This window comes from Salmo salar, chromosome 01, assembly GCF_965601325.2.
Source record: "Salmo salar chromosome 01, fSalSal1, whole genome shotgun sequence".
In the NCBI taxonomy this organism is placed as follows: Eukaryota; Metazoa; Chordata; class Actinopteri; order Salmoniformes; family Salmonidae; genus Salmo; species Salmo salar.
In genome coordinates, this window is record NC_138291.1 from 26,986,281 (window position 1) to 27,109,045 (window position 122,765).

The following is a 122,765-nucleotide window of genomic DNA, read 5'->3' on the forward strand; positions in this document are numbered from 1 at the left end:
GAAGAAAGCAGTAGGATATTTACTCCAGATGGGCCAGAGATGCCCCTTAAAGGAACTATTGAGGGACCGTGGACAGTATGGATTGGCTGATTCTATCAATGAGAGTGAATGTTTGTCTGCGTGTATGTTACCCATGAAGAGCTTTGTGATAAAGACACTTAAGCCAATTGTAGTCAAGGCATTAGCCATTTCAAATTCGGTAACTAAGTGGCTTCTAGTAGACCATTGCAGTTCAGCTCAGTATGAAGTATGTCTTCAGGGTTTGACCAGGCTTGCTAAGTGGTTTCTCAGGAAAGAACTCTAGATGATATATGGAAGGAGCACAGAAGCAGGACTAGCACCCAAAGCCAATATAGACTACTAGCGAACAACACAACTGCTATTTCGCCAGGATTCCAGGATGTCTTTTTTTTTTCATCTTAGCTCAGACATTAGTGGAGAGGGACAAAAAACACATGGGCCAGTCTAACCTGCCTTGAGAGGACTATTGTTACCAAGGTTGTACATAAGTTATTATTTATTTTATTTGCTACCAGTTGAGAGTATTGACGCATGATCCTAGAGTTAGGATATCTCTCATCTTTATTCATCTCTGTCTTATTGTCATTAAAACCCGTTCTAAATAACTGGAATCTTGAAACAGGGTATAAATCCCTCTAAAAAAGTCTTCTCAAAGCAGGATGCAGTATTAACTCTCATGCCAACCTTCCAAAATAGACAAATTAGGTGTCATTTAAATCCCATTGCTCTTCTGCACAGTATGTCAGACTTGTGTGCTTGAGAATGTGTGTATATTTCTGATGGGGAAAACAAAGGAAAACCTTCATGTACAAATATTACCTCATAATTTTTTTGATTGAACCCAACAAAACATGAGTACCTTTTTAGCAGCAGTATACATTGGTTGGCTTCTTTTTTTGTGTGTCACTGTAGTGCAATCCTTTTTTTATGATGTATATAAAAGGTTTTTGTAGCAGCAAATTCCCCTAACGTTTTAAAAACGTTTTCTGAAATATGTTGTGCTTTATGTATGTCCTGTGCATTTGTAATGGATAAATTATTGTTATGTTTGTCTGTTCTATGTTATGAGGTTATTTAATGTGTAGATATATGCTATTTAAATAATTTATCAAGAAACGTGACCCGTGTTCCTGATTGTATAAACTTGTTTGCACACTGACATGAGGATGTCTTTGGATATTGTTTTGTTTAGTATTTTTGACTTTACTATTAGTGACGCTTGTCTATAAACATTTTTACCATAGTTTTACCTCCCAAATGCTGTTTATACTTCTACCAGTTATTTTGTAATGTCAACCGAACAATAAATACATCAGGAAAAATATATTATCATTGTTTTTGTCCTTTGCTTGCTTATGGATTTATTTTCAGCTTTGATATGTACAGTACTATGAAGCATTAGACAGAAATAGGTCATGTTCTGTAAACTCTGATGGAATCTATCACTTGAGTCTGGGGAGTCCTTAAAGAAAGGGAGTACCCTTGAGAAGTCAACAGCATGGAAATTTAGGATGAACTAAAGCCCACATTCAATAGGACATTCACACTACAATATCCCCTTGAAAACACGATCCCACACCTAAGGAGACAAGGAATTTAGCAACAAAGCCTTCAAAATGATTCGTTTATGGAAAAAACTACATTGTTCATATGCTAGTTGCGTCAATGTCTACCACCTTATACTATTACAAATGTAGAGCTATTGCACAATATAACCCACAGCAATGTGTCTAGTTTTCTTGGAATTTCCCAGTGAATAAAACCTAAAATAGCTTACAGAGTCACACCTATCTGAGGCATTCCACAGACCTACAGCCTTTGCTCTTCGGCTTTTGTAGAGGTGCTAAGAGACAGTGAGCTTGTACACTGAGTGGACAAAACATTAGGAACACCTTCCCTTTTGCCCCCAGAACAGCCTCAATTCGTCAGGGCATGGACTCTACAAAAATTGCTGCAAGCATTCCACAGGGCTACTGGCCCACTCCAAAGGCAGGATGTCCTTTGAGTGGTGGACCATTCTTGATACACACGGGAAACTGTTGAGCATGAAAAACCCAGCAGCGTTGCAGGTCTTGACACAAACCGGTGTGCCTGGCACCTACAACCATACCCTGTTCAAATGCACTTACATCTTTTGTCTTGCCCATTCACTTTCTGAATGGCACACATACACAATCCATGTCTCAAGGCTTATTATTTATTTTTTACCTGTCTCTTCCCCTTCATCTACACTGATTGAAGTGGATTTAACAGGTGACATCAATAAGGGATCATAGCTTTCACCTGGTCAGTCTGTGTGATCCTAATGTGTTGCACACTCAGTGTATATTGTGTACAAATATAATTAAAGAGTGTTAATTCAGTCATTTTACATGGCACATCTCTGACAGTCAAAGGCAACACTGCAAATGCATGCCAAATCCAAGTCCAGACAGCCCCTGCTTGCTACTGCTCTCTTTACCTCAGAGTTTACCTCATTGTTATGGAATGGAAGTTAGCAGATCATACCTAGAGGACGGCATTGGCTACTCAAATCACTCTGATTAAACCATACTATTCTGTCAATACCTGCAATAAGGATTTGATAGGTTGCGACATCGGTTTCCCTTCAGAGACATACACTGACTAAGTGAATTGGTGTTAAACTGCTGTTGTGAAATCATAAGTAGATGGGTGCTTACATTTGTCCAATTTCACACATGTACAATGTGTATTATATTCGTGTGAATTGGAAATTTGCTATTTGAATATCCCACTCCCACTGAGACACCCTCCGAGAGTGGGGTCACGGCCAGGGATCAGCGATTATTGGCGGCGACCCTGGAGCAATTAGCGTTAGGTGCCTTGCTCAAGGTCACAGACAGATTCTTTGCTTGAGGATACAAACCAGCATCCTTTCGGTTACTGGCCCAAAGCTCTAAAACCGCTGCCTGCCGTCCAAGTCATAGGGCAGTTACGTTTCCGGGTACTGCAGGCATCACTGATACCAGGGCGCAGATTTGGGGTGACTTTGGAAGTTCACCTGGTGAATGTGTTTTCGGGTTGACTAGAATGTGAGAATTCCTGAAGCTTAGAATTAAGTCTGGGGTCAAGGTGTCTAAGGCAGAGAGTGAACAGTGCAGGCCTCTGGGTGTCCAGGGGAGAGGAAAAAGAGGACCTTTGCTCGAGGGTCAGACAGTTGCAGGATACTCCTGTCGCTGTGCGAACCTGAGCATATACCTGTAAGAAACACGTCAACAGCTAATTCACCCCCAAAACTTACTTTCAAAGCTGACAGCCAGGTATTTTCTAAGGAGAATGCCAGATACATCTGTAATTAGAATAGAAATGGGGAGACACAGTTTGGTGGATGGAACAAAGGCCTTCTGCCCTTGAGTAACTCAACTGAGCTCTGCTTAGGACTCACCTATAGAAGCAGGAATGTATGGAATGGCCTCCCTATTAGGAGTGGAAGTTGTAATGGGTTCCCATTGTCCCCTTCAGCAGCAACAATGTCTGTCTGTTCACTCATTAGTACAGAAGGTATCCAACAGGGTTTGCCCAACATTGCCCCACACTCCCACTGCTCACAGCTAAACGCTTATGCATTTATTACATTCTGCAGTCAAAGAAATAAGTTGTTAAGTTTAATGAGACCATGAATGGTCTGTTCTCTTCAAAATTAGCAGGGGTTAATACAATGGGCTCTCCAACTGTTCTGACTCCTCATTTGGAGGTACCGGAAAGTGAAAATTAAATACTCAAAGTGGAATATACAGACCTAGGGAAGCGCTCATTGTACAAAGGCACAATTGAGCGATTGACACAAGTAAAAATCAGTTACAGGTTTCATTCATTAAGATTTTTCAATCTGTATCACGCTATTTAAGAAAACATGTACAAAGACATTATATAAAGCCTAGACAAACATCAAAAGACTTGTATAATATGGTTGTTTCACTAGATTCTTATGATTATACACTACACAGTTTTAAAAGACACAGTGATTCATACAGTCATTGTGTGTTTGTTGGTGTGGCAATCCATATTGCTGCCCTACTCGTGACATGACTGCAGGCCTGGTTGAATCATGTAGTAACCAAAAAAGTGTTAAACAAATCAAAATATATTTTAGATTCTTCAAAATAGCTACCCTTTGCCTTGATGACAGCTTTGCACACTCTTGGCATTCTCTCAACCAGCTTCATGAGGTAGTCACCCGGAATACATTTCAATTAACAGGTGTTCCTTGTTAAAAGTAAACCTGAGGAATTTCTTTCCTTCTTAATGCGGTTGAGCAAATCAGTTGTGTTGTGACAAGGTAGGGGTGGTATACAGAAGATGGTATTTTACCAAATAGTCCATATTATGGCAAGAACAGCTCAAATAAGCAAAGAGAAATGACAGTCAATCATTCCTTTAAGACACGAAGGTCAGTCAATGCAGAAAATTTCAAGCACGTTCAAAGTTTCTTCAAGTGCAGTCGCAAAAATCATTAAGCACTATGATGAAACTGGCTGTCATGAGGACCACCACAAGAAAAGAAGACCCAGAGCTACCTGTGCTGCTGAGGATAAGTTAATTAGAGTTACCAGCGTCAGAAATTGCAGCCCAAATAAATGCTTCACAGAGTTCAAGTAACAGACACATCACCATCAACTGTTCAGAGGAGACTGCGTGAATCAGGCCTTCATGGTCAAATTGCTGCAAAGAAACCACTACTAAAGGACACCAATAAGAAGAGGCTTGCTTGTGGCAAGAAACTCCAGCAATGGACATTAGACAGGTAGAAATCTGTCCTTTGGTCTGATGAGTCCTAATTCGAGATTTTTGGTTCCAACCAGTGTGTTTTTGTGAGACACAGAGGAGGTGAATGGATGATCTCTGCATGTGTGGTTCCCAGCGTGAAGCATGGAGGAGGAAGTGCGATGGTGTGGGGGTGTCTTGCTGGTGACACTGTCTGTGATTTATTTAGAATTCAAGGAACAAATAACCAGCATGGTTACCACAGCATTCTGCACCAGTATGCAATCCTATCTGGTTTGTGCTTAGCAGGACTATCGTTTGTTTTTCAACAGGACAATGACCCAACACACCTCCAGGCTGTATAAGGGCTATTTGACCAAGAAGGAGTGTGATCGGCCTCAGATAACCTGGCCTCCACAATCACCCGACCCCAACCCAACTGAGATGGTTTGGGATGAGATGGACTGCAAAGGGAAGGAAAAGGAGCCAAAAAGTGCTTAGCATATGTGGGAACTCCTTCAAGACTGTTGGAAAAGCATTCCAGGTGAAGCGGGTTGAAAGAATGCAAACAGTGTGCAAAGCTGTCATCAAGGCAAAGGGTGGCTACTTTGAAGAATCTCAAATATAAAATATATTTTGATTTGTTTAACACTTTTTTGGTTACTACATGATTCCATATGTGTTATTTCATGGTTTTAATGTCTTGTCTATTATTCTACAATATAGAAAATAGTAAAAATAAAGAAAAACCCTTGAATGAGTAGGTGTGTCCAAACTTTTGACTGGTACTGTAAATACACACATTTGTATATTTGTCACACCAAACAAATGTGTAAATACTCTATGATGAACACATAGTGGTTGTTTTGTCCGGCTGGCTAAAGCTGGTGGTGTATGCATCTCCAAGCAGCTGTGACAGGATATAGTCAGAGACGGGTGGGTGCTGTCCGGCAGGATGTCTATATCAGTGGTGTCCCTGGACAATATGTCGCCTGTCCTCAGACCCAGACTGTGTCCCCAGCTGTGAGATATCTCGCACTCCTCCATCAGAGTCCTCAGCTGCTCCTTCAGTAGTATTGGTGTGTCACACTGGAAAGAGAGGGTGAGAGACAGACAGTGACAAAGACAGAGCGACAAACTACTGTAAAGGAAACAGGAAACATTGAGGATGTCTACCAACACTTCCCAGCAGTATTCCTACTGCACCTATTTTTCAGGAGGGCTCATGACATGGTTCTGATAAGCTCTGATGAAAATGTTCTACCAGTGAACAGTGGTATTTCAAGATGATAAATGAACCTGCCATGGATTTCCCCTGTGCTTGGTTGGACTGCATCCCACAAAATGGTTGGACAATCCAGCTAAAAACATTTCCAGTTGGCTAAAATTCTTCCAGTTGGACAGGAGGTTGTTTTTCTACAGATAAGTCAGACTTCTCAGAGCCTTTTGGGAACACAGGGAGTTCAAGGAAATCCAATCCTCAGAAATGGTACTGGGTTATATGGACGACAGAATTCAAAACGTCAATATTTGTTACTGTGAATGATATTGCAGACCAAATTATTTGGCAACTTCTGTAGTATAGATGCGATAAAGAGGTCAATGGAGCACAGACCGTGGGGGATAGAAGGAGGACACCAGATTGGCACACATTCAACAAATCTGATTTAACAAAGTTGATATTTGTCAAATCCGTTTTGATCGATGTATTGTAACAGGCCCACAAGTCCGATTAGGATATATTTGGCTGTTTTCACTGCATAACATTTAGAAGTTGTTCCTTTCCAGGTTAAGAAGAAGTGAATGCTAAACGCTAACTCACATTCATATAAGATGTTAGAAGAGCTAGCATACAAATATCGGTGGTGGAAGTATTGGGGTTGACATTAATAAAAGCATTATACTCTGATTTTTACCTCAACATAGTTTGAAATACACATACAAACAATAGCCCAAATGTTACTTGTTTCAGGAAACTTGGTGTATGTCGTGCGTCACTACTTCACAGGAGAGGGATGTGAACATACTTTTTTTTTAAACACATTCTGGAACATGTGAACTGTCATGTGCAACAAACTTGTATGCCATCTGTAAATACGAATACAATTGTTCAATTATGAGCCTAGTTGGATTAGCCAAGGAAAAAGCCAGCAACCTTCCCGCTTTCCATGATTGGCTGAGATAATGGATGGGCTGGACATGCCGAGAGATGAGTTCAGATTGGTCTACCATGTAGCACGCTTCTGTCTATAACATGAGCTGGTTAGTATATGTAGGTAATTATTTCTAACACAACTTTTTTGAAAGATATCACATAGTAGAATTGCAAAAGTGTTGCTCTCCACTTTCTGGAGGGCCAAGTTTTGAAATCAAAATTAGAGTATGATAGCTAAGGTGGAGAAAATTCTGGCATTTGATTGCAAATATGCAGAGGGAGTAGAAAAGAGAACACGCAGAAGGCGTGTATTAAAAAAAACCTGTCTCTGGATTACATCTGTTAGGGCTAGGGGGCAGTATTTGCACAGCCGGATAAAAAAACGTACCCGATTTAATCTGGTTACTACTCCTGCCCAGTAACTAGAATATGCATATAATTGTTTGATTTGGATAGAAAACACCCTAAAGTTTCTAAAACTGTTTGAATGGTGTCTGTGAGTATAACAGAACTCATATGGCAGTCAAAACCCTGAGACAAATCCTGACAGGAAACTGAAATCTGATGTGTGGATATCACTTCAAACATTTGCCATTGAAACACACAGGGGCTTGCAATTCATTTAGCACTTCCTATGGCTTCCACTAGATGTCCCCAGTCTTTACAAAGTGGTTTGAGCCTTCTACCATCAAAATTGACTGAAAGAGAGGATGTTTACCTTGGTCACAGGGGATGGGCCATTACAATTGTGACGTCGGCGCCCATGGGTACTCTCCCTTTTCGAAACATTTTGAAAGACAATGCAACCGTCCCAATGGAATATTATTGAAGCCCTGGTTGAAAAAGCCCCTAAAGATTTATGTTATACAACGTTTGACATGTTTGAACGAACTTAAATATATATTTTTTGCTCATTCCTGAGGACAAGTCAGACGCACACGGTACATTTTATTAACTTACATAAATTATTAACTTTTTTGAACAAAACTACATTTGTTATGGACCTGGAATTCCTAGAAGTGCCTTCTGATAAAGATAATCAAAGGTAAGGGATTATTTACAATAGTATTTTTGATGGTTGATCGTTCCAAGATGGCTCCAACATAGACTTCTTTTCTGGGCATACCACGTCGTTTATTGCAAAGTGATTTCCCAGTAAAGTTATTTTTAAATCTGGCAAAGAGATGGCATTCAAGACATGTTAATCTATAAGTCTTTGAATGACAATATTACATTTTAACAATGTTTTCGAATAGTAATTTTGTAAATTGTAGCGCTGATCATCGGAAGCATTTGAGGGAAAAGATTTTCTGAACGTCATGCGCCGATGTAAAATGCTGTTTTTATACATAAATATGAACTTCATCGAACAAAAAATGCATGTGTTGTGTAACATGATGTCCTAGGAGTGTCATCTGATGAAGGTTGTCAAAGGTTAGTGCTGCATTTAGCTATGTTTTGGGTATTTGTGATGCATGCTAGTTGCTTTGAAAATGGCTGTGTGATTATTTCTGGCTGGGTACTCTGCTGACATAATCTAATGTTTTGCTTTTGCTGTAAAGCCTTTTTGAAATCGGACAACGTGGTTCGATTCAGGAGAGGTGTATCTATAAAACGGTGTAAAATAGTCATATGTTTGAGAAATTGAAGTTATAGCATTTATGAGGTTTTACATTTAGCGCGACGCGATTCCACTGGCTGTTGATTAGGGTGGGACGCAAGCGTCCCACTGGCCCAGACAGGTTAAGGGCAACCAAGGCATCCGTGACAGAGGGAGAAGCATCCATCCATGTATACGGGTAAGATAATCTAGCTAGCTACATTTTCAGATATTATACGTTTCAAATTTTGTCAGAAAGTTGTTTTCATTTCAAGTTAAAGCGTACGGTTAACTTGCTAGCTAACGTTAGCTGGCTGGCTCGCTAGCTAACATTACATGTATGAGCTGTGTAGTAATATTATTCATATCTCAGAGTCATTTTCATTGCTAGCTATAGCCTAATGTTAGCTAGCTAGCTAACATAGAACCTGGTTGGATAGTTACCTGCAGATTCATGCAGGGCAGTAACATTATGAGTTGGGATTATGGTTAATTGTTTAGCTAGCTAGATGAATAAACAAAAAGACTCCACTATGCAAGTAACCATTTCACTTCACCTTCTGTATCATGTGCATGTGACAAATAAACTTTGATTTTATTTGATATAGTATGTGTTTACCAGAGACGGTAATGTGACCTGCACCCAATTAAAATTAGGAGATAGATATACACACATATATATTGCATTATTTATAATTAGTTGAACCTTTATGTAAATGTAGCCTATTTAAAATGTTAATGTTCAGCCAACAAGAGATTGTTCAAGATCTAGAATTCTCAGGTAGACTGCTTTTATTTCTTCACACTCACAACCGTAAGCTATTTTAAGTAATTGGCTCGCCATTTACTTGTAAATAATTGTCACGTCCTGACCATAGAAAGATGTTATTTTCTATGGTAGAGTAGGTCAGGGCGTGACAGGTTTTTTTTCCTGTGTTTTCTATTTCTATGTTGTCAGGGTCTAGTTTTGTATTTCTATGTTGGGGTTTTGTTTGGGATGATCTCCAATTAGAGGCAGCTGGTCCTCGTTGTCTCTAATTGGAGATCATACTTAAGTAGGGTTTTTTTCCACCTGGGTTTGTGGGAGATTGTTTTTTGAGTAGTGTGTGTTTCACCTCTGCGTCATGGTGATGTTTGTTCTTTAGTTTATGTTTATGTATTGCATAGTTTCACAGTACAATAAAATGTGGAACGACACACACGCTGCACTTTGGTCCGCTTCTCCTTACGACAACAGTGACAATAATGATCATGTTGTGAGTTTATTTTCCTGTAATAATGAAGACAAATTGAGCTAAAGTGAAGATATTTTCAACTATATGATATGGTCATTATTTGAACTGACTAGTCAGCTAACTTAACATTAGCTAGCTAGCTAACAAGCTAGAAACTAACCAAAACGTTGTTTAGAAAGTTGCTTTTAGTTGCCTGGTTTGCTAGATTGACATATACTAAATTCATTTTTAAACATGTGAGTTTATTGGTGTTAAAATACACTAGTTATGCTATTTTGGACCACCAGGCTGCTGATGTAATGCAGCATGTAGTTTTTGTGTTTATACTTTTTCATAACGACAAGTTGGATGTCGGACGACAATAGAATGTTCATGATGTCACTGCAAAAACTGTCGATAGACGTAGTATAAACCAGCCTTAAGTCTTGAAATCTTTGGTTGTTTAGTACATGACTCAGATGTGAATCTTTAGCACTGGTTCTCAATCCTGGTCCTGGGGACCCAAAGAGCTGTACTTTTTTATTGCTGTAGCACTACACAGGTGTGTAGTGCTAGGGCAAAAACAAAAATGTGCACCCTTTTGGGTCCCCAGGACCTGGATTGAGAACTACTGCCTTAAAGAGATGGGTGGGGCTAAGGCTTAAGACAAAGTAGAGCTCTCCAGTAGATTTAACAAAATATTCAAGGGTCATTTTCTCAAAAGTGAGGTTTCAAGTTGATCATATTTAAAAAAAGAATGGCTTTCCCCTTGTTTGTCAACTGTAGTGTATGATATAACATTTTCTAGCTCTGAGTCTCTAATATTATCCAATGTAAAAAACGGCATTTCAAATTTTGCTACTTAGACCGAATTGAGCCAGTCGGTCACAAATGTAGACACATTTTGCTGGGGGGCAATGAGGAGATTCTAGATCTTTCCCCCAGGTGTTTCCATGGCATTTCCATTGTTTGGGTCATGTTCCATTAACCTCTTTACCGCATCTATTAAGGCTCTTGTTCTTAAGTAAAAAATTAAGATAGGACTAGTTATCAAACTTAAAATACTACATGAATGATTATTCAAAGAACCTTTCACCATAAGAGAACATCTAGCCAACTTTTTTTAATGATGCATTCATTGGTCAGTCTCTCATTCTCCCAATGTCCGCCATCAGTTGACAGAATCCTTCCCTGACCTCCAATGGGTTCTTCCAAATGATATTTGTTTAAAGTACAGAGCAAGTCAAAAGTGCACGCATGCAGTTGTGTTTAGGGTTGCAAAGTCAGGGTATATTACTGGAACATTTCTAAGTTTACCACTAAACGTGTTATCTTTCAAGGATTTTATGCAATCTACTACAAGACATCTAGGGCCCCTTTGGGTACTTCAGATTATCACAAGTTTCTGTAATTATCTCTGGCCCTCTGAGTAGCAGAGTTAATTGAAAATAATGGCATTGTTGATAAGATCAAATCAAATTTTATTAGTCAAATGCTCTGAATACAACCTTACAGTGAAATGCTAACTTACGAGCTCCTAACCAACAATGCAGTTCAAAATAATATTGATAAGAATAAGAAATAAAAGTAACAATTAATTAAAGACGAGAAGTAAAATAACATATACAGGGGGGTACCGGTACAGAGTGCAGGGGCACCGGTTAGTTGAGGTAATATGTACACGAAGGTAGAGTTATTAAAGTGACAATGCATAGATGATAACAACAGAGAGTAGCAGCGGTGTAAAAGAAGGGGGGGGGGAGCAATGCAAAAAATCTTGGTAGCCATTTGATTAGGTGTTCAGGAGTCTTATGGCTTGGGGGTAGAAGCTGTTTAGAAGCCTCCTTGACCTAGACTTGGCACTCCGGTACCGCTTGCAATGCGGTAGCAGAGAGAACAGTCTATGACTAGGGTGGCTAGAGTCTTTGACAATTTGTAGGGCCTTCCTCTGACACCGCCTGGTATAGAGGTCCTGGATGGCAGGAAGCTTTGCCCCAGTGATGTACTGGGCCGTCCGCACTACCCTCTGTAGTGCCTTGCAGTCGGAGACCGAGCAGTTGCAATACCAGGCAGTGATGCAACCTGTTAGGATGCTCTCGATGGTGCAGCTGTAGAACCTTTTGAGGATCTGAGGACCCATGCCAAACCTTTTCAGTCTCCTGAGGGGGAATAGGCTTTGTCATGCCCTCTTCATGACTGTCTTGGTGTGCTTGGACCATGTTAGTTTGTTGGTGATGTGGACACCAAGGACCTTGAAGCTCTCAACCTGCTCCACTGCAGCCCCGTCGATGAGAATGGGGGTGTGCTCGGTCCTCTTTTCCTGTAGTCCACAATCATCTCCTTTGTCTTGATCATGTTGAGGGAGAGGTTGTTGAATTGGCACCACATGGCCAGGTCTGACCTCCTCCCTATAGACTGTCTCGTCGTTGTCGGTGATCAGGCCTACCACTGTTGTGTCATCAGTAAACTTAATGATGGTGTTGGAGTCGTGCAGTCATGAGTGAACAGGGAGTACAGGAAGGGGCCTGAGCACGCACCTCTGAGGGGCACATGTGTTGAGGATCAGTGTGGTGGATGTGTTGTTACCTACCCTTACCACCTGGGGACGGCTAGTTAGGAAGTCCAGGATCCAGTTGCAGAGGGAGGTGTTTAGTCCCAAGGTTCTTAGCTTATTGATTAGCGTTGAGGGAACCATGGTGTTGAATGCTGAGCTGTAGTCAATAAATAGCATTCTCAAATAGGTGTTCCTTTTGACCTGCTGGGAAAGGGCAGTGTGGAGTGCAATAGAGATTGCATCACTTGTGGATCTGTTGGGGCGGTATGCAAATTGGAGTGGGTCTAGGGTTTCTAGGATAATGTGTTGATGTGAGCAATGACCAGCCTTTCGAAGCACTTCATGGTTACAGACGTGAGTGCGACGGGTCGGTAGTCATTTAGGCAGTTTACCTTAGTGCTCTTGGACACAGGCACTATGGTCGTCTGCTTCAAACATGTTGGGATTACAGACTCAGACAGGGAGAGGTTGAACATGTCAGTGAACACACTTGCCAGTTGGTCAGCGCATGCTCGCAGTACACATCCTGGTAATCCGCCTGGCCCTGAGGCATTGTGAATGTTGACCTGTTTAAAGGTCTTACTCACATTGGCTGCGGAGAGCGTGATCACACAGGCTTCCGGAAAAGCTGGTGCTCTCATGAATGTTTCAGTGTTATTTGCCTCGAAGCGAGCATAGAATTAGTTTAGCTTGTCTGGTAGGCTCGTGTCACTGGGCAGCTCTCGGCTGTGCGTCCCTTTGTAGTCTGTAATGGTTTGCAAGCTCTGCCACATCCGACGAGCGTCAGAGCCAGTGTAGTACAATTTGATCTTAGTCCTGTATTGACGCTTTGACTGTTTGATGGTTCGTCGGAGGGCATAGAGGGATTTCTTATAAGCTTCCGGGTTAGTGTCCCACTCCTTGAAAGCGGCAGCTCTAGCCTTTAGTTCAGTGCGGATGTTGCCTGCAATCCATGGCTTCTGGTTGGGGTATGTACGGTCATTGTGGGGACGACGTCGTCGATGCACTTATTGATGAAGCCAGTGACTGATGTGGTGTACTCCTCAAAGCCATCGGAGAAATCCAGGAACATATTCCAGTCTGTGCTAGCAAAACAGTCCTGTAGCTTAACATCTGCTTCATCTGACCACTTTTTTAATGATCTAGTCACTGGTGCTTCCTGCTTTAATTTTTTGCTTGTAATCAGGAGGATAGAATTATGGTCAGATTTGCAATACATTTTCTGTTAATTACCAAAATTACTGAAGATTCCAGTAACTTTGATAAATTACCAGTAGCTTTGCAACCCTAGCTGTGTTCATCAACCCCCACTTCCAGCAGGGTGACTGAAGAAGAATCTGCATTCCTCTGTCTCATTTAACTCTCAAAGCCTAATCGCTCATCAATATCCCTTCTCTCACCAACCCCTCACTACATACCCAGTTGCTGCTAGATGTCTCTCCCCCGGCTTACCGGTCCATGTTCAAAGTCCTCTAAAATGAAATGAATCCCTTTATACCATTACAGGGTGGGCGGTGTTACTCATTTACGAACCCTGCAATTACCCACACAGCATATTGTCTTTTCTCTGCTGACAGGGCCAGAGGTGTAGGCTCCACAGATACATTCCTTCCCTACCTCATGCATTCAGCACCCCATGCGTCTCTCATCTGTCATGGAGGGCCCTGCTCTGCTCCTTGCCTGTGGACTTGACCTTCACCCCTCCATGGCCAAGGGGCCTTAAATAAACCCCTGCCTTGAGGGAAGAGGATACATGAGGCATGGCCCTTGGCTTTGGGCCTCTTGGTGGTGTAGTGACTATATACTGATAACACTAACCACTGAGCTAAAATTAGACACACTTAACCTTTCTCTCAACCTGTCTGCAATATAATTAATTGACTGGTGTGTTTGGGTCACACAATAAAAGATAAGGGCCATGAGGGAATGATGGTGACAATAAATACATGTGCAGGACTGTAAATGAGCCATAACTGCAACTTCAAACCACTGTCATTAAAACACAATGCCATCCGTCAATTACAGGCATGTCAGCGTTTGAGTGCTCATGGATGAAGTAATAAATCCCCACCCCATGGTCCACCTGTAGTAACGGGTATCTCTGGCTCTAGGCTAACCAATACCATTCGTGTTCGACATGGGAAGCACACATGAGCTTGCCCTATGGAGAGAGAGTAGCTTTAATGGCTATGACAAAGTGCTCTGATCCCACAGAGCAGCTGACCCTAAATGCCCCCTTGCCAGAGAGGACTGGGGTGTTGCTGGATGACTGATGCATGTTCCCTTGTCTGTCTCTGCCCAGTCTGTCTCTGCCCAGTCTGCTTTTCAAAGCGCCCACTCGTTAAGACCTGCACTGCAGCCGGTGCTTCTGGGATGCCGTCCAGTAGCCCAGATACCACATTCCAGCAAACAGAGAAAGTGCTGCATTGACAGCGAAGTAAAGAAAACCTATCCAAATGAAATGAAGTGACTTGTTTTAATGAGGTGGCATGTTTTAGGACTGTACTCTCCCACAGGGTTATCAGAGAGCCAGGAATGAGGATGTCTGGCCTGGTTCCATATGGGAAAAGGACAGCCTAGGAAACACGTCTATGAGAAACATGTCCGTTTACGACCAGCTCTGTGTCAGTCAGGAAGTGTGCGGCTAGGCTTCCTCACAGTGATACAACCTCCTCACACTGAAATATAGGGCGGAGGTGCCAGATTCATACAGTAGATCTCATTTCTGAATGAAGGTGCCTATGGCACAATGAACAGAAAAGTGTGAATTACAGCATTCTGCTCAAATTGTAAGAAACACTATGGAAAGCAAATTGCACAGTTTTGAAAAATTATAATAGAGCATGTGCTATAAAAAGATAACCTATGAGAAACACAAATACTTCTGTATAAATTTGATACTGATTCTTGAGAGAACCAACTATTTTCCAGAGAAGGGATAACTTGGAGGTCTGAAGGAGGAGAAAGATAGATCCATCTCAGTAGGCAATATGTCTGGAGGTTGTTACAGCAACCAAATAAGGCTGGGGCAGACAGACATCTCTCCATGCTCCCTACGCTGCACCACATGCAGTGGTGTTTGATTATATGTTTATGTTTGATTTCTGCTAAATAGTAGCATGATCCATTAAATCTTTCATTTGATGTCTCACCCAGTTGCAGGCAGTGGCCACCTGGCCAGAGCCCAAAACAAACTCAATCCGAGTCAGACAAAATCAGAGAGATTCAGAGAGAATCCTCCCCTTCCCCAGGGTGTGTAGTAGTGCAGTGTGCAGCAGCTTCCCGAGGAATTATCAAAGCCCTCTGACCTGCCCCCGTCTGTCACATTCCTGTGCTCTCCTCTCCTCTCCAGACACAGATAGACAGGCCTTTCTGGACAGCTTGACCGCTCTTGTGTGGCAAACTGTTATGAAACCACAGGGTTGGCAGAACAAAGAGCCCATACTACATACTGAGCATAAAAGAGTCCTGAATACTGAGCATAAAAGGTTTCTGACGGCAGAGCCAGCCTGCCTCCCACTACAAGTAGACTGACAGACAAGTGGCAGAGCCTCTAGCAGCACCTTTCCCTTCCCTCATACCTTCACATTCCACATATGACAGCCCACTAAGGATATGATGTTAGGCAACGTCTTTTGGATGACTTTTAAAAATATATTTTTTCTTTGTCTTTCTTTCTCGGTCCGGACCAAATCTGAAACAATCACAGATGTCCGGTCCTTCATTTATCTCAAACATAGAGGTATATACAGTACCAGTCAAAAGTTACACAACTACTCATTCAAAGGTCCTGATCAAATCTGAACCAGTCATAGACATCTACGTATGTTTCGCAAGTTAGGACAGCACAGTACAGCACAGTAAAGAAAAGCAGAGTATAGTACAGTACAGTACAATACAGTAGAGCACAGAAGAGTACAGTAAAGAAAAGTAGAGTATAGTGTACTGTTCTCTAATGTACTCTACTGAACTAAACTGTACTCTACTGAATGAAACTTTACTGTACTGTAAGGTACTGAACCGAATTAAACCATACTTTACTGTAATGAATTAAACTCTAATGTACTGTACCGTACTGTACTCTACTGAATATAACTACTGTTCTGTACCGTATTGTACTGTACTCTTGTGCTCTACTGTGCTCTACGGTACTAAACTGTGCTGTACTTTACTGTGATTTTCCAAACTTTTGAAACATAGCCAAGACGTCTATGATTTGTTCAGATTTGGATCTGAACAAATCAGCTGACCAGCTGGCTGGTGTGTTTACAGACATATTCAATCAATCCTTATCCCAGTCTGCTGTCCCCACATGCTTCAAGAGGGCCACCATTGTTCCTGTTCCCAAGAAAGCTAAGGTAACTGAGCTAAATGACTACCGCCCTGTAGCACTCACTTCCGTCATCATGAAGTGCTTTGAGAGACCAGTCAAGGACCATATCACCTCCACCCTACCTGACACCCTAGACCCACTCCAATTTGCTTACCGACCCAATAGGTCCACAGACGACGCAATCGCCATCACACTGCACACTGCCCTAACCCATCTGGACAAGAGGAATACCTATGTAAGAATGCTGTTCATCGATTACAGCTCAGCATTCAACACCATAGTACCCTCCAAACTCGTCATTAAGCTCGAGACCCTGGGTCTCGACCCCGCCCTGTGCAACTGGGTCCTGGACTTCCTGACGGGCCGCCCCCAGGTGGTGAGGGTAGGTAACAACATCTCCACCCCACTGATCCTCAACACTGGGTCCCCACAAGGGTGCGTTCTCAGCCCTCTCCTGTACTCCCTGTTCACCCACGACTGCGTGGCCATGCACGCCTCCAACTCAATCATCAAGTTTGCAGACGACACTACAGTGGTAGGCTTGATTACCAACGACGATGAGACGGCCTACAGGGAGGAGGCGAGGGCCCTCGGAGTGTGGTGTCAGGAAAATAACCTCACACTCAATGTCAACAAAACAAAGGAGATGATCGTGGACTTCAGGAAACAGCTGATGGACCAGCCCCCTATCTACATTGACGGGACAGTAGTGGAGCGGGTGGAGAGTTTTAAGTTCCTCGGCGTACACATCACGGACAAACTGAAATGGTCCACCCACACAGACAGCGTGGTGAAGAAGGCGCAGCAGCACCTCTTCAACCTCAGGAGGCTGAAAAAATTTGACTTGTCACCAAAAACACTCACAAACTTTTACAGATGCACAATCGAGAGCATCCTGTCGGGCTGTATCACCGCCTGGTATGGCAGCTGCTCCGCCCACAACTGAAAGGCTCTCCAGAGGGTAGTGAGGTCTGCACAACGAATCACCGGGTGCAAACTACCTGCCCTCCAGGACACCTACACCACCCAATGTCACAGGAAGGCCAAAAAGATCATCAAGGACAACAACCACCCGAGCCACTGCCTGTTCACCCCGCTATCATTACATTTTAGTCATTTAGCAGACACTCTTATCCAGAGCGACTTACAGTAGTGAATGCATACATTTCATACATTTTTTTTTTTTTTTCCGTACTGGTCCCCCGTGGGAATCAAACCCACAACCCTGGCGTTGCAAACACCATGCTCTACCAACTGAGCCACACGCGAGGTCAGTACAGGTGCATCAAAGCTGGGACCGAGAGTCTGAAAAACAGCTTCTATCTCAAGGCCATCAGAGTGTTAAACGGCCATCACTAACATTGAGTGGCTGCTGCCAACATATTGACTCAACTCCAGCCACTTTAATAATGGAAAAATGTATGTAATCAATTTATCACTAGCCACTTTATATTATATAATGTTTACTTACCCTACATTACTCATCTCATATGTATATACTGTACGCTATACCATCTACTGCATCTTGCCATCTTGATGTAATGTATCACTAGCCACTTTAAACAATGCCACTTCATATAATGTTTACTTAACCTACATTACTCATCTCATATGTATATACTGTACGCTATACCATCTACTGCATCTGGCCATCTTGATATAATTAAATGTAACACTAGCCACTTTTAACAATGCCACTTTATATAATGTTTTCATACCCTACATTACTCATCTCATATGTATATACTGTACGCTATACCATCTACTGCATCTTGCCATCTTGATGTAATGTATCACTAGCCACTTTAAACAATGCCACTTCATATAATGTTTTCATACCCTACATTACTCATCTCATATGTATATACTGTACGCTATACTATCTACTGCATCTTGCCATCTTGATGTAAGGTATCACTAGCCACTTTAAACAATGCCGCTTTATATGTTTTCATACCCTACATTACTCATCTCATATGTATATACTGTACTCTATACCATCTACTACATCTTGCCTATGCCGCTCAGCCATCACTCATTTATATATTTTTATGTACATATTCGTATTCATTCCTTTACACTTGTGTGTATAAGGTAGTTGTTGTGAAATTGTTAGGTTATATTACTTGTTAGATGTTACTGCATGGTCAGAACTAGAAGCACAAGCATTTCGCTACACTTGCATTAACACCTGCTAACAATGTGTATGTGACAAATATATTTAATTTGATTTGGTCCGGACCGACCAAATTTGTACTTGTTTTGAGGCAGAGCTTGCTTTGCAAGTGTTTGTTTTTACATTTACATTTTGGCCATTCAGCAGAAGCTCTTATCCAGAGTGACTTACAGTCAGTGCTTTCAACTAAGGTAGATAAACAACAACATATCACAGTCACAGCAAGAAAAAAAAAAGTGTAACCATTACTCATACTGTTATTGTAGTTGAAGTGGTATGTTGGTTTAGTCTGTTGGTTGGACTACTTTGAACATCATCGCTGCCAGTTTTAAAACCTTTGAAGAAACTAACATAAGTGAATGTGATAGATGGGAGCAATAATGCACATTTTGTTGCAGTCTTCAGTTGGCTCCTCTTTCCTATTAAGAGGCGTCTTTTCAATGTTCATATACCATAAAATACGTATTCTAACCTTTCATTCAGCACCTGAAATGATGATGTCAACGTCATTTTGCTTACTGGGTGGCTTTTTTTTATCAGCACATTCTGAGCCTGTACTAGTCTGTCAAAAACTACTGTGTGAAAAAATTATCTACTACAACAATACTTACAGTGTGTGTGTGTCACGTACGTCAGATGAAGTAGACCAAGGTGCAGCGTGGTGAGCGTATATTTTCCTCTTTATTGAATGTCGCCAGCAAAACCAATAAACAATACAAAACGACAGTGAATTTTACAGGGCAAAGTGCCACAAACAAAGTTAACTACCCACAAGGACAGGTGGGAAAAAGGGCTGCCTAAGTATGGTTCCCAATCAGAGACAACGATAGACAGCTGTCCCTGATTGAGAACCATACCCGGCCAAAACAAAGAAATACAAAACATAGAAAATAGAACATAGAATGCCCACCCCAACTCACGCCCTGACCAAACCAAAATAGAGACATAAAAAGGAACTCTAACGTCAGGTCGTGACAGTACCCCCCCCCCCCAAAGGTGCGGACTCCGGCCGCAAAACCTAAACCTATAGGGGAGGGTCCAGGTGGGCATCTATCCGCGGTGGCGGCTCAGGGGCGGGACGCAGACCCCGCTCCACCCCTGGCTCACCCCACTTTGGTGGCGCCTCTAGAGCGGGGTCCCTCGCCGCCGACCCCGGACTGGGGACACTCGCAGCGGGCCCCGGACTGGAGGGTGACTCTGGCTGCGCCGGACAGGCGGGCGACTCTGGCTGCGCTGGACAGGCGGGCGACTCCGGCAGCGCCGGACTGGCGGGTGGCTCCGGCAGCTCCAGACAGGCGGGCGGCTCCGGCAGCTCCAGACAGGCGGGCGGCTCCGGCAGCTCCAGACAGGCAGGCGGCTCCGGCAGCTCCGGACAGGCAGGCGGCTCTGGCGCAGGACGCACCAGGCTGGGGAGACATGCAGGAGGCCTGGCTCTGGGAGCAGGCACAGGACTCACCAGGCTGGGGAGACTTGCAGGAGGCCTGGCTCTGGGAGCAGGCACCGGATACACTGGGCCGTGTAGGCGCACTGGTGGTATCGAGCGCAGGACTGGCACCACCCGTACTGGCTGGGTGCCCGCTTCCCCCCGGCAAATGCGGGACGCTGGCACCGAGCACACCGGCCTGTGGATGCTCGGCCTCGACACCGTGCACATCACCCCATAGCACGGGGCCTGACCAGTCAAATGCTCGCCACGGTAAGCACGGGGAGTTGGCTCAGGCCGCACTGGGTTCTCCAGGCGAACTGGGGAAACCCTGCGTGGAGCGGGCGCAGGACTCACCGGGCTGTGGAGGCGCACTGGAGGTCTGGAGTGCCAAGCTGGCACAAGACGTGCAGGGCTGGGGAGGCACACAGGAGGCCTGGTGCGTGGGGCTGGCACAGTCTTCACCAGACGGCTAGCACGCACCTCAGGACGAGTATGGAGAGCTGACTCAGGTGACATCAATTCGAGGACACGCTCCGTAGGGCGAATGTCGTGCCTCATGCACCAACACAGCAGCTCTCTCATAGGTCTCTCCTCCAATCTCCCCATCAACTCCTTCACTGTCTCTGCTTCGCTCCCTTCGCTCACCTCCAATTTCACCCCGACTGGCTCTGGTTCCATCCTCGGCTCCGCCGACCATCCCGTGTGCCCCCCAAATCTTGGGGCTGCCTCTCCTGGCCACGCTGCTTGGCCCTTTGATGGTGGGTAGTTCTGTCACGTACATCGGATGAAGTAGACCAAGGTGCAGCGTGGTGAGCATACATTTTCCTCTTTATTGAATGTCGCCAGCAAAACCAATAAACAATACAAAACGACCGTGAAGCTTACAGGGCAAAGTGCCACAAACAAAGTTAACTACCCACAAGGACAGGTGGGAAAAAGGGCTGCCTAAGTATGGTTCCCAATCAGAGACAATGATAGACAGCTGTCCCTGATTGAGAACCATACAAAGAAAACAAAACAAAACAAAGAAATACAAAACATAGAAAATAGAACATAGAATGCCCACCCCAACTCACGCCCTGACCAAACCAAAATAGAGACATAAAAAGGAACTCTAAGGTCAGGGCGTGACAGTGTGAAAGCATGACCTTTGGATTTTTATTTATAAAATCAGATAGACAATGGTTAATGAGATGATTAATGTATTAGTGATAAAATAAGGATTCTCATTTTGGATCCATCCTGTCTTACTGTAAATTCTGGGATTGTGCTTGTTCATACTGTTGATATTGAGACAGGGCCAGATAAGGGTGCGGAAAAACTCTGCAGAGGATGGTACTGTAATAACACCAATTTTAGATTGGCCTGCTGCAGACTAAGCTAAAGAGTAGAGTTATCACATCTTTACAAGAAGCCTTTTTATGTTTTTTTGTTACTTGGAAACACAGGGGGGATCATCACACAATGGAACACATAGATGGTCATAACAAATAAATCAGACAACAATGTCTAGTTCATGTACACTCCCCTCCATATACTCCAGCATTTTAGATTTGAGATCAAATCGTTCATATGAGGCGACAGTACAGAATGTCACCTTTCATTTGACGGTGTGTTCATTCATCTTTATCGATTATGAAGGTAGAAGAGTTCAGAAACATATTTTATTCTTACTTACAATAAAAGTGACTCCAAAATGATGCAAGACATTGTACATGATTCAGTTCCTTATGACCATAACTACTGTTCCCTGAAGGGGGGAAACGAAGTGCAACATACAATGGGGAATCGCACTCTTGCGACTCCAAAGGCTCAAAAGGAGGCTGCACATAGCGCCTCCAAAACCAGCGCCAAGTCCCATGTGGGTGCAATAGGTTTAGATAATGGCTAGGCCCAAAGGAACCAAATCTCCGGCCTCTCGTACCAAACCTGTTCATGCGTTTGGGCAACAGGTCCCTGCGCAATTGGAGTTGCCATGGGTCTGCGAACCAAAAGCTCTGGTTTCTCAGGGAAAACCCCCATTATCAAAGGAATTTACCTGGGACAAAGGGTGATGGATTTGTCTTCTCCATCCACTGACATTTGTGATTTTAATTTAGTTTGTAGCGAAAGAGAGCATCAGCCGTGGATTCAGTGATTTTGCCATATCGTTTTTCAAAGGTGCGGCTCTTTACAACCCCACACAATGGCTTTCTGGGGTACCTGCCTCATCCCATTCTGGTAGTATGGATTTTTACACAATAGATGTCGCTTTCAGAGTCTATGAAAGGCCTGACAATTTACCAACTGGTTGTAGACTTTGCCATGGTGAACCACAACTCAACTTATGTATGTTTAATTCAAGTATCAGTAGCCACTATTACACAGAACAGTTACGTTAACCACACTCTAACTTCAAGGGTAATTGGCTATATTATGAGATGTAAAATCTGTTTTTAGCCTCATTAGTGAGAAAAAAGAATATTTGTTGTTAGCTAATTAAGGCCAAATCGTCTGGAGGATACCCTCATTATGAAAACCACCACCAACATAACGACATGATTCTGTTGCCAGGCTACATTTAAGTGTTCTACCTCTTTAGATGTAGCCCTATACTATAATCACAACCCACTCATTTAGGTGTTGTAAGAGTAGGGTTATAGGGTTTGATAGTATTGGTCAGAAATAGAAGCAAGTATATAGGGAGACTCTAGGTTCACATCATTGACTTGGTGAGTTTGCTTGGTCCAAACTCAGCTGACTGCTTCATGATTGTTGTTCTTTCTGACTGCATGATGTTCCTGCAGCCTGGTTACAGCCCTTTTGGTACCAGCCAAGCGTGTCTGTCCTATGGACTATTATTTTGCTGCCCATTCTGCATAGTTATTGCCCTGCAGGTTAATATGCCAGGAATAAGCCTGTAAGGGAGTTGGCACAAACTTCATCTGGGGGACTAGGGATTATCTTAATACTGGAATAAATATAACACCTAATTCTGTCTATGCTGCAATAAACTGGAACATATCTCCCTTTCACATCAACAGATCCAAATAGCAGTAGTGATCTCTCTCCAAAGGCTTTGTAGAGGAAGAGATGTATGCTCTCTCAGATGTTGTTTAGTCTGAGTCTCTGGAATTCACCACTTTTTTGGAGAGGAGGAACATTTTAAAAGGTTTGGTGAACTGAACTGTTGATGTAAGTCACAGATTAATGACCAGAGACCTCCTGTGGCCTGTCACATTTGATTGATTTCAATGTGGTTTAGGCTAAAGTGAGTTCTGGTGATTCAGTATGATCTGTATGGATCATGGAAACACACATTCACCCGTTTTTCCCCACTGCAGTTCTACACTCATTGTACAAAACATTATGAACATCTTCTCTTCCATGACATAGACTGACCAGGTGAATCCAGGTGAAAGCTATGATCCATTATTGATGTCACTTGTCATATCCACTTCAATCAGTGTAGATGGAGGGGAGGAGACAGGTTAAAGATGGATTTTTAAGCCTTGAGACAATTGAGACAGGGATTGTGTATGTGTGCCATTCAGAGGGTGAATGGGCAAGACAAAATATTTAAGTGCCTTTGAATGGGGTATAGTAGTAGGTGCCAGGCCCGCCAGTTTGTCAAGAACTGCAACGCTGCTGGGGTTTTCACGCTCAACAATTTCCCGTGTATGTCAAGAATGGTCCACCACCCAAAGGACATCCAGCCAACTTGACACAACTATGGGAAGCATTGGAGTCAACATGGGCCAGCATTCCTGAGTAACGCTTTCAACACCTTGTAGAGTCCATGCCCTGACAAATTGAAGGTTTTCTTAATGTTTTGTACACTCAGTTTAATATTTTTCTTCCCTGAATTTTTCTGGAATCAGATCTTACGTTAGCTTTAATGAAGTTTCCCTATTCCAAATCACTTGACCCTCCATTCCTCTCTCATCCAAAATCCATATTTGTCAGTGATGTTTCGTCCACCTCTTGTTCCCCATCTTGCTGGAACGCCTCTGTGTCATGTTGATATACACTCCCCTTCTTATGTATTTGGACAGAGAAGCTAAAATGTTTAATTTGGTTCTACAGTGAGGGAAAAAAGTATTTGATCCCCTGCTGATTTTGTACATTTGCCCACTGACAAAGAAATGATCAGTCTATAATTTTAATGGTAGGTTTATTTGAACAGTGAGAGACAGAATAACAACAAAAAATCCAGAAAAACGCATGTCAAAAATGTTAGAAAATAATTTGCATTTTAATGAGGGAAATAAGTATTTGACCCCTCTGCAAAACATGACTTAGTACTTGATGGCAAAACCCTTGTTGGCAATCACAGAGGTCAGACGCCTTATATAAAACATTCTGTCAGCCTTTATTTGAGGATATTTCCATACATATTTTTTCCCCATTTAGAAATGAAAGCACTTTATTTATCTAGTCCTCTCATTTGAATAATTAATAAGTATTCACTTATAGTGAATTAAAGTAGTCAAAAGTGTAGTATTTGGTCCCCTATTCCTAGCACGCAATGACTTCATCAAGCTTGTGACTCTAAAAACTTGTTTGGGGTTTGTTTTGGTCGCGACTTCGGTTGAAGGATCTACAGTACAATCACGCCTGACAAGGCCAATAAAATCCATGCCTCACTGGAAGCCCCGCCTTCCACAGGTGATAAGAATGAGGCTCAGATTCATTCCTTAAATTATTCCGCTCTGCACCTCGGTGTGAACAGGAAGGAATCATGCTACTAAAACCAACAATTGGAAACCGAGACTGTCTTTTATTGTGCCAACTAAACTGTCCCATAGTGGTAGAGTTTGCTCACCCACTGGACGTTGTGTGCTGAAGTTTGTACTTGTTCTCATAAGTTTCCAAATCACAAACAATGAGTTATTTGTCAATTTGTTAGTGCAAATAGTAAGATAGCTGAGAAAGTGATTGAGACGACGATGGAATCAACAAGACGGCGCCGACAGACATAGTTGCCCTTTTTTTTTTTAGCTCTTAGCCAACTTTGTAGTATATATATATATATATATTTTTGTGTGTGTTATTTTTTACCGTCATATACATATAATAATATTCCGGACTCAGATTGCTCGTTCTGATATTTCTTTATTCCTTTACTAAAATTTGGGGGAATTTTGTGTATTGTTTTGTATTGTTAGGTATTACTGCACTGTTGGAGCTAGAAACATAAGCATTTCGCTGCACCTGCGATAACATCTGCAAAATATATGTACGTTTAGGGCAGCCATGACCTCGAAGAATCTTCAAATCAACTGTATACAAGAATGTTCTCTGTTTTCTTAGAAATTCAGCATTTCTGTGTTGATCTCATCAACCCCCATTGTCTCATCTCTGAGAAGCAGAGGTTACATCATGTACAGTGGGGGAAAAAAGTATTTGATCCCCTGCTGATTTTGTATGTTTGTCCACTTACAAAGAAATTATCAGTCTATAATTTTAATGGTAGGTTAATTTGAACAGTGAGAGACAGAATAACAACAAATATATCCAGAAAAACGCATGTCAAAAATGTTCTAAAATGATTTGCATTTTAATGAGGGAAATAAGTATTTGACCCCTCTGCAAAACATGACTTAGTACTTGGTGGCAACACCCTTGTTGGCAATCACAGAGGTCAGACGTTTCTTGAAGTTGGCCACTGGGTTTGCACATATCTCAGGAGGGATTTTGTCCCACTCCTCTTTGCAGATCTTCACCAAGTCATTATGGTTTCGAGGCTGACGTTTGGCAACTCGAACCTTCAGCTCCCTCCACAGATTTTCTATGGGATTAAGGTCTGGAGACTGGCTAGGCCACTCCAGGACCTTAATGTGCTTCTTCTTGAGCCACTCCTTTGTTGCCTTGGCCGTGTGTTTTGGTTCATTGTCATGCTGGAATGCCCATCCACGACCCATTTTCAATGCCCTGGCTGAGGGAAGGAGGTTCTCACCCAAGATTTGACGGTACATGGCCCCGTCCATCGTCCCTTTGATACGGTGAAGTTGTCCTGTCCCCTTAGCAGAAAAACACCCCCAAAGCATAATGTTTCCACCTCCATGTTTGACGGTGGAGATGGTGTTCTTGAGGTCATAGGCAGCATTCCTCCTCCTCCAAACACGGCGAGTTGAGTTGATGACAAAGAGCTCCATTTTGGTCTCTTCTGACCACAACACTTTCACCAGTTGTCCTCTGAGTCATTCAGATGTTCATTGTCAAACTTCAGACGGGCATGTATATGTATTCTTGAGCAGGGGGACCTTGCGGGCGCTGCAGGATATCAGTCCTTCACGGCGTAGTGTGTTACCAATTGTTTTCTTGGTGACTATGGTCCCAGCTGCCTTGAGATCATTGACAAGATCCTCCCGTGTAGTTCTGGGCTGATTCCTCACCGTTCTAATGATCATTGCAACTCCACGAGGTGAGATCTTGCATGGAGCCCCAGGCCGAGGGATATTGACAGTTCTTTTGTGTTTCTTCCATCTGCAAATAATCGCACCAAATGTTGTCACCTTCTCACCAAGCTGCTTGGCGATGGTCTTGTAGCCCATTCCAGCCTTGTGTAGGTCTACAATCTTGTTCCTGACATCCTTGGAGAGCTCTTTGGTCTTGGCCATGGTGGAGAGTTTGGAATCTGATTGATTGCTTCTGTGGACAGGTGTCCTTTTTACAGGTAACAAGCTGCGGTTAGGAGCACTCCCTTTAACATCCTGACTGATGTCTTGAGATGATGTTTCACTATATCAACATCATTTTCCTACCTCATGATGCCATCTATTGTGTGAAGTGCACCAGTCCCTCCTGCAGCAAAGCACCCCCACAACATGATGCTGCCACCCCCGTGCTTCACGGTTGGGATGGTGTTCTTTGGCTTGCAAGCCTCCCCCTTTATCCTCCAAACATAATGATGGTCATTATGGCCAAACAGTTCTATTTTTGTTTCATCAGACCAGAGAACATTTCTCCAAAAAGAATGATCTTTGTCCCCATGTGCAGTTGCAAACCGTAGTCTGGCTTTTTTAATGGCGGTTTTGGAGCAGTGGCTTCTTCCTTGCTGAGTGCCTTTTCAGGTTATGTCTATATATGACTCCTTTTAATGTGGATATAGATACTTTTGTACCTCTTTCCTCCAGCATCTTCACATAGTCTTTTGCTGTTGTTCTGGGATTGATTTGCACTTTTCGCACCAAAGTACGTTCATCTCTAGGAGACAGAACGCGTCTCCTTCCTGAGCGGTATGATGGCTGCGTGGTCCCATGGTGTTTATACTTGCGTACTATTGTTTGTACAGATGAACGTGGTACATTCAGGCGTTTGGAAATTGCTCCCAAGGATGAACCAGACTTGTGGAGGTCTACAATTTTTTTTCTGATGTCTTGGCTGATTTCTTTTGATTTTCCCATGATGTCAAGCAAAGAAGCACTGAGTTTGAAGGTAGGCCTTGAATACATCCACAGGTACACTTCCAATTGACTCAAATTATGTCAATTAGCCTATCAGAAGCTTCTAAAGCCATGACATCATTTTCTGGAATTTCCCAAGCTGGTTAAAGGCACAGTCAACTTAGTGAATGTAAACTTCTGACCCACTGGAATCGTGATACAGTGAATTATAAGTGAAATAATCTGTCTGTAAACAATTGTTGGAAAAAATACTTGTGTCATGCACAAAGTAGATGTCCTAACCGACTTGCCAAAACTATAGCTGGTTAACAAGAAATTTGTGGAGTGGTTGAAAAACAAGTTTTCATGACTCCAACCTAAGTGTATGTAAACTTCTGACATCAACTGTATATATAGCATTCAGATATAAAGCCATTGTTAAGTTTGTCTTTGGACTTAATTCTAGGCACAGTGCATCAAAAAATAACAACTTGCTTATTATGAAATGCTTAACCTGATCTAAGGTTAATTGCCCTGTGACATTTTTGCCAGCAGTGATAAGGCTCTTTTCATTTTCCGTACAGACTGTATGTGTAGCAGTGTGATGTTGTTCCCCTAGATTGTGCACCAAGATGCACACAAGGACCAGTTCAAATAGGCCAGGTCAAGAGGGGATGTTAATAATTTGATAAAAAGAATAATAATTCAGTGTGTTTATTTATTTAATTACCACTGCATATCTAATGTTATTTTTTTGTGTAATTACACTTTTTCATATCTAGATTGTAAATACACTTGATTGTTTTGTATATTTTGGTTTGGTCCATCGTGGGTTATCTGTGTTTCCGTACCCTCCTATTGTTCTCTCTTGCCTGACCTTCAGCTAGCGAGGTATGTTGTCCTTGGCTCCGCAATTTTTCAATATAAAACCGTGGTAATGTTACACAATGTGCTGTTATGCAACCATAAGTTTTGTTACAATGTGGACAATATAAAGATTTAAGTTAGTTTTACTGAGCTCGATAACTAGGGTACCTATTGTAACTTGTGGGTACTTGGGACAGTGGTTGAGTGAGTTTCCATGTGCTCGTGCAGGTGCCTGAGAGCTGTGACTTCGCCAAGGGCTAACATATTGTGCGTTGTCTCTTCGTGCGCAGGTATGTCTTTTATTTTGTCCGAATTATGTTGTATATAATTTTACTTGTATTCTGTGCTGTTGTGCACTGAATGTGTGCACGCAGCACCTGTTATTTCTTTTTGGTTCTCTCTTTCCTAACCTTCAGCTAGCGAGGTGCCTGAGAGCTGTGACTGCGCCAAGGGCTAACATATTGTGCGTTGTCTCTTCGTGCGCAGGGCAAATAAAAATCCAACAAGCAGACCTCCAGTTGTGGCAGTGTCCTCATTAAATTACACAACGCAGAACGAACCACGCTACATATGCATTGTGTCATTGGAGTCTACATCCACTTTGAGTGTTTGTATCAATGACTGTATATGCGCGCGTGTGTGTGTGTGGCTGCTTTGAACTCAGTCATCTCTGGGCCCAGCAACTCCAGCTGCAGCTGGATTACTTGGAGGCGCCTGTCCTGCCCTCTCTTCTCCCTTTTATCCTGCAAGACCTTCTCTCCTGGCAGCCTTCGCTGTCCGAGCCAGCCTCCAGACCCTGATAGACACAACAGACAGTACACGTTCTCATGGGGAACACACCACTCACTCATCACACATGTGGAAGGAGACATTTGCTTGACCATAAAAGCAGAAGGGACTCCCATGAGGCAGAATCTGTCACACAGGAAACAGCCATAAAGACATCCACTTCTTAAACTAATAACTACATTGTGTAAAAATGCTTTCATCCTCCTAAAGTCAAATTAGTCTGTCTGTTGAATTTCACTGTAATGGTGCACTGTAATCAATACAATACAATGAAACCCAAATGGTAGATTTCTGTACTACTTTTTATATAGTTACGGCAAAAAAAATGGAGACGCATGGGAGAGTTGAAACCAAACCGTTGTCAAAAGAGATGAGAAATCTGAATAACCCCACTCCTCATGGGATCCAACATAAATCTCATATTTATGGCATGCACTTGTAAGCTGGGGACACATACAGTGCAGTACGCTGCATCCAAAGCAAATGTGGAAAATGGGTCAGGAGGAAATGGGTGAATCATGCCTGGAAGACTATCCAGGGCTGATAAATGAGAAGGCCTCAAGAGCTTGTCATCTTGACCATGGGATCTGTTTCATGGGTAGACCATAGGTCTAGGTTACAGAGGAGAGAAACTCTGAACAGGAATCATGATGAGGTCAAGAATCCATGGAAACACAGATGTCTACCCCCGATATCTATAGGTCACATATGTTTATCATATAGGTTTACACTATAAACACTTACTGTAAATGGTCATTAAGGTGAGTCACATCAATGGGTTCACACTGACACGTGGTGGCAAATATTTCAGAGAAGACACTTGTACTTAGGTTCCAAATGGCATCATGGAGTGGTCTTTCTTTCTTGCTTGTTTTGAGTGACCAATAGATGACCTGTGATAAGGTCACCATCTAACCCCAAAAAAGATATGAGTTCACATTTAAGCAGTGGTGGAAAAGTACCCAATTGTCATACTTGAGTAAAAGTAAAGATACCTTAATATAAAATGACACAAGTGAAAGTGAAAGTCACCCAGTAAAATACTACTTGAGTAAAAGTCTAAAAGTATTTGGTTTTAAATATACTTTAGTATCAAAAGTAAATGTAATTTCTAAAATATACTTAAATATGAAAAGTAAAAGTATGAATAATTTCAAATTCTTTATATTTGGCAAACCAGCGTGATTTTCTTGTTTTATTAATTTACGGATAGCCAGGAGCACACTCCAACACTCAGACATCATTTACAAATGAAGCATGTGTGTTTAGTGAGTCTGCCAAATCATAGGCAGTTGGGATGACCAGGGTTGTTCTCTTGATAAGAGTGTGAATTGGACAATTTTCTGTCCTGCTAAAGCATAAAAATGTAACAAGTACTTTTGTGTGTCAAGGACAATGTATGGAGTAAAAAGTACATCATTTTCATTAGGAAAGTAGTGAAGTAAAATTATGAGTTGTCAAAAATATAAATAGTAAAGTACAGATACCACAAAAAAGCTACTTAAGTAGTACTTTAAAGTACTTTAGATGACTGCATTTAAGACATAGGCCTAGATAAGTAAAATAATTGTTGGTTCTAAGAGCCACAGGGTTGATTTAGTGTGTCTAACCAGTGCTATGTGGTTAAAGTCTCCACCTCCTCTAGTCAGGTTGAATGACATGTAAGACTATACATGATCTAATAATGTCAAATTGAGGGCTATTTCATATAAAATAGACATGTTAAGTGAGAGTCACTCATTGGGAAATAGTAGGTTATGAGAGAGGTCTGTTCCAAGAAAACGGAATAAATAATTAAATAAATGTGTTATGAAATATTTATGATTCTATATGAGCTGAGGTCAAGATGAGGAAGGCTCAGTAATGAAGCATCACATAAATTCAGTGAATGCAAGTCTGTTATAAAGGCCTTGTATTTACTTCCATAAGTAGTAAAGGTAACACAATAAGTGTCAATTACAACTCTATTGATATCTACATTTGTCAACAAATCATCAAGCACTATGAGATTATTCTATTCATTTTCCATTTAGAATTAACCAACAACAAGCCCTGTCTTAACACATGGCATGGGGAGTGTCTGTGTGGCTTCACCTATAAATGCCCTGTAGTTTCCCTGAGCCTGAGGGAAATGATGACAACCTCCATGTGACGTCTCTTTTTAGTGGTTGTTATTAGAGTGCCTTCAGACTCACTCACATGGACCACCAGATCCTGGACCACTGTGGGATCAGGTTGCTCTCATGCACTTGAGTGAGAAACATGCCGACCAAACAAGGCAGAATATACACTTAAGTCTAGTTTTACTACCTTACTCACACCGCTAACTACATGTTTCTAAAAAAGCAAAAATCATTGGAAAAAGACAGCCCATTTAATTTGGAAAGCTTATTCTGAGCTACTTTCAAGAAATCACAACGATCGTCAGCAGACTAGATGAGAGACACATTTAGGTTTGAAATACCATTGACTTATTTTTGATATAATTGAGTATGTCTTATTTTGTATAAATTGTATCACTTATAATAGCTACAGAGGCTACAACGATTTCCTGTGCTATTTCTATTGAATGTACTGTAATTTAGGTTAGAGCCATCAACACAATGCTATAGTCCAGATCTTAAAGAAAAATGCATACTTTACCCACCCATAATTATAGCAGAGGGAGATGGAGACTCCACATTGCACATGATCATTAGTATCGCATCATAGTACCAATTTGAGGACCCTATGCACCAGAGGGCTAATTCTAACAACCCATCTGACTAATAAAAGACTCCATCTATGTTATTAGTACATCTGTAGAAAACACCACAGCTATGTGACAGTCTATAAACATTTTACATTGGGACAAGTCGTTGTTGTGACAGAGTACATTTGGTGACTAATGTCCAAGATTTTGTCAGATAATACCATGAATTGTTGAACTCAGGACAATGAGATGCTGATACACTTTTACATGGCATTGATATACAGTATTTTTCAGAACACCATAACAACTGAATCTTGTGTTAATTAATTTATTAGAGGACAAATAAATCGTGTTCATTGACCTTAATAGACTGCAGCTATTGTTTTTACATTATAGTCTGCCTCTTTATTAGTATCTGACTGTAATTGTTTTGGAACGTGAGATAGCTGTAACCTAATAATAATGGGTCCGAATCAATCACTTCCAACACAGCGAGATCCTGGTTAAGGTTATATGAACATCAGCCAAATACTGGTAATTGGCTTTCCACTGCGCAGCCACTTGACATGCTGTTGAAGATCTACAATCATCACACAACCTATCTGGGTCAGATATAGGGGCCAATATAATCTTGCCTTTATTTACTTTAATCAAAAAAATACACTACCATTCAAAAGTTTGGGGTCAACAAGAAATGTCCTTGTTTTCCATGAAAACATACATGAAATGAGTTGCAAAATGAATAGGAAATATAGTCAAGATGTTGACAAGGTTATAAATAATGATTTTTAATTTAAATAATAATTGTGTCCTTCAAACTTTGCTTCGTCAAAGAATTCTCAATTTGGAGCAATTACAGCCTTGCAGACCTTTGGCATTCTAGTTGTCAATTTGATGAGGTAATCTGAAGAGATTTCACCCCATGCTTCCTGAAGCACCTCCCACAAGTTGGATTGGCTTGATGTGCACTGCTTATGTACCATACGGTCAAGCTGCTCCCACAACAGCTCAATAGGGTTGAGATCCGGCGACTGTGCTGGCCACTCCATTATAGACAGAATACCAGCTGACTGCTTCTTCCCTAAATAGTTCTTGCATAGTTTGGAGCTGTGCTTTGGGTCATTGTCCTGTTGTAGGAGGAAATTGGCTTCAATTAAGCGCCGTGCACAGGGTATGGCCTGGAGTTGCAAAATGGAGTGATAGCCTTCCTTCTTCAAGATCCCTTTTACCCTGTACAAATCTCCCACTTTACCACCACCAAAGCAACCCTCAGACCATCATATTACCTCCACCATACTTCAAATTGACAGATGGCATCAAGCACTCCTCCAGCATCTTTTAATTTTTTCTGCGTCTCACGAATGTTCTTCTTTGTGATCTGAACACCTCAAACTTAGATTAGTCTGTCCATAACACTTTTTTCCAATCTTCCTCTGTCCAGTGTCTGTGTTCTTTTGCACATCTTAATCTTTTCTTTTTATTGGGCAGTCTGAGATATGGCTTTTTCTTTGCAACTCTTCCTAGAAGGCCAGCATCCCAGGGTCGCCTCTTCACTGTTGACGTTGATACTGGTGTTTTGCGAGTACTATTTAATAAAGCTGCCAGTTGAGGACTTGGGGGTGTCTGTTTCTCAAACTAGACACTATAATGTACTTTACCTATTGCTCATTTGTGCACCGGGGCCTCCCACTCCTCTATCTATTCTGGTTAGAGCTAGTTTGCGCTATTCTGTGAAGGGAGTAGTACACAGCATTGTACGAAATCTTTAGTTTCTTGGCAAGTTCTCGCATGGAATAGCCTTCATTTCTCAGAACAAGAATAGACTGATGAGTTTGAGAAGAAAGTTATTTGTTTCTGTCCATTTTGAGCCTGTAATCAAATCCACAAATCCTGATGCTCCAGATACTCAACTAGTCTAAAGAAGGCCAGTTTTATTGCTTCTTTAATCAGAACAACAGTTTTCAGCTGTGCTAACATAATTGCAAAAGGGTTTTCTAATGATCAATTAGCCTTTTAAAATGATAAACTTGGATTAGCCAACACAACGTGCCATTGGAACACAGGAGTGATGGTTGCTGATAATGGGCCTCTGTACACCTATGTAGATATTACATTAAAAATCTGCCGTTTCCAGCTACAATAGTAATTTACAACAGTAAAAATGTCTACACTGTATTTGTGATCAATTTGATGTTATTTTAATGGAGAATTATTTTTTGGCTGTTCTTTAAAAAACAAGAACATTTCTAAGTGGCCCCAAACTTTTGAACGGTAGTGTATGTCAAACACAATATAGTATCAAAAAGAGAACCTTGATATGACAATAGTGGAACGAGCTTCCCCCTAACGTCAGGGCAGCTGAGTCCCTTCCTGTCTTCTGAAAATGCCTGAAACCCTACCTCTTAATGGAGTATCGAGTTAAATTACTAAAATGTAATGTAAAAATAAACTCAGCAACAACAACAAAAAATGTCCCTTTTTCAGAACGCTGTCTTTCAAAGATAATTCGTAAAAATCCAAACAACTTCACAGATCTTCATTGTAAAGGCTTTAAACACTGTTTCCCATGCTTGTTCAATGAACCATTAACAATTAGTGAACATACACCTGTGGAACGGTCGTTATGACACTAACAGCTTACAGACAGTAGGCAATTAAGGTCACATTTATAAAAACTTAGGACACTAAAGAGGCCTTTCTACTGACTCTGAAAAACACCAAAAGAAAGATGCCCAGGGTCCCTGCTCATCTGCGTGAACGTGCCTTAGGTATGCTGCAAGGAGGCATGAGGACTGCAGATGTGGCCAGGGCAATAAATTGCAATGTCAGTATTGCGAGACGCCTAAGACAGCGCTACAGGGAGACAGGACGGACAGCTGATCGTCCTCGCAGTGGCAGACCACGTGTAACAACACCTGCACAGGATCGGTACATCCGAACATCACACCTGCAGGACAGGTACAGGATGGCAACAACAACTGCCCGAGTTACGCCAGGAACGCACAATCCCTCCACAATCCCTCCACAATCCCTCCATCAGACTGTCCGCAATAGGCTGAGAGAGGCTGGACTAAGGGCTTGTAGGCCTGTTGTAAGGCAGGTCCTCACCAGACATCACCGGCAACAACGTCGCCTATGGGAACAAACCCACCGTCGCTGGACCAGACAAGACTGGCAAAAAGTGCTCTTCACTTACAAGTCTTGGTTTTTGTCTCACCAGGGGTGATGCTCGGATTCACGTTTATCGTCAAAGGAATGAGCGTTACACCGAGGCCTGTACTCTGGAGCGGGATCGATTTGGAGGTGGAGGGTCCGTCATAGTCTGGGGCGGTGTGTCACAGCATCATCAGACTGAGCTTGTTGTCATTACAGGCAATCTCAACACTGCGTTACAGGGAAGGCATTCTCCTCCCTCATGTGGTACCCTTCCTGCAGGCTCATCCTGACATGAACCTCCAGCATGACAATGCCACCAGCCATACTGCTCGTTCTGTGCGTGATTTCCTGCAAGACAGGAATGTCAGTGTTCTGCCATGGCCAGCGAAGAGCCTGGATCTCAATCCCATTGAGCACGTCTGGGACCTGTTTGATCGGAGGGTGAGGGCTAGGGCCATTCCCCCCAGAAATGTCTGGGAACTTGCAGGTGCCTTGGTGGAAGAGTGGGGTAACATCTCACAGCAAGAACTGGCAAATCTGGTGCAGTCCATGAGGAGGAGATGCACTGCAGTACTTAATGCAGCTGGTGGCCACACCAGATACTGTTACTTTTGATTTTGACCCCCCCCCCCCCTTTGTTCAGGGACACATTACTCAATTTCTGTTAGTCACATGTCTGTGGAACATGTTCAATTTATGTCTCAGTTGTTGAATCTTGTTATGTTCAGACAAATGTTTACACATGTTAAATTTGCTGAAAATAAACGCAGTTGACAGTGAGACGACGTTTCTTTTTTTTGCTGAGTTTATATCTTGTGACACAAACTCAGACCTAGATTTTGTTTGCAAATATTTTATCCATTCAATAGCATATCAGGAAAGACAATGGTAAGACACATTGGCATTTGGCTAATTTAGATATGCTTAACCTAACCAAGAGATTACATTTTGTTTATGAAATCAAATACATGTACATGATTCATGAAAATTAGAATTCAGATTTGAATGATCAGTTTAAGTATTTTCAGTTCCAACACAACTTACTTTAAGGGGATGTTGACAGATTCTGTCCAAAAGCATTTTATTCTGTCACTTTTGGTTATTCAGGATTGCAGCAATAGGCCTAGATGTCTGTTAACGAAAAACAAGTAAAAGGGGATTATCTAGGTCAAATACTGTCTCAAGACAAAATTTAAATACAACCAATCATCAAAGTGGTAAGAGTGTTAACCTGTTAGGGCTAGGGGGCAGCATTTGCACGTCTGGATAAAAAAATGTACCCGATTTAATCTGGTTACTAATCCTACCCAGTAACTAGAATATGCATATACTTATTATATATGGATAGAAAACACTCTAAAGTTTCTAAAACTGTTTGAATGGTGTCTGTGAGTATAACAGAACTCATTTGGCAGGCAAAACCCTGAGACATTTTCTGACAGGAAGTTGAAACCTGATGTGTTGTATTACCTTTAAACCTATCCCATTGAAAAACACAGGGGCTGAGGAATATTTTGGCACTTCCTATTGCTTCCACTAGATGTCACCAGCCTTTACAAAGTGTTTTGAGTCTTCTGGAGGGAGATCTGACCGAACAAGAGCCATGGAACGATGATGTCCCATTAGACACCTGGCGCGCGAGTTCATGTTGGGTACCCTCGTTCCAATACGCTATAAAAGAGTATGCATTCGTCCACCTTGAATATTATTCATGTTCTGGTTAAAAAAGGCCCTAATGATTTATGCTATACAACGTTTGACATGTTTGAACGAACGTAAATATATTTTTTCCCCTCGTTCATGACGAGAAGTCCGGCTGGCTTAGATCATGTGCTAACAAGACGGAGATTTTTGGACATAAATGATGAGCTTTTTTGAACAAAACTACATTCGTTATGGACCTGTGATACCTGGAAGTGACATCTGATGAAGAGAATCAAAGGTAATGGATTATTTACATAGTATTTTCGATTTTAGATCTCCCCAACATGACGTCTAGTCTGTATCGCAACGCGTATTTTTCTGGGCGCAGTGCTCAGATTATTGCAAAGTGTGATTTCCCAGTAAGGTTATTTTTAAATCTGGCAAGTTGATTGCGTTCAAGAGATGTAAATCTATAATTCTTTAAATGACAATATAATATTTTACCAATGTTTTCTAATTTTAATTATTTAATTTGTGACGCTGACTTGACTGCCGGTTATTGGAGGGAAACGATTTCCTCAACATCAATGCCATAGTAAAACGCTGTTTTTGGATATAAATATGAACTTGATAGAACTAAAAATGCATGCATTGTGTAACATAATGTCCTAGGAGTGTCATCTGATGGAGATTGTAAAAGGTTAGTGCATCATTTTAGCTGGTTTTATGGTTTTGGTGACCCTGTCTTTGACTTGACAAAACATTACACACAACTCTTGTAAATGTACTGTCCTAACATACTCTAAATTTATGCTTTCGCCGTAAAACCTTTTTGAAATCGTAAAACGTGGTTAGATTAAGGAGATGTTTATCTTTCAAAGGGTGTAAAATAGTTGTATGTTTGAAAAATTTGAATTTTGACATTTATTTGGATTCAAATTTGCCGGTCTTGAAATGCACCTGCTGTTGATGGAGTGCACCACGGGTGGCACGCTAGCGTCCCACCTAGCCCATAGAGGTTAAAAGTGAAAAGCCAATACAAATGTGTGAATCTCACAAAAACTGATATTGGCTTTGGACATATCCGAGCTGTGGGCATTTTTCTTTTTTTAAATATTTTTTGACCCGGCACCTAAACCAGTGACACGTGCCGTCATGCATATCTTTTATTTGTCAGGGGTGAAGAACAGACACAGAGACTGATACTGAGCACTGAGTAGTGTCTGCTCCAATGTGGGTCCCATCTGTCCTGCTGCTCACCATATCAACAGCTGGATCCTATTGATACAGACACCACTGCAAATATAGCCCACCATCTGCAACAACAAGAAAACTAATTAAGTCACATTTGTGCTTACCATCAAGCAGCATGGTGTGTATGCTCATAGGAGACAGATATTTATCCTGACACAGTCAGTACATGGCAGCAGCTTGCAAGCATATTGATGTTAGATTTATTCTTGACTACGGGAGTCTAGATTCAGGTAACAGGAGCCAAAGGAAGTGCATCATTCCCTTGTCAACAGACTGAAGAGGAGGCAAACAAGGCATTCTGGTCACTGATTTTGCACAAAAAAAATACACCTTAAAAACACATTGTCATAGCACTAATGCTCTTGCAGGGGCTTAAACTCTCCCCCAAGTGCTAAACATGCTTAACTCGGTCAAGCTTGGAAAAGGTTATTCATTGTTTTGCATATCTACTAAATTAACTAAACAATGTGGATTTGCATTCTTGAAGGTGAACTTCCGACAGGGCTCTTCACTAACCAGTGGAAGCTGAACGTACCAATGAAAACAGGAGCTTGCCTATGTCTGACTCCCTCAGAGCGGGTGTTTTGAGAACAGCATGCTCCCCTCTCAGGCTGGGCTACAGCAGAGCTTCGTATTTGGGGTGTGCCACGTGGACTCTGGCTATCTGCCAAGGCCTTTCCCAATGCCTCGCCACAAGCGCTGCACTGCGAGAGCTCTGGGGTCCGCCATGCCGTGCGGAAGCACCGGCTGAGAGCCTCTCAGTCAGACTGGCACTTTGCCCAGCCACCCATGACCCGTAATGCTTCTCCCCACCTCGCAGACAGAGGTGTGAAATGCAGCTCTGGCCCTGTCAGAGCACCACCTGCAGAGTGAACCCTGGACATGGAGGTCAACCCAACAGCAAAAAAACTTGAACCCCACACTAATCAACCTACAAAGACATACACTACAGCCCACACTGATCTCGCTCCCTCTCCCTCTACTTATCAGAGACCTGACTGACAGAAAAAAACATATACACTTAAAAAGACCTCATGACAGGAGAACAATGTCAGATTATATATGAACATATTTAACTCGTGTCAAAGTTGACCCTTTTCCTTCCATGTCTTTTACAACAGCGTGCTGGATCATCTACAGATGACACACTGATTGCTGGACATTCCTGAGGTATTAGAATATGTACTCATGGGTCATCTGGACTTCATAGTTCCTTCTTGGGATCTGAGGGTGGTCTGGAGCAATCATTGATGTGCAGATCAAAACCGCATGGTTTATCTATTACCCAAAATGAACACTGAATACAATATTACTCCAAAATGATGTCTCGCATGTCTTATGTCTCACATAACAGGCATAAAATACAATTAGACTATATGTTAAGCTTGGAGGAATGCATCGGTACAATTTTCTAAACATTTCTCGGCAAAGCAGGAACTACGCTAACATTAGGGGAAATATAATGCCTCTGGTCATGCTATTCTCTCACCAACTAAAACACATCACAACCCTACACTTCTGCTAAAGGTTAGAGAGACTCTGGAAAACACTAACCAATGACATCCCCCCTTTTACACCCCTCAACAATATGAAGTAGCTATAACTTTAGCCAAAAATGACTCATTAATAAGTTGAGTAACATGCTCTATTCTTTAATACTTCTCCAAAGCATCTGGAGCGAGACCTACTGACCCAAGATTTTATTTCCCGCAAATCACTAGGTGACACAAATGTGGTTGAGCGCAATATTTGACCGACATTTATTGATTGGACACATATCGCTGAACAGAGAGCAGTGTCTGTGGTAGTAGTGACTACAGAGGGATGTGATCATTTCTTGTCCTACTGGTGAACGAACAGCTAAAGTGCTATCATAACATTTTCATACCCCTTGACTTATTCCACACTTTGTTGTGTTACATCCGGAATTCAAAATGGATTAAATTGTTTTTTTTCACACATCTACATGCAATACCAATTTTGATCCTAATGTGGACATTATGGGGTATTGTGTGTAGGCCAGTGAAACAAAATCTCAATTTAATCAATTTTAAATTCAGGCTGTAACACAAAAAAAAACTTGTTTTTGTGTCAGGCAATGAAAGTAACTAGGGAATGGATTCCCATAAAAAACTGCCTAAAGCAAGCAATCAGAACGCAGAGTGTAAATGGCTTGCTGTGCATTTGTTTCTTAAATCCATTTGTCATGGTGTCGCTAGTCTAGGCCTATATCAAACTCTTAACATTGGAATGGATAAAAAAAATGTAATAAAGAAACGTTAACCAAAGAAGTAAACACCAGTGCTCCTGTGGACAGCACCAATGGGAAAATTGCTTATAAAGAGCCTATAAACCTGATCCATGGGAATTACAGGCTAGGGAAGGGAAGGGAAGGGTGGGAAGTCGTCTCTTTACTCAGGCAAGAAACATTAAAAAAAGGGGCAATCAGCAGTTGCTACATCCATTTTTGGACGTATAAATTAATTATATGTGCCCATTGATTCTTGAAGAATATGACTTATAAATGCTTCATGAGCTTAGTTGAACTGTTGTACCCCATCAGAACACCAAAGATAAGCTTGTTTTACTCCAATGTTTGTAAACAAAGTAAATGTAAACAACCACTGTAAAGCCTCAAAACATGGTTAAAACTATAATTTGTCAATCATGGACTCAGTCCAGGTTGCATCCATATTTGTTTATGAATTTTAGAATGGTTACATTTCTCCAGCCCCATCTCTCAGCTTTTTACTGAAACTGTGGCAGGGATCGTTTGAACCTCTGATTGACCATTTAAAAGTGCCACCAGATGACATCTCACTGCTCCAAAGGCTCTCTTTACAACCCTGTTTTATACTTTATCCTCAATTTAAGGTTGATATTGAGTCCCTGACAGACTATAGAAGTTGACCGCCTTGTCAACTCCGGCCTTGGTCGTGCTAATATAAATGGCTTGGTGCTGAACTGCGTCAGATCAAGTGCGATTTACTACGAGTTGGACTTTAAAGCTAAAGCAGTTGCCCAGAAACAGAACATGTATTTTGTATTGTTGCTGGGGTTTTTTTATATAGAAAAGGAGGGAGATTTTCTTCTAATTTTAGGCAAAGAATTATCCGCTTATCATCCTATTGGCAAAGGATTAGAGGAACTGATATTGTTCTGTTATAAATTACACTGGCCCTTTTTTGTCATGTCAATTACTCTAGTCCTATTGACGCCAAGGCACACATTGGGTCTTGGGAAAGAAAATCAAACAATAGTGCTGAAAATGTGGAACCATATGCCATATGAACCGTATGAACCGATTTAGGTCATTTTAGGCCAGAGCAGTATTTGGGATTGTTTGAGAGATTGCTTGAGAGATGACACTAGCTCCAAAGTCTCAATGTGATTTGTAACTCCTGGAGCGATGGGATGGGAAGATATACACGTTGCCACATCTGCTAAGAGTATCAAATAAGCCGAGTTTGCACAGTACAGTAGACACTGCTCATGTGGTGGTCAGCAGGGCGTTTCTGTGTTGGTCACTGACTCACCAGTTAGTGCAGTGAAACCATGGGTTTCATCAGAGCCCAGTGACCTCATAGCCTCACACATCAGAAATAGCCAGCCAGCAGACAACAATAACAATGCTGGAGTTACTAGGCAAATGTAAACAAGGCCTTGATATTCTTGTGTGAAGGATGAGATGTGATCACAACCGTCACTGAGAATTCTGGTCCCTAGTCAAATCCCATTGCATCTGCTGCCATGTTGACCACTATATTTTCTCCCAGCCACCTCCTGCAGAAATAGCATGTGTAATAAGGATCTGTAAAAGCTGCACCACCCAACAGCTGACCCTCATAACAGTCCCCACCTCTAGATTTAACATGCATTACGACATAAATACACTAAGGGGTTGGTACATGTACAGTAATGATAGACACCAACAGTTTATATAAACCAGGATCTCTCAGTCTTAAAAAACTAGACAACCATGTTGTCCTGACGTAACTTTTATTAATCTGATGACTGTTATTTATTTAATCCACTATGTTTAATTGTTACCCGATTAAATTAATCATGTAACAATTAACTAATTTGGAATTTGGGGCACCACGGCAGAAGTTGTTTAACGAGTTACCATCTCCCGAAATAAACTCTAAAAATAAGTTATATATCGATAACAGTCACTTATTAATCATTTCCTCATATCAGTTCTCATTCTAAATAGTCGTGACCTTCTTTTGTTACGCAAGAACCCCAGCCTTGACTGATTATTCAGTTCTACACCAATTGATTTAATTATCTATTTACTAACTAACTAACTAAATAATAACACAGAATACACATACACGCTTACATGAGGCAAAAGTCCCTATTGGACTGAAAAGATATGACGGCTTATTACACAGAGATGGGAAAAGGGAGTGTGGAAAATAGAGAGAAAGAGTCATTTATCATACATTTGTTAACTATGCTCACAGTAACCATATACCTTGCATACGAGCCGCCACCTGTTTGGGTAAGAAATGCAATGTATTTACATGTAGATATTTTTGTTGGTCGTCTCTCTGTTGAAACTAATCAATACTTTTATGGGGAATGGCTCGATGGGTGTAAGGCTCTGGTTGTCCACCAGAGGTCACAATGTCCTTGTTAGTGGTCCGGTCTCCAATGGTGATGAGCATAGTTGGATAGTTGTTTAGATTCGCTTTTCTCGATATCTGACGTAAGACGGCTAATCAGCTGTACCAGTGATTGTCTGAGGTGGGCTTCACGCCTCTTTTACTCCTCAGGTAGATAGTCAACGTTCTAGATAACTTTACACACACAGCTGCAGACTGTCAAATGTTCTGGTCTAGTGAGATTCTCTTCTTCACCTCGTGTTGAGTTTCAGAGTTACCAACCATTTCAACGTGTAGCCACAGCTGCACGCTTTCTGGTCTGGGAGTTTGAACCATTTGTAACATTTAGCTCACACTTCACGTCTGCTGGTCTGATATATTCATTCTTAGCGAGGCTTTTTAAGCACACTGGTCGAAAAGGCCGGTTCCATCACACTGACACGCTCTCTGACCTCATTCGGAGCGTGGCTTAGTTAATGTGCAAAGGACACGAAAACTATGATCTCGTTAGAAAACTAAAATCATATTCCTATCTTAACAAAAATAGTTTAATTGTTCTTCATATTTCCTACACAACTTAAAGGATATAACACTGTGTCAGGTTGAAAGCTCTTCAAGTTACAGTTTTCCGTTACACTATTTTTAATGACATCACAAAACGGAAAACAATATGAGATGATTATTCTTCAGATCCCCACTGACCATTGCTACCTTAGAAATATTGTTCCAATATTCACTTTTTGGACGTTAGAGTTTTTGGGCGGGCAACAGTCTCTCTAGACAAAGGCATTCCTTTGGTTGATACTGAAGAGCAGGAGAGGGTTCTCTGCTGCATAAGATTTACGACTGGTGTGAGGTGTCATAAAACCGGCCCAGCCCCCCCTCTCCTATCCTCTGGGAGAAAGGGTGGTCTGGCTGTCAGCCATTTGACAAGCTGATCTGAGGCCTTTGGTCCTCAACCAGGAGAGTCATGACAATGTCCGCCAACTTTTTGGTACCCAATCCTAGTCGCAACAAGGTGAGGTTAACCATGTAGCACAGAGCACAGTTTGGTTCACTTCCCAAAACAAAGAGCAAATAATTGAAGGAGATAGATTTCAGAGCCTTTCTTACATACTATAAAACACTCCACCTGAGACAGGAGACAATTGATTATTAAAATCAGCAAATACCAGACTTATTCTGGTTTATGAGCCATTTAACAACATGAATCTTTCAGGAATCCATGCAGCTTTCATTTAAATCAGTACAATATCCACCAAGCCCTGCATACCAGTGTTTTACATTAGACTGGAGGTATAAAAAGAGAACTTCAAAGTCTAATGTCTGCCTCAACTAACTCAACCTGGGCTAGGGCCACCACTAAATCAAAGACTGCATGTCTGAATACCAACCAGGAAGTAGACAAGACCAGCTATTTCAGTCTGGTAGAAAGTCTCATGAACAAAAATGTATTTTTTTGCCTTGGTCTGAGACACCCCGGACTCCAAAATAGTAAAAAAGATCAAATCGGTATGTTTAGATTAAGGAGACACTATTACACACCATTTGCGTATTGTATACTGTAACATTATGCCCTGATCCCTCCAATTTAAAGTGATAAGGTTGTGTCATTTGTGGAGCAGTCTTGCTGTCATTAGGCAGCAAGGCTGGGGGGTTAACTTTCTGTTGCTGCAGCCAGGACACGAGTGAACCCACCCAGCCAACCAACATCCTGCTAAGACAAATGACCAGGAATTTGGGGGTTTCTGAAGTTGGATGCTTTTATTTCCTCTGGAAATTCAACCCTTTGGTTTAATTCTTCTTCCATCTCATGTGCAGCCAAACCTATCTCAAGTCCCAGATTTAAGCAATGATCCCCTGTGACTGATCAGCTTTTCATTGGGAAGGAAATTAAAAAAGTTACCTCTTCCATGTTAAATGTAACAGGTCATCAATCTGAAATGAGATTGTTCCAACAATTATTTGAAGGTTAACATGTGTTATTCAACATACACATTATGTTTAATTGGGTACAGTGTAAGCAAGACATACAGTACCAGTCAAAAGTTTGGACACACCTACTCATTCAAGTTTCTTTATTTTTACTATTTTCTAAACTGTAGAATAACAGTGAAGACATCAAAACTATGAAATAACACATATGGAATTATGTATTAACCAAAAAAGTGTTAAACAAATCAAAATATATTTTAGATTATTCAAAGTAGCAACCCTTTGCCTTGACGACAGCTTTGCACACTCTTGGCATGTAACTTTCCAAAATAATAACTTTTTCCAGTAACTTGGCGGTATGTATACGGCAGGAGAGCAGGTTACTGCAGTGCATCCAAACTGTTTCAACTAGGAGTCAGACTGGTGCAAGCTACTGCCGAGAAGAAAGGCAAACACGAAACAAAATAATATTTATTTTACGACCACCCTTGGATTTACCGCCACTGAGGCAGAATGTAAAATTGGTGTAGATAGTGATGTATTGACACTGTAGTCCTGCTTTAATATGTATGCCATAACTGTGAAACAAGATTAAAAGGCGCAATGCAGCCGTTTTTATCTCAATATCAAATAATTTCCGGGTAACAATTAGGAAAATGTACTTTGATTGTTTTCAATTAAAATGGTCAAAAATATCTTCTTAGCAAAGAGCAATTTCTCAAGCAAGAATTTTGCTATGACTGTCTGGGAGTGGAAAAATGAAAAATAGCTGTTATTGGCAGAGAGGTTTGGAACTCTTTCTTAATGGCCTACTAACTAATTTACCGCCTGGTGATGTCAACAGGCAGGCCAAAACTCCATCCCACCAAAACAGGCTGACACATCAGGCGGCCTTTTTAAAACAGCTCTTAAACTAAAAGGGCATTATCATCATTTTCACAGTATTATTCCAGCTTCAGTGTGGAAATATATATAAAACACAGGGAAATTATGTTTTTAACTGCACTGGGCCTTTAAGCAAGGGCAAGAAAAATAAATGTATTTCTGACAGAAGTGCAGCACGCCATGGGCATATTGTTGACAATACCTTCAATCCCTGCCCCCTCTGACATGGCAATCAAACTGCTAAAACCTCATTTACGGGCACACACACACCTACAACATAGCACCGCATATAAACTCAGCAAAAAAAGAAACGTCCTCTCACTGTCAACTATGTTTATTTTCAGCAAACTTAACATGTGTAAATATTTGTATGAACATAAGATTCAACAACTGAGACATAAACTGAACAAGTTCCACAGACATGTGACTAACATAAATTGAATAATGTGTCCCTGAACAAAGGGGGGGTCAAAATCAAAAGTAACAGTCTGGTATAGCCACCAGCAGCTGCATTAAGTACTGCAGTGCATCTCCTCCTCATGGACTGCACCAGATTTGCCAGTTCTTGCTGTGAGATGTTACCCCACTCTTCCACCAAGGCACTTGCAAGTTCCCGGACATTTCTGGGGGGGAATGGCCCTAGCCCTCACCCTCCGATCCAACAGGTCCCAGAGGTGCTCAATGGGATTGAGATCCGGACTCTTCGCTGGCCATGGCAGTACACTAACATTCCTGTCTTGCAGGAAATCATGCACAGAATGAGCAGAATTACTTTTACTTTTGTCATTTTCTATTAAGGTATCTTTACTTTTACTCAAGTATGACAGTTAGGTACTTTTTCCACCACTGGCTACATGGCCTCTACAGATGACACAATTGATGAGCATGCCATCTGTCCTGGTGAATTTAGCGATAAGGTTCTGAGATAACTCTGAGTGATCTCATGTCTCGGAGCAGTCACTAAAGTGAGGACAAAAGTTAATCTGGTTCTAATTCAATGAACTTAAACGTCCTCAAAAATGGTCTTTACCGAAGGGGTATCAATACTGATTTTGACCATTACTGTCTTGTGGTCTTGATTTCTCTTCTGTAAAAATCCAGTAAATGAGCAGAGCCACAGGAGTCAGATATACCTTGCCAAGTTTTAGCTAGGCTCCTCAACAAGCTCTCAGTCTAATCTACCTTAGATGGAGTATGTAACCTGAAGAAAAGTGGTAGCAGGGTAACATCCAGAAAGGAACAGTAAGGAACAGGGAATGAAGACTGCAACATCAGCTTTCCTAGCGTAGAAGCTGAATAAATTAGCCTTATTCTCGCATTGAAATTCAAATCTAAGATAAATGAGACAGTCAGTGTTGAAATGGTGAACAAACAGTTGGGAGCTGACTTCCAAGAATCACATATGGTTTTAATGAGCAGAAAAGTGATCATGCAACCCCAGAACATTAAGTTCAAACAACACACAAGGAGATACTGGAATCCTCATGTGAATCAATGGACACAATGTTCCTGTTCCATTGTGGTAGTTTTATTACGTGAAATCGTTGCCATTGTCCTTTGCCTCAAACACAGATTGTTTTAATATTTTCAATATACTTTGTTGTATTGCATTAGCGATGGTTAAGAGTCAGATGGATTTGTGCATGCAACATCTGAAAAGTGAAAAAATATTTATTGGGCAATTCTCGAGCTCAGTCTAGCAGCAACTTAAACTAGCCCACAACTTGCTGATGCTCAGACAAATATGATTATTTTTAGGACAATTTAAATGCAATTATGTTGCATTTAAATTGGTGGGTGTTGTGGAAAATACGACTCAATTTAAGAACTCTAAAGTTAGGGTGCAAACTACCAACAGAAAATCCAAATTTTCCACAATAAGGAAAGTGGGTCTCCCTGAGACTCAACAAATAGAGCTTTTATAAAAGTCTGTAGTTGATGCCCCACTGTGTTAACCTTGTTATAAAAGTCTGAAAACCTCTTAAGGATCGGCCGTTTTTGAAAATGTTTGCCTAAAATGACATACCCAAATCTAACTGCCTGTAGCTCAGGCCCTGAAGCAAAGATATGCATATTATTGGTACCATTTGAAAGGAAACACTTTGAAGTTTGTGGAAATGTGAAAGGAATGTATGAGAATATAACGCATTAGATCTGGTAAAAGATTTTTTTTAAATATATTAACTTTTTTTTGTACCATCGTCTTTGAAATGCAAGAGAAAGGCCATAATGTATTATTCCATCCCAGTTGCAATTTAGATTTTGGCCACTAGATGGCAGCAATGTGTGTGTAAAGTTTTAGACTGATCCAATGAACCATTGCATTACTGTTCAAAATTTGGCATCAAGACTGCCCTAATGTGCCTAATTTATTTATTAATAACTTTTCATGTTCAAAACTGTGCACATTCCTAAAACAATAGCATAGTATTCTTTCACTGTCATAGCTACTGTAAATTAGACCATGGAGTTAGATTAACAAGAATTTAAGCTTTCTGACAACTTATTTTTATTTCACCTTTATTTAACCAGGTAGGCCAGTTGAGAACAAGTTCTCATTTACAACTGCGGCCTGGCCAAGATAAAGCAAAGCAGTGCGACACAAACAGCACAGAGTTACACATGGGATAAACAAACGTACAGTCAATGACAAAATAGAAAAATATATATACAGTCAGTGCAAATGTAGTAGGATTAGGGAGGTAAGGCAATAAATAGGCCATAATTGCAAAATAATTACAATTTAGCAATTAAACACTGGAGTGATAGATGTGCAGAAGATGATGTGCAAGTAGAGATACTGGGGTACAAAGGAGCAAAAAAACAAAAACAATATGGGGATGATGTGGTTGGGTGGGCAATGTCAGATACAGTTGAAGTCGGAAGTTTACATACACTTAGGTTGGAGTCATTAAAACTCGTTTTTCAACCACTCCACAAATTTCTTGTTAACAAACTATAGTTTTGGCAAGTCGGTTAGGACATCTACTTTGTGCATGACACAAGTAATTTTTACAACAATTGTTTTCAGACAGATTATTTCACTTCATTCACTGTATCACAATGCCAGTAGGTCAGAAGTACATACAGTGAGGGAAAAAAGTATTTGATCCCCTGCTGATTTTGTACGTTTGCCCACTGACAAAGAAATTATCAGTCTATAATTTTAATGGTAGGTTTATTTGAACAGTGAGAGACAGAACAACAACAACAAAAAAATCAGAAAAACGCATGTCAAAAATGTTCTAAAATGATTTGCATTTTAATGAGGGAAATAAGTATTTGACCCCTCTGCAAAACATGACTTAGTACTTGGTGGCAAAACCCTTGTTGGCAATCACAGAGGTCAGACGTTTCTTGTAGTTGGCCACCAGGTTTGCACACATCTCAGGAGGGATTTTGTCCCACTCCTCTCTGCAGATCTTCTCCAAGTCATTAAGGTTTCGAGGCTGACGTTTGGCAACTCGAACCTTCAGCTCCCTCCACAGATTTTCTATGGGATTAAGGTCTGGAGACTGGCTAGGCCACTCCAGGACCTTAATGTGCTTCTTCTTGAGCCACTACTTTGTTGCCTTGGCCATGTGTTTTGGGTCATTGTCATGCTGGAATACCCATCCACGACCCATTTTCAATGCCCTGGTTGAGGGAAGGAGGTTCTCACCCAAGATTTGACGGTACATGGCCCCGTCCATTGTCCCTTTGATGCGGTGAAGTTGTCCTGTCCCCTTAGCAGAAAAACACCCCCAAAGCATAATGTTTCCACCTCCATGTTTCACGGTGGGGATGGTGTTCTTGGAGTCATAGGCAGCATTCCTCCTCCTCCAAACACGGCGAGTTGAGTTGATGCCAAAGAGCTCCATTTTGGTCTCATCTGACCACAACACTTTCACCCAGTTGTCCTCTGAATCATTCAGATGTTCATTGGCAAACTTAAGACAGGCATGTATATGTGCTTTCTTGAGCAGGGGGACCTTGCGGGCGCTGCAGGATTTCAGTCCTTCACGGCATAGTGTGTTACCAATTGTTTTCTTGGTGACTATGGTCCCAGCTGCCTTGAGATCATTGACAAGATCCTCCCGTGTAGTTCTGGGCTGATTCCTCACCATTCTCATGATCATTGCAACTCCACGAGGTGAGATCTTGCATGGAGCCCCAGGCCGAGGGAGATTGACAGTTCTTTTGTGTTTCTTCCATTTGCGAATAATCGCACAACTGTTGTCACCTTCTCACCAAGCTGCTTGGGGATGGTCTTGTAGCCCATTCCAGCCTTGTGTAGGTCTACAATCTTGTCCCTGACATCCTTGGAGAGCTCTTTGGTCTTGGCCATGGTGGAGAGTTTGGAATCTGATTGATTGCTTCTGTGGACAGGCGTCTTTTATACAGGTAAAAAACTGAGATTAGGGACACTCCCTTTAAGAATGTGCTCCTAATCTCAGCTTGTTACCTGCATAAAAGACATCTGGGAGCCAGAAATCTTTCTGATTGAGAGGGGGTCAAATACTTATATCCCTCATTAAAATGCAAATCAATTTATAACATTTTTGACATGTGTTTTTCTGGATTTTTTTGTTGTTATTCTGTCTCTCACTGTTCAAATAAACCTACTATTAAAATTATAGACTGATAATTTCTTTGTCAGTGAGCAAACATACAAAATCAGCAGGGGATCAAATACTTTTTTCCCCTCACTGTACACTAAGTTGACTGTGCCTTTAAACAGCTTGGAAAATTCCAGAAAATTATGTCATGGCTTTAGAAGCTTCTGATAGGGTAATTGACATAATTTGAGTCAATTGGAGGTGTACCTGTGGATGTATTTCAAGGCCTACCTTCAAACTCAGTGCCTCTATGCTTGACATCATGGGAAAATAAAAAGAAATCAGCCAAGACCTCAGAAAAAAAATTGTAGACCTCCACAAGTCTGGTTCATCCTTGGGAGCAATTTCCAAACGCCTGAAGGTACCATGTTCATCTGTACAAACAATAGTACACAAGAATAAACACCATGGACCACACAGCCGTCATACCTCTCAGGAATGAGGCGCGATCTGTCTCCTAGAGATGAACGTACTTTGGTGCGAAAGGTGCAAATCAATACCAGAACAGCAGCAAAGGACCTTGTGCAGATGCTGGAGGAAACAGGTACAAAAGTATCTATAGCCACATTAAAATGCGTCCTATATTGACATAACCTGAAAGGCCGCTTAGCAAGGAAGAAGCCACTGCTCCAAAACTGCCATAAAAAGCCAAACTACGGTTTGCAACTGCAAATGGGGACAAAGATCGTGCTTTTAGGAGAAATGTCCTCTGGTCTGATGAAACAAAAAGTAGAACTGTTTGGCCAGAATGACCATCTTTATGTTTGGTGGAAAAAGGGGGAGGCTTGCAAGCCGAAGGACACCATCCCAACCGTGAAGCACGGGGGTGGGGGGTGGGGGGGCAGCATCATGTTGTGGGGGTGCTTTGCTGCAGGAGGGACTGGTGCACTTCACAAAATAGATGGCTTCATGAGAAAGGAAAATTATGTGGCTATATTGAAGCAACGTCTCAAGACATCAGTCAGGAAGTTAAAGCTTGGTCGCAAATGGGTCTTCCAAATGGACAATGACCCCAAGCATACTAAGGTATTGGAGTGGCCATCACAAAGCCCTGACCTCAATCCGACAGAACAATTGTGGGCAGAACTGAAAAAGTGTGTGCGAGCAAGGAGGCCTACAAACCTGACTCAGTTACACCAGCTCTGTCAGGAGGAATGGGCCAAAATTCACCCAACTTATTGTAGGAAGCTTGTGGAAGGCTACGCGAAACGTTTGACCCAAGTTAAACAATTTAAAGGCAATGCTACCAAATACTAATTGACTGTATGTAAACGTCTGACCCACTGGGAATGTGATGAAAGAAATAAAAGCTGAAATAAATCATTCTCTCTATTATTATTCTGACATTTCACATTCTTAAAATAAAGTGGTGATCCTAACTGACCTAAGACAACTGACCTAAGACAATTTTTACTAGGATTAAATGTCAGGAATTGTGAAAAACTGAGTTTAAATGTATTTGGCTAAGGTGTATGTAAACTTCCGACTTCAACTGTGTCTATGTTCTGGGAAATGTTCTTGTTACTTACAACCTCATGCTAATCGCATTAGCCCACGTTAGCTCAACAGTCCCGCAGGGGACCCACCGATCCTGAAGAAGTTATTAATGACCTTGACTCTTTACAGGCGTAGATGGTGTTTTGACTTGTTGATGGCATCCAGACCTATTAGGCAGTAGACAGTTGGGCTGTACAGTACCTGGGTCTGGGGAAGGCTGTGGTCAGTAGGGGCTTCGGACACACAGACAGGAAATATTGAACAGGAAGCGCAGTTGCAGCCTGGAGTCAATGTGAATTAGCTGGTCTTGTTCTGCTGGTTCAGGGGAGTAACTGTCACCCGCTGGTACTGGAACGCCCCACATCTCCCTAGGAAGAAAACAACATATATAGGCTGAAGTATAAGACAAGCAGTCCCTCTCTCCAAGTAGCAAGGGTACAACAATTTCCCCAAATAACAACAAAAGAAAAAGGCTGAGCCCAAAAAAAAGTCAACTGAGATTTCTGTCAGAAATACTTCACAGAAAAATGGTAGACCCTATATCTTCAAAACGTGACTTAAAAATCTACCCTCTGGTTATAATTTAAAATTTGACTAGTTGGCCTCCCATCCAAACTACTGTCACAAATTACACGCTATTTACGAAAGGTACTCTTAATCCAACTCTTTCTTGCAACCGGAATCTGCTCCATGAGTCTTGCCAAGAAATCTCCAAAATGCCTAATATTTAGCAATTGCCTCTGCCTCACAATGAGTGACTGTCCCGTAAACTCAGAGATCTCAGTAGTGCCTCCACAGAGGGAGCCAAATCCTTTTACACTATGATCTCTGTGCATGAACATGAGTGAACAGGATAAAATTTAAATCAGCAAACAGTTGAGCCATAAAGCTTCGAATACCAACTACAGCACAAACCAAGAACTTGAAAATGACCCATCTAAATAATATTATAGCGTATTAGTTATATGCCCAGGTACCATTTTTTGGTGTGTGATTATTTAGTGATAAATGTATTAATACAGTAGACCGATCTAATATGAATACAGTAGAATGATAGAATGTGAATGTAAAAATAGGACAGTCTAATTTATAGAAGCACAAACAGACAAATCAGTCAGGTACTGGATGTACAGGAGCACAACAGAATTGATCTAGAATTTATCTAGGATGAGACACGTTGAAACAGAGCTATCCAGGGTCCTGAAGTGCACGCACACACACACACACACACACACACACACACACACACACACACACACACACACACACACACACACACACACACACACACACACACACACACACACACACACACACACACCAAAAATATAAAACCCAACACGTAATGTTGGTCCCATGTTTCATGAGCTGAAAAGAAAAGAAAATATTGTACAAACTTCTTTACATCCCTGTTAGTGAGCATTTCTTCTTTGCCTATATAATCCATCCACCTGACGGGTGTGGCATAAAAAGAAGCTGATTAAACAGAATGATCATTACACGGGTGCACCTTGTGATGGGGACAATAAAAGGCCACTTTAAAATGTGCAGTTTTGTCACACAACATAATGCTACAGATGTCTCAAGTTTTGAGGGAGCGTGCAATTGGCATGCGGACTGCAGGAATGTCCACAAGAGCTGTTGCCAGAGAACTGATTGTTCATTTCTCTACCATAAGCTGCCTCCAACTTTTTAGAGAATTTGGCAGTACGTCCAACCGGCCTCACAACCATAGACCACATATATGGTGTCGTGTGGGGAAGAAGTTTGCCAATGTCAACATTGCGAATAGAATGCCCCATGGTGATTGTGGGGTTATGGTATGGGCAGGTATAAGCTACAAAGAATTAACACAATTGCATTTTATGGAAGGGAATTTGAATGCACAGAATGCATACCTTGACGAGGTCCTGAGGCCCATTGTCGTGCCATTCATCTGCCGCCATCACCTCATGTTTTAGCATGATAATGAACGGCTCCATGTCACAAGGATCTGTACACAATTCCTGGAAGCTGAAAATGTCCCAGTTCTTCCATTGCCTGCATACTCACCAGACATGTCATCCATTGAGCATGTTTGGTATACTCTGGATCGTTGTGTACGACAGTGTGTTACTGTTCCCGCCAATATCCAGCAACTTCGCACAGCCATTGAAGAGGAGTGGGACAATATTCCACAGGCCACAATAAACCGCCTGATCAACTCTATGTGAAGGAGATGTGTCGTGCTGCAGGAGGCAAAAGTTGGTCACACCTAGGGTTGCACATTTTGGGGAATATTCAGGAGGTGGAAACTTTCCGTGGGAATTAACGGAAATATATGAAAATTAATATGAATACCATTTAAATGTAGATGCTTTTGGCATTGGATAGATTTACCATATCATATGGAGACAGAAACATAAACCTTTTACCTTCTCATAAGTAGATATAATTGCAAATGATTAAATCCATCCAATAGAAAAATATATATATATATATATTTAGTTACGAACTGAACTTCAATTAAATGACTTGACTCTTCACATGGGACGATTTCACTGAACAAACGGGAACATTGAATGATCCCCAATGATCCATCGCATCTCGCAAATACGTTTAACATACATCTGTAAAATTATAGTCTAGAAACTAAAGATTTGGTTGTCTTCCTCTCTTGCTTCCATGTCTTCTCTCTTGAACATCAGACTCTGAGGCCCCATCTTCACTGTCACTTTCCAACCTTGTTGAGGATGGCTCGTTGTCAGGCTCAAAAGGCCTGAAATTTGCCCAGATGGCCACCAATTTTCAACCCTTGTATTGGTCAGCCTGTTGCGTGTGTTCAGCCTGTTGCGTGTGTTCAGCCTGTTGCGTGTGTTCCCAAACAAGGATCAGTTGTGCTCTGAGGCGGCTGATGTTGGTGGGATTTGGAGGATGATGGAGGCAACAGGGGAAAGAGCCTCAGATCCACAAAGTCCCTTCCACCAGGTGGCTGATGAGATATGTTGGCACAACTGCCATATTCCATCTCCATCCCAAAGCCCTTGCTTGGAAGTGTACTTCACCAGACTGCCAAGAACCTTGCCCTCATCCAGGCCAAGGTGGCGAGACACGGTAGTGATGACACCATAGGCCTTGTTGATCTCTGCACCAGACAGGATGCTCTTGCCAGCATACTTGGGGTCCAACATGTATGCTGCAGTGTTTATGGGCTTCAGGCAGAAGTCTTTACGCTTTTTGATGCATTTCAGAACTGCAGTTTCCTCTGCTTGGAGCAACAGTTGGCAGGACAGTACAGATTTCTTCTCTTACATCTGCAAGCAGTCTGAACATCAGACAGGATGGTATTGTCTCCCTCAATCCGTGCAATGGCTACTGCTGTAGGTTTCAGGAGTTTCAGGCTGCTTACCACTCTCTCCCAAAATACATCATCCAGGATGATCTTCTTGATGGGGCTGTCCATATCAGCAGACTGTGATATGGCCATTTCTTGGAGAGACTCCTTCCCCTCCAGGAGACTGTCAAACATGTTTGACAACAACAGCACAACGGGTGTTGCTGGGCAGCTTCAATGTGGTGCTCTTATTCTTCTCACTTCGCTTGGTGAGGTAGATTGCTGCTATAACTTGATGACCCTTCACATACCTAACCATTTCCTTGGCATTTTCTTGTAGAGTGTATCCATTGTTTTCAGTGCCATGATGTCCTTGAGGAGCAGATTCAATGCATGAGCAGCACAGCCAATGGGTGTGATGTGTGGCTAGGACTCCTCCACTTTAGACCAAGCAGCCTTCTTGTTTGCAGCATTGTCTGTCACCAGTGCAAATACCTTTTGTGGTCCAAGGTCATTGATTCCTGCCTTCAGCTCATCTGCAATGTAGAGACCGGTTTGTCTGTTGTCCCTTGTATCTGTGCCCTTGTAGAATACTGGTCGAGGGGTGGAGATGATGTAGTTAATTATTCCTTGCCCACGAACATTCGACCACCCATCAGAGACGATTGCAAAACAGTCTGCTTTCTCTATAATTTGCTTGACCTTCACTTGAACTCTGTTGAACTCTGCATCCAGCAAATGAGTAGATAAAGCATGTCTGGTTGGAGGGGTGTATGCTGGGCAAAGAGCATTCAGAAATCTCTTCCAATACACATTGCCTGTGAGCATCAGAGGTGAGCCAGTTGCATGAACAGCTCGAACAAGACTCATCAGCATTTCTCTGACTACGTTCCTCCATTGAGTAAAAAAAAACTTGATTCCAGGAGGACCATGAGCTGTTGCTATTGATAAGGTGTCGGATTCATCATTTTCACCTCGAATAGAAGTAGAGGGACTTTTGTCAGAGGTTGCTTGTTGTGAGCGCTGAGGGAACTTTATGCACTTGGCCAGATGATTCTGCATCTTTGTTGCATTCTTCACATATGATTTGGCACAGTATTTGCAAATGTACACAGCTATGAGTAAAAAAACATCAAATACAATTCCATGTACAGATAAATAGTTAAGCAGTTAGATTAAACAACTCCTTTATAAGGTAAATGTTTTAAAATGAAACATGTATGGAAACAGGTGAATTAACACTCAGTTAGCAGGCTCAAGCAAGATAAAAACCCACATGGTATCAAAAACTAAACTAGCAGAAATTGTTAACAAGTTAGAAATAATTTAAACACCCTTTGCTGTAGGCTACTATTTACTAGTTTACAAAAAAATGATGTATGTCATATAAAATATATTCACCCCACCCAGTATTCTAATCAAAACTTACCAGAAATTATGTAGTCCTTGGCTCAGACAGTGTAATAGTGTGGGCTCAATAGCATCTCATTAGTGTGCAAGATCTTGAGAATCAGCTGTACATGTGATGGAAGAATGCACTGTGTATGCAGAGGGTTGCAATTCCATTGAATTGGGGATAGTTTAACAAAAATATGCCACAAGACCTAGAATTGCCTTATGTGTATCCCACAAAAAAGGTTCACTGTTATAAGCTAACTTTCTTGATGAATTTAAGCAAAATTCCCAAAATTCCCGGGCTTAACTTCCCATGGACCAACAGATGCATATCTGTGTTCCCAGTCATGTGAAATCCATAGATTAGGGCCTAATGAATGTATTTCAATAGACGTATTTTCTTATATGAACTGTAACTCAGTAAAATTGTTGAAATTGTTGCGTTTATATTTGTGTTTAGGATAGTATCAGAAAGAGATTGAGGTTTCCAAAAAACGTATCTTTGAAAAAAAAAAATAATAGTAATATTACTTTTTCTAAGAATAACCGCAATTCCTTTGTGTTCCACACGAGAGCATGCAGCAGCAGACCGCCTACAGTAACAAACCAATGAAACTGCTAGTGTTCTTTGAAATACATATTTTTTCATATTCTAATTTTACCCGTGACTTTCATAAACACAACCAAATTATTATTTTTCTGATAGCATTAATTTATTAGACCGTTAGAATGTTGCAGTCAAAATGGCTGCTCATTGGAGTAGTAAGGGGGTAGCGTGTGTTAAACAGTGTTAAACAGTTTCTCTGTGTACTCATGAGCAATGGCTATAGCAACAATCATAACAGTTATGTGAGTAACACAGTGCTTGAAAGATGTTGGTCATTATATTACAAAACTATTCCCACCATGATAACAAGTGTTTACTGGCTACTACTACCCTAAACATAATGAGTGAAATGTTTGTGTGTAGAAATGTGCTGTGAGATAGAGACAAACGGTGCTCTCTAGACTAACTCCGTTTGCCACATTCAGACAGTTGAAAACATGAGTCATCCTCCACCACATGCTCCCCATCAGGGCTGTATGTTGGCCTACCTCACAGCATGCCTTCACAGCATTGTCCCCTTCCTCTTCCTTCATGTCTCTGAGGAGAATCAGCAGGCGCCGACAGATGGTCGCCTCGCTCGCTTCAGGTCCTTAGAAAACGATGCAGTTATTTAAAAAATGTTAATGTACTATTTCTTACATTGTTAGCCCAGAAAATCTCAAGTGTTATTACATACAGTCGGGACAAACTATTGGATATAAAAGCTATGTCAACTTACCATCATTACGACCAGGAATACGTCTTTCCCGAAGCGGATCCTTTGTTCAGACCTCCACCCTGGACATGGGATCTTATCCCAGAGGCCGACCCAAAACAACGCGGTCGCCGCAGAAGAGGCAGACGGAGCGGCCTACCGGTCAGACTCAGAAGGCGAGCACACCATCCACCGCTTCCTAGCATATTGCTCACCAATGTCCAATCTCTAGATAACAAGGTAGAAGAAATTAAGGCATGAGTTGCCTTCCAGAGATACATCAGAGATTGTAACATTCTCTGTTCAACGGAAACTTGGCTCATTTGGGATTGAGTCGGTACAGTTGTTGTTGTCAGAGTCGGTACAGCCACCCGGTTTCTTCACGCATCGCGCCGACAGAAACAAACATCTCTCTGGTAAGAAGAAGGGCGGGGGTGTATGCCTTTTGATTAACGACTCATGGTATAATCACAACAACATACAGGAACTCAAGTCCTTTTGTTTATCTGACCTAGAATTCCTTACAATCAAATGACGACCACATTATCGTCCAAGAGAATTCTCTTCGATTATAGTCACAGCCGTGTATATCCCCCCCAAGCAGATCCCTCGTCAGCCCTGAAAGAAATTCCCTGGACTCTATGTAAACTGGAAACCATACATCCGGAGGCTGCATTTATTGTAGCTGGGGATTTTAACAAAGCTAACCTAAGATCAATACTCCCTAAATTCTATCAGCATATCGAATCCGCGACACGAGCTGGCAGAATTCTGGATTATTGCTACTCGAACTTCCGTGATGCATACAAAGCCCTCCCGCACCCTGCCTTCGGCAAATCTGACCATGAATCCATTTTGTTGCTCCCAGCATATAGACAGAAACTAAAACAGGAAACGCCCGTGCTCAGGTCAATACAACGCTGGTCTGACCAATCGGATTCCACGCTTCAAGATTGCTTCGATCACGTGGACTGGGATATGTTCGGGATAGCCTCAGACAACAACATTGATGTATACGCTGACTCCATGAGCGAGTTTATTAGCAAGTGCATCAGAGATGCCGTACCCGCTATGACTCTTAAAACCTTCCCTAACCAGAAACCGTGGATTAATGGCAGCATTCGCGCAAAACTGAAAGCGCGAACCACCGCTTTTAATCATGGCAAGGCGACTGGAAACATGACCGAATACCAACAGTGCAGCTATTCCTTCTGCAAGGCAATCAAACAAGCAAAGCATCAGTATAGAGACAAAGTAGAGTCGCAATTCAACGGCTCAAACACGATGTCACGTCCTGACCATAGAGAGCTCTTATTTTCCGTGGTAGAGTAGGTCAGGGCGTGATCGGGGGGGGGGGGGGGGGGGGGGGGGTTATTCTAGTTTTATTTTTCTATGTTGTTTGGTTCTAGTTTCTGTTTTTCTATGTTGTTTTTTTTGGATGATCCCCAATTAGAGGCAGCGGGTCATCGTTGTCTCAATTTGGGGATTATATTTAATTATATTTAGTTGTTTTTCCCACCTTTGCTTGTGGGAGATTATTTTGAGTTAGTGCATGTAGCACCTCTTCGTCACGGTTTGTTGTTTTGTTTATGGTTTATTGTATGTATTGCATAGTTTCACATTAAAATTAAATATGTGGAACGATACGCACGCTGTGCCTTGGTCCGTTCCTACACACAAGCGTGACACACGAGAAGTATGTGGCAGGGTCTACAGTCAATCACGGATTACAAAAAGTAACTAGCCCTGTTGCGGACATCGATGTCTTGCTCCCAAACAAATTAAACAACTTCTTTGCTCGCTTTGAGAACAATACAGTGCCACTGACATGGCTCGCTACCAAAGCCTGTGGGCTCTCCTTCTCCGTGGCCAACGTGAGTAAAACATTTAAACGTGTTAACCCTTGCAAGACTGCCGGCCCAGACGGCATCCCTAGCCGCGTCCTCAGAGCATGCGCAGACCAGCTGGCTGGTGTGTTTACGGACATATTCAACCAATCCCTATCCCAGTCTGTTGTCCCCACATGCTTCAAGATGGCCACCATTGTTCCTGTTCCCAAGAAAGCTAAGGTAACTGAATTAAATCACTATTGCCCCATTGCACTCACTTCTGTCATCATGAAGTGCTTTGAGAGACTAGTCAAGGATCATATCACCTCCACCGTACCGGATACCCTAGACCCACTCCAATTTGCTTACCGCCATAATAGGTCCACTGACGATGCAATCACCATCACACTGCCCTATCCCATCTGGACAAGAGGAATACCTATGTAAGAATGCTGTTCATTGACTACAGCTCAGCATTTAACACCATAGTACCCTCCAAACTCGTCATTAAGCTCGAGACCCTGGGTCTCGACCCGCCCTGTGCAACTACATCCTGGACTTTAACGGGCCGCCCCCAGGGGGTGAAGGTAGGATATAACTTCTCCACCCCGCTGATCCTCAACACTGGGGCCCCACAAGGGTGCGTTCTCAGCCCTCTCCTGTTCTCCCTGTTCACCCACGACTGCGTGGCCATGCACGCTTCCAACTCAATCATCAAGTCTGCAGACGACACTACAGTGGTAGGCCTGATTAACAACAACGACGAGACGGCCTACAGGGAGAAGGTGAGGGCCCTCGGAGTGTGGTGTCAGGAAAATAACCTCTCACTCAACATCAACAAAACAAAGGAGATGATCGTGGACTACAGGAAACAGCAGAGGGAGCACACTGTATTCTATACCATCTACTGCATCTTGCCTATGCTGCACGCCATCGCTCATCCATATATTTATATGTAGATATTCTATTCATCCCTTTACATTTGTGTGTGTGTGTGTATATGGTAGTTGTGAATTTGTTAGATTACTTGTTAGATACTACTGCATAGTCGGAACTAGAAGCACAAGCATTTCGCTACACTCGCATTAACATCTGCTAACCATGTGTATGTGACTAATAAAATTAGATTTGATTTGAGGTCATCCAGGCAATCCTGCTCCTCCTGTGTCATCTGCACCGGGCCTCCTGCACCCCTCGCCAACTGTCATGTTTCACATAGTAGTGAAAACAATCCTTCATCAGATCGTAGTTATTTTCAATCAGGCCCCTATGTCTGAGTCAAATAAATACTTCTTTTTCCCAGTGTGGGGAAGAAAAAAAAACACACGTAACATTAGACTTGTCCAAATCTATGTGACAGTCTGACACTGCACTTGGACCAACATGAACTTTGACATACCTCAATGTTTTTCTTCACAAAGTCTTGTTTCTTTTTGTCCCTGGGAATTGGACTGGCTGCCTTGTGACTCATCTGCCCTCTCTTCGTGACCCACTTCAGCCAAGTCTGCTGCTGTGTGGGAGTTGAGTTCATGCATTGTTTGGATTCCAGCAGGTAAACATGGCATACAGGAGCCTAAACTCAGAGTTTAAGAACCATTAGCGAGCTCTGTCTAGTATCATCCTGAGATGTTTAGGAGAGACATTGTCAACAATCTAAGCAATAATTCAGAATTTGCATATATCAATTAAACCTGATGCATGTTTTTTTCTTGACCACTGAAATACATGCAATTTGAAAAAGAGCCCACTGGACAATGTTCATGACTCTCTAACTATGACTTTAAGTGACATGTCATCCACCAAACAGCAAATTCAAAAGAATATGGGGAAGTTGTTCATGGACAGTTTAATGGGAAACAGGTTGCCTATGTGGTGTTTTCAGAAATCAAAGAACCAAGAAAAAACTGAATACACAGTGAAAGTACAAAGCAGTTACATTGTTTCCTAGGGTTATATTGCCATCTAGTGTAGAATAATACAACTGCATTGTAAGACTAACATTGTTACAGGAGTAGTTAGTGTATATTGGCCTACATAGGAAAGGGAGATACCTAGTCAGTTGTACAACTGAATGCATTCAACTGAAATGTGTCTTCCGCATTTAACCCAGCCCCTCTGAATCAGAGAGGTACGGGGGCTGCCTTAATCGACATCAACGTCTTCAGCGCCCGGGGAACAGTGGGTTATGAGCAAATTAATTATGTAAAGTGTTACCATCTATAATTGTGTTCCAGCATATTTAAACAAATTCACTTTCCTCCACTTGTGTTGTGTCTCATACTCTTTGTCAGGCACTTGAGTCACGAACACAGGAACAAAGTCCACTTCTTCACTGGATCCATGAACTAGGGTGAATGAAAATATATTATTAAAACATAGCCTGCATATGAATAACAAACTACCATATTCAATATTCTGAGACTGAATCTAAGTAAGGTTATCAATTTTATGTGCCAGATCCCATGCGAAAGAAAGCTGATGATTTATATCACCATTTTCAAGTTCTTTAGTTTATCATGGAATCGTAATTTGACATGTGAGTACTATGACTAACATTGTCCTCAAAGCTCCAGTCAATGTGCATTGTAGACAGTATCCACACTGATCAGCATTCTGAAATGATACTATTTCACTTACTACTGGAAGGAGCCAGGGCCAAAAACATCCTTGTATTTTCTGCTTAATCTGCACATTCTGAATATATGTTGGGTTTTAGCTGCTGCACAAAAATTGGTAGAAAATATCCTTCAGCATATACACATTCTCACATCAGAATCGCCTTCATTCGCCAAGTACATTTACACACTCTGAATTTGACTTGGTGATATGGTGCTGCATTAAATTCTGTGTACTCTGCGTATCCTTGTGCTTACCAATAGTTCCTTCCATAGTTTGATGGAACTCCTTCCCTTTTTCATTTCAGATCCTTGAAGCCAGGATTTTGTCAAGTACTTTAATTTTCTTAATGTCCTTCTGGATCTTCGTTCTCCTCATCAGATACATCTCCAATCGAGTGAACTGGAAATTCATACATAGAGATCAACAAACACAATCTGTTTTTTCACTATTCTTTACCACTTATTCCAATTTCACAGTGATATAGAGTGCATTCGGAAAGTATTCAGACCCCTTCATTTTTTCACATTTTGTTACGTTACAGCCATATTCTAAAATTTATTAAATCATTTTCCCCCCTCATCAATCGACACACAATACCACATAATGACAAAGCAAAAACTGTTTTTTAGAAAAAAATATAACTTTTTTTTTTTTAATTACAACTGAAATATCACATTTACATAGCTATTAAGACCCTTTACTCAGTACTTTGTTGAAGCACCTTTGGCAGTGATTACAGCCTCGAGTCTTCTTGGGTATGACACTACAAGCTTGGCACACATGTATTTGGGGAGTTTCTCCCCTTCTCTGCAGATCCTCTCAAGATCTGTCAGGTTGGATGGGGAGCATTGCTGCATTATGCTGCCACCACCAAGCTTCACCATAGGGATGGTGCCAGGTTTCCTCCAGACGTGATGCTTGGCACTGAGGTCAAAGAGTTCAATCTTGGTTTCTCATGGTCTGAGTCCTTTAGGTGCCTTTTGGCAAACTCCAAGCGGACTGTCATGTGCATTTTACTGAGGAGCGGCTTCCGTCTGGCCACCCTATCATAAAGGCCTGATTGGTGGAGTACTGCAGAGATGGTTGTCCTTCTGGAAGGTTTTCCAATTTCCACAAAGGAACTCTGGAGCTCTGTCAGAGTGACTGTCGGGTTCTTGGTCACCTCCCTGACCAAGACCCTTCTCCCCAAATTGCTCAGTTTTGCTGGGCGGCCATTTCTAGGAAGAGCCTTGGTAGTTCCAAACTTTTCCCATTTAAGAATGAGGTAGGCCACTTTCTTCTCGGGGACCTTCAATGCTGTAGAAGTGTTTTGGTACCCTACCCCAGATCTGTGCCTCGACACAATCCTGTCTCAGAGGTCTACGGACAGTTCCTTCCACCTCATGGCTTGGATTTTGCTCTGACATGCACTGTCAATTGTGGGACCTTATATAGACAGGTGTGTGCCTTTCCAAATCATGTTCAATTAATTGAATTTACCACAAGTTGTAGAAACATCTCAAGGATGATCAATAGAAACAGGATGCACCTGAGCTCAATTTTGCGTCTCATAGCAAAGGGTCTAAATACTTATGTAAATAAGGTATCTGTTTTTTATTTTTAGTACATTTGCAAGAATGTCTAAAAACCTATTTTTCGCTTTGTCATTATGGGGTATCGGGTGAAGATTGATGAGGAAAAATATATATTTGATCCATTTTAGAATAAGGCTGTAACGTATCAAAATGTGGAAAAAGTCAATGGGTCTGAATACTTTATAAATGCACTGTACATGTAACAGTGTAGGTTCCGTCCCTCTCTTCGCCCCAACCTGGGCTCGAACCAGGGACCCTTGCACACATCAACAACTGACACCCCACGAAGCATCGTTACCCATCGCGCCACAAAAGCCACGGCCCTTGCAACGCAAGGGGAAACCCTACTTCAAGTCTCAGAGCGAGTGACGTCACCGATTGAAACACTATTAGCGCGCACCACCGCTAACTAACTAGCCATTTCACATCGGTTACATACACATTAACACACGGAAACAGTACAGGCTCCATATAATTCCTATCATAGGCCTAATAGTATTGTAGAGCTCTTTTTACTTGCGCACAATATAGATGGGTCACCCCGTCCTGTCCCTAGGGGTCTATGGCCCTGCAGCGTCCCAACCCAATACACCCCACTCAGCTGTAGCATCTTAGTGAAACATTCATTATTGGTTTCAGGTGTGTTAGGCCAACGCCAGAGTGTCAATCAAAAATGCGGCAGGCCCCCAGGGCCAGGACTGAGAAGCCCAGCAGCTAGGGATTGCCTAAATAGGTATCTCCCCTGACATGGGCAAGTTTTCAATACAGACGCCTTTTATTGTACTGTATTCCATATAAGGCATCCAGACCTTATGAAAGTTGCACAGTATGCCCTTAATCTTGTAACAAATCAAATCTAGCGATGCATAAATTGTGGGAGGATAACCAACCTTCAAAATAATTTCTTAACTGCTATAAATGCTAAGTTACACAGTTTCTTCTGATAAGTCTCCAGTATCAACATTTCCAATGCACCGATATCGCATTTAAGGCCGATACAGATATCCAATATTTTCCTTGACAAAACAACGATACCGATAAGCAATATTTTAAATTTTAGAGGCCTTTAATAAAGCATTCTAGTAGAGTTAAATAGTTAACGCACACACAACGCAGCGGTCTAAGGCACTGCATCTCAGTGCAAGAGGCGTCACTACAGTCCCTGGTTCGAATCCAGGCTGTATCACATTCGGCCGTGATTGGGAGTCCTAAAGGGCGGCGCACAATTGGCCCAGCGTCGTCCGGGTTTGGCCGTCATTGTAAATAAGAATTTCTTCTTAACTGACTTGCCTAGCTAAATAAAGGTTACACACATTCATTCATTCTCAACCAGGATTTCATCATACAGGTCAAGCAGTGAAGTTTCAGCTCTGTCTGTCCGTGGCCTCTCTTCCTCGGTGCGCACTGTCACTGTGTCCATGTCCATCTTGTCCAGCTGTGTCTAACATTTCACGTAAACCCTATTTCTTGTCTGCATCGAAGTAGCGGTACTTGTACCTAGCATCGAGCATGGTGGCAACACAGTAAAGAGGCTTAGAGAGAATGCCACCGAATCGTTTGTTCACAGCCTCTAGTAGAGTACTTTTGCAAGTTTTAACCCCGCGGTCTGTCAGCAGTTTTGTTGAGCAGGCGTTTCAATGCCGTGACAGAGAGTATCACGTCTGCTGCATGTCGACGCAGTTGATGATCTTATTTCTCGAGTCAGTTGTTCGAATGGCGCTAGGAGTGTGTTCATGTTTCCAAGTTTCAAACATGTTCTCAAATGCCATTTAAATGGCAGCAGCGGTACGAGAACCAGCACATTCTTGAACATGCAATACGGCTTTCCTTAGTACGAAATCCTCATCAACCCACTGTGCTGTCAGACTCAGCTTGCTCATGGGGCTGACGTCGCTGGTCCAAATGTCAGTCGTGAAGCTATGGAGCTACTTGCAATACTGTGTAACTCCGGTAGGGCAACATCTGTACAAAAATAGCACCTACTTGGTAGTGTGTACCGGTGCTCGACCAGTTGACGAAAGCCAACATCATCCACGACAGAGAACAGTTGATTGTCAAGGGCAATGAATTCCATTATCTTGGCTTTAATGGATTTGGCCTTTGAGTTGTCTCGCTGAAATGTTCTTACTCTTTCAAATGAGTGCTCGACTTGAACTTGTTTAGTTGTTGAAAGTGTGCGCTTAGTATTTTTCGGCTTTTGTTCAGTGTAACTGTATTTTTTGTGGCTTCATATCATATAGGTATGCACGTCAGCTTTGACATCGGTTTTGGACATCGGCGTTAAACTAGACATCGGGCCGATGCCGACATCTCTCTCCTGACATTGGTGTTAAACTAGACATCGGGCCAATGATGGCGCATCTCTCTCTCTGATTGATTGATTTGACACAGCTAGCTAGCACTGCAGTGCATAAAATGTGGTGAGTAGTTGACTCAAAGACAAAGAGGGAGAAAGACAATAGTTGAACAGTTTGCTGACTGTACACTGTAACGTTACTGCATGATTGTAACATGTTTACTAACGCGTTAGTTCTATTAACTATGTTGACTATGACGTTACTTTAGCTAATATGGTGACAATGATTTGGTTTGGCTTGATAAGGTTTTTTCGCCAGGGTCACATACAGCTGACATTTTGTTCATTGAAGTCCACAATTGAAGGGAAAAGGTGATAGAAAGAGAGCGCGAGAAGGAATACAACGTTACTGCTATGAAAGTGAACTGTGTTTACAAGTGATCAGGGGTGTATTCATTCTGCCGATTCTGTTGAAAAAAAATCTTAAAAACGGAAGCAAACGGAACAAAACATACCTGAATTTGTCCAATAGAAAGTCTCGTTTGCAACTGTTGGACTAATAATTACACCCTATATCAGCTTGATGCAGGTAAGTGTGCAAGGCGGTATTCAATGTGTCACTGTCTGTCAGCTCATATTTTTCTCTCACCTGTGTGCACCTATGTTGTAAATGTTCATTAATTCATTGTAGCAACCTCATGATGGGTATAAGGAATGATGGGTATAAGGAATGTATCATGTAATAGCCTCAACCTGTAGTCCCTGTTACATTGACCTGGGTGAATGGAATATTAATGGCAGTAATCCAATATGCTGTAATAGAAATAAGGCGATGCTCATTAAAAATCGTCCTCCCTCATCTTAAACGGCACTGACCGCCACTGGTAGCCAGAGGCTATCTAGAGTTGAACTGGCTGTGGTAGCTACTAAAGTAGCTGCTTGTAGTTCATTCAGTCGAGAAGAGATGAGACATTGGCTAACGTAACATGTCAGTTACACTACTAACTCAACACTGAAAAAAGATTATGTCAAGCAGCACTTACCTTGCCATCTAGACCAGTCAACTAAAGAGTAGCCAGTTTCTGCTGTGCTTGTTTTTACAACTCGAAGAAAAAGCGCAACACAAACAGCAGCAGCTGCCTCTGTTCATCTCTCCCGTGCTGGTACTATACGCCAGACTTTCAGAAGCTTTGCCTTCACAACGCCTGTCCGCACGCTCTGTGGTGTCAGTGCGGTCCTAAATCCAGCTGGCTGAAACTGGAAAACAGCCTACCCTACCGCTCTGAGGCGTTGGCATGGTCCTAAAGCATACCGGGGCCGCGTTTCGTATCACAATGCAATTCTCCACCGTGCAAATTGTGCACGTAGATACGATAGCTACCTGCTTATTGTTGGGGACATCCTCGCTCAGGACCACCAGTGACGTTGGGCTGGGGTGACAAACTCTCCCGACTTCAGGCAGTGACACAGTTGACACATGGCTACCGAGAACTCTCGCTGGATGCCGGGCGGGAGATTTAATCTAACTGCCTCTCGTAATGTCCATCGATGCCTTGCCCTTGACGCTCTGGTAACGTAACCCAAGATTAGAATACCGTTAGACAATTTTGCAAGATATTTGAGGTAAATAAATAACATTTCCTATTGTATTGTACATTAAATTATACATCATAAGTCTACCTGATAGCATAGCAGTTGATGAGGCAGGCGTGGTAATGTTTTTTATTTTTGGACTGGTAGCTAAGGACGCAAAAGACCCGGATGTGGTAACTATACAAAAGTTGTATCTTTATTGGTTCATTTTCTTTTCACAATAACAGACTTCGATGGAAGAGGCGAAATCGAGGCAGCTCAGCAGATACAATTAATTCATTATTTATATGGCTCAGCCTAGCATCAAAGCCGTTGCGAAGCTCGTCTAGCGGGGGGACGATTTGCAGTCTCCCCTGACCGCGCATAGTTGTTGCTTCTAGTGAGGGACAGTTGCCGTTTTATAGAAACTGATTAGGCAAATATATCTACCACAGTGAGCGGGTACAGTAGAAGAGGGTGGAGGAGGACCTGACTGTCGGTGTTGTTGTGTGGGTAAACGAAGAGATTAGCTGGCTAGGTACGGCTAGGTGTAGCTGACGTTGCTAACTAAAAGCAGAGGTAACGATAATGGTTTATTGTTGTTAACATAGCTACTGTAGCTAGCGTTACTTGATTCACAGTTAGTTAGCGTTGTTATGCTGACTACGTCTAGTGTGAGAAAGAACGTTAACTACAGTAGCAATCTAATGTTAACCAGCTCTCTCTCTCTCTCTATATATATATATATATATATATATATATATATTACACAAAAGTATGTGGACACCACATGAAATTAGTGGATTCGGCTATTTCATTTTATACACCCGTTGCTGACAGGTGTATAAAATCGCTTACACAGCAATGCAATTTCCACAGACGAATATTAGAAGGGCCTTACTCAAGAACGCAGTGACTTTCAACGTGGCACCGTCATAGTATGCTACTTTTCCAACAAGTAAGTTCATACAATTTCTGCCCTGCTAGAGCTGCCCCGTTCAACTGTAAGTGCTGTTATTGTGAAGTGGAAACGTCTAGGAGTAACAATGGCCCAGCCGCGAAGTGGTAGGCCACACAAGCTCACAGAACGGGACCACCGATTGCTGAAGCGCATAGCGTGTAAAAATTGTATGTCCTTGGTTGCAACACTTTCTACCGAGTTCCAAACAGCCTCTGGAAGCAACGTCAGTCAGCACAAGAACTGTCGTCTGGTGCTTCATGAAATGGATTTCCATTGCCAAGCAGCCGCACAATAACCTAAAATCACAATGCCAAGCGTCGGCTGGAGTGGCTCACCGCCATTGGACTCTGTGGAAACCTGTTCTCTGGCGTGATGAATCCCGCTTCACCATCTTGCAGTCCGACGGAGGAATCTGGGTTTGGCAGAGGCCAAAAGAACGCTACCTGCCCGACTGCATAGTGCCAACTCTAAAGTTTGGTGGAGGAGGAATAATGGTCTGGGGCTGTTTTTCATGGTTCGTGCTAGGCCCCTTAGTTCCAGTGATGGTAAATCTTAACGCTACAGCATACAATGACATTCTAGACAATTCTGTGCTTCTAACTTTGTGGCAACAGTTTGAGGAAGGCCCTTTCCTGTTTCAGCATGACAATGCCCAGTTCACAAAGCGAGTTCCATACAGAAATTGTTGTCAAGATCGTGTGGAAGAACTTGACTGGCCTGCACAGAGCCCTGACCTCAACACCATCTAACGCCTTTGAGATGAATTGGAACGCCAACTGCGAGCAGGCCTAATCACCCAACCTCACTAATGCTCTGGTGGTTGAATGGAAGCAAGTCCACGCAGCAATTTTACAACATCTAGTGGAAAACCTTTCCAGAAGAGTGGAGGCTGTTATAGCAGCAAAGGGGGGACCAACTCCATATACTTGTGGCCACATACTTTTGGTAATGTAGCTAATAGTTTTCATCTCTACTATCTGGCTAGTTTAAAGGTGCAATATGCAGAAATCGCAAAAATTCTAATAGTTCGCCTAAATGTGACAAAACAAACCACTGAGTGTAGAGAATTATTGTACTGTCTTTTCAATAACCAAAAATATTGTATTTTCAGCTGTTTGAAGCTGATGTACATATCTGAAAGTAAAATATGCAAAAATTAAATGTAAGAAAGGGGAAGCATAGAAATGTGCTCCCGAGTGGTGCAGTGGTCTAAGGCACTGCATTTCAGTGTTTGAGCCGTCACTATAGACACCATGGTTCGATTCCAGGGTGTATCATAACTGGCTGTGATTGGGAGTCCCATAGGGCAGGGCACAATTGGCGGTGTCCGGGTTTGGCCGGTGTAGGCCGTCATTGTAAATAAGAATTTGTTCTTAACTGACTTAACTACAGTTAGATCTTTTTTTGTTTAACTAGGTAAGTTACGGCCAAAGACACTCATACTAGCATCCTATTTGATAACTACCTAGCTAGCTAGCTAATTAACTAGTTACTGTAACTACAGTCTGGGTAGGTCCTCCCAAACCAAGTTCATTTTTGTTTTTAAGTAACGTTTTGGGCAAACCGACCAAATTCATAGAAATCTGAGTTATAGATCTGTCATACTCATTGAAACAAGTCTAAGAAGCGGTAGATCTGCTCTGTGTGGGTTTTAACCTTTATTTAACTAGGTAAGTCAGTTAAGAAGAAATTATTATTTGGCCTACCCCGTCCAAACCCTCCCCTAACCTGGATGACGCTGGGCCAATTGTGCGCCGCCCTATGGGACTCCCGATCACAGCCGGTTGTGATACAGCCAAGGATCGAACCAGGGTCTGTTGTGACTCCTCTAACGCTGAGATGCAGTGCCTTGGACCACTGCGCCACTTAGTTCTCATTGGACCCAAATAAAGGGTCAGTGCTATCCGGGATACTTGGAACATCCCTTCCCTAAACCACAACCCTAAGTAACCATTTAAATGTCAACTTCAATGGGGATAGGGACATCCCAAGGGTCCGTGATTGCACGGTCCCCAAACAAAGCATCTGCTCTTTCTTGATTGATCTTGGGATATATGCATTAGATTCAGTCAAATGTGACTTTGCAGTTGCTAGTAAATAATAATTAGAACTTGGACAGGGTTGATTATTTGGGGGTGGGTGACAACTCCGTTCAGTTGTTACTCAATTAATTCTGGTCTTCTATCCCTAGGTTGCGCTGAATCCATCTGAAGTGGAAGTAAAAGATGTGCAATGGAATGTTAGAGTCCATGTCAAAAGCCTTTGAGCTGCTCACCTCAGCTGATAAGCGGTCACTTTCACTGTTGCTCTTTCTGACTGTGGTATCCACTGGACAAGGGTCAGGTAAGAGATCTCTCGTCGTCAGCAAAAGCCCCCCACACATCTCTGTTCCATACATTACTGTTATGCTGCTACAATTCCACTTCTCTCTTTCAGTCTAATAATGCAGGATGTACATTGCCCTATTTGGTAAATTATAACATCGGAATTGGGTTTATTTGAGCAAACAGCTGGCCCACATCCAACACATATGAGCTACACTCAATATTAAGGTGTCAAGTCCCCACATCCTCTCCCTCTCATAGCTGATGAGTAAAAGATGCTGGATGGAGTGCGTGAAGCTGTTGCTAGAAGTCCTCTTCTTGCTCAGCTCCCACTCACCTCCCACTGCCTTTGACTCATTGATATTATATAAACCTCATAAAACCCCCTCATAAAACACACTCATAGAAAGGCCTTTAACAACAGTGTTTTCAAACCAAAATATAGCAGGGGAAAAAACCATCAGAATGCGCTAGCATCAACCATGAGCTTTTGTCCCTCAGGATGTGTGAGGCCATTCATGGTGCAGAACAGCTGGGTCAACCTGACGGAGACCAACAGGGGTTCCTTCCCTGTGGGCACGGTGCTCCAGTACAGCTGTGACCCAGGCTACCTGGCTGATGGGCCCAGCATCATCACATGCAACCCCCTGGGCCTCTGGACCTCAGACCCACCCTGCTGCAAACAGAGTGACGGTGAGTGGCTCTCTACAATGTGGCTACCAGTATGACTCATTGTGAACAGGATTATTTCTCTCCAGTTGAACAACAAAGTTCATACCAAAATGTAGATAATGTAGGATTATAACTTTACAACATGATTGTTGTTTCTGACTAGCAGTGTGCCGGCCTCCGTTTGAGACTGAGAATGGAGGGTACACCTGCCACCCGTCTCCCTGCCACCGGCTAGGCCAGGGCACTGTGATAGAGTACTTCTGTGATGAAGGCTACATCCTGAAGGGAGAGTACAAATATCTTACCTGTCAGGATGGGGAGTGGGACGGCCCCATGCAGATTAGCTGTGTCAACCAAGGATGTGCGAGGCCGTTCATGGTCCAACATGGGTCAGCCAACCTGACAGAGACCAACGGGGGTTCCTTTCCTGTCGGCGCGGTGCTCCAGTACAGCTGTGACCCAGGCTTCCTGGTGGATGGGCCCAACATCCTCACCTGCACCCCCCTGGGACACTGGTCCTCAGACCCACCCCGCTGCATACACAGTGATGGTACTAATGGCTTGACTAAATTCTCTGAATTCATTCCACACACACTAACATATTTGGAAGTCTAAAATGAGTTTTGTGAGCTCACTGATGATGGTTCTCTTGTTTCTTGTCAACAGTGTGTCTGCCTCCATTTGAGCCAGAGAATGGGGGCTACACCTGCCACCCGTCCCCCTGCCATAGACTGAACCATCGCACTGTGATTGAGTACTTCTGTGATGAAGGCTACATCCTGAAGGGAGAGTACAAATACCTGACCTGTCAGGATGGGGAGTGGGACGGTCCCATGCAGATTAGCTGTCTCCTGGACCAAGGTTGGTCTTACTCTTCAGAGTTCAGTGTTAGGTAGCTTGAACTATTCGTTTTTTGTTGTATCAACCTGCAAGATGAAATTTCACTGTAACATTATTACTTTTTTCAAGCCTCAAGCGCGACTGCCAACCTGCACACATTTTGCGTACCATGCACGCAATTTGAGGTCGAAGTATGCTGCTACAATAAACTATCATAAAATAGGCACGTTGCGGTAGTAGGCATGGACGAGCAGGAAACCTATGTTGCGGTAGTTCAGTGTGTCGCTGCTTGGATGGAAACCGACATGGCAGAGAGCTGTTCCGCTAATGTCTTTCACAAAAGGTATGTTAGACTGTTAAACATTAGTAGGCCTATGATAATTAAACCAAATTGAACATGTTTCATTATTTATTTGAGGCTAAATTGATAGTATTTATGTATTATATTAAGTTAAAATAAGTGTTCATTCAGTATTGTTGTAATTGTCATTATTACAAATACATTTTTAAAAATCGGCATCGGCTTTTTTTGGGTGAAAATGTAAACTGACTTAATTTTTGGAGGGGAGAAAAATATGAACAATTCCAACTACTGGATGCAATGTAGTAGTCTAGTTTACCATAGGATATTTGGAATGTGAAACAACTGACCTAGGCCTCCTGAGCGGCGAAGCAGTCTAAGGCACTGCATCTCAGTTCTAGAGGCGTCACTACAGGCACCCTGGTTCAAATCCAGGCTGTATCACAACCGGCCATGATAGGACGGCACACAATTGGCCCAGCGGCATCCGGGTTTGGCCGGTGTAGGTCGTCATTGTAAATAATAATTTGTTAACTGTCTTGCCTAGTTAAATAAAGGTAAAAAATAAATAAAAAATTGCCCACAGGGCAGATCTACTGCTTCTTAGACTTGTTTCAATTAGTAAAAAATATATTAAAAAATTTGAAAAATAAGCTTGTTTTTCCCCCCATAAAATTTCCATCCCTGACCTAATCCATCAAGTTTGACTACTAGGCTACCATTCATTCTACATGCCTTGTCATTGGTGAACAGACAATTATCACATCATTTGCAGCCTACTGTTGACATACAACTATATCAAGAGGACAGATCAAGAAGTGATTAAATAATGCGAGAAGAAAGTAAAAGTGCAATATGTGCCATGTTAAAAAGCTAACGTTTAAGTTCCTTGCTCAGAACATGAGAACATATGAAAGCTGGTGGTTCCTTTTAACATGAGTCTTCAATATTCCCAGGTAAGAAGTTTTAGGTTGTAGTTATTATAGGACTATTTCTCTCTATACGATTTGTATTTCATATTCCTTTGACTATTGGATGTTCTTATAGGCACTTAAGTATTGCCAGTGTAACAGTATAGCTTCCGTCCCTCTCCTCGCTCCTACCTGGGCTTGAACCAGGAACACATCAACAACTGCCACCCTCGAAGCAGCGTTACCCATGCAGAGCAAGGGGAACAACTACTCCAAGTCTCAGAGCGAGTGACGTTTGAAACGCTATTAGCGCTGTCTTTGTTTGGAAGAAATAGTCTTCACAGTTCGCAACGAGCCAGGCGGCCCAAACTGCTGCATATACCCTGACTCTGTTGCAGAGGTGACACATTTTCCCTAGTTAAAAGAAAATCATGTTAGCAGGCAATATTAACTAAATATGCAGGTTTAAAAATATATGCTTGTGTATTGATTTTAAGAAAGACATTGATGTTTATGGTTAGGTACACGTTGGAGCAACGACAGTCCTTTTTCGCGAATGCGCACCACATCGATTATATGCAACGCAGGACAGGCTACATAAACTAGTAATATCATCAACCATGTGTAGTTAACTAGTGATTATGATTGATTGTTTTTTATAAGATAAGTTTAATGCAAGCTAGCAACTTACCTTGGCTTCTTACTGTATTCGCGTAACAGGCAGGCTCCTCGTGGAGTGCAATGTAAAGCAGGTGGTTAGAGCGTTGGACTAGTTAACCGTAAGGTTGCAAGATTGAATCCCCAAGCTGACAAGGTAAAATCTGTCGTTCTGCCCCTGAACAAGGGAGTTAACCCACCGTTCCTAGGCCATCATTGAAAATAAGAATGTGTTCTTAACTGACTTGCCTAGTTAAAAAATATTATAATTTTTTTTTTAATATAATAATCATTATTGTTATGAAAACTTGAAATTGGCCCTAATTAATCGGCCATTCCGATTAATCAGTCGACCTCTACTAAAAACATTTCATTGAGGCCACATCAATTTAATTTAGGATCAAACACAAGACTTCTGTGTTGGCTATGTTTGATATAAAATCCTAGGGAGAGCCCTGATGTATACATTTAAGCATATCTCTTCTAGTTAGTGAAGAGCAGCCAATTACCAAGTACCATACCAGTCTAAAGCCTCACATTCCTACTTAGTCTTCTGTCAACATCATTATTAGGGGGAAAAAAGTGCATTGCTTATGATTTGAGCAGTGTGGGTGTCGCACGTACGCAGTCGTGGGGGCTGGGGGTGGCACCACCGTGCTGAATTGGTACTCCTAAATATTCTTCAAGGTTGGCAGGTCTGGGACACTGTTTGCACTTGGGCTGATTGCCTGATTCCCCTCTTCCAGACAGAGACCCTGCCCTGCCGTTGGGCATACCCACCCTGTCCATCGTGGCCTCCACTGCCAGCTCTGTAGCCCTCATCCTGCTGCTGGTGGTTCTGTTTGTCCTGCTGCAGCCAAAACTCAAGTCCTTCAACCACAGCCGGTGAGTGGCCTGAAACTACAGACATGCTTATTCAGCGTCAGCTATGGTAGACTTATCCTAGCTATTTGTGTACTCCAGGGGTGTGCATGTCTCATAAAACTATCTCATAAGTCTCTAATGTAATGAGTTATTAACACACTGTTTCACTCCTTTCTGGTCCCCCTCACAGTCGTGAGCAGGGGGTGTCAGGCCAGCCTGTGTCCATCATGGTGGAGGGGGTGCAGGTGGCCCTGCCCTCCTATGAGGAGGCGGTGTGTGGCGGGGGGGGTCTGGGTCTCAGCTCTGAGTCCCGGGTCCAAATAGTGTTGTCAGAGGGCCAGCAGGCTGCAGGGACGACTGAGCTGCTCATTGCCCAGGCCGGGCCCTCGACCATCTCCCGGCGCTCAGAGATGGCATTGGTTCACCCAGTACCACCATCCTTCACTTCTTCCCCTTCATCCTCCTCCTGCTGGGGCCCGGAGCAGGCTGCTGCTGCAGCGCCTTCACCCTCCCAGCGGAGGGACTCCACAGGCAGCGAGCAGCACAGCCTGCCCCTCGACTCTGAGATGGACTACTCTGACGGTAGGCCCCCTATCAACATGTCTCTCCAAACAGGCCTCTTCACACATGTATTGGTTGATAATGCATATATGCATACGGCGTATTGATGATTTCTCTTTGTTCCTGCAGATATGCCTTTGTTAAAGGAGGCCTGAATCATGCTGCTGCCACTTGGGTGTACATTAGAGACCTCCAGGGTTGCTGTTGATCGGCTGTGTTGAGTCGGAGGCCTGTATGAAGCTCCCCGCTGCAGCAGCTGCCAACACAAGACTTCCCACCCACCTCCTCCAGGGGCACTAAGTGAGGCCGTGTCATGCTCAGCAGAATGTTACCTCTCCCCCATCCAGAGGAGGGCTCAGAGGGGTTTCACATGTACATAATGCTTAGCCATTTTGTAAGTGTCTGACACTTGTTATTTTAACCATTGGCTTAGCGCAGGGACATAACTGTAAAAGAATGAGCACCCTGTATGTTGGAAGGTCTTTTGGAAAGCTCGAAATGACATTTGAAAATTCTCTTTACAGCATTACATGTTTTTTTTTCAGTGGTTAAACACATTTTATGAGCTAATCATTGCACCCATCACCAATTTGTACCATGTTGACCTGTTTTTACATGATCACTGCAGAACATGCATAACAGCATGTTAGGAATGATGCATGAAGACCACTGGAACTTAAATTGAACCGGTCATTCTCACACATACACAGATTTGACCATTTATGCTCAAACATTTTAACGATAAGGTAAGTAACTTGTGATAATATTCTGGATGGGGTTCTTAATGGCACAACTAATTGATGTCACGATCCATTCTGATCATCGTTTTGAGCGCAATGTTTTTTTTCATGCACTTATTAGATGATTTTGCTGAAGGCCAGTGTTCCCTATGTTGAGGTGCACCTCTCAGCTTATTGACATTGGGTTTAGCGTTCATATCCTGTTACTCATCCCAGTACACCTTTTCCCAGATGGCCTTAGAGCTCCACTTCTATGCACAAAAAGCATCTGTGTTGAGTTTCCTTCCTAAAAAAGGATTTTAAAATTAATGTCAATTTTCGCTCTTCACAGCTCAGTGACGTAACAAATTGGAGCATAGTTGGTGTTTCTTTGACACCTGACAATGTTATACTTTATATTTATTTGTGGGTTGTTTTTAAAATGATGCTTAAGTTAAGATGGGTAAACTAAATTGAGTATTTAGTATATTCATGTCCAGAATGCTGTTGATCAGCCATGGTTGCTTGGATGCTTCCACAATTCTTGAAAAAGCATATTAAGACATGTCTTATAACATTGCCACCTTGGTGGACTCATAAGGACATCATCTGTGGAAGACTAAAGTTAATTGGGCTAACCATAAATAGTTCAAAACAGGTGATTATTGTTATGTACAGAAGCTTAGTGTCATGTCTTTTCAAATGGTTTCAGTTGCTTTGGGACTAAACAATGCAATTGGTGTAAAGATAGTATTTTAATATTTGAAAAAAGCTTTGTTAATTTTATTCTGTAAATACCCTGTTATAATTTTGAATAAATCTAATTTGAGCTGTGAAAGGTTTTGTCCTTGTCAACCAATTCCATTCTTCAACAGTTCCAACCTCTTTCACTGAACTGTTTATCTGTTTTGTGGACTTTCTGCACTAGGTGGCATTGTAATGCACTTTATTTATACTCTTGACTTCTAGAACCCACTTCTTGAAAATTAGATTTCTGACATTTTAGAGGCTTGTTTGTAATTAAACATCACTTTTTGTTTTCATAAAACTGCAACAAAGATGGAGACCCTGTATAGCTTTATGCTGCTTTTATGTCCTCTATAGAAATGACCCCATTGTCAATGTGTATTTGGTTAAAACCTTAATCTACATTATACATTTTTTTATATTTACACATGAACTATAAAATACCTGGGCATAATCTATTGTGTCAAAATGCTGAATATGGGCAGTAGATAAACTATTTAAATTCATATCTTCTCTAGAAATAAAAGCTTGTCAATATAACTACAGTTAGTCTTTTTTTCCTCCAGTTAGTATCTAGTGGCTTAGACACTGCATTCCAACTACAGTATACAGTTGCATTGGTAAAATTGTGCTCCACATCACCAGCCAGTTATGTTGCCCTAAAAAGCCATACATTTGATGTCACTGAAGTGACTAAGCGATGACCAAATTAGACTACCATCTTCTGTTCTCAACACAGCCTGATTGTCTGAGGTGTCCCTCTCCCTTCCGTTGCCTTTCCAATGCTGAGGTCTTGGCTCCTGTCCTGGGCCTGTTCAGTTTGGTCTGCTGTCCTCCTGTGACCGCTCCATCTCTATGGGCCTCTCCCATATGGGACCTATAGAACCTTTACTTCTTCTATTTTACCGGTCACTGTCATGCTATGGGAGAGAAAAAATGGATTTCTTTAGAAGAAAGATTGCCTATATTTTCTCAAACAGTCTGGCACACTGTAACAACAGCAGGGGTAAGGGGACAGTACATTCTCTGAGCCACGCTACCCTAGTGTTATCCAGACAGCTGTGACACTTACCCTCAGCTGGTGGCTTGAAGCTTTAGTAACATCTGAAGAGGATGATGAAAAGCAGCGCCTCGCCTCCCTGGAATATGATGTAGATCAGCGGGAACAGATACAGGGGGCCAATAACCTCCGGGGGAAAGGCCACTTTCAAGATGGTGGAACACAGCTGGATGTTCTGACAGCCTGTCTCCATAGAAATAGTCCTCCTGCATCTGAGAAAATATTTGTTCATGGTTTGCTCAACTGTATATTATTATTGATAGCTATGAATGGATGCATACCCCTTGGCCCAGTCTATCCTTGAACCGATGAATACAGCAGTGCACTTACTGATGATTGACTTTGAAGATGGTGGACATGATGTATCCCAGCAGGTAGCCTGTCAGGGGCATCAGTGCAGCCACGGCTATGAGTCGGGATGAAAGAACCACCCTCGCTGTTCCCCCAATGGAGATGCCTGACATGACACCAATGGCCACAGAGCCAATTAGTAAGATGCTTAGACCAACCTGTGGAGTAAAAGCTCTGTCAAATCAAACGTGCTTTTACAGAGGATGTTTATTAATGTCCTTTAGTAAATAAAAAATGCTATATGAATGAACTAGGATTAGAAACACTATTTTATATACCTTAAGATATGTCATTTTATTGACCAAAAATACAGGATCTGGAGTCAAGCTCACCTTGATGATTATCTGAGAGTACTGTGGTACCCGGTGGTTGATGGCTATGCCAATGGCACAGGGCACTAGGGTCATGATGAGAGCTATGGTGATGCCAGTGTAAGGCACAGCGTTTTCCAAGTTATTGAAGCCATGGCAATATAGGAAGAGCAGCAGAGGCATCATACCCAGGGCCACAACAGTAGAACATGTGGTCATTACAATGCTGTAGGATATAAAGAAAAGGGGGGGTTGAAACTTTTATCATTTCCATTCAATTTTCAATTGTAACTGAGTTTGGTGATATCCTTGCCAAATCTTAACAATAGAAGATGTGTTATCTTTAGTTTAGCATTCATGCTATGTGCAAAATTATTCAAACCTTTGCATTTTTCTGTATATTGAAACAATTGTATAAATGTTTTTGTCCAACATTTTTGTCCAACATGTCCTGCCTAATAATTGTTCTAAATAAAACAAAAACAGTCAGATCAAAATGTCAATGAGTTCACCTTAGGTTCATGTCACCCTTCAGGGCCAGGGCGAAGATGTTGGAGAGGTTTCCCCCCGGACAGCAGCCACAGATCAGCACGGTCACAGCCTCGATGGCACCCAGCTGGAAGATTTTGGCCAGGCTGAAGGCAGTGAGAGGCATGATACCAAACTGGGCCACCACTGCGATGGCCACCCCTTTGGGATTCAGGATATGGGCCTTGATCTTGGAGATCTCCATGGTGCAGCCCAGGGACACCATGGTGATGAAGAGGATGATGATGGTGATGCCACTGATGGCCATGTCCATAACCGGGGAGAAGGGGGACTGGAAGCCAGTGGTGACATTACGAGGTGTGATGTTGTAGGTGTTGCCGCCATTCCAAGCTGTCTCATAGCCATCTCTGTACTGTCCCTCTGTCTGGTTCATGGTACCATTCATCCCAAAGCTGTTCGTTTACTTTATATTTAATGAGACACCGAACATTAAAAAAAATGAAGAAACATATCTATGTTAATGGAGAGCAAATGGTTCTGTGTTGTCTCTTGGACTTGACCAACTGGAGAGTTACAACTCCTCCTGTCCACTCTATTACACTTCAGCCTTGTGATCTAAACTTTGAATGGAGTCTACTCTACATTTAACAGACACTCTTATCCAGAGTGACTTACAGTAGTGAATACATACATTTCATTTTCATTTCATGCATTTTTTTTTTTGTACTGGCCCCCCGTGGGAATTGAACCCACAACCCTGGCATTGCACACACCATGCTGGCGTTGCAAACACCATGCTCTACCAACTGAGCCACGGGTGATGCCATGATGAGTATTACTATTTTTACAATAAGACAGTTTGGTACTAGCTACGTTACTCAATGACACCACACAATTAATATATTTGATGAGACTTGAACAATGCAATCTATGAATGTATTTTGCTACCAGGCAACATTTCACCTCAGATGATTCAAATCTATCCTGCAGTGTTGAATGACTCTGTAGCTATCCTGATGATGACACAGCAGTCCAGAGAGTTAATACACTACTCTATAAATGTATACCATTGTCACTCAGTTCTGACCGTACAGTGGTTAGTAAATACTTTCTTAATGCTATTTTTCTTAAAACTGCATTGTTGGTGAAGGGCTTGTAAGTAAGCATTTCACTGTAAGGTCTACACCTGTTGTATTTGGCGCATGTGACAAGTAAAATGTGATTTGATTTGAGTATTAGCCTTTGTTGTTGCTCAGAGAGCTCTAAGATATTCTCCTTGTGACTTTCAGCTGCTACAGAAGCTTAACGGATGAGGGACAAATGATTGTTCAAAGAATATGTCCCTTTAACTAGAATATGTGACTAAAGAGCAAACATATACATTTTAGCACAATTAATTGGATAAGTACGATTTGTTTTTCTACATGGTTTGCTATCCTAATGCGGTTCCCTAGGCACCCACTGAAGGGCTATTCATCAACCCATGCTATTCAGACAGCAAAAAACAGGCACAGTGCCCCAAAGAATAGAGTGCAGTGGGGTGCCCAATCAAACATGCATTCAGAGGCCTTCAGTAGGGCGAATATAGTCATTTCTTAGAAGTGTCTCAGAACACGTCTCTAATGAAAATATCAGGGCCTGAAAGGATATTTTTACAAAACAGAGTGCAGAAATACACTAAGTACACCAAACACTAGGAACACCTCAGAACAGAACACCCCCTCAGAACAGCCTCAATTCGTCGGGGCATGGACTCTACAAGGTTCAAAAGCATTCCACAGGGATACTGGGCCATGTTGTCTACAATGCTTCCCACAGTTGTGTCAAATCAAATCAAATCAAATGTATTTATATATCCCTTCTTACATCAGCTGATATCTCAAAGTGCTGTTCAGAAACCCAGCCTAAAACCCCAAACAGCTAGCAATGCAGGTGTAAAAGCACGGTGGCTAGTAAAAACTCCCTAGAAAGGCCAAAACCCAGGAAGAAACCTAGAGAGGAACCAGGCTATGAGGGGTGGCCAGTCCTCTTCTGGCTGTGCCGGGTGGAGATTATAACAGAACATGGCCAAGATGTTCAAATGTTCATAAATGACCAGCATGGTCAAATAATAATAATCACAGTAGTTGTGTCAAGTTGGCTGGATATCCTTTGCGTGGTGGACCGTTCTTGATACACATGGAAACCTGTTGAGCGTGAAAAACCCAGCAGTGTCGCAGTTCTTGACATAAACCGGCACTTAAATCTGTTGTCTTGCCCGTTAACCCTCTGAATGGCACACATGCATAATCCATGTCTCAATTGTCTCAAGGATTAATTAGGTTTTATTATTGGTCTTTTTTTCTTGCCCTTACTCATTAGTATTTATGTGCATGTAATGAGATAAACTAAATCTAGATCTACTTTATGTGTAAATTAGATTACTTTCATGCATGTCATGTTTGTGTTTTAAACGTATGAGTCCTGAAGTGGCACTGTAGTTCAACTAGTTATTACATTGTTATTAAAGCCCAATTGATAAAAAGAGAAATAAAGTAGATAACAATCCCAGATTATAATGCAAGTAGTAATGAATTATCATGACACCTCAAGGCACTGTGATTATTTTAAAAGTATTTTCTTACCTTCATTGTGTGCAGTCTTGTGATGTTCAAGTCTCTGGTCCGCTGAGTGCTTTCTCTCTCTTCTCTCTCTCTCTTACTCCCCCTCTCTCTCCCCTCTCTAACACACACACTTTACCCATCCCTCCTCACATTCTTCTATCTAACCCCATAGCTCTCTATCTAGAACCCCCTGTCACATGGCATTATGGTCACATGTTAGGGGGGCTAACTCCTGCGCAACAGGCTGCATCTTCAAATTCATAACAATCATCACATTTCTGTACTCTTTGCCCTCTTACATCCTGGACGTATCCACCTGAATATGTTTGTATATGGGGGATGTAAATGAGACAAAGGAATGCATGTATTTCTTCCCAATTAAACTTTCTTAGCAGAATTTACATAATTGGTTATTACCCAATTATCACCTAAAAACAGCTTGTTCGATATCCAAGGTTAATGATGATGTCAACACTCTTATAAAATGTTTCAGGGCTCTAGAGCTAACATTCAGTACAGCTGAAGATAAGCTGATCACAATACTGTACCAATAAGTTACAGTAAATGCTCATTCACACCTGCTAATATGAGATGCCAGCTCTGTCCCTTGTTTGGCTGTATTTCTATTAGACTTGAGTACCGTGGGAAAGCCCTGTTTAGCGTCAATGGGTCAGATTGTGTGGACAGAGTGTAATTGTTGCCAAAGCACTTTAGGAGGATTTTTTCTACTTGGCATTCATGCACATGTAACAAGTATCAATTAATATTACACAACCAGGCTGAAAGTTCAATGCCTTCGCCTGGCAAAGTTGCTAGTCCTTTCAGTGGAGCCCCTCCTCACTTTATGCCATCCTTGGCAACTTGGGACCTTCCAGTCACTACTCACACAACTGGGCCAGAGATGTCAAATAAGGCTGAGTTGTTGATTTTGTAAACAGTGTTTTACTTATTAGTTCAAAGAAATGTACTCAGAGCATGTACTGACCAGCTTGCAAGTGTCTTCACTGACATTGTCAACCTCTCCCAGGGGCTATGGTGGTCTGCTTAGTTCCCTCCTGTACTCCCTGTTCACACATGACTGCATGGCCGCCATGACTCCAACACCATCATTAATTTGCAGAAGATACAACGGTGGTAGGCCTGATCACAGACGACAATGAGACAGCCTATAGGGGGGAGGTCAGAGACCTGGCAGTCTGGTGCCAGGACAACAACCTCTCCCTCAACGTTAACAAGACAAAAGAGCTGATCGAAGACTACAGGAAACAGAGGGCCGAGCACGCCCCCATTCATATCGACGGCAATAGTGGAGCGGCTCAAAAGCTTCAAGTTCCTCTGTTTCCACATCACTAAGGGTCTATCATTGTTCAAACACACCAACACAATAGTGAAGAGGGCACAACAACGCCTCTTCTCCCTCAGGTGGCTGAAAAGATTTGGCATGGCATGATCCTCAAAAAGTTCTACAGCTGCAGCATTGAACGCATCTTGACTGGCTGCATCACCGCTTGGTATGGCAGCTGCTTAGCATCTGACCGCAAGGCGCTACAGAGGGTAGTGCGAATGGCCCAATACATCACTGGGGCCGAGCTCCCTGCCATCCAGGACCTCTATACCAGGCGGTGTCAGAGGAAGGCCCTAAACATGCTCAAAGACTCAAGCCACCAAAGTCATAGACTGTTTTCTCTGCTACCGCACGGCAAGCAGTAACGATGCATCAAGTCTGGAAGCAACAGGACCCTGAGCAGCTTCTACCCCCAAGTCATAAGACTGATAAATAGTTAGTTATCCAAAGGGCTACCCGGACTATCTGCATTGACCCTTTTCACACTTACTTTTTTTACTCATCACACAGGGTGCAGCTCCTGTTACTATCTGTCACTTTATTCCTAGTTATATGTACATATCTACCTCAATTACTTCATACCCCTGCACAACGACTCAGTACTGGAACCTCTTGTATATAACCAAGTTATCATTCCTCATTGTGTATCTATTATTACGTGTTTTACTTTTCTATTATTTCTCTATTTGCTTTCTCGCTGCATTGTTGGGAAGTAAGCATTTCACTGTTAGTCCACACCTGTTGTGTGTTACAAATACCACATATGCATTCTGATTAAACATTTCATTGGAAACATTTTATTTATGTGATACTATGCTTTGCACGCCATGAAAGAGCTTGAAGAAGAAAAAAAATCGTATTTTCAAACCCAAACCTGTGCTTTTCTTACTTGTTCACATTCCAGTGTTACAAAAATGTTCAGTGATCCTTTTCGCTGTAGTGGTTGTGGAGCTTAGTCTCACTGGGTGCACACAGCACCTCAGGAAACCGGCATTTACTGAAGTAGGCAGGCAGTTCATGAGACCTGTGTCCACAGGCAGTCCCCAAATATGTGCGCTGTTGGATAGTGTTTTACCACATCAAGGGAGCTATGTGTGGGTAAACTTATGCTTTGCAGTTCTTTGGAAAGTTGTAGCTATTTGAGAAATAAATTACTTTGACATTTACTCTTTATATATGTAGTGGGTAATATTTAACACATGCGACTCGTAATAAGACTAAGCAATTAGCCTATTAAAATGCTTATCTTTATCTGACTCCGTTTAACATTATACAAGGCATAAGCTTAAGTTGCAAAGCATTAACAAGCATTACAAGGCATTATTCAAAGCATGGTCAGAGAGAAAAAGAGAGACAAAGAAACCATGGTTGTGCCATGGCCCATAGCTCATGGGCGAGGGAGAGAGAAAGAAAGAGTACAGGTAATGTATTTCACCAGCGCAACATAAGAGAAATAGACAATGACTCTAAGACCATTTATAACATCTGAGTTGTTTCGATTCAAAATCTGAGTTGTTGACCAATAGTATTACTGTAAAGTTAACCTCGAATCAGATATCAGACCTACAGACCTGTAAAGACAACAGAACCTTTGCTTCTCAGATCTGTGACAGTGTTTTTTTTTAGATCAAGACAGAGAATGCTGAATTCCTAAGACAACTCAGAGGAAATCCTTGCATACAGTTGATAAGAAGAGTCACTTCGGGGGCTGCCCTACATATATACAGTATCTTGATCAATAAATATCCGAGGATTCTTTGGAGGAGAGGGGGCAACATGCCAATGGTTGTATGTATGTTGGCCATTGTGTCATGGAAACGGCTGTGAGGGTTGAGGGTAGCATATGGTGTGGCTGGTGATGAATATGACATTAGAAAGAGCTGCAGAAGTACAGAAGTGAAAGTGCTGGTTGTTTTATGGACACTAATTAAGTCAATAGGATGCAAGTTGCCTAGTTGGATTTAGTCTGGCCCTCTGTCTCTGGTAGTGCCTCCTTTGGATATTTATCATTTGACAGTGTCATTCTCTGTACTGCTAAAGAATTGGTGACAAACTTAACTTATACAAGAAGCACCATCGAGTGTTTGTATCGACTGTAAGATCATCCATCAACCATCAGAGGATCACATAATTGCAGAATGTCAGATGGTTAGTAAAATGTATGTTTACTTATCTGATTGATTAGGTGAACAGCAAACATAATCCCATTTATGAATGTACATATTATAGCCATTGTTCTGTGTGTTTTTGTTTTACAGTATATATACAAATGCCAGTTGTGCAGAGTTATTTAATTGATTATCAAATATTATCCCGATCTGTGATATGATTTTTTTTGTTATTACATTTGAACTTTGCATACCCTCAGATTGCAGCAATGGGAATATTCAGGTGCTTGTAGAGAAACAGCAGGTTTATACAGGTCCTATGGAGAGAAGTGTATGATCAGGGTGAGGAGTGGGGGAGGGATGCTGAAACTGGGCTGCCATCTGGCCTCATAATCACAGGCTACAGAGGGAGAGGCCTGGTTATGATCGCCGCATGCTTAGTCTTGTGATCAACGGCCTTTGCAAACAAGAATGATAACCCTGATGCTTAAACAGTTAACATGTATAGATTGTACATACGTAAGCCTAATTCTGAATAACAATAAACAAGTAAAGTCAGCAATGATGATATTACTGTGAGTTCTCATCTGTGTGTAGTTTGATATTATATATATATATATATATATATATATATATATATATATATATATATATATATATATATATAATTAGAAAAAGTAGTTATTGGTCAAAGAGTCTGCCAGCCTGTCTGTCTGTCTCTGTACGTCTGTCTGGATCTCTTTCTATACATATGTATAAATCGCTGAATTAGGATCAGCTATTTCAATGTGTAAGGCAAAATGATCAAAACAGATCCTTGAATAGTTGTAAGGGTATTTTGAGACTTTTCCGTAGCACGGGCGCGTCCAAATAAAGAAGCTTTGTGGGGAATATAGTCCAATTACAGACGGTCACACAATGTTAGGAATCAAACGAGTCACACCAAGGACATCAATACCCATAAAACCTTTCGTCTTCGCACATGCGCTTTACAGACTGTTGTGTCCATGTGTAGGCGAATCACGTGTAGAGAATCCGTTGGTCGTCATGTCCCTGCTGTAGGATTCGTTTCGTTCTTAGTTTCATTTTGGTTGCTAGCTATCGCCTGTGTTAATTTTAAACTATTTACATTTTCTCATACATTTCACCGAAGAATGAGCGACAACGAAGATATCGATGTCGACAGTGACGTAAGTTAGTGTGATTGCGTTTGTATATTTGATTAGGGAAACGCGTGCTTTTCGTTGTTCCCTGGGGTATATTAGCTAGCTCGATGAACTAGCTGGCAGATCAGAAATATTTTTCGACACAGTAGCCTGCAAACCCAATCAGCTGAGTAGTTTGCCAGTTAAACAAAATACATGCATACATGATTACTCAACAAATGATCATTTCAATATATGCATCTATCATAATGTCATCAAATTAACTTTGTTGACTTGTTAGCATTGTAGCTAGCTAGCTAACACGGAGCTTGATTGTTATATTTGAAGCGGTGAACTGAACATCGCTTGCTAGCTGGCGCTAACGTGTCTAGAACAACAAACAGCGAGCGATGCATGTGACGGCAAAAGCAGCAAGCTATGTAGTTAAATATTACCCCTAGAACTCGCTTGCAAGATCAGCTAGTTAATGTAGCTAGATAGGTAAGTCGGTGTAGAGTAGTGGTTCCCAAACAGGAGTACTTGGCCTATCCACAGGGGGTACTTGAGAAGACTCATGAGACCATAGGCTTAATGGTAAAATGAACATGAGGAGGTACTCCAGGCAGAGTAAAATTAAGTTGGTGGTACAGTAAGCGAAAAAGATTGAGAACCACTGGTGTAGAGAAGTGTAACGTTATAAGGGCAGTGTAATGTTTCTAAAGTTAGTTAGCTAGTTATACTTTGCGCTTGTACATTATGTAAAATGATAGATATCTACAAGGCTCGTGCAATTTTTCAGGTTTGATGGGGCGCTATCAACCCTGAAAATATTAACGCATGAAAGGGTAGTCTCATCCCATAAACCAAGGGGGATTGTCCTTTGAAGCAAACCAAATGGTTATGAGCTGGTATCATGTTATGCAGAGGATAAGCCATTCAGAAGTCATGTCATTTTGTGTTTGTACTGTGCACACCATGAGAGGAAATAATGTACATTGTGCCCGTACCATCATAGTTAATTTGTTTAGTCTTTTTGACAGGTTGTTCATACTTTATCAATAGGTGATAAGATCGTGCATTGCATTTGGTGCTGTTAAAAGCAACATAAACACATTTTTTCATAGAGGACTAAAGGAGAGTTGCCCTCACACATTTTGATGAAGCTGGGTGATGGATGTCAGCTCAGGATAAGAACAGTGCTATTACACTGACTCATGCCATAATGTCTTCTATGCATTAACCTGTTAGGGACGGAACGCCTCACCAATATCCAATGGTAGAGCGTGGCGTGCAATACAAATACCTCAAAAATGCTATAACTTCAATTTCTCAAACATATGACTGTTTTACACCATTTTAAAGACAAGACTCTCGTTAATCTAACCACATTGTCCGATTTCAAAAAGGCTTTACAGCGAAAGCAAAACATTAGATTATGTCAGGAGAGTACCCTGCCAAAAATAATCACACAGCCATTTTCAAAGCAAGCATATATGTCACAAAAACCAAAACCACAGCTAAATGCAGCACTAACCTTTGATGATCTTCATCAGATGACACTCCTAGGACATTATGTTATACGATACATGCATGTTTTGCTCAATCAAGTTCATATTTATATCAAAAACCAGCTTTTACATTAGCATGTGATGTTCAGAACTAGCATACCCACCGCAAACTTCCGGTGAATTTACTAAATTACTCACGATAAACATTGACGAAAAAACATAATTATTTTAGGAATTACAGAACTCCTTTATGCAATCGTGGTGTCAGATTTCGGCGAAAGCACATTTTGCAATATTATGAGTACATAGCCCGGCCATCATGGCTAGCTAATTTGACACCCACCAAGTTTGGCCCTCACTAAACTCAGATTTACTATTTTAAAAAAATGATTACCTTTGCTGTTCTTCGTCAGAATGCACTCCCAGGACTTCTACTTCAACAACAAATGTTGTTTTGGTTCCAAATAATCCATAGTTATATTCAAATACCTCCGTTTTGTTCGTGCGTTCAAGTCACTATCCGAAGGGTGACGCGCGAGCGCATTTCGTGACAAAAAAATTCTAAATATTCCATTACCGTACTTCGAAGCATGTTAAACGCTGTTTAAAATCAATTTTTATGCTATTTTTCTCGTAAAATAGCGATAATATTCCAACCGGGCGACGTTGTATTCATTCAAAGGCTGAAAGAAAAAAAAATATTTGTGGACGCACATCTCCAGTGTCACTGTTCCCTGCCTGACCACTCTCAAAAACTCCTGCTGTTTTTCGCCCAGAGACTGCAGAGACATCATTCCACTTTCTGGCGCCTTCTGAGAGCCAATGGAAGCCTTAGAAAATGTCACGTTACAGCAGAGATGCTGTATTTTCGATAGAGATGCCACAGAAGGAGAACAAATTGTCAGACAGGGCACTTCCTGTATGGAATCTTCTCAGGTTTTGGCCTGCCATATGAGTTCTGTTATACTCACAGACACCATTCAAACAGTTTTAGAAACGTTAGTGTTTTCTATCCAAATCTACTAATTATATGCGTATTCTAGTTTCCGGGCAGGAGTAGTAACCAGGTTAAATCGAGTACGTTTTTTCTCCGGCCGTGAAAATACTGCCCCCTATCCCAAACAGGTTTTAATTCAATGCTGCTTGCTGAACCCCTTATAATGCTTGGTGATGAACATGGAGTCATAATACATTTTGTTGGCTGTTTAGAGAGCAGAGGTAGCTGCCAAGCAACCAACAGGTGGTACCATTCTGTCCTCCTTAGAACATGAGACATTAGTGATTTCTAAAATAATATAACAAAGAAATATAGGCTAGAGGTCGGTGGTGATAAGGATCAGAGTGCATAGGAGGTAGTTTGGTATGTATGAGACAGACATTGTCCATAGCAACCAGTATTGTAGACTTCATTACCAACAGTCAGTATTGATTCAACACTTTTATGTCATAAAAATCACGCATCTGTCTATATTATGCCTAACTATTACTACAATTAACTCATTAGCAATCACAATATGAAATGTGTTAAATAATTGTTTGGATTTCGATGGGGATTGAAACAGTCAACTGAACATTGCGTGCTAGTTGGCACACAAAAAAATGACACAAATACACATTTCAACATTGCAGCAAGAACCCCTTTTTTTAACACTTATTACTTAGCCTCATTATTGCTATTTTGGTTGAAGCTGTTTCATCTGTGGATCTCTCGTTGCAGGCAGACAAACGAGCACATCACAATGCGCTGGAGCGCAAACGTAGGGACCACATTAAAGACAGCTTCAGCAGTTTACGGGACTCTGTGCCTGCGTTACAAGGGGAGAAGGTTAGTAAAGTTAGTAATCGATATTTTCTACTTTCCAGCTCTGACTGACTGTAGAATGAATGCTATATGAAGTTGGTAATTTGTATGAAATGTATGAGTGTCCAAATGTATTAATGCTAAATGTACTGCTGTATCAATGATGATCCAATAAGCCTCAACCATTATTTTGAATGGTTTAGTTTTCATTTTCATGAATGATTAGCTCAGTTATGAATCAGTTTGGATTTCTACTTGGTTCCAATAAGTGAATGGTATTTAGCCCGTCTTGAATACCTGGGCCAGCAGTGTATGTTTCACCTGTAATACTGTGATAAGGACATGCAACATTGCCTCATGGCTGAGTTTGTCATTTGTTGCTGACAGCAATCTGTCAAACAGGCCTCCCGAGCTCAGATCCTAGACAAAGCCACAGACTACATCCAGTACATGAGACGAAAAAACCACACACACCAGCAGGACATTGACGACCTGAAGAAGCAGAATGCACTGCTGGAGCAGCAGGGTGAGTGTGGGCTCAAGGCCCAGGGACAACTGCAGGAGGGTGAGTGGTTGGGTCATGGGATCAGAACCATACTTATGCTGCTTTTCAGCTGTAACACCAGTGTTACACCATTCTATTCATCCTTATCTTATACTAGGAAAATTGTGTTTCCATAGCTAGGGCTGGCAGTGAAGACTTGAGAAGAGCAGAATCAAGAATTTCTGCATAATCAAAACAGTTGCTTTGTGGGAACAGTTAGCCATTATTTAATGACAGCTGAAAAGTAACAGTGGCCTGGCTTTGGCCCCAAGTGAGAGCAGGTACGCCAGAGCCGTGTCCCTGTGAGACGCAGGTGCCGGCCCACGTAGACAGAAACAGAAAAGTCCGAACCTTTTGAGTAAAACACAGGTAAATCCTGAATGGAAATGTGCCATTATGGATATGCTACTGATGGCCTTTTGCATTATCCCAATGAACAATGTTTCATGGTGAAGGGAGAGACCGATACTTCTCCTGTTGTTTTCTGACTTGTGTTTCTCTGGGTGATTGCAGTCCGTGCACTGGAGAAAGCCAAGGGGAACACTACGCTCCAGGCCAGCTACACATCCTCTGACAGCAGCTTGTACACCAACCCCAAGGGGAGCACAGTGTCCGCCTTTGATGGTGGCTCTGACTCCAGCTCTGAATCAGAGCCAGAGGAGCCGCCCAACAGAAAGAAGCTGCGTGTGGAGCCCAGCTAGACCCCATCCACAGTGCTATCACTAGAGACTCTCTTATCTACCAGCCCACTCCTCCTGTCCAGTCTCTTTCCAGCCTTCTCATGCCAGTCCAGGAGACAGAGGGAAGACTGTGTGATAGAGCTGCTATCATATATACAATGCTTCAACCTTTCTCTTCCCTCGCCAGCATATTGTCACTCCTCTCATGGCACAGCAACAACTCTCAACACCCCCAAAGTGAGGCAGCTCTGCAGTTTGAAGGAGTTAATGCGTTTAAAACCTAATTCTATTGATTCAGAATTGGATATGGAGGTGACCAGGTGTACAGCTTTAGTCTAGTTTACAACAAATAGCCCAATTTCTCTTTTTATGTCACCTCAATGAACCTGTTCAGAGTTTTGAGACTTAGGCAGACTTTTGAGAAATTGTCCTAAGGAATAGCTTACCTTGTTAATAGTTGTACTTTTTCACAAAATAATTTGAAGTTGCTTTGGAAAAAATATGTAATGCAACCCTCCTGAATCAGTGTAGATGGCTGATGTTTTCCGTCTTTGAAATATTTGTGTAATCAAATCCCTAAATTTAGAGTGATCGTTATATTGAAATGAATTTCGTATCCCATATTGTACATTTTTGTCATTTAGCTTGACCACTTGTCAATGGAGATAGATAGATGAACAATGTTGGCCTCATTTAATATATTCTCATCTCACAGGTTCAACACTTTGTTTTTATTTTTGTTATTCTCAAGGAAATTGAGATTTGAAGAAAAAAAGTTTCTTAAAATCCATACTGAGTGTTACACAATGCAGTTAAAGGTAGTAACCTTTCATTTTTATGAAAGGAAAATAAATCCATATCAGTGTAGTGCATAACACTATACTCTTAAATGTCAATTCTACAAAGAAAAACTTATTTGGAAATATTTGCCTATACTGGGAATGTTTTTCTTTTCTTTTTTTACAGAGATAATTAGTGTGTACAAAATAGATATTTGATTGATTCCATTCCATGGAAATTACAGATATGTTGTACATACTGCCAACAATTGTCTTGGAAGTTGAGGCATACCTTTGCTATGAGACTATTATAAATAAAACTATTTTATCCTTTAGTGCTGTGTGTAGAAGGGAGACCTGGCAAAGAGGGCAGCTTAAAAGTGTATGCCCAAGCATACCTGACTGAGTTTTCTTGGTATTTGTACACCTCTGCACTGTCATATGTGTCAATGTCTTTGTACCACATTTTAAATCATACCTGTTCTAAGCACTGAGTGGCATGGTGTTGGCTGGCCAATTGACACTGATGCTTTGAAGTGCGCACTGAGCACTTATCTGCACACCTGACACCCACTTTTCATGCAGGTACATGCATCTTAAAGGAGCCATCTTGATATCTGGTGGAGTAAATGAATGAGTTTCAGTTTAGGAGAGTAAAGGAATGACGTCTGAAGCATCCATATCAACACTATGATCTCAAAGACTGGTGTTTGTCTAAGGTTGAGAATGAAAAAATGTTGGCAATTCAAAGAAGTTCAAAATGATTGAGATAGCATCTATTTTGTTCAGTACACTAATGGCTTTCAGTTTTTGGAAAATGGGTCAAAATATTGTCAGAAGAGGATAGATGGTAGCAGTGGGGATTTTAGCATGTAAATCTTGGTGGGGCAAACTTTTTTTTTTACCATTTTAGTCATTTGGCAGACGCTCTTATCCAGAGCGACTTACAGTAGTGAATGCATACATTTCATACATTTTTTTGTTGTTTCCGTACTGGTCCCCCGGGGGAATCGAACCCACAACCCTGGCGTTGCAAACACCATGCTCTACCAACTGAGCCACACGGGACCAAATGGGTGCAAGCAAAGCGCTATACAACACTAAACAATACATGATTTGCACTAGAATGTTGACAAACGGTGCCCACAAACTGTTAGGGCCTACATAAAGCTGTCCCAACAACAGCTTTCTTTTCAGCACCATGGAGTGAATCCTTACCACTGCTACACCTGGCTATCAGCAGAGCCTGGTCTGCCAGCGAAACAGTTAATTCAGGCTCATTTATTGCCCTTAAAAAAAACATGGCTGACTTGCTTAAACAAATGTGATTTCAGAAAATTGAGATGTACAAACTATGGCATATAAGGGGACGGTGAGCAGATAAGAAAATCTGTGATTTCGATTAAGACATTGAGCGAGCAGTCGTAGTCAATCTAACTATTTGTAGAGCAACAGAATTCATATATGCTACATGTGCACCACAAAGTCAGAACAGTATGCTAAGCTATGAGGGGGAAAGGCACCAAATTATTTGGGTGAGGCACATGGGCTGCTAACAGCTTACTACACAACGTACTTAGTATTACTTTCTTATCTACAGTAATCATATCTCCCTGGCATATTACATCATTTATGCATCAGCATACAATATATTTTTGGACTTCCCTTGTTGTGCTGTGCTCACTTGAACCGGAAGGTGGCGTGGCGGTCCTTCGTAGGCAAATTTTGTTATCAAAGTCTGGTATTCTCAATTTATGGTGCGTTCAAGAAAACTGGGAACTCTTCGGGGGGGGTTGAATCATGACGTCAGTGATCTTCAGGTCGGAGCTCTAGAAAGAGGCCTGAGTTCCCGACTAGGAATTCCGAGTTGGATGACCGTTCCAAAATTATTTCTCAGAGTTCCCAGTTGTATTGAACTCGCTGAAGTCTGAGATTTCCGAGTTTCCAGTTGTTTTGAACGTGGCCGATGTCATGCTGGATTGACAGTATGGCCACTGTATTCAAACTTTTCTGGCCCATAGTGTGGCATGTTTATTCTTTTAAGTTTGGAAAAGATCATCTTAATCTCAGACTTGGACCACACACCCACTCCACTGAATAGCAGGCTAGTGATTGCTTGGCAATGCTTGCAGTTAGCCACTGATACCCTCCAAAACACTAATTGTTGAATTCATGATTTCCAACTTGTTGTGTAATGTTCAATGGTCGATGAGCACCGGTACGTTTTATCTATAATTTCTCTTCATATGACAATAATTGAAAAGGATTTGCCAGTAGGTTGTCAACGTGATTCATGATAATGACTGCTTGTCTAGCTAAGATTTTGAAAGTATGATGTTGACATGAGTCCAAAGCTACTGTAGATATAACGTTATTTTATGTAATTGTATCTGTGGCCAATGACCTTGAGCCTTCTTTGATGGGCACTTCTAATGTAACTCTATGGAGGCACACAAGGGGCTTCAATTTTTGAGCCCCCACTCCGTATTTTCTGCTGGTTTGCCCCACCACCTCAGAAAGCACTGAGCTAGGCTGGAACACCTGCATTTTGGAGCTGCCTTACTCAAGACATCAAAAAAAAAAGCGACCATGTTTGTATGTGGATTTATTAACTCAATGATTATTTTAACATTGTTTGTAAACTGATATGTGACACGTAATGGCAAAATAACATGCAAAACAAACAGGTGGAGCACAAAACAGGTTGGGCTCCGCCCCACCTACCCTGAATGGCGGGTCGCCACTGGATGGTAGACTGGTATGTCCATATACAACACTATCTGCTGCAATAGTCTATCAACACCAAGATAAGCTTGTTGCGGGGTTTCTTCAGAAAGTATTCATACATCAAAAACCCTAGCCCTTGATCATGACACGGTTTCATTACATAACACATAAGTCATTGGGCGAAGGAGGCTTTTGTACCGGGGAGTTTTGTTAAGAGCCATGGCGCTCGGTTTTAAGATCAACACGCATCGCTTGCGGTCCGGTTTAGGAAGCACAATTACGTTATGTTTCATATCAGCGAGAAATCATTAAACGGTTAAATTGATACACAACTTTATGGGGTTGGTGTTCCCACACGGCCATATCACAGCAAGACGGAGACTGAAACATACACCTGTATGCACCTATCTAGCGTGCTCTGAAAACCTGTGTGTAAGTGTAACTCGGGAAGTGTAGTTTCGACAGATGGAGGCACACAGCTGTATGGATCTGCAAAACTGCTACAGTAAGTGTATATTTTTTATTTGAAGGATTATTTCACGCTGTTGATAGATAAGGGCCATATCGCTAATGATGATTATTGACTTTAAAACATGAGCCAACAGCTGAAAACTGTAGGGAAATGGCAGAGTAGACCTCGTTTTCAAGAACTACAACAACAACAAAAAACAGGAGGAAAGAATTTCAGTATTTGTTACGAGAAACACTGACATCTCCTGGTAGATAATGGCAACGTATCAATATTAATGAAATCAGTCTGCGCAGTTCAACATGAATTGAAGATGTATTACCAAATGCTAACGTTACCATTTTGACAGTACATTTTAAGATACCGCTAACATTTTTTAGTTTGAAAACTTTTTACAGAGATGAAACGTATATATGCAATTTTTCATTTGACTGCAGGCACATGGGGAGATAGGCAAAGGCACATTTTTATTTTTACAAAGGCTAATTTGTAACCACTATTTTTGTGGTGCTGTGGTCGCTTCTCCAAGCCTTTGATCTAACCGCCCGACTAAAAGCATGTTCGATCCTCCCATCTGTCAGATTTCTGGCAAATCATAGAGCAGTCCTCATGCAAGTGAGTTGTCGCTGAACAAGAAACTCGTTTTTTTTTTTTTGTACACCATGGCAAAGCAGTACGACGTTTTGCTCAGGTTGCTGCTTTTAGGAGATTCCGGGGTTGGAAAAACCTGTTTGATGTGCAGGTTCACGGATAATGAATGTCATTCATCGCATATCTCTACAATTGGTAAGCTGCTGTTGATTGCAATTGGTTAGTTTGACTGTTGACTGATTCAGGCAAGTTTGCCGCGAATATGCGACTCCCACAATAAGTGATTGACAGCAATTCTATACGAAACGCTTGACGGGACTTTTCCTAATAGATTTAAAATGCTGTCACCTAAAACTTTATTGAAGGACATTTCTGAAACTACTATGCCCTAGGCCTAACTGTATCAAATAAGAATTTGTTCTTAACTGACTTGCCTAGTTAAATAAAACATCTAATGGGTCTTTGTTAGGCATGCAAACCTAAAAGAGACAATTTTCACAAACACCTGTTTTCTAAGGAACATGCCTAGAACTGGTTGATTGTTTCCTCAGTTTCCATCATTCCATGTTCAACATCATTTTCCCTGGAGCCAGGCTATGGACATGTTTGTTTAGAAACTCCAGTGTGAGCTCACTGGACAGTGCTCAAGATGGGCCTCAGTCACATTACATTACTAATTATTCCTCTAAATAGGGTTAGCTTCCCATCTATCATCATAATAAAAATGTCCATTTAAAAAACACATGGTTTAAAGGAATACCTAAAGTTTTCAGCCAACAGGTGTAGGCATATATTTAGTCGCCTAAGTATTCAGAATGGACTAAGGATCTAAAACTGGACAAAACTCTCACAGTACAGCGTTTTCTGCAATAATGATCACATACAGGACCTTTTAGCATATTATGGATGGGGGATGCTTTAAGGAAATACACCTCTCTTTGGCAGAGCACAATGGAACTGCAGGATCTGTAATTGCATAGAAAGCCTCTCCAAGCCTGATGATGGTATTTACTCGGAAGGGAGGTCTTTCTTGAACAGGAAGTGGCAGGGTTGGGGGAAATTAATCTTCTGCGTTCCCTCTGATTGTGAAACTCCATTACTCCACCACTTAATTTTTGTTTTCATACAAAGTACAGGTATAGACAGACAGAATGTAACTCACATTAAAATGGTGCTCTCAATACTGAAGCCTTTCTTCCCCTATTTATGTGGCCAATGTCTAATGATAATGACAAATGTGATATGCAGCAGAAAATGGACTGATTGGCCAGAATTACTTCTGTTTTGTTTAGGGCTACTCAGCCTACTATCTGATTTATTTCCCATGGGTCATCGGCAGTCATTGCACCCTCTTATTTATGAAAATGGTGGTGATCCTGCAGTATGACTGACTGGGTAACAGAGTAGGGGTTCTGTTAGAAAAGCAGAAGATTACAGTAAAGTCTGTCTATATATATATATATATACACACACAAAGACACATGTCTTCAGGTTGTTTATCAAACCTTGTAACTTTCTTCCTCCTGTTTGTTCAACTTGAAAAAAAACAATATATTATTTGAAGGAATGGGGAAGGTTGTGACTTACATTGCAGCTCTACTGGTATGTTTAATCTCTGTGAAGCAAGCTTAGCTGCTGCTGATCTACTAAAAAAAGATTATATTTGGTTGGTGTTAGTGAGGGGAGTGGGTCCGTTAGAGTACCATTTAGAACAGAATCAGACCAAGGCACCTGATGTCTCCCCATGATAATCACCCTCCTAGATTCTGCTTCATTCCTTATTATTATTCAGTCTTGAACCCCCAACCCCAGTTCCTGAAATACAGTGTTACCCACTAAATTAGCTCAATTAAGATTTGGCTGGCCTCACTGGTAATGTCAGACGTGTTGAACACATGGTTAGCCTATAACACTGGCACAGGGAGATATACACTCATGCAAAGGTAGTGAAGCATGAATAGCATGTCAAATTTGAATGTGCTCTCTCTCTCCCATCTGTCAGTGTTGGGGTGCTAATTGGGAAGTCTGCCTCCATCGCTATTGAAGATGACATGGCATTTTTTTGTCATGTCCAACAGACAGTCAGAATGGTTTCTAACATGACTAGAAGCACGGTTTGGATTTACCAAGAACATATCATGGCCAGTCTGTTGCCTGAAGCATATCCTTGTGTGACGTGTTTGTCAGCTCTGTGTTTACTCTGTTTGTGGCAGGTATGGTGGTTATGGCAATGTTGCAAGCAACTGACATTTTACGTCTGACTATTTGATGGGTTTTTATGCTTTTTCAACTGTGAAGCTATCACACACACACACCACTGACATTTAAATGAAGGTTGTTGTGAGTGAGACATTTCATGCAGAAGTCGATACACTCAAGTCACGTCTTCCCTGTCCATTGGCCCTGCTGAAATACACCGTAGTAAATGACAAAAATGGAATTTCCATGAGGAAGATGACGGATTGAAAGGACATTCAACTGTGATAAGTGGGTATCTAAACAAACCAGTCCCCATCACTGTCTACTTCCAAACTGGCCAAAATACATTTTTGTTAGCCAAGTGAAAGAATGCTACGTTAACAGGGATACTTATTGACTAGTACAGGCTGATTTGGTAAGTCATGAGAAGGAAAATGTGCCAATAAGATGTCATTTCTTTTTATCATTTATTTATTCAGGAAAAACTTGTTTTAACTTCCAGTAGGATAGGCTACAATATTTGAGCCTTCAGTAAAACTACAGTCCTGCAATAGGGAAAGAATAAAGAAACAGGATAGCATGAGTGAAATTAAATAAAATCAATCGAGACAAAAGATAGAGAAGATGGATTAACAAGCCAATAGTAACATGTTTGCCATGCATAACAATATTTTTTTGTCTTCTGTAGGAGTGGATTTCAAAATGAAAACGTTAAAAATAGATGGCATTAAAGTGCGAGTACAGATCTGGTGAGTGAACAGATCTTTGCGATAACAACTCACTCACCATAATGCAGTAGTGACTGACACATCCATCACAAATGTCATGTTTTCATTCTGTAAGTGTAAAATATGCTTTACCTCTTTGATTGAGACATATTCTGATATGTGATCACATCACCATGTAAAACTGGGGATTGCCTCTATGCCTTTGTCTGTCTACACTAGGGATACTGCTGGCCAGGAACGGTACCAGACCATCACCAAACAGTACTACAGACGGGCACAGGTGGGTTCTCTACACACCAATAATCACTGTCCAGAAATGAAGTACATTACCAGAGACCTTAAAACCATTTTACAACATCAAGTGCTTGGTCCCGTGCTCACCCTTAGTCATGTGCTCACAATCTGTCATGATGGTCCCTCCCTCCTCTCTTGATCATTCACCAGGGTTTTATCCTGGTGTATGACATCACTAGTTCCCGTTCCTTTCAGCACATTGTGAAGTGGGCTAGCGATGTGGATGAGGTAAGGCGAACACCTACTGATAAAACCGCCCTCCTTCATTCATTTGGTCAGTCTCTTTGTCTCCCCTTCTCTGTTTCTCAGGTTCTCTTTGTTTGTTACCCAGTTTTTACATCCTTGTATTGAACTGTTGGTGCCCGGTCGTCTTTTTCACAACCCTGTCTCAATGTGTTTCAGTTTGCCCTTGACAAGGTGCAGAGGATCCTGGTGGGGAACAAGGCTGATGAGGAGCAGAAGAGGAAAGTGCCTAAAGAACAAGGCAACAAGGTTGGCCTTTATCTTGCTGTTTTACTCAGTCATAATAGTTTTCCTTCATACACAGTTTGACATTTTCCATCCTTAATGAACTCTTGTGTTACAGCTAGCAAAAACCTATGGAATGGAATTCTTTGAGACAAGTGCCTGCACCAACTGCAACATAAATGAGGTGAGTCATAGGCCTTATTGAGTCAATACCTTGTATGTACTCTGTTGGGTGATCATGTGAGGCAATTGTGATAAAATATTTTCTTTACATCTTCCAGTCGTTCACCCGGTTGACAGAGCTGGTCCTGCATGCTCACAAGAAAGAGATGGATGCCTTCCAGGGTTCAATTGATAAATACCTAGACATGACTTATCTGGAGGGAGAGCAGGACAAACAAGACAACTCCCAAAAGACCTGCGCATGTTAGCATGAGGCAAAGCTCTCAACCTGGGGGTGTTTGGCTAAAATATTTTGTCGTTTTTGCAATACCCCTTGCCCTGTAACATAATGGCATTGAAATGATGAGTAACTTATTAAATGTGTGAGGACAGTTGAAGTCGGAAGTTTACATACACCTTAGCCAAATACATTTAAATTCAGTTTTTCACAATTCCTGACATTTAATCCAAGTAAAAAATTCCCTGTCTTAGGTCAGTTAGGATCATCACTTAATTTTAAATGTGAAATGTCAGAATAATAGTAGAGAGAAGGATTTATTTCAGCTTTTATTTCTTTCATCACATTCCCAGTGGGTCAGACGTTTACATACAGTCAATTAGTATTTAGTAGCATTGCCTTTAAATTGTCTAACTTGGGTCAAACGTTTCAGGTAGCCTTCCACAAGCTTCCCACAATAATTTGGGTGAATTTTGGCCCATTCTTCCTGACAGAGCTGGTGTAACTGAGTCAGGTTTGTAGGCCTCCTTGCTTGCACATGCTTTTTCAGTTCTGCTCACAAATTTTCTATAGGATTGAGGTCAGGGCTTTGTGATGGCCACTCCAATACCTTGACTTTGTTGTCCTTAAGCCATTTTGCCACAACTTTGGAATTATGCTTGGGGTCATTGTCCATTTGGAAGACCCATTTGCGACCAACCTTTAACTTCCTGACTGATATCTTGTGGATATATTGAAGCAACATCTCATATTTTCCCTCCTCATGATGCCATCTATTTTGTGAAGTGCACCAGTCCCTCCTGCAGCAAAGCACCCCCACAACATGATGCTGCCACCCCCGTGCTTCACGGTTGGGATGGTGTTTGGCTTGCAAGCCTCCCATTTTTTCCTCCAAACATAACGATGGTCATTATGGCCAAACAGTTCTATTTTTGTTTCATCAGACCAGAGGACATTTCTCCAAAAAGTACGATCTTTGTCCCCATGTGCAGTTGAAAACCGTAGTCTGGCTTTTTTATGGCGGTTTTGGAGCAGTGGCTTCTTCCTTGCTGAGCGGCCTTTCAGGTTATGTCGATATAGGACTCGTTTTACTGTGGATATTGATACTTTTGTACCTGATGCTGGAGGAAACTTCACAAGGTCCTTTGCTGTTGTTCTGGGATTGATTTGCGCTTTTCGTACCAAAGTACGTTCATCTCTAGGAGACAGAACGTGTCTCCTTCCTGAGCGGTATGATGGCTGCATGGTCCCATGGTGTTTATACTTGCGTACTGTTGTTTGTACAGATGAATGTGGTACCTTCAGGCATTTGGAAATTGCTACCAAGGATGAACCAGACTTGTGGAGGTCTACAATTTTTTTTTTCTGAGGTCTTGGCTGATTTATTTGATTTTCCCATGATGTCAAGCAAAGAGGCATTGAGTTTGAAGGTAGGCCTTGAAATACATCCACAGGTACACCTCCAATTGACTCAAATGATGTCAATTAGCCTATTACAAGCTTCTAAAGCCATGACATAATTTTCTGGAATTTTCCAAGCTGTTCAGAGACACAGTCAACTTAGTGTATGTAAACTTCTGACTCACTGGAATTGTGATAAGTGAAATAATCTGTCTGTAAACAATTGTTGGAAATATTACGTGTTATGCACAAAGTAGATGTCCTAATTGACTTGCCAAAACTATAGTTTGTTAACAAGAAATTTGTGGAGTGGTTGAAAAACAAGTTTTAATGACTCCAACATAAATGTATGTACACTTATGACTTCAACTGTATGTTCGGTGTTTACTGAATATTGCCCTTGCTGTTTCTCAGACTGATGCATTTTTAGTTTGACTCACTGTTAAATTTTCATCTTCATGTATTGTTTTATAGTTACTTGACTTTTTCATGTTTATTACCCGGCTTTGCAACACCAAAACTGATGGCACCCTGAGTTGAGTAGTCAACATGTAATAAGAAGACTTGCCAGCAGATGGCCTGCTGTCTGCAATGCTACACTGAAAGTTGCAGCTCCACCCCTGTTTGGATCGACAAGGTATACTTACTACCCCTGTATAATTTGTGTTGCCACCAGGGGCGTCATGCACCCCAAAAATCTGAGGTGCACAAAGTACGTGAGGATCATTGGCAGGTGGACCGGAAGAGGGCTCAGTTTAGCTTTTTTCAAACACCTGAAACAGCTTTTTCCTGTATCTAGAGCCATCAATATGCTTAATTTTATATCAATTTTTTTCCTGCATATCTAAGCATACCTCTTGAGCTGTATTCTCCTGACTGGTGGATATTTGTTTTTTAAGAGACTAAAATCTGGGTAAAATATTGAAAGGAATGTGAGTCTTCAATACATTTAGTAATTGCTTGCTTTTCTAAAGTCTACTAACCTTGCTGGCAGGCATGCCAGCTAAGATTGTTAGACAAGCTAGCTACTCTAACTTGATAGCCTGAAATGCCGCCTTGGTAGCTAGTTATGAGGTTGGGAGATTGGGAACCTATATGGGCTAGCTAAAGCCAACGTCATAAAATTGTTTGGCTAGTAGCGTTAGTATTTTTTATTTTTTTTAAACGAGACAAATCTGAGGGTGCACGTGCCCCTGTGTCCCCATGGGCATGATGCCTCTGAGTTTTGCCACAAACGTTGCTGTCTACTTCAAAAAACTAATTATGCTTACAAATTCATTTGCTAAATAGATTAATAGTGGGACAGATCAAAGTGAAAGAGAATCTGAAGTTCTTGATTGGTGCTTTAGGTGATGAGATGAGGATACGGGAGATAGGGTGAGTTAGAGGGCATGGTTAAATTATTCACATGCAGAAATAGAATCCAGGCTTGCAAGAAGGGCTCATTTACCTGTGGAAGACTAACCCATACTCAAACATGCATGAAGCTAAAAACTAAAATCTAAAACAGAAATCATGTTCAATACTATTTTTAGTAGCTTGTATGTTTTGTGAATTTACAAGTTGTCATGACAAATTCTAAGTATTTTTACAGGTTGAAAAGCACATACACTATTATAAAGGGCTGTTAGGGTGAAGCTGTTTGGGTGCCACTGATAGCAGACTGGTTTGATGTTTTTGACTAGCTGTGCTATAAGATAAAATATGAAAATATTATGGTCATCTTGTAGTTGGCTATTTGTGAGATTTATTAGAGAGGAGTTGAGTGAAGCTGAGGTCCATTGAGTTTAAATAGAAACAGAAGATCAAATGGGACAGTCATACATTTTTTATCATATACTGAGAAAGGCAGGTAATGACTTGATAGATGATTGATGGTGACAAACTGATATAGGTCCTATAATTACCATAAAGCTGAATATTGTGCTCATATCATAATACATGGTTCCCTTCTCAGTATTCTCACAGGAAATAAGTAATTTGTAATGACAACTGTACATTTCTATATATATATATATATATTAAAAAGTTACCTTTATTTAACTAGGTAAGTCAGTTAAGAACAAATTCTTATTTATAATGACGGCCAAAGCCGGACGATGCTGGGCCAATTGTGTGCCGCACTATGGGACTCCCAATCACACCAGATGTGATACAGCCTGGATTCAAACCAAGGACTGTAGTGATGCCTCTTGCCTTAGGCCGCTGCGCCACTCAGGAGTCAAATACTAGAATAGTGTATTTTACTATACATTACATCTCTGGTAAATGTTTTGGTACTGTGGAATACATTGTTACTAGATTAGATTCACAGACAAGAGTCTGACTGTAAAACCGCTAGTTCTATTTGGCCAACATGAAGACGTATAACATGTAATTTGTATAAAAGACGATTACGTATTTAGTATGCAAGTAATCCTGTTTTTAAAAGTATGCTATTTTAACCAACTATGCAAGGAATAACCATAGATTTAATTTAACATTACCCTGTTCATACCGTTCTGTGCAAGTTTACAAGCTGAGATATGAGCCTATCTACCTTTGTGTATGACAGTATTGTATGTCAGGTGGGTATCATTTTACTGCAGAGATATTTGACACCCAGGTAAGCCAGGCACATATCTGAAGTCAGGTGACCTGAGGTGGTAATACACACAGACACACTGGTCCTCACTACTGCCAGTAACTACAGAACAGAACAGTACCATGACGTTCATCGCGAAGACCTTCTATGATCTGAAAGCCACGACCCTGGAGGGGAATTCAGTAGATTTCAATGTGTTTCGAGGGCGGGTGGTCCTCATTGAGAATGTGGCATCGCTCTGAGGGACAACCACCCGGGACTACAGCCAGCTCAACTTGCTCCAGAGCAAGTACCCTCACCGGCTAGTGGTCCTGGGCTTCCCCTGCAATCAGTTTGGCTACCAGGTCAGTATGCGACATTGTGGCCTTTGGTTATGTGGTTCAGTGAAATCAATGAAAACAAGCTAATCTAGTAAAATATTCTGTTAATTACAGGTATCGGTGATTTGTTTAATGATTAATGTCAAATGAGAATGTTGCATGTTTTACAGGAGAACTGTTCAAATGGGGAGATCCTGAACTCATTGAAGTATGTGCGTCCAGGAGATGGCTACCAGCCTGGCTTCACTGTCTTTGAAAAGTGTGATGTGAATGGAACCAACACCCACCCTGTCTTTGCCTATTTGAAAGACAAACTTCCCTATCCTGATGATGATCCACACACCCTCATCCAGGATCCTAAATTCCTCATCTGGAGTCCCATCAGCAGGACAGACATCTCTTGGAATTTTGAGAAATTCCTGGTTGGGCCAGAGGGAGAGCCCTTTAAACGTTACAGCAAAATATTTGAGACTATCAACATCGAGCCTGACATACAAAGACTGTTGAGACTAACCAAGACCTGAAAATAGCCTGGAAATGTTCTCCTTGTGTACTACTCATTCTGCTACACAAATGACTTCACATCTATGATAGACAGGAACTATTATGGCGTCGTCCATCCTTTTGAGCTTTACTAAATGAGGTTAATATTCTAAAAACTTGGGAGTATTATCTGAGGCCATGTAAATGCTCAAGAGTTGTGGGTTATGCCTTGATAAGTCTTCTTGCTCATGTAATAAAAAATATGGAAAGCATCAGCTATATTTTTGTATGTTCTCCAGCAGTGATCCTGACCTTTAGTAAACCCTCTCCTGTCTTTTTCTATGCTGGCCAGCAGGTGGTGCTACTAACTTAATTTTCGATTAGATTTTTGCCACCGACTCATTGAGTTGTTAGTGAAGTTTGTCAGACAAAAGGCAATATATACACAAGGTAACTGTAATTGGAATAAAATTATTAGATTCTACTTGTATTAACCTGGAAAGTATTCTTATCGTTCCACCATATCCCATGTGTATTAATCATGTTATAATCATTTTGACATTTTCTAGTTTCACATTACACTGTATTTTAGTAACTGTCCAATGTTTCCAGATTTCTATTAACTTTTCTATGATTTCTATGAACTCGTTCCAAAGTGAAAATTAACTGTGTTGTTACAGGAGTTGCTGTCCCGTGCTGAAAATTATTCCAGAAAATAGGCTTAAAAGGATCCGCCCCATTATTTTAAATTTCCGCCTAAAATGACATACTCAAATATAACTGCCTGTAGCTCAGGCCTTGAAGCAAGGATATGTATATTCTTGGTATCATTTGAAAGGAAACACTTTGAAGTTTATGGAAATGTGAAAGGAATGTCGGAGAATATAACAATAGATCTGGCCAAATATAATACAAAGGAAAAACGTTTTTTGTACCGTCATCTTTGAAATGCAAGAGAAAGGCCTTAATGTTTTATTCCAGCCCAAGTGCAATTTAGATTTTGGTGTGTGTGTACAAAGTTTTAGACTGATCCAATGAACCATTGCATTTCTGTTAAAAATGTTGTATCAAGACTGCCCAAATGTGCCTAATTTGTTTATGAATAACTTTTCATGTTCAAAATTGTTTACTCTCCTCAAACAATAGCATGGTATTCTTTCACTGTAATAGCTACTGCAAATTGGACAGTGCAGTTAGCTTAAATTCTTGTTAATATTTCTGCCAATATCAGATATGTCTATGTCCTGGGAAATTGTCTTGTTACTTACAACCTCATGCTAATTGCATTAGCCTACGTTAACTCAACCATCCCGTGGACGGGACACTGATCCCGAAGATGCAAAGAGCTCGCTGTAGCCTTAAATGATTTATGGCTATTCAAAGTCACCTTTTTTTTACACAATACAATTTTCCCAACAAGAGAAATACAATTCTGTAGCCTATTATGTATTTGTATTATACACTGAACAAAAATATAAATGAAACAAATCAGTCAATTTAAATAAATTCAGTAGGCCCTAATCTATAGATTTCACATGACTGGGAATACAGAAATGCATCTGTTGCTCACAGATACATAAATAAAAAGTAGGGGCGTGGATCAGAAAAACAGTCAGTGTCTAGTAAGACCACCATTTGCTTCATGCAGCACGACACATCTCCTCCACATAGAGTTGATCAGGCTGTTGATTGCCGCCTGTGGAATGTTGTACCACTTGTCTTCAATGGCTGTGTGAAGTTTCTGGATATTGGTGAGAACTGGAACACGCTGTCGTACATGTCAATCCACAGCATTCCAAACATGCTCAATGGGTGACATGTCTGGTGAGTATGCAGGCCATGTAATAACTGGGACATTTTCCGCTTCCAGGAATTGTGTACAGATCCTTGCGACATTGGGGACTTGCATTATTATACTGAAACATGAGGTGATGGCTGCGGATGAATGGTGTGACAATGGGCTTCAGGATCTCCCACGGGATCTCTGTGTATTCAAATTACAATCGATAACATGCAATTGTGTTCATTGTCCGTAGCTTATGGCTGCCCATACTATAACCCCTCCTCCATCATGGGGCACTCTGTTCACAACGTTGACATCAGCAAACCACTCGCCCACACGACACCATACATGCTGTCTGCCATCTGCCTGGTACAGTTGAAACCGGGATTCATCTATGAAGAGCACACTTCTCCAGCTTACCAGTGGCCATCGAAGGTGATCATTCGTCCACTGAAGTGGGTTACGACGCCGAACTGCAGTAGGGTCAAGACCCTGGTGAGGAGCACGAGCATGCAGATGAGCTTCCTCGAGACGGTTTCTGACAGTTTGTGCAAATTCTTCGGTTGTGCAAACCCACAGTTTCATCAGCTGTCCGGGTGGCTGGTCTCAGACAATTCTGCAAGTGAAGAAGCCGGATGTGGGACATTGTGTTCACTACGTTGACATCAGCAAACTGCTCACTCACATGACGACATACACATGATCTGTGGTTGTGAGACAGGTTGGACAGACTGCCAAATTCTCTAAAATGACGTTGGTTGAGAAATGAACATTCAATTCTCTGGCTACAGCTCTGGTGTACATTCATACAGTCAGCATGCCAATTGCATGCTCCTTCAAAACTGTTGTGTGACAAAACTGCATGTTTTAGAGTGGCCTTTTTATTATCCCCAGCACAATCAACTTCTTGATTTTCCACACCTGTCTGGTGGATGTATTGTCTTGGCAAACGAGAGATGCTCACTAATGCACAACATTTTAGAGAAATAAGCTTTTTGTGCTTATGGAAAATGTCTGGGATATTTTATTTCAGCTCATGAACCATGGGACCAACATGTTTTCAAGTTGATATTTTTGTTCTGTTAATGTTTGCCATGTGTTATGTATTCTAAATGTTTGATTATGTAAATTCTGCATTTCTTCATTGGTGTAAACTGGGAGAAAATATGAATAAAGTCAAAGTTGCTTTTTCAACATGACCTAAAAATAGGATGACAATGGTTTCCATAATTGCTCAACAAATCATTGAGCTTACAGGTATTATATAATTAAATAATTAAACAATAAAAATAGTTGCAAGTTTAGCGTCGCCATATACCTAATATGTTGACATTTAGGTTATTGGTTTGGCTACAGTGAAATGTGTGAGCTTTTCAATAATACTAGCCTACAGGCCTAATAGATACAAATATTTAAGTGGCCTAATGGGTTAATACTAGGTAGGTCTATCGATTGCACATACATGAAAGTGATGTCGATATTGAGCCTAATAATCTAGCTATTATATAATTTGGTTATCTCGGTTTTCTTTTAAAAATTATTATCCTTGCTTCGCTTGTTTATAACATTGTCACATTCAGAAAGCCTTATTCTAAAATGGATTAAATTCACTTTTCCCTCATCAATCTACACACAATACAACAAAGTGAAAACAAGTTTTTAGAAATGTTTCAAATGTATTAAAAATAAAAAAATATTATTTACCTAAGTATTCAGAACCTTTGCTATGAGACTCGAAATTGAGCTCAGGTGTATCCTGTTTCCATTGACCATCCTTGAGATGTTTCTACAACTTGATTGGGGTCCACATATGGTAAATTAAATTGATTTGGAACGGCACACACCTGTCAATATAAGGTTCCACAGTTGACAGTGCATGTCAAAGCAGAAACCAAGCCTTGAGATCGAAGGAATTGTAAGGGTACCAAAAAATGTCTTCAGCATTGAAGGTCCCCAAAAACACAGTGGCCTCCATTATTCTTAAATGAAAGAAGTTTGGAACCACCAAGACTCTTCCTAGAGTTGGCCGCCCGGCCAAACTGAGCAATCGGGGGAGAAGGGCCTTGGTCAGGAAGGTGACCAAGAACGCGATTGTCACTCTGACAGAGCTCCAGAGTACCTCTGTGGAGATGGGAGAAGTTTCCAAATGGACAACCATCTTTGAAGCACTCCACCAATCAGGATTTTATGGTAGAGTGGCCGGACGGAAGCCACTCCTCAGTAAAAGGACTTTGACAGCCCACTTGGAGTTTGCCAAAAGGCATATAAAGGACTCTCAGGACATGAGAAACAAGATTCTTTCCACCTTTCCAGAAACAAGTCTCTCACTGTTACCGCTTGTTATAGACCACCCTCAACCCCCAGCTGTGCCCTGGACACCATATGTGAATTGTTTACCCCCCATCTATCTTCAGAGTTTGTACTGTTAGGTGACCTAAACTGGGATATGCTTAACACCCTGGCCGTCCTACAATCTAAGCTAGATGCCCTCAATCTCACACAAATTATCATGGAACCTACCAGGTACAACCCTAAATCCGTAACCATGGGCACCCTCTTAGATATCATCCTGACCAACTTGCCCTCTAAATACACTTCTGCTGTCTTCAACCAGGATCTCAGCGATCACTGCCTCATTGCCTGCGTCCGAAATGGGTCCGCGGTCAAACGACCACCCCTCATTACTGTCAAACGCTCCCTAAAACACTTCAGCGAGCAGGCCTCATCCCGTCAGTAGAGGATGCCTGGTTGCTCTTTAAAAGTGCTTTCCTCACCATCTTAAATAAGAACAGATATAGCAGCAAAATCTGGATCCCTACAAATCAGCTGGGCTAGACAATCTGGACCCTCTCTTTCTAAAATGATCCACCAAAATTGTTGCAACCCCTATTACTAGCCTGTTCAACCTCTCTTTCGTATCGTCTGAGATCCCCAAAGGTTGGAAAGCTGCCGTGGTCATCCCCCTCTTCAAAGGGGGAGACACTCTAGACCCAAACTGTTATAAACCTATATCCATCCTGCCCTGTCTTTCTAAAATCTTCGAAAGTCAAGTTAACAAACAGATCACCGACCATTTCGAATCCCACCGTACCTTCTCCACTATGCAATCTGGTTTCCGAGCTGGTCGTGGGTGCACCTCAGCCACGCTCAAAGTCCTAAATGATATCATAACTGCCGTCGATAAAAGACAGTACTGTGCAGCCGTCTTCATCAACCTGGCCAAAGCTTTCGACTATGTCAATCACCGCATTCTTATCGGCAGACTCAATAGCTTTGGTTTCTCAAATGTCTGCCTCGCCTGGTTCACCAACTACTTCTCAGATAGAGTTCAGCGTGTCAAATCGGAGGGCCTGTTGTCTGGACCTCTGGCAGTCTCTTTGGGGGTGTCACAGGGTTCAATTCTCGGGCCGACTCTTTTCTCTGTATATTTCAACGATGTCACTCTTGCTGCTGGTGATTCTCTGATCCACCTCTACGCAGACAACACCATTCTGTATACATCTGGCCCTTCTTTGGACACTGTGTTAACAAACCTCCAAACGAGCTTCAATACCATACAACACTCCTTCCGTGGCCTCCAACTGCTTTTAAATGCTAGTAAAACTAAATGTGTGCTCTTCAACCGATTGCTGCCCGCACCCGTCCGCCCGACTAGCATCACAACTCTGGACAGTTCTGACTTAGAATATGTGGACAACTACAAATACCTAGGTGTCTGGTTAGACTGTAAACTCTCCTTCCACACTCACATTAAGCATCTCCAATCATCTCCAATCCAAAATTAAATCTAGAATCGGCTTCTTATTTCGCAACAAAGCCTCCTTCACTCATGCTGCCAAACATACCCTCGTAAAACTGACTATCGTACTGATCCTTGACTTCGGCGATGTCATTTACAAAATAGCCTCCAACACTCTACTTAGCAAACTGGATGTAGTCTATTGCAGTGCCATCCGTTTTATCACCAAAGCCCCATATATTACCCACCACTGCGACCTGTATGCTCTCGTTGGCTGGCTCTCGCTGCATATTTGTCGCCAAATCCACTAGATCCAGGTCATCTATAAGTCTTTGCTAGGTAAAGCCCCGCCATATCTCAGCTCACTGGTCACCATAGCAACACCCACCCGTAGCACGCGCTCCAGCAGGTATATTTCACTGGTCATCCCCAAAGCCAACACTTCCTTTGGCCGCCTTTCCTTCCAGTTCTCTGCTGCCAATGACTGGAACGAATTGCAAAAATCAATTAAGCTGGAGACTTATATCTCCCTCTCTGACTTTAAGCATCAGCTGTCAGAGCAGCTTACCGATCACTGTACCTGTACACAGCCAATCTGTAAATAGCACACCCAACTACCTCATCCCCATATTGTTATTTATCTTATTGGTCTTTTGCACCCCAGTGTCTCTACTTGCACATCATCATCTGCACATCTATCACTCCAGTGTTAATGCTAAATTGTAATTATCTCGCCTCTATGGCCTATTTACTGCCTTACCTCCCTCCTCTTCTACATTTGCACACACTGTACATAGATTTTTCTATTGTGTTATTGACTGTACGTTTGTTTATGTGTAACTTTATGTGTTGTTGTTTTTGTCGCACTGCTTCGTTTTATCTTGGCCAGGGCGCAGTTGTAAATGAGAACTTGTTCTCAACTGGCCTACCTGGTGAAATAAAGGTGAAATAAGAAAATAAAAAATTCTCTGGTCTGATGAAACCAAAATGTAACTATTTCGCCTGAATGCCAAGTGTCACATCTGGAGGAAACCTGGAACCATCCCTACGGTGAAGCATGGTGGTGGCAGCATCATGCTGTGGGGATGTTTTTCAGCGACAGGGACAGGGATATTAGTCAGGATCGAGGGAAAGGTGAACGGAGCAAAGTACATAGAGATCCTTGATGAAAACCTGCTCTAGAGTGCTCAGGATCTCAGACTGGGGCAACGGTTCACCTTCCAACAGGGCAACGACCTTAAGCACACAGCCAAGACAATGCAGGAGTGACTTCGGGACAAGTCTCTGAATGTCCTTGAGTGGCCTAGCCAGAGCCCGGACTTGAACCCGATCAAACATCTCTGGAGAGACAATTGCTGTGCAGCGACACTCCCCAACCAACCTGACAGGGCATGAGAGGATCTGCAGAGAAGAATGGGAGAAACTCCCCAAACACAGGTGTGCCAAGCTTGTAGCGTCATCCCCAAGAAGACTCGAGGCTGTAATCGGTGCCAAAGGTGCTTCAACAAAGTACTGAGTAAAGGGTCTGAATACTTATGTAAATGTGATTTTTTTGTTTTTAATAAATTAGCAAAAGTCTTTGCTTAGTCATTATGGGGTATTGTGTGTAGATTGATCAGAAAAAAATTATATTTTAATCCATTTTCAGAATAAGGCTATAACGTAACAAATTGTGGAAAAACATCAGAGAGACAGATAAACATCTTCATTCCATGTTTAGCTGATCTTTTCCGTGTGTGAAGTGATGCGGGAGGGCAAACAGTAATCTAACGACGCATTTAGCGAGTGGTCTGAGGCAGGCGATTACGAGCGATTTCAATTGCAACGTTAATAAAGACGGTTTTGAGAAATGGCTTGGAAATGTAAAGATACTCTTATGATGGTTCTAACAATGAACTTAGCCTTAAGATGCTTTTGGGAAACCGGGCCCAGATAGCTAACAACAATGACTAGAAGCTGCCATGTGGGGAGTTGTAGTTGGCTCGTTTCAGCTAGTTTTATCTTATTCTTAATACCATGTTTGACTGATGTCACATCTATGCTAATATGGCAACAATTGACAAGCTACAGTAGCTAATTAACATCTGTATTTAAGAGACAACAAGTGCTCTTTGTGCAAATGTATTTATGTTTTCAATAAACATTAGACTAAATATATTTTACATGTTGTCTGCAATTTAAGCTGACCCGTCTGTTTTGCCCAGTATTTGCGCACCAACCCGTCTATACAGTCATTAAAAAATATTAATGCAAGTAGACCAGTGATTGCCCGGCTTATCCTCATCAGCAGGATAACATCATCCTCTGAGTCAATAGCAAGCATTTTTGAAACGGTGAGATTTTTGAGGTGGGTTATTTGAAGTGTTTTTTTCCCCTCCAATTCATGCTTTGGCCACGAATACAAATAAGCATGAATCAACAACATTATTTGGGTATGAGTTAACAGAATATTAACTTTTAAAAGCAAGATTTTCACTGGACAGTTACTTTAAAGACTGATAGCACAGTCAGTGCAGTCAGCTCAGCTATCCCCATTGAGACCGTGTCTGTGCCTCGATCTAGGTTGGGCAAAACGTAACGTGGCAGTGTTCGCTCTAGCAGACTCACTGGAATAAAGACCTCCTCCATTCCTGTCATTATTAAAAGAGATTGTGATATCTCACAACTCAAAATAGGGCTACTTAATGTTAGATCCCTCACTTCCAAGGCAGTTATAGTCAATCACTGATCATAATCTTGATGTGATTGGCCTGACTGAAACATGGCTTAAGCCTGATGAATTTACTATGTTAAATGAGGCCTCTCCTTCTGATTAAACTAGTGACCATATCACTCATCCCGCAAAGGTGGAGGTGTTGCTAACATTTACGATAGCAAATTTCCATAGACAAAGAAATAAAATACTGAATTTTCGTATTTTGAGCTTCTAGTCATGAAATCTATGCAGTCTACTCAATCACTTTTTATAGCTACTGTTTACAGGCCTCCTGGGCCGTATACAGCTTTCCTCACTGAGTTCCCTGAATTCCTATCGGACATTGTAGTCATGGGAGGTAATATTCCAATTTTTGGTGATTTTAATATTCACGTGTAAAAGTCCACAGACCCAATCCAAAAGGCTTTCAGAGCCATCATCGACTCAGTGGGTTTTGTCCAACATGTCTCCGGACCTACTAAAAACAAAAAACATTTGTCATAAGAAACTAGCTCCCTGGTATACAGAAAATACCTGAGCCCTGAAGCAATCTTCCAGAAAATTGGAACGGAAACGGCGCTACACCAAACTGGAAGTCTTCCTATTAGCTTGGAAAGACAGTACCGTGCACTATCGAAGAGCCCTCACTGCTGCTCGATCATCCTATTTTTCCAACTTAATTGAGGAGAATAAGAACAATCCCCCCAAACATGTTGATGCTGTTGCAAAGCTAACTAAAAAACTGTATTCCCCAAGAGAGGATGGCTTTCACTTCAACAGTGATAAATTCATGAACTTCTTTGACGAAAAGATCATGATCACTAGAAAGCAAATTACGGACAACTCCAAAGCTCAGTTGTCCTGAGTCTGCACAACACTGCCAGGACCTAGGATCAAGGGAGACATTCAAGTTTTTAATACTATATCTCTTGACACATTGATGAAAAAAGTCATGGCCTCTAGACCTTCAAGCTGCATACTGGACCCTATTCCAACTAAACTACTGAAAGAGCTTCTTCCTGTGTTTGGCCCTTCTATGTTGAACATAATAAATGCCTCCCTATCCACTGGATCTGTACCAAACTCACTAAAAGTGGCAGTAATAAAGCCTCTCTTGAAAAAGTCAAACCTTGACCCAGAAAATATAAAAAAACTATTGGCCTATATCGAATCTCCCATTCCTCTCAATTAAATAAAAAAAGCTGTTGTGCAGCAGCTCACTGCCTTCCTGAAGACAAACAATGTATATGAAACGCTTCAGTCTGGTTTTAGACCCCATCATAGCACTGAGACTACAATTGTGAAGGTGGTAAATGACCTTTTAATGGCGTCAGACCAAGGCTCTGCATCTGTCCTCGTGCTCCTAGACCTTAGTGCTGCTTTTGATACCATCGATCACCACATTCTTTTGGAGAGATTGGAAACCCAAATTGGTCTACACTGACAAGTTCTGGCCTGGTTTAGATCTTATCTGTCGGATATCAGTTTGTCTCTGTGGATGGTTTGTGGATGGTTTGTTCCTCAAGGTTCCGTTATAGGACCACTATTGTTTTCACTATATATTTTACCTCTTGGTGATGTCATTCGGAAACACAATGTTAACTTTCACTGCTATGCGGACGATACACAGCTATACATTTTGATGAAACATGGTGAAGCCCCAAAATTGCCCTCCCTGGAGGCCTGTGTTTTAGACATAAGGAAGTGGATGGCGGCAAATGCTTTACTTTTAGAGTTGGTGTCACGCCCTGACCAGGTGAACTCGGGTATATTGGGTCAGGGTGTGTCAGGTTAGGTATTTTTCATTGGTTTGTGTTTGGTTTACGTTTTAGCCTTGTGTAGGCTCTAGGTGGGTTTATTTCTATGTTGGGTTCTGTCGATTCCCAATCAGAGACAGCTGTCGCTAATTGTCTCTGATTGGGATCACATTTAAGTTGCTGTTTTCCCCACGCTGTTTGTGGGGTGTTGTCTCTTTGTTTGAGCACGTAACGTATCAGCATTTTTCTTGATTTTGTGTACATGTTTAATTCCAGTGTGTTGAATAAACATGTGTTCGCTCCCAGCTGCGTTTTGGTCCGCTTCCTCGTCACCAGGCGATGCACGGTACAGAACACCCCACCGAACCAGGACCAAGCAGCGGGAGGAAAAGGAGCGCGAGAGATGGGCTCGCGAGGGGAAGGAGTTCTGGACCTGGGAGGAGATCATGTCGGGGAAAGGACCCTGGCGGAAGGATTCCCAGGTCGAGGAGGTAAAGCCAGCCGGTAGACGGAGTCGCAGGCGGCGGTCGAGGAGGCCCGGAAAACACCCCCAATAATTTTTTTGGGGGGGGCTAATGGGGTGGTCCGGAAGGGCAGAGGAAGAGCCCAGACCACTGCTCTCGTGGGGGATGACGGCGGAGGAAGAGACGAAGATGATGAGGCAGTTGATTGAGGACCTGCAGAGGGAAGATCTGGAGGAGGAACCATGGTATGCGGAGTTGCGCGCTGTGTCGCCAGTGCGCCCGCACAGCCCGGTGCGTCCGGTGGACATGCCCAGCACATGCCGTGCTAGGATGGGCATCCAGCCAGGACGAGTGGCTAAACCGGCTCCACGCTTCAGGTCATCAGTACGTGTTCACAGTCCTGTCTGGCCCGTCCCTGCTCCCCGCACCAGGCTAGTGGTGCGTGTCCACAGTCCTGCCCGGCCCGTCCCTGCTCCCCGCACCAAGCCATGGTATGCGGAGTTGCGCGCTGTGTCGCCAGTGCGCCCGCACAGCCCGGTGCGTCCGGTGGACATGCCCAGCACATGCCGTGCTAGGATGGGCATCCAGCCAGGACGAGTGGCTAAACCAGCTCCACGCTTCAGGTCACCAGTACGTGTTCACAGTCCTGTCTGGCCCGTCCCTGCTCCCCGCACCAGGTTGGTGGTGCGTGTCCCCAGTCCTGTCCGGCCCGTCCCTGCTCCCCGCACCAAGTCAGTGGTGCGTGTCCCCCAGTCCTGTCCGGCCCGTCCCTGCTCCCCGCACCAGGTTAGTGGTGCGTGTCCCCAGTCCTGTCCGGCCCGTTCCTGCTCCCCGCACCAGGTTAGTGGTGCGTGTCCCCAGTCCGGCCCGGCCCGTTCCTGCTCCCCGCACCAAGTCAGTGGTGCGTGTCCCCAGTCCTGTCCGGCCCGTCCCTGCTCCCCGCACCAAGTCAGTGGTGCGTGTCCCCAGTCCTGTCCGGCCCGTCCCTGCTTCCCGCACCAAGTCAGTGGTGCGTGTCCCCAGTCCTGTCCGGCCCGTCCCTGCTCCCCGCACCAGGTTAGTGGTGCGTGTCCCCAATCCTGTTCCGGTCGACGGCTCCGCTTCGGAGCCTGAGCATGCCGCTCCACAGTGGTCCAGTCCGGGCCAGAGGGGTAGGGTTAAGGTGAAGGCGGGGGAGAGAACACGCCCGGGGCCAGAGCCTCCACCGAGGGTGAGGCGCCCACCCAGGTCCCCCCCCCCTAATAGACTTAAGTTTGGTGCGCCGGGAGTACGCACCGTTGGGGGGGGGGTTCTGTCACGCCCTGACCAGGTGAACTCGGGTATATTGGGTCAGGGTGTGTCAGGTTAGGTATTTTTCATTGGTTTGTGTTTGGTTTACGTTTTAGCCTTGTGTAGGCTCTAGGTGGGTTTATTTCTATGTTGGGTTCTGTCGATTCCCAATCAGAGACAGCTGTCGCTAATTGTCTCTGATTGGGATCACATTTAAGTTGCTGTTTTCCCCACGCTGTTTGTGGGGTGTTGTCTCTTTGTTTGAGCACGTAACGTATCAGCATTTTTCTTGATTTTGTGTACATGTGTTGAATAAACATGTGTTCGCTCCCAGCTGCGTTTTGGTCCGCTTCCTCGTCACCAGGCGATGCACGTTACAGTTGGACAAAACAGAGATGCTAGTTCTAGGTCCCAAGAAACAAAGAGATCTTCTGTTGGATCTGACAATTAATCTTGGTGGTTGTACAGTTGTCTCAAATAAAACTGTGAAGGACCTCGGCATTACTCTGGACCATGATCTCTCTTTTGACGAACATATCAAGACTGTTTCAAGGACAGCTTTTTCCATCTACATAGCATCGCAAAAATTACAAACTTTCTGTCCAAAGATTATGCAGAAAAATGTATCCATGCTTTTGTCACTTATAGATTAGACTACTGCAATTCTCTACCTTCTGGCTACCCAGATAGATCACTAAATAAACTTCAATTAGTGCTAAACACAGCTGCTAGAATCTTGACTAGAACCCCAAAATTTGATCATATTACTCCAGTGCTAGCCTCTCTACACTGGCTTCCTGTTAAGGCTAGGGCTGGTTTTACTGCTAACCTACAAAGCATTACATGGGCTTGCTCCTACCTATCTTTCCGATTTGGTCCTGCCGTACATACCTACACGTACGGTACAGTCACAAGACGCAGGCCTCCTTACTGTCCTTAGAATATCTAAGCAAACAGCTGGAAGCAGGGCTTTCTCCTATAGAGCTCCATTTTCATGGAATGGTCTGCCTATCCATGTGAGAGACGCAGACTCAGTCTAGACCTTTAAGTATTTATTGAAGACTCATCTCTTCAGTAGGTCCTATGATTGAGTGTAGTCTGGCCCAGGGGTGTGAAGGTGAACGGAAAGGCACTGGAGCGACAAACCCCTTGCTGTCTCTGCCTGGCCTCTAACCCTATTACGGAGGCTGAGTCACTGGCTTATTGGTGCTCTTCCATGCCGTCTCTAGGAGGGGTGCTTCACTTAGTGGGTTGAGTCACTGACATGATCTTCCTGTCCGGGTTGGCGCCTCCCCTCGGGTTCGTGCCGTGGGGAGATCTTCGTGGCCTATACTCGGCTTTGTCTCAGGGTAGTAAGTTGGTGGTTGAAGATATCCCTCTAGTTGTGTAGGGGCTGTGCTTTGGCAAAGTGGCTCAGGTTATATCCTGCCTGGTTGGCCCTGTCCGGGGGTATCGTTGGATGGCGCCACAGTGTCTCCCAACCCCTCCTGTCTCAGCCTACAGTATTTATGCTGCAATAGTTTATGTGTCGGGGGCTAGGACCAGTCTGTTATATCTGGAGTATTTCTCCTGTCTTATACGGTGTCCTGTGTGAATTTAAGTATACTCCCTCTTACTCTCTCTCTCTTTTTTCTCTCTTCCCTCAGAGGACCTGAGCCCTAGGACCATGCCTCAAGCCTACCTGGCCTGATGACTCCTTGCTGTCCCCAGTCCACCTGGTCGTGCAGCTGCCCCAGTTTAAACTGTTCTGCATGCGGCTATGGAACCCTGACCTGTTCACCGGACGTGCTACCTTGTCCTGGACCTGCTCTTTTCGACTCTCTCTCTCTCTCTCTCTCTCTACTGCACCTGCTGTCTATAACTCTGAACAATCGGCTATGAAAAGCCAACTGACATTTACTCCTGAGGTCCTGACCTGTTGCACCCGTTACAACCACTGTAATTATTATTATTTGACCCTGCTGGTCATCTATGAACGTTTGAACATTTTGGCCATATACTGTTAAAGTCTCCACCTGGCACTGCCAGAAGAGACTGCCCACCCCTCAGAGCCTGGTTCCTCTCAAGGTTTCTTCCTAGGTTCCGGCCTTTCTAGGGAGGTTTTCCTAGCCACCGTGCTTCTACATCTTTATTGCTTGCTGTTTGGGGTTTTAGCCTGGGTTTCTGTATAGCACTTTGTGACATTGGCTGGTGTAAAAAGGGCTTTATAAATACATTTGATTGATTGATTGATGGCGAACTTGTTGTCATACCTGAAATACTGTACCTTTGTGTTGCAGATTAGACATAATATATCAGTAGTACAGGAGTTTGATCTCTTGTTACAAAGATACTTTCAGGTAATTCTCCTTCACTGAACCCCCTGGTGATGAAGCTGGCCTACAACAGATTATCTGCCTGTGTCTACAGGCATTTGCATGAGTAATAGTGGTAAACCTCTGCAAAGTTCCTCAACGTCATTATCCCCCCTCCAGTTTGTTTTACATTTACATAATTTAGCAGACGCTCTTATCCAGAGCGATTTACAGTAGGGAGTGCATACATTTTCGTACTGGTCCCCCATGGAAATCAAACCCACAACCCTGGCGGGCAAGCACTGTGCTCTACCAACTGAGCCACAAGGGATAATCTCTGCAGTCCCCTTCAATACCCAACCAGTCTGGTCTCGTAGACTAGACGTAAGTTAGTAAATGTAAATCCGAGACACTCAAATTAGCAGGGGTGTAAAGTACTTAAGTAAAAATACCTTTAAGTACCACTTAAGTAGTTTTTTGGGGTATCTGTACTTTACTTTACTATTTACATTTTTGACAACTTTTACTTTTACTCCACTACATTCTTAAAGAAAATAATGTACTTTTTACTCCTTACATTTTCCCTGACACACAAAAGTACTCATTACATTTAGAGTGCTCAAGCAGGACAGAATTATGGCACCTATCAATATAACGCTTTGTCATCTCTACTGCCTCTGATCTGGCGGACTCACAAAACACAACTACTGTGTTTGTAAATTGAAGTGTGCCCCTTCTGTCCGTAATTAAAAATAATACCAAAATAGTGCCGTCTAGTTTGCTTAATATAAGGAATTTGATGTATAGCATTTACATTTACTTAAGTATGACAATTTAGTACTTTTTCTACCACTGTACTTAAGTACATTTAAAACCAGATACTTTTAGAATTTTATTCAATTAGTATTTTACTGGGTAACTCACTTTTACTTGAGTCATTTTCTGTTGTGTCTTTACTTTAACGCAAGTATTACAATTGTGTACTTTTTACAACACTGCAAATTAGTATGATATGCACTTGCGACCCACCTGTTATGAGCCCCACCTGTTTTTTTTGTTTGTTGCCTATCTTGCGTGTTATTTTGGCATTAATATATATCACATACCAGTTTGCAAACAGTGTAAAAAAAATCGTTAACTTAATAAAGCCGCATACAAACATGGTCTCTTTTTTGCTTTCTTGAGTAAGGCAGCTCCAAAATGCAGGTGTTTCAGCCTAGCTCAGTGCTTTCTGTGGTGCTGGGGCAGCCAGCGGAAAATAAAAAATAAAAAGTAGGGGTTGGTAATGTTCTCTAGTTACGTCGTGATTGGCTCAGTGTTCTGTCACTCATGGAGACACTGCGTCACCACAAAATCTACGGGTAGAGCTTGAAAATTCTAGCCCCTTGGGTGCTGCCATAGAGTTACATTAGAAGTGCTGGTCCAAGAAGGCTCAAGGTCATTGGCTTCAGATAAAATTACGTCAAATCACGTTATATCTACCATAGCTTTGATTGGACTGATCATGTCAACATCATACTTTCAAAATCTTAGTTAGCAAGCTAGCAGTCATCATCATGAATCAATTTGACAATCTACTGGCAAATCATTTTCAATCCTTGTCATATGAAGAGAAATTATGAAGACAAATTGTAGATAAGACATATCTGTGCTCATTCAGCCATTGGACAGAAACATTACAGAACAAGTTGGAAATCGCAAATTCAACAAGGAGTGGTTTGGAAGGAATCAGTGGCTAACTGCAAGCATTGCAAAGCAATCACTTGCCTGCTATTCAGTGGAGTGGGTGTGTGGTCCAAGTCTGGTTTTGAGGATATCTTTTCCAAGCTTAAAAGGATAAACATTCAACAAGACCATGCTGTCAATCCATGTCATGATTCGACCTTGTTTCTTTAACGAGTTCCCAGTTGTCTTTTAAGAACCAGAAATCCAAAGTATGCCAGACTTTGATGACAAAGTTTGATGACAGAATTTTCCCACGAGGGACCGTTGCGCCATCTTCCTGTTCAAGTGAGCAGAGCACAACAAGGTGAGTCCAAAAATGAATTGTATGCTGTTGCATAAATTATGTAATATGCCAGGGAGATATGCATACTGTAGCTAAGAAAGTAATACTAAGTTTATGTTGTGTAGTAAACTGTTAGTAGCCCATGCGCCTTACGCTAATAATTTGGTCCCTTTTCCCCGCATAATTTTGCCTACTGTTCTGACTTGGTGGTGCACATGTAGCCTATAGCCTGTTTTAGAGAAATGTCATAATCGAATATTGTAAGAGCTTTCATTGTCTGCTTATATGCCCCTTTTAATTATCCTACGGTTCTGTACAGGGGGAATACTGTAAGAAGAGCCCATGTTCTGAGTTCTGTTGCTGTACATTTCAAAAGTGCTGAACAAATAGTTATATTGACTACGTCCTTCCTAGCTTGCTCATTAATGTCTTAATCAAAATTACAGATTGCCTCTTATCAGCTCTAGCAGAACAGGGGGCAGGCAAAATGACAGGTCAAGGGCAGGCAGAGGTCGGTATTCCAGATCGGAGTCCAAAAACAGGAGACAAAGGGCTTTGAGATTTGGGTTTGATTCTAGACACATGAAAAGTGGGATGTATACGGAGGGTATGGGGCAACAGAAGACAAACAGCAGAGGGGCCTATGACCTTGGAGATGGAGAAAGGGCCGATAAACCGTGGGAAACGTTTGTGGGACTCCACCCGGAGGGGCAGATCCCAGGTGGAAAGCCATACCTTCTGCCCGAGACGATACCGGGAAGCCGGGGTCGGGTGGCAGTCCACTTGTCGTTGATACCTGGAGGTGGTCTTGAGAAGGGCAACAGCGGCTGACAAACATCTGGGCTGAAGGTATGCCGACCTCTTCCTCTTGCTCCGGGAAGAGCGGGGGCTGATAACCCAGGGAACACTCAAAGGGCGAGAGACCTGTGGCAGAGCAAGGGTGTTGCGGGCGTATTCGACCCACACTAGTTGCTGGCTCCAGGTGGTGTGGTTGGCGGAGACCAGGCAGTGAAGAGTCTTTTCCAAGTCTTTGTTAGCTCGCTCTGACTGGCCATTGGACTGGGGGTGGAACCCAGAGAACAAGCTGGCTGACGACCGAATGAGTGTGCAGAATGCCAGAGCCCGGGTGTTAGGCAAGCCTGGAGGAGTGGGTCCACTCCAAGACCGAAGAGCGGACCACGTCAGGAACAAACATCTGGTTATCCCCCCCCCCCGAGGTTCGGCTGGGAATGCTGTGCCTCACTGACTTGCTTCCCTATTCGCCAGCTGAGTGCCATTGCCAGGGACGAGGTGGGAAGGATGGTCTCGGGTTCCGGGGTAGTAGCTGTGAGGCTATAGCGGCGCATCCGACTTCACATTCTTGGATCCCGGTCGGTATGAAAGGGGAAGTTGAACCGGGGTGAAAAGCAGGATCCACCTAGCTTGCCTGGAATTGAGAAGCTTGGCGGTGCAGAGATATTCCAGGTTCTTGTGGTTGGTCCACACAATGAATGGATGTTCCGCCCCCTCCAGCCTGTGCCGTCACTCCTCCAACGCCATCTTCACCGCGAGAGGCTCAAGATTCCCCACATTGTAGTTCCTCTCCGTGGTGTTGAGGAAATGGAAGAAGAAGGCGCAGGTATGTAACTTGAGTTCCAGGGTAGAATGCTAGGACAGGACAGCCCCCACTCCGACATCAGAAGCATCGGCCTCCACCACGAACTGGCGGGACAGGTCAGGATGATGGGAGCTGTGGTGAAACGGTGTTTGAGATCCCGGAATACCCGGTCAGCAGCTGGAGACCACGTGAACGGAACCTTGGGAGAGGTTGAGTGCAGACAGGGGGGAAGCCAGGGTGCTATAACCCCGGATAAAACGTCGATAAAAGTTTCCAAATCCCAGGAAACGTTGCAGCTGCACCCTGGATGTAGGCTACGGCAAATCCACCACCGCTTTCACCTTCCCGGAATCCATCTGTACACTTCCTGCAGTGATGATGTAACCCAGGAAGGAGATGGTGGAGCGATGGAATTCGCGCTTCTCTGCTTTCACAAAAAGCTGGTTCTCCAGGAGGCGTTGGAGAACCTGCCGGATGTGGGACATGTGTTCTTGGACGAAGCGGGAGAAGACGAGGATGTCTTTGAGGTAGATGAAGACGAACCGGTTCAACATTTCACAGAGAACATCATTAACCAGAGCCTGGAACACAGCTGGGGCGTTTGTAAGGCCAAATGGCATGACCAGACACTCGTAGTGACAACTGGCCATGTTGAAGGCAGTCTTCCACTTGTCCCCGTCCTGTATCCGCACCAGGTTGTAGGCGTTCCTTAGGTCCTGCTTGGAGAACACGGTGGCCCCCTGGAGTGGCTCAAAGGCCGAGGAGATGAGTGGTTGCGGGTAGTGGTTCTTCACCGTGATTTTGTTGAGGCCCCGGT

At 42.2% G+C, this 122,765-nt stretch overlaps 6 protein-coding genes and 1 long non-coding RNA gene across 15 annotated transcripts in view; 5 read left to right on the forward strand and 2 right to left on the reverse strand.

Moving 5' to 3' along the window:
* The window catches only part of LOC106587655 (thrombospondin-1), a 9,565-nt gene extending 8,220 nt beyond the window's left edge, over positions 1-1,345 (forward strand). The window contains exon 22 of the mRNA XM_014176268.3: positions 1-1,345. This exon is cut by the window's left edge and continues 379 nt beyond it. The gene's annotated coding sequence lies outside the window, so the exon portion shown is untranslated.
* A 48,690-nt stretch (positions 1,346-50,035) lies between these two features.
* Positions 50,036-67,606, reverse strand: LOC106588088 (uncharacterized). Its single transcript, XR_001324573.3, has 7 exons — positions 67,506-67,606; positions 67,207-67,392; positions 62,210-62,354; positions 60,736-61,681; positions 57,532-57,735; positions 57,302-57,402; positions 50,036-51,866 (listed from the first exon to the last, which is right to left on the reverse strand). It is a non-coding gene; the product is annotated as an uncharacterized LOC106588088 (long non-coding RNA).
* Positions 67,607-67,650: 44 nt separating this feature from the next.
* Positions 67,651-77,045, forward strand: LOC106587737 (sushi domain-containing protein 6). 4 transcript variants are annotated; one of them, XM_014176385.3, is made up of 8 exons: positions 67,651-67,976; positions 70,550-70,701; positions 71,184-71,375; positions 71,518-71,904; positions 72,021-72,215; positions 74,810-74,948; positions 75,118-75,509; positions 75,618-77,045. In XM_014176385.3, exons 2-8 carry the CDS (start codon positions 70,584-70,586, stop codon positions 75,641-75,643), a joined length of 1,449 nt encoding a protein of 482 aa, XP_014031860.1. In that variant the 5' UTR covers positions 67,651-67,976; positions 70,550-70,583; the 3' UTR covers positions 75,644-77,045. The 4 variants fall into 4 exon arrangements, with proteins under 4 accessions (XP_014031860.1, XP_014032129.1, XP_014031928.1 ...); XM_014176654.3 differs by having other exon boundaries at positions 71,521-71,904; XM_014176453.3 differs by having other exon boundaries at positions 67,651-67,935.
* Positions 77,046-77,280: 235 nt separating this feature from the next.
* On the reverse strand, positions 77,281-81,937 carry LOC106588052 (hepatic sodium/bile acid cotransporter). Its single transcript, XM_014176747.3, has 6 exons — positions 81,790-81,937; positions 79,189-79,628; positions 78,698-78,902; positions 78,345-78,523; positions 78,027-78,226; positions 77,281-77,874 (listed from the first exon to the last, which is right to left on the reverse strand). Exons 2-5 carry the CDS (start codon positions 79,608-79,610, stop codon positions 78,049-78,051), a joined length of 984 nt encoding a protein of 327 aa, XP_014032222.3. The 5' UTR covers positions 79,611-79,628; positions 81,790-81,937; the 3' UTR covers positions 77,281-77,874; positions 78,027-78,048.
* Positions 81,938-86,229: 4,292 nt separating this feature from the next.
* Positions 86,230-92,013, forward strand: LOC106588122 (protein max). Of its 6 annotated transcripts, none has more exons than XM_082972995.1 (4): positions 86,230-86,411; positions 89,592-89,699; positions 90,078-90,240; positions 90,733-92,013. In XM_082972995.1, exons 1-4 carry the CDS (start codon positions 86,376-86,378, stop codon positions 90,918-90,920), a joined length of 495 nt encoding a protein of 164 aa, XP_082829121.1. In that variant the 5' UTR covers positions 86,230-86,375; the 3' UTR covers positions 90,921-92,013. The 6 variants fall into 6 exon arrangements, with proteins under 6 accessions (XP_082829121.1, XP_045571807.2, XP_014032379.2 ...); XM_045715851.2 differs by having other exon boundaries at positions 86,233-86,411; positions 89,592-89,708; positions 90,078-90,201; XM_014176904.3 differs by having other exon boundaries at positions 86,233-86,411; positions 90,063-90,240.
* Positions 92,014-94,933: 2,920 nt separating this feature from the next.
* On the forward strand, positions 94,934-102,677 carry LOC106588404 (ras-related protein Rab-15). Its single transcript, XM_014177391.3, has 7 exons — positions 94,934-95,660; positions 98,353-98,413; positions 98,612-98,672; positions 98,837-98,914; positions 99,089-99,178; positions 99,273-99,338; positions 99,436-102,677. Exons 1-7 carry the CDS (start codon positions 95,537-95,539, stop codon positions 99,583-99,585), a joined length of 630 nt encoding a protein of 209 aa, XP_014032866.1. The 5' UTR covers positions 94,934-95,536; the 3' UTR covers positions 99,586-102,677.
* Positions 102,678-103,018: 341 nt separating this feature from the next.
* gpx2 (glutathione peroxidase 2) lies at positions 103,019-105,400 on the forward strand. The gene is made up of 2 exons (XM_014191066.3): positions 103,019-103,883; positions 104,030-105,400. The coding sequence occupies exons 1-2, from the start codon at positions 103,662-103,664 to the stop codon at positions 104,381-104,383; spliced, it is 576 nt and encodes a 191-aa protein (XP_014046541.1). The 5' UTR covers positions 103,019-103,661; the 3' UTR covers positions 104,384-105,400.
* Positions 105,401-122,765: the final 17,365 nt, after the last annotated feature.

Coding starts and splice junctions, on each gene's coding strand:
- LOC106588122 (XM_014176904.3), top strand. CDS start 86,376: ATGAGCGACAACGAAGATATCGATGTCGACAGTGAC. Junction 86,412..89,591: donor ATATCGATGTCGACAGTGAC/GTAAGTTAGTGT, acceptor CTCTCGTTGCAG/GCAGACAAACGAGCACATCA. Junction 90,241..90,732: donor CCAGGGACAACTGCAGGAGG/GTGAGTGGTTGG, acceptor GGGTGATTGCAG/TCCGTGCACTGGAGAAAGCC.
- LOC106588052 (XM_014176747.3), bottom strand. CDS start 79,610: ATGAATGGTACCATGAACCAGACAGAGGGACAGTACAGAGATGGCTAT. Junction 78,524..78,697: donor ACTCTCAGATAATCATCAAG/GTGAGCTTGACT, acceptor TTTACTCCACAG/GTTGGTCTAAGCATCTTACT. Junction 78,227..78,344: donor ATCTTCAAAGTCAATCATCA/GTAAGTGCACTG, acceptor ATATTTTCTCAG/ATGCAGGAGGACTATTTCTA.
- LOC106587737 (XM_014176385.3), top strand. CDS start 70,584: ATGTGCAATGGAATGTTAGAGTCCATGTCAAAAGCCTTTGAGCTGCTC. Junction 71,905..72,020: donor CCGCTGCATACACAGTGATG/GTACTAATGGCT, acceptor TCTTGTCAACAG/TGTGTCTGCCTCCATTTGAG. Junction 72,216..74,809: donor TAGCTGTCTCCTGGACCAAG/GTTGGTCTTACT, acceptor CCCCTCTTCCAG/ACAGAGACCCTGCCCTGCCG.
- LOC106588404 (XM_014177391.3), top strand. CDS start 95,537: ATGGCAAAGCAGTACGACGTTTTGCTCAGGTTGCTGCTTTTAGGAGAT. Junction 98,673..98,836: donor AGTACTACAGACGGGCACAG/GTGGGTTCTCTA, acceptor ATCATTCACCAG/GGTTTTATCCTGGTGTATGA. Junction 98,915..99,088: donor GGGCTAGCGATGTGGATGAG/GTAAGGCGAACA, acceptor AATGTGTTTCAG/TTTGCCCTTGACAAGGTGCA.